Genomic DNA, 144,179 nt, shown 5'->3' with positions numbered 1-144,179 from the left:
CAAAACTCTCTGAATTGTTTTTTTCTTTTCTTGCAAGACTGCAAGCATTTTAAGTTACTATGTCTGTTCAGGAGCCATATGGAAAAATCGGTTCTATCCTGTTAAACTGGTTGCAGAGTTTTGGTTTTCATCTGTCTACAGAGATCTGAAAAGTCTGTGTTGTTTTATTTTATGCTTTTTCGGCAAAGGAAGCAAGTGGTGTGGGGATCATCTGGCCAGGAACACAATAGGTAAGCACAGTATTTTTTGTGTAACGTATTTCCAAGACTCTGGGAGTATACTGCTTGTGTAATGGAGCGAAATCAGCCTTCAGAATGATGTTCTTTTTGGGATAAGCTGATTATAGGCTGTTTGGTCGCTTGGTTTGTTTGTTTTCCTGGACAAGAGAAGCTGAGCTGCCATGGTATCAATGCGGTTTGCAAGATCCTCTCATTTAAGCGGCAGAAATACTTTTTTGTTTGTTTGTTTATAATCCTCTACGAAGCACAGAGCAACACAGATCCCACTGTCAGAGGTAAAACAAAACATTTAGGTTATATTTTGAATCTGTAAGCTATAATTAGACTATAAGAATAACAAAGTGGCAAAGAAGTGACTCAGTCATAAGGACAGCTCTGTTATAAGAACATTAAAAACGGAATTGATATAGTAATCTTAACTATTCTTTCAACTTTTCAGATGGTTGTTTAATCTTGCATTCAGCCAGGTGCTAGAAACATTACAAAGAGAAAGAGAATATCCTAACTTTATTAGGATGTTAAGTAGGACATTCAGATGACCCAGTAGTGACAATTTCAATAATCATCTCACTGATACTGAAGATGGGTTTTACTTTGGGAATCACAGATTAAAGCAAATTTTGAACACAAAAATCTACAGATGTATTCAATACTATGTTTAAATATGCACGTTTGAAGTGAATTTATACAGAAACTGGTCTTTTTATAAAGTCATTTCAGTTGTAGTGGAGAGCAGGTCCACTGAAATGTAGATATTTTGACTGCCTGAGATCTTCCGCACAGTTGCAGCCACCATGAGAGAAGGGCTGATCTCAGAAATGGGTGAAAATTACAAAGGATTGAACCTTTGTCTTTTGTGTTCTCTTTTATCATCAGCCAATAATCAGATTTAACTGGGATCTTTACTCCTTGCTGCTTTTAAGATGCAATAAGCTACTTTTGCCTCAAAAAAGGGATCTTGCTCACAGAGCTCCCTCTGCTTTCCAAATCCCTGAGCTACAGCTGGCACCTGTATTAAAGATCTATGCCTTTCCTTCTCCCTTTTATGCCCTTTCTACCTTTGTACTTTCCTCTCTTTCTGAAACTGGATGTGGCAGACACAAAAGAAGTTATAAGGATAAACAATAACCTCACATAGTAGTGTACTGTCAAAATTTCTTGTCCTAACTGGAGTCTCCTATCCGTGTAGCTCTATGCTCAAGTACACAGCACGATTTAAATAATGTCAGCATTTGCAGAGATGATTTTTGGGACTGTGTGTGTACATGTCTTTTATAGACTCAAAGCTGATAATAAAGTGTCCTGACAAAAGGAAGAGGCATACGTGATATTTAACAAATCTCTTTTCAGAGTCAGTACAATAGAGATGTTACGGTTCCAATGAACAGCAAATGCTGAGATGGGCTGGAAGTAATGCAGGTGTGAAAGGGATGGGCAATAAAAAATATCAGAATTATTTATTTAATATTTAAATAATTTAAAATATTTAATATTTATTTATTTAATATTTAAATAATAAAAATAAAAATGAATAATGAAAATATTTAATATTTAAATAATAAAAATATTTAATTATTATCCAGCTGCCCTGGAGAAAGTAACAAAGCCTTTCTCCAAATGAGATACACAAAGAGCTTAATATCTCTTAGGTATCAGTTTAGGGGTTCTTATCCAGGATCCTCCATTTTTCATCAAACAGCATCCTACTGCTCTAAGTTACTCTGCCCCTCTTCTCTACACATACCTACAGTCACAACGGGTGACGTAAAAATGAAGTGATCTCTGACAGAACAGCAGAAGCAGTGTGGGATATAGGGACCTCCTGTGAGTTTGAAAGTGACAGTTCCATTACAAATAACCCAGCCTTGAAATTTAGCAAATGAACCCTATAAACCAGGAAAATATTTAAATGTAACATTATTTAAAGTGTAATTCTGCACTCATTTTGTCAGCACCAAAAGGGTGTGGGGTTTTTATAACTGTCTTGTGATATTGCACTTGTGCTACATTTATATTTTTCTATAATAAAAGACTTCATAGCAGCCTGTGCCATTAAATCTTTTCAGATAGATCCTCTGAGAAATATTGTTTTCGTGGGCTTTAAGCAATTTAGCAAAATGGAGACTGGCACTGTTTGAATGCCTGGCTTGCTGTGATTATGATAAATATCAGGAAAGCCACAGAGAGGGTCACTGATTATTTTCTCCCCCAAGGCAGCAGCTTCCATTCACTTTTGTCATCTCACTTTGCAGTACTGAAGATGTCCTGGTTCTGGTTTTCTCTGCCTCTCCATCTTCTCACGGTGGCTTGCTTGTGTCATTCCATAAAAGCACCCACCACCAGTTCCCAGCAGAGCTTCAAGACCAATCTCTTCAATTTCTACCACTCCCTGATACTTGCTGATGGCAAGGAAACTACAGTTCACCTGCTGAAAGATATACCTAAAAGGTAAGAGCAAATCGGTCACTCCTCAGGTACTTCCCTATGACACTGGTAGCTACACGCTACAGGAATTGCCATGCACCTGCACAGCTTCATCAGTGTACACTGAATTTCCAGAAAAATGCCTCATTGCTGTCAAGCTCAAGCGTCATTACATTGCCCAGAACCTGGAATGAGCCTCTGAGATGAGGTGTAGGTGCACGTGTTTGTTTCAGGCAGCTTTCTGTGGTGTTTGTCAGAAAAGCAGCAGAGCTGGTACAGAACAGCCGGGCGCCAACAGCAAACAAGTTGTGTCACATAAATAGCCCAGCTTCAAAACTGCAGAGGCACATCGGCCACCCTACATTCTCTGTTAAATACAGGAAAAGTTACCTAACAAATGAACTAGCCCCAAAAGTCAATAGACTATCTGCACAGACTTCTTATCAGAAAAACTTCTGCCAGTGTCCTGCATGCTGGAAATGGTTTTGTCGAACGGCACTAAAGCTTGCTAAGATCAAAAGTGCTTTGCATGCAGAAATTCCACAGGTCCTTGTCTTCCCCCAAAAATCTGCAAAGTTTTCTACCATATCTAGATACGTAGGTGATCTAGATATTACAACTAGCACTGCATCTTGGGTAGCAAAGGCCAATCTGCTTGTTTGGGAAGAGATGCGCTTCAAGAGTTTAATCAGACTCCACTCTGGACAGTGACCAACACGTACAGATTTTGACATATACCCAAGCCGAGTGCTCATGGAGCAGAGGGTGAGCCAGATGGTTCAGTCTCAATATGCATTGCACAGAAAGAAGCTGGAACGTGGCACATGTTATATAATGTGACGATGTTCAAAAGAGCAAAACTAGGAGCTCTTCTTGCTAAAGGAAAACGGGTATGGAAATGTCAGAGAAAAGTCAGGTTTTGTATGCTCTAAGATTGCAATTAGGAAGCAAAACCCCCTCTAGTTTAGCATCAGGTAAGTACCTTATGAACCCTGGAGACATCCAAACAGAAAACCAAGAGGTGATGAGTTTTGGCTTAAAGTAAAAGACTCAAGAATGTGGAACCGTTTCCACTGAAGCTTGACTCTGGCCCAGGAGTTATATCCTGAAAGCAAGCCAGACCTCTAGGCTGATGTGGTCTATCCATAATGACTATGCTCGTCCCGCTAATTAAAAAAACCCTTGAACTGCCTCCATGTAACTGCAGAGTGAATGACCCAGGTGCAAACATTTCTGTGGCTGTATACAGTCTGCATACACCAAAACAACAGACAAACAGAAGACCAATGGAGTAAGAGAGCCCTGACGGAGCAGACTGATGTCACTTTGTACTGCTCATGCACAGGAGCCTCTGTCGCAAAGGCTTAGAACTGGCCTGGATGAAACTGCCATTGACACCTGGTAATGGTGAGGACTGGCTAAAGACATTCTGTTGCATCCACTTCATCTGACTCCCAGGAAGGCCTAGGTATGCAAGCACATCTGAGGGAGGATAGGCTCTAAGAGCTTTCACTGAACTCCAGTCAAGAAATCCTGGGGAAAAGCACACAAAATTCCCCAGAGTTAGCCAACGGATGGTTATCTAGAAGGCAGTCAGTTTAATCATATCCATCATCCAAAATAACCAGAGATATACATACTGAGATATGATAACTCACCTGAAGTGTGTTAAAAATCAGTGGGACAAATATTCTCTGTGGTAAGCAGATAAAACTTCCAGCAAATATTTGTGGATTAGAAAAGAAAAAAACACAGCAGGTATTCTTCCCACAGCTGAAGACTTCAGACATTCACCATCCCCTTGTGTTGATGCACCTCAACAGGGAACAGTTATTCCTACCCGCAGTGGCGTGGCCCCCATCGGAATGGCTGATTACAAGGAGTCTCAGGCAGACTTGACTTTCCTGACGCTTTTCTTCTGTTTTCCATCCACATCTACAGGTATTACTTTGTTTTGGAGGAAGGCAACGCCCTCGCACCTTTCACAATAACAGTGACCCCTTGTGATGTTCCCATTGAATGGAGCATACTTGTGCACAAGGCTTCAGCAAGTTTCCTTGGAAAAGCAGCACGAGGTAAGACCTTTAATCTCCCGAAGCAGAGACAAAGGACGCGTAAGTTACTCATAAGGAGCTGTGTTACAGGAAATTCCCCACAAGCTTAAACATCTCATGCTTCCCTCTCCTGTAAACTGCCATGGGCTGAAGAGGACATCCCTGTCACCATGGGCGAAACAAGGGAGCCCAGGCAATTTTGCCATCAACTCAAGTAAATTAAAGATTACATGCAAAAGTAGTCTAAACCTATGGTTAACGCTTGGGAACAATGCTGGGTCTTCAGGGCTCCACAAACGCAGATGAGCTTCATAAGCTGTTTGTACTGGCCCAGACCTCCCTCTGCTGCCTCAGCTCTTTTTCTGTGGCTTAGGCCACTTAAACTGGTCATTTTGCTCCCCACAGTGATGCGGAGAAGATTTAGCCATTTATTTTTCTAGGAATACCATCTACCATGGCAGTGGGCATTATGCTACCTTTAGCCTAAAAGGAAATTCCATTCTCTTTCATAGTTTTTTGAATTAATTCTTCAAATTAAAATATGAAAGCAGCCTTTAACAAGTCAGGCAGGTACACCTGACCGAGGAGTTCAAATGATGTTCCTTTCAAGTGATAAATTTTCCCTCTTCATAGCAGACAATGGCAGAAAACCAAGCCAAAGGAAAGTATGGCTTTCATAGAAAGTATGAGTCTCCTTGAAGTTAAAGCACCCAAAGAGACAGCCACAGGAAGAAGAACATTGCACAGACATTGAGCACGATACACTTCAAGCTTTTGCCAGTTGGGGTTTTATAATTATAGCCTTTCTGAAAACATAATTTTACAATTTCACTGCTAAAATAAAAGCTACTTAAAATTTATTTTAATAAATTGCCAGTAGTAAAAAGTATTTTTAGTTATAGTTACTGTTTTCTGGAAGAAAATAGGCAGTTCCCTGACATATGAACAACAAAACCAATGTGATGTGCTTTATTTCACATCTGTTAAAACTGAAGTTATAAGTCTGTTTTTTGCCTGCAGGTGATCATGCCACACAAGACATCTCAAAGTCTCAGAAGGCTCCAAGCATGGTGTCCACCATTTTTAACTATAAGGGAAATTCTGTAGAGACTTACATGGGTATGTCTTCTCATTCTGCCCTTTACATGCTAGAGTTCTTATCCACTGAGCGAGACACACACATTACCGTATACTTAACAACTGACACAACATCTGGGCACCTCTATCCAGAACTTCCAATGGATCCACGCATAGATGTCATTGGCATCGGGCATACAACAGTGACTCTGACCTGGAAACACAGCCCTTCTGTCTTGCAACATAGAGAAAACATCCAGTACTGTCTTCTAGTTAATGAAAAGCACAACTATAAGAGCTTATGTGCTGCTGAGACAGCAATCAGGTCCTCTGGAATGAAACTGCCATCTACGTTAGCTTTGTCTCTCTCTCCTTACCTTCTTGAACCGCAGCAGGTGATGATATTGTCCAACAGCGAGTTGAGCATCATCAACAAAGTGAGTAGTGGGGAAGTCAGGCAGATATGCATGGGTACCAAGAACACTTACACGGTGCCCAATCTCAGTCCCAGCACTCAGTATTACTTTGACGTTTTTGTTGTCAATCTCCTCACAAATGCCAGCGCTGCTTATACTGGGACATTTGCAAGGACCCTGGAAGAACCTGAACCTAAGGTGATGGAGATGAAAGATGGGAAAATTATTCAGGTTGTGCTGGATGGGAAAAACCAGAAATCCTACAGTCTGCAGTACCAGGCGAGGCACAAGAGAATACAATTCACATTTCAGTTGTGTCGTGGCCAAGTGCGGGTTCACATAACAAAGAACGGTAAAACAGTGGCATCAGAAAACATCTCAGGGCTGAGGTATTTCTCACTGAAGGGGAAGCTGCTGGACACATATTTGGTGCAGCTGAGGTCCACAGAGGAATCTAACTCTTCTGTGAAAGTACAGGTGTCCCCTCATTTCCAAAAGCCCTTATTCCCACTTCTACCAGAGAGCTTAAAAATCAAGTCCTTCAGTAAACTGAGGACCTGCAACTCTGTCACCATTGCCTGGCTAGGAACACAAGAGGAGAGCAAGTACTGTGTGTACAAGAAAAGGATTGAAGAAGATCAGGTCTGGATGGAACTGCAGAGTGTGGACAGGTGCTCTGGACCTGAATCTCGGCACAAGTCGGAGAAAGTGCTGTGCAAGTATTTCTATGATGTCAATCTCCAGCGAGCTGTCACCTCAGAGACCATCAAAGGGCTGGATGCAGGGACACTTTACTTGTTTGATGTTTATCTCTTTGGGCCATCTGGCATCCCCATCAGATATCACAGCAAAGTTGTGAAGACCCGAAAAAAATGCTGAAGGCTTTTAAAGAAGTGTTTTGAAGTCAGTGAATGAAGAATATTATTCAAAATCTATGCCAATCCATGCAGTTTAAAGGATGCTGACACGAAAAAAATTAAAGCTGTGAGATTCTATGGAGGAAGCATCTTAGTTGTCTACATCATTACTCTTACTTTTGCATTTTCTTTCCTATATAACGTTTCCCCCCAGCCCCCTCAGCTGTCTCATTCAGACATCAAAACCAGACCTGTGAAAGAAATCCACGCACATGGAAATAAAGTACCCACAAGAGCACCCATGAGAAATAGATCGGTTACCTAAAATGCTTCTGAAATCCAATACAGAAGTGATGGAAAATGCCTCTCAAGAAGCACACACCATTATTTTAAAGTCCCAGAGAGTTTTCCACTTTGTGTAACTCCATCAGCTAACAAGGAACTGAGAGACCCCACAAGTCAAGCTGCTTTTGAGAAAATAAACTTCCCCACTGCCTGAACAGGGATGGAGACAAAAAAAAATAAATTAAGAAAGCAGTGAAATTGGTGTAAAGCTCCACACCCTGAGTAAAGCAGGCTGAAATACAGCTTTCCCTATTACCTGCATGTTTGCTTGGCTTTCATGTCTATAGATGAACTGTGCTTGGTTAGAAATGGACAGAATTCAGGCCAGGAACTGGCTCTGGATCCAGCCCTTCTGGGGATTATACAAATACACTGCTGCGCTGCCTCCCACTGAGGGAAGCAGCAGGTAAGAAATCTTGCCATGGAAAGGAGGGGTTTACCTACAGTCTCCGGTATCAAGCCCATGACTATCATCATGTGACTCCTGAGGGTAACATACTCACTCTTTACATCCTTAATCCAGCCCATATTAATGAATGCATTGCTTTAGGAAAAATTAAATGTGGTTTTCCTATTAAATATCATGGAGGGAAAATATTTGTAGTAAAAATTCTGACAAACACTTTTTTGTTGTCTTATTTCTTTGATAACTTTCCTTAGATGAGAAGAGATATAGAAAAAAAAAAGCAAAGAAAGTCTTCATAAAAAAAAACCCCTTTATGCTCAATTCCAATTATCAGCAGAAAATATTTTGCACATAGCCTCTTAACAGGTCTGGAATTTACATATAAAGAGATAGATAGATTAACTGACACAAGAGATTACCAGAGACATCTTACCTGCTGTAATACTTTTTCCCCTACAAATACACTAAGATATAAATGATTCATTCCATTGTTGTGTATTTCAGAAATTCACTTGCACTTCAGGATCATCAGGGTTCTAGTTTACTCTGAGTAATTATTACCTCCAAGCGTGCTTGGAGGCATTTGCTAAGGACTGAACCAGTCCTCTGTGCAGACGCAGAGGATTACGCGTTTCCAGCTCCAAAGACTTTACAGCGTTGTGCGCCCTGCACGGTACACGCTATATATTAGCAGGCTCATTAGCCCCAGAAGGGTTCTGGCCTTCGTGAGGGATCAGCTGCAACAGCTAAGCTTTGGCTAGGCTTCACATTCCCGCAGGCACTGTTCTAGGCTGAGCAGTGCCACGGCTGCGCGCTGTGACCTCCTCCCCACGTTCTGCAGCCCTCTCGGCTAACCACAGGGGCTGGCTGCTGCACTGCCTTCCTCCCGATGCCCGCTTCTCTTCATCCTGCTGCTGCCAAAAGCGGTCTGAGCTTAAAGAGCAACAGAGGTCATCTCCACTCTGAAATCTTCATGTTTTCTTCTGCCTTCCTCTTCAATTTCAGGCATTGATATTCTGAATGAACTTCAGTTGGATACCCTACAGATGACTATAGTAACAACCATAATAATAAAAAGGAGGAAGATCTGTTTACCTGCAGATACAACACACTCTTAATCCACTGCCCTCAGCCTGTCAGAGCATTAACCCTTGCTTTTGCCTTCTGCACACAAATCCCACAAAAACATCACTTGGAAGAGGAGGATACATCAGAACCTTGCCTGATACCGGTGCCTCTACTGAAGACTATCTTTCACAACAGAACTGGCTTTAGACTTCTCAGCAAAACCTTGGTTTAGGGCCAAGAGGTCTGAGGAAGGGACAGAAGGAAAGGCTGGGAGGGAGCAGAAGGAGACCTAAGCAGTTAGAGGTGATACATAAGCAAAGGCTTGGTGTAGCACCGAGTTGACTGACAGCTGATCACATTCTGGAGGGAAGGAAGTGCAGGTCTGAAGGCCAGCAGATACTTTCGGGGACTTTGAGAAGAGCCAGGAGCTTCTCCTCCTCCCAGCTTCACCAGCTCCTCTTCACCTTTCCCTGGCCATTGCCACATGCAGCGGACTAGCTGAGGCAGAGACCAGTGGGGAGCTCTGAAGACCACAACTTACTGCTCCTGCAGCCCAGGCTGCGACACAAGCAGAGCAGTGACTACAGCTGCTGCTGGGAGGGCTGATGCTAGCCCCTCACTCACAGGAGGAGCTGCCAGCCACACGTCCCAGCCCCTCCATCAGCAAAGGTCCTTACACACAGCAGGGAGATCTTGGCTATAGAGAGCAACACGCTGTTCTGCCAAAACCCATTGCCTCTAACATAAGCAGGGCAGGCAACCTGCCCTCCAGGCAGCAGGTCCGCTTTGCTTATGTGTGCAGCCAGCCACGGTCTGTAATACAGACCCCAGGAGAATCAGGGAGTCTTCCTGTATTCTGCCTGTGTGCGCAAACCTGTTTTCAATTCACTGTGTCCGTACCCTGCTTACGAGGTAGCCTTGGGGCACGCTGTCTAACCCGAGTAGCACTCTGCTGACTGCTGTCCTGGGAGTGATGTTTCAGAGGTTTATTCTCAAAAACACCAAAAGGTGCTGCATTACACCATCAGTGCTCCTCCTACCCCCTACCAAGCGCTCATGTGCGCAGCTCCCCGTCTTCAGCACTCAGAAGCCCTTCTCTTACAAAGCTGTTTGACATCTTTCCATCTTTTCTCTCTCCCATTTGACTGGTGCTTGCCTGTTGCAGCCTGACCATAAACATTTCCAGAGCAACATTTACCTCCTTTCTTTATTCTTTCTTGCTGAATTTCTAGGGAAGCTCAGTTCCTTCAGTCCAGCCTGTCCTAAGCTGTCATCAGCTCTTCCCATCTGCTCCCCATCCCTGTGGAATCTGAGTCACATCGGAAGTGCAGACAGATATCTGCATGGAGAACATTTCAAGAACAGTGTTTTGCTTTTGTGGATCATTTAAAGTTAAGTCTTCAACATAATTTTCAGACCAAAGAATTTTTTCCTGGTGCTCGGTGGTGGGTCCCAGGTTTTGTGTGCTTCCAGCTATGGTATCTCAAGTCCTGTCACAGCTGAGATCAAAGCCTGGGGCCATGCATCTCTTCCCAGCATTTTTACAGAATTGCTCCCATTGCTAAGCCACATTTTCACACGGGAAGTGGGGGTCAGGGGTACCAAAACCAGAGAGGGCAAGTAATAAGAGAAAACAGGTTTCATACCCACATCTCCCTCCCCTGTGGGCTCAGCCTCACAAACTACCACTTGCATTCTGGAAATGAGGTGCAGGTATCTGCAACAGTGAAATAATTAAGCACAGGCTCCTAAGTTTGCCATTGTGTATGCCCATAAGCTGCAAACCAGTACAGCAAGGGGCTCTGCAGCATCATTTCCCAGTATTTCATACAACTGCTATTGCTGGAAACTTTGAAACTTAAGACAGTAATAATTGCTTTTTTAAGTCATACACTTTGAAAGATATTGCTATCTAAAACCAGTGTAGAAATTTTTGACACTGGGTTCAGGGACTGATGACATATATGAGTTAAATATTAACTGACATTGAAAATCATCTATTTTGCTATTCCTTTTTCCTCCTGTATTTAAGAGCCCATTTATTCATTCACTGTTAGTTTGAATTTCCTACCAAATGTAAATACCCTTCCAAGTGGATCCCGTGGACTTTTAGAAATGTTCACTATCTGCCCACAAATACATTCAGGGATGCATTCACAGCTTTGAGCAATTTTTTTTAATTTATTTCATCTTTCTGTCTTGGCATGGTTTTCTGCCTAATGCCTTCCCCCTCAGAAGACTTGCTTCTAGTTTATTTGACCCCAGGTGCCAGACCAAAATCCCGCTCACTAATTGCTTTCCAAGACACAGAGCTGATGTGTTTGTTTACACGTAGACACATCACCCCCATTTTGGGCTTCATTACTATTAGCTGTTGCTTTTTGGTAGGTGGAGTTTATGAACTGTGGACACTGCAGTTAAACATCCTGGCCACATGCAGCTTTGCACAAGGCTTGAAATCTAATTTTGAAAGTAAAATAATATTAGCATTGACAGCAAGTCCAAACCAGTGACCCCAAAATGCCAAAGGCTTTCAGGTGCTGTTAAAGCAACTGAAGCTCTCTAGCATTTAGAGAAAAATGGATGATTTGGCAGCTGAACACTCATTCAGCAAAACAAACCTAGGCATAACGGAGTAGATTATTGTATCTTTAGGGATGAAGGTGAACAAAAGATGCATGGCTGCTCATCAGTCTTACCAATCCTGCACGTGCTGGATTGAGAGCGCCACAGTGTAACAAAGCAGGCAGGTGAACGTGCTTCTCTTGCAACACAACAGGTATTTGCTTGGCAGGTCTGTCAAAAATTAATAGCATTGTAAAAACCCACTAAATTTACTAGAAGAGGCAAACAGTAAGTGTGTCACAGTCCTGCATTGCATCCTTCTACAAAGAAACACGCTAACTCAAGGATGAGCCCAGAGGACACTGGGCTAACAACTGCTGCCAGCATGAGCTGCTGTCACTCCAGCAGCCAATGCTGCCAAGAGATGGTTGAGCATCCCAGGCAGCACACAAAATGCTGCACTGCCACCAGGTCTGTGAGCACGAGATGGCAGTGTCAGGCTGTACGAGAAGCAGAAAGTGTTTACTTGATAAGCCTTATCAGAGGCAAATATTTCAGCAAATTTAACAATCCAAGCATTTTGCTGATAAGATTAAGGCAGAATAGATAGATGAAAAATCTGAAGAGCTTACTTTTTTTTTTTCATTTAGTCTTTCAAGTGTTCCAAGTTTGGGTTGTTTGTTGGTTGGGGCTTTTTTGTTGTTGTTGTTTAACATTAAATTGAGTAAGAAGTGACAGCCAAGGAACAAAAAAAGATACGCACTTGCCAAAAGGACTGTCATACCAGTGTTCCCACTGCCTCTGAGATGTTCAAATCTGCCATCACTGATGGGGCAAAGCTCCTATAAACCAGATAAATACAGTGATGCTGAGAACAGGCACAGATTTCATGAGGTTGAAGTAGGGAGCGTTGGTTCACACATGGTCTGCCCAGCAAGTCGTGATCCCATGCACTCCCTTGACAAGTCTATCTTTTCCTGTAGCACCCGTGCCCTGAGGGAGGTTCTCCTGGAACATTACTTCTCCATCTCACCAATGACACTTAGCAACGACTTCACCTCCCAGAGCTGGATGGTGCACCGATACTCTGGGACATGGGGAACAGACCCCAGTTTATCAAGGGTTTGTTCTTTGGGGAATGCGCTCACTGATCTTGTGGCCTCCACAAGAGACTGAGGATTTGCCTACAGGACTGAAAGCCACCCCTAGAAAACCGTATACCCTGTCCCATATTGCTTTTGCTCTGAGGAAGGTTCTCCACAGTGCTGCTCCTCTACCTCAGACGTGAAGTATCTGAACAAGGACAGCGTTCCCCTGGCTGACAGCGGAGTAGACTGAGGAGGTGAGCACCAGAGTGTTGTTTCTTTTTGTAAGAGTTTGTATCAGTGACACTGGAGGGGCTCCGAGAGGGTGACCTGGGAACTCAGTTTGAGAAGGGCTGTTTCAGAGTCCTACGATAATTTGCTCTGAAAGCAGAACTCGGTAGGAAAGGAGACCTGCAGAGGCCAGGATAGGAGCAGAAGAAAAGGGCAAAGAATCTGAAGGTAATGAGGTAAAATTTGAGTTTGTTAGAAGCTTTTAAGGAAAGGATGAGCCCAGCCTGGATTCACATTTTGGATTCAGCTCCTATTTTTGTAAGTTGCCTACTACTCAGGAAGCCTGTTTGCCTAGACAGAGATTTCTCCAGAACGACATTCATTTTAGCAGGGCTCTGCAGGAGCCCTGATAAAGGCCGCCTGCCACTGGGATACATCAGTCCTGGCCCTTCCTCCAGCATTTTCCAGGCACCAGCGCTACAGTGGTAACAGTGGTCCCAATCACTTTTTCATTGTCTTTCCAGCAGAAGGAAGATTGGGCTTGATTGAGCTTCACGGCTGATCCATTTCTGCCTCCAAAATTCAGTGCCAGCGTATAAACCCACTAAGACCCTGGTATTCCTGTAGCTTGTGACTCACACAAACAGGAGAACTCAGCATGCAGCGTGATGTCTGTACCAAGACCACAGCTCTAAGCAAATACTCAACCTCCGAGCCTCCTTCAGAGGCTTCTGAAAATAGCCATGCACAATGCTTAAGGTAATGTGCTCCAAGACCCAGATTTCACTTCTAACATCACCTATATAAGAAAAACCCCACAAAATCAAAGTCTAGGTCTTCTGCTTTTCACTTTCTTCTAGAAGGCCTAGGTCAAAACCAGCCCCGCAATACTCAGAGTGCAGCTGAGTCGGTACCACTGCTGAGGAAAAATACCCAATTTAAAGACAGAAAGCATGAGTGCAGACTCCCATACTTTCTGTGGAGGCATAAGAAGCCTGGCAACAGCTTTAAACAGGTTAAATGCATCTCCACTATGAGCTTACGGCATGATCTGTCTCTCCTAGAGCCACAGACGTAATAACTAGAAAGTTTAAGGTCAGCTATTTGAGTGGATCTCTCAGTTACAGGAGTGCGGAACAGCAACTTTCCTGCCGTGTCACAGTGGAGCTTCACAGGTAAACCTCTGAGAAATGGTCAAGAAGCATAGCTAGCAACTTGACTGGTTTCCTAAGCCTCACTAATGAGGTAAGGAGGATTCAAGGCTGTTGCGAATGAGTGCCATCTGGTTAGAAAATTATTTGAAGTCAACACTTCTGCATGCAAATAACTGGCAACATCGTGATATACTAAGTACATTTCTAAGATATATAGGTGGGGATCTGTAAGGCCTCCTGAACCTATCTTCATAAAACCTATGCTCCAGACAACTTCACATGAAGATGCACAGTGGTATCTACAGATATCAAATCATCCCTGAACAACATGTGCTCTAGGCACTGCCAAGGGAGGGAGCCAGCCTCCTGTATGTCCAGGTGAGTCTGTAGAGAGAGCTCCTTAAGAAATCCATGCTTTCAAGTCCCACTGAGCTTGTCTCGTAATAAGTTAACCATGAGCAGGGACTGGAAAAACTTGTCCCAATACAACTCAAAAGATGTTTCAGAAATGAAAATAAATACAAAGGAGACTGAAAAGAGTGGATGGGTCAGAGCTGAGTTTCCCACAACTTCAGTAACTAACAAAGCCACAAACATGCACAGCACATCTCACTGCATCTCCCAGGATGCTTGTAATATTGTGATATGATTAGTGGTGTAGGACAAGCAGAACTCTTGCTATTCACTACATGGGTGCCAACAGTTCATCTAATGCTTCACCCACCGAACACCTATAATTAGGGAGTTAGCTCCTTCACCTTTTCCCATTCTCGATACATAAAAAGCAGTTGTACACACGAGCTGCTTGGCTTAACAGAACCTCAATGCCATGACTTGGGGCCACTTTCATGATTTTTAAGCATTTAGAGTTGACAGTACCCATGGCTATTGATGGTCAGCTGCAGATTCATGAAGGACCATGAAAGCAAGTACAATTTGCTTAAGAGAACAATCAGGAGGCCTGGGGATGCTTACAGTATATGGTGGAAAGTTAACTTTGAGGATTCTTTGGCCTTTTTTTTTTTTTTTATGTGGAAGAATCCCAACCAAAGAGAAAACCAACCACTGCCAGTGACCAGTGCCTTTGAGAACAGCCATCTACCCACAGGGAAGGATTCCTTTATCTACAACTCAAGGAAATACAATTTTATTATTGGGTTGACCTAAAAAAAAAATCAAATATTTTTATTCAGACAGTTAGTTTCACAAGTGGGCCAAAACCTCTGCGTTTTTAATGTGGCACAGTCCCCAAAGCCAGATTTCCAAAAGCATATAGTGCCAGTTTCTCAGCTCAGACTGAGAACCCACAAGCTGGCTAGACCATCAGAAGTACTTTGCACATGTTATCTCCTATTGGGACAAAATCTTTTAAAATCTGCCCGTAACTCAATGAAACCAGAACAGTTATATCTGCAAACAATTTGGCCCCACAATATTTTCCTCCCTAGTCATGCTTATGCAAAGCAAAAAAAATGCTACTTTTACAGAAATAATTTTATCCATGTTATTCACATGTACTGATGCTACATTTTCTAGAATACCTGGCAGAAAGAACCAAGATGGGGGGTGGGAGGGTGGTTTGTCCCAGAATAGAATTTAATTAGCCACAAAAAAAATCTCTTCTAACCTAAAAATAGGACTATTCCGTAACTAAAAAGAAGACAGTTTCACTTTGAAATGAAACATCTCTAAAAGTGATATCAGAACTCCTGTTCATGAAAATATTTTTTTTTTTGCAAAGGTAGCTTTTCTTGAAGAAAGGAGTCAAAGATGGAATTGCAAGGTGATTCAGAACACGCAAAAAAAAACCAAACCAACCTAGAAGTCTATAGCTCAAAACAGGACATTAGAGTGGAAAACTGCAGTTCACACTGTGTTGGGCACAGTCAGCTCTAACTACAGTAACTGACAATTACGTTATTTAATAGCCTTTTGAGTCTCAGAACTTGGCAGCAAACCTAGTATTTCAGCTATTTGGATAAAACTGTTCCTTGTCTCTAGGGTATTGTTGCTTATTTGCCTCAACTCTATTAATTCCATCTTAAACAGGTATTTAGAAAATGTGTGATAGCAGAATTGATCAGTCAAAACATACTGAACATTCTTTTCCAAAGGATTGAGAAATAATTAAGTCCTTCTTTTGCAACATCCTTTGGCTACACTGTCCTTCCCACTAGCTTCTTACAAGGATAAAGAATTACATCTAGTATTGTCTCACCAGTCTCTCTACAGACTTTAGCAAAATACTCACATAGTCATTTACTTCATTTAGAGCAGGAAGTTACTTTTTTCCCCCCATAACAGGGCAGTTCCCCACCCACTCCCCAAGAAAAGTATGTAAATTGTCACAGCAAGGCACAATGACATCCAATGGTAAAACTGTAAGCATGCTCACATCCCACTGCTGAAGTGTAAAGGTCAGCAAATGGAATAAAAAATCAGAAAGACCAAACCTTAAGTGTGTGAGAAGGAAATTAGAAAGGATTACCTACAGCCTTCACACAGGAAGGAACAGCTCTGGGTTTCTTAAGCAGGTTTTCCTTGGTAAAGAGACTGGCTTCCACACTGTCATTCATCTACAAGAACCTGAGCTCCTCTGTCTCAAACTACACAGAATTTCTGGATCGGTTTTGGCTTGCAGCCTCTTTCACCTTGTGACAACCCTCACCTGCTACAGGAGGCTCCCTTCACACACCCTCCAGCACACTGCGTGCCCTGTGGAGCATGCTCACTGTAGAGCTACCAGCTGAGCAGATGCACAATTTCTCTGAAACACCCAGAGGCCATTAAGATCGTGCAAAATGAGTGGCATCTTCACCATGCATCCGTACTGTACATCCCACACAGAGGCATCTGTCTTCCAGAAATCACGCAGGACCAAACTGCAACAAGAATACAGAAAAAAACATCTAGACACGAACCTAGGTTCCCCATCTGAATTTTCTGCTCCCAATAGAATCAGGGTGAACAACATACTGAGTTTTTCATTTGACCTTTTACAAAATTACAGGTTATTTTCAGAAAATGCATCTTTAAGTTCTAGTTGGTTTGGTTTGGGCTTGTATCCAAACCTTTTAAAAACCAGTGCAGTTAAAACAGTTAAAGGAAGTAGCACAGGGTTTACTGTAGTTTTTCCTTGAACAGTGAAATGTTTTGACTGGAAGCAATTTGGGTCAGGAGCCTTTTTTTTTTATCATGTGTCTATTCAAGCCACAGCAGTGATGCTGATGGACCTAAGCACAATAATAAACGCGGTGGGTACACGTTGTTTATTGTCACTTTAAAGGAACTGAACAATTTTACCATTAGGTGGCACCAGAGAACATTTTCACTTTAAGAGGAAGGACCCCTGGAACTGCAGCCTGCAATACTCCTAAAGCAGATGTAGCCCTAAATTAAAAGACATAGTCATCTTTGCTATGCATATGAGCACTTTAATTACTCGCCTATAAGTGATAGCTTTACACAGCTCATGAGAATGCAAGTTACAGCTAAACCCATGATGTCTTTATTAGCAAGGTTGTGGGTTTTTTCCAATTCTTAATCACACATGAAAAGTATTTAAAGTGAAATTGCCATACAGTTCGATTTAACTGAGATGAACAGCTTTGTAGTGTTTTATTTGTCTATATTTCCCTGAAAAGGGAAATATATCTCTGCCCAGACAATTCCAAATGCAAGCTATTCAAAAAAGACCCTTTCAAGAGTCCCTGTGCGTATCTGGTACAATTCCAGCTAGGTCTATGAATAATTTCCCGGCTAATGAGCTCTTTTCTGTTTATGAAATAATAGTCTTAAGAATAGTAAGGCAGGACATAAGCAGTAGCCATATGTTTCTTCTCGAATTCCAGCCAGACAAATGACCTGAAAATTGCTGTTGCAAGAACTTCTAAAACATATGGCTAAGTACAGGGAATTTGTTAACTTCTTGTGTCAGATCCAAGAGTTCCCAATTATCAACAAAAGATGGCATACCAACCCAATTACTCCTGATATATTCCAGTCAAGAGAGATTCCAAGTAACCATAGCTGTGTGGGTGTATGTGGTTTGAAATAACAGGAATCACTGAAAACTTAGTGTAAATAAAAAAAGAAGCAGACCTTCTACATATCACATCCAGACAAACGTGTCCCAGTGTGCTGACTGTGCTTTCAACAGGAAGCAGGAATTTTTAGGCATTCTACCAATGCTGATTTGAAGCCATCATAAACTATTAGAGGTACATTTACTTTCCAGAATTACAGAAAAATCCTGCAACAGCTTATTACATTTGTCAGAAAGGAAAAAAAATACACGTTTCTTACAGAAGAAAACAAAAATGTACTAAATAATTTTCATTTTTTTAAAAATTACTAATTGCAGATTGCTTTTAAAGCCAACATCCTTGTAGTGCTGGAAAAACATGAGGCTACAATTAACAGTCAGAAAACTGGTACATTATGCACATGACTGATACATCTGAGTAAGCAACTGAGTCTAGTCCCATGTTCTTACTCACAGGAATACTCAGACCCAAACTCTGCAGACATAATGTGTTTTCGTACCATAACCAAATAATCCCTAGGCATTTTACTTGACAGCAAGATGGAAAAATAATGCTATAGTCACAACAATAAACCAGAATTCAGGAAAACACAAAAACACATTTGTAAACCGAACAATATTCCCTATTCATACTCTAAAATGTTTACAGCATCTTAAGAGCTATATAAACTGTCTAAGATTATTCCCACTATACCATGTCAGTGTGTCAATCCAGGTCAATGACAGTATATTCTTCACTAAGTATTTCTCTGGCTTAATTTTTGTTTTAATCACACGTTCATTTTGCAAGGAAGATAAAAGTCCACAGGTCACTTCATGCTGCGTTTATATTTGCATTCAGCATGTCGAAAGCCATTGCTTACATCCTTTATATTTAGCTTGCATCTACTGTAACAGTTTTAAGCCATGGGTGGTAGCAAAACATACTAAATGACAATTATCCACAGGTAAGCCAATTACCAAAATGCTTTCCTTCTGATCAGTCCCAGCCCAGCAGTCACTTCTCAGATGTAGGCCCCTTGGGTAAAGCTGTGCAATCCCTACCAGAGCAGAATTCACTTACTACACTACAGACCCCTAGCTTTGCTCTAGTGGGAGCACAGCCTGACTAAATGCTGTGGGAACATCCCTAATGGGCCACTTGCTGAGGAGGAAAAAGCCTGAAAGAAATCATGCCACTGGTGAAGCAAGAGGAAAAAGCCCCGCAAAGTCCAAGAACCCCATCATCTTCCTCAAGGTTTCCAGCCAGACAAGTTGATCATTAGGGGAATAGGTCCATTCCAAACAAAGTAAACAAGATTAATGGAAAATAATCCCCAAATATTTAGAACAGATTAAACATTAGAATACTGCATGTAAAAAAGATGCTTTTAAGAATCTAGAAATGTAATTTTTCCTGATGGCTCAGTTTTCACTTTTATGAAACTGAAAAACACTAATTTAACTAATCCCTCATTAATTGTATTGACTTTAAGAGTAATACCCAAGTTATTAGTGTTTAAAAAAATAAAAGGCGTATTTTTAATACACAACACTGGTCCAATTAATGTGTCACATGGAAGGAAAAAAATAGAGGTGAAAAATCACATTTTGTACTTGCCTAAAGTTATCTTTAACTATAGTAGGAAGATTAAAAAAACCTAAAGATTACTCTGAAATTTGCTGCCTCTGTGCTATCTGAGTGTAGATGACTGATGTATTTCTCCCAAACACAAGATAAAAACTAAACAGTTGTTCCTTATCAGAGCAAATAATATCTGGCACTGTTCATAGGAATTTCCAATATTAACCCACCTGTAAACCAAAGAAAACATTTTCTCATAGTTCAGGAATCACAGTGCCGTGGCAGCTCATTTGTAAGACACAGGAATGTTGCTTGTGAAACTTAATCTGGTATGAACACATGGAGGTTTTTCAATGATTAGCTACTGTCTTATCAGTTCCATGATGCAAAAAGATGAGGTTTCACCAGAATATTAATGGTATCTAACTGGCAATGCTTCCTCACCACCAGAATAAATATTAGAAGTCAACAGGTTTTCTTAAGTGCCCTTCTGCACCTTTTCTCCTACCAAAATGCAGAAGAAGTATTGAGAAGACCGTGCCATGAATCAAAATACCTCCTTCTAAGTCAGCAATAATCCACCTGCCAAAACACTAGTCCCCACTGCACAATATGCTCCATTTGCCAAACTTGGGCTCTCTCAGGCTCACGTATAGCAACAGCCAGATACATATTTTTATCTCCTCCTTTTCTCGCTATTAATTTTGCTGGGGATTGTACTTTCTCCCTGAAGCACATTGTTTCACATGCCGTAGCTTAAAGTATGTGACTCCATTCCAGCAATGCACTTAAGGAGACATATGAATTTAATCACATAACCCCATTGATTTTGGTGAACCTATTTGTACACATGAAGCCATGCTTAAGCACCACAGTGAATGAAGGCCTTTCTTTATAATCTTATATATTGTGTAGAATCATCTAGCTATCTCAGCATCGAGAAAGATATGTGCAATCAATCAGCTTGAGCTATTTCAGAATAGTTGTGTCCATGGGGTTTTTACGGTATTAGCTAAACATTGATATTGTGGTACCACAGAGTGCCTACCCCAGGGATCTGAATCTTGCTCACCCTCCCGCCTGAGGGACAGACTGTTACAGGTAAGTCTCTTGAGTGCTATACTCTAAAGAAGTCTGTTCCTCTACATCAATGTTCAGAGTCACTGCAGTAACTGTACACCCACCAGTGGATGATTTGTTGCTGTATGGTATTTCTGGACTGTTTCTCTATATGTGATTATGCATCTGTCATCTGCTCTTGCCTCAAGACCTACATGCCCTTTGCCACTCCAGAACTATTCAGTTTGTTACACAAAATGAGTTCAGGAAGGATACAGATTAATTTAGTGAGCTTCATTTAGCACGCAGCATCTGTGCAGAAGCCCATGTATTGCAATATTACATGTCATAAATGAGAGCCCCCCCCTCCCTGCTTTCTTACATCAAACTCTGAAATTGTACTGCTCTACACTAACTCCATGAGCTCTTTCTTGAATGTGGTGGCTGTAGGGAATGGCACTGCTCTTATTGGAACTATTCCTGCACCTCTTGAGACTTGCTTCAATGGTCTCAGCCAGTGGTTTTGTACTGGATATTAAAAGATTTGATTATTTTAAATATCTCAACAAAGTCAGACAAGACACACTCAGCTCATTTTAGTATAAAATGCAACACATTCTTAGAGCAAAATGTGCAAAACTCCCACAACTATTTAAGTTAATAATTAAAAGGCCTTCCCCTAGGGTTAACGAAGTCAAGTTAGTGATTCATCTTATTTAAAAGGGCACATACTAGGACAAAAAAGGAATGGAAGACTGTTTAATTATTTCACATTTCACCCGTGCATAGCTCTGTATTATAACTGCATACAGAACTCCAACATGCATACAGAGAAGTAAAATATTGCTACATACTTTGGTAGTTGTGACAGAGTGCAGCAAGCCACATACCTTGAAGCCATCCAAGCCTCAGATTGCTATAGAAGACACATACCTGCATATCTGAAATTACTCTGGAGACTGCACCCGTTCAAACACAACGGCATTCACTCAGGACGCAGGCAGACTTGTACACAGAAAAATGCATTTGCAAAGTTACTTGTACTTTATACCTCCTGTATGGTCCATGATGATTTGTGACTAGTAGTCCTAGACAGTCACCACTCCAAACAACACCTGAAAAGCAAATTTGCTTTAATCCCAATATTGTTCACAGCTTTGCAGAAACACTGAACCATAGGATAAAGCAAGTAGAAAAAACTTTTCTGGGGCACAAAAATAAATTAGGTGCTTGATTCCTACTGTAAATGTATGTAAATTGATTGCCTAATTCCACCGGTTTTCTGAGAAACCTTTTTTTAAATTATGTTCTCACCTACACCAACTAAATCCAGAAAGACAATAATCCCAGCAGCCTCCATTTCAGCATTTTGGAAAGTAGATCTGTCTTCTGCTGCCAGAAAATTGCTCAGCAGAAAAACAATGTTAGTGTGGTCAACCTTACAAAAGATGACTATTTACTTGATATCAGCTGATTATAACATGTAGCTCCAGGGGAGAGTCTAGTCACTGTCTCCATTAGACAATAAACAGTGCTTTCATGCCAACCCGAACTCTGTCCCCGTGCCCCTCATCTATAGGTATCAAAACATTACGCAGAACAAGACAAAAGCAGAAGCTCCAGTCATCACAGCAGAGGTGCTGTATTTCCCAGAGCCCACTATCACTCCATGCAGGTGATATATCAGGGACCATCTTTTGGGAAAAAAAAGAGAAAATCCATGCACACCAGCCGTCAGGAGAAAAAAAAAAAAAAAACCACATACAAAAGAAATACTGGAGTGCAGCACCAAATCCAAAACCAGAAAAAGTGGGAGACTGGAAAGATAATCAAGGACTATACTAGAACAAATTACTAGTAGGTGATTTTTGAACAATTGGGACAAAGAACGGCCAGATTTGCCAAGAATGTGTCATGGCTTCAACCGGTAGATGTAGTGTATAACAGTAAGATAAGCCTTTAACATTCCACATAACATCTTTATAAACAGATATATAAACTAGAAAATTGTGGTCTGGACTAAGTTTCTGGAATAAGAACATACAATGCCTTGAAATGTAAATTAAAAAAAAACCAAACACATCAGTATATTTCACATACTAAAACAGAATCATAGACTGAATTAAGGTGGAAAGTTGTCAAACACTGTCCATGGTCAAAGCAGGGCCAATTAGATCAGGTTGCTTACAGCCTTGCCCAGTCAAGTTCTGGCATCAGCAATGCAAATCCCACACCCCCTATGCTACCTGTTCCAGTATCTGACCACCATTAGGGTGATCATCTTGTAAATAAAATCTGTTCAGGATTATGTGCTAACCTGTTTCCGCGACCTCCATCCTGTCATCAGGTGACTGCTCTTTGGAAAAAATATGAAGAACAACTGTCAATCAGACAACCCTGCTATCCACAGCCACAGGAACACTGGAGGTGATGCTGAAGGCAACACCAATTGTTTCCAAGAAATACTATCAAATTAATTGTTTAAGTTTAGAAAGAAATACTAAGTTAAGGCTTAAAACTATTTTTCAGATTAATTCTATGTCAACATACAATCTTTGTAAATACAGCAGAAGCCCAGGTTTGGCTTTACTATTTGTAGCCCATTCATGCAGTAAGATAGCAAGCATTCCTACACAATTAGTCTTGCTAATAATTGTGTTTAGAGGTATCTTTTTTTTTTTTTTTAAAGAGCAATATAAAAATTTGCCCAGAAATCATAAAACACGGGGTTGGGGTTTTGGTTGTTTTTTTAAAGCAACATTTTAAAAATTAGCATATTAGCAAAGTGAGAGTCAGATATTTATTAGGCAAACGAAAGAACATGCTTCATGGTATTGCAAAAGAGTATCTGTTACGCCAAGATCTCTGGAGAAAATCTTTATCTGTTACATGTGCAAATTCATTTACTCTAACATGTCTGTGTAAAAATGTCCAAGAGCAAAATGTATTCCTTCATGTCCACTGAAGTTCTTGGCCATTTACAGTCACTAACCTGATAAAACACTATTACAGACTTGTTTTAGGAATGTAATTCAGTCATTTCACTGCTTCCTGTCTCTGCCTCTGTGGGCTAGTAAACTTGACTTCAACAGTTTGGTTACATTAACCTAGCTTTTCTTGCCATTACTATGATGTTTTTCTTTCTTCTGAGTACTATGAGTCATTTCCTTAAATCTTTGCTGGTTTGGCTGCAGCCTTTAGGATAGTAGGAACTGCCAATGCTCTTCTTCTACTTCTGGTTTTAATTCCACTGTGTGCTAGAACCATTTCTCTATTACGTTTGTTTTATCCAAGGTATTTTTGTTGAAATAATTAGATTTTCATCTGATGTAAATCATCCAAGCTCAGCTGTCCGCATAGTTTCTTTGAAGCCATGCAAGTTACAGTTGTTGAGGGTCCAAGCCCTACGTTCTATTACCGTTGTGATAAAGCCCTTGCAGATGAATACTTCTTTCCCATGTGTTTAGAAACATGGCTGTACCACTCTATTCTTTCATTGCTTAGTTTAGACTGAAGGAATAACTTGAAAGAAGTCTTTACACAAAGTCTTCTGCTGCATTTTGATGGGTCAGGTAGTCCTCTATGTATTTCTAAGTCTTGGGCAGAGGAAAACAAACAAACAAAAAAAGGAACAAGAATAGCAATACATGAAATCTTTGATCTCCTGAATGTAAGCCGTTTTTTAATTCATCTATTTCCCTACTGGATCACACACAGATCTCAAGCCAGTTCTTAATAAGTACATCTAGATAGACAATACAAGTTTCCTGGAAGTTATAGCTCAAGATGATGGGTCCAGAAGAGACAAGGTAAAGGTAGTTTGCATCATCTCTGAAGCACTTGGGCTCAAGACTGCTATCACTACTGAAATGGCTCTTCTAGACAGCAGACTTTAAAAGACTCCATAAAAGTTACATACCAAATGGCATTCCACAGTTCGTGTCTACTTCACCAAAGTGTTACACAGACAAGGAAGAGAAAAAAGAATGACTGCTGAACGTACCTCTGTATAAGGCCAATATACTGACAAATAAGGTACTCCAGCCTCTAGTAACCTTACTGCTAGCAGCAACGGGAACGGTGCACATTTCCAGTATCACAGGAGCCAGCTGTAGTTGCAAAGCCAGGCTGCTGCTGCTACTTCTCCTCTCCTTCCCTCCTCATGTAGATCATGGCTGCATTTGCCTCAGACAGAAACATACTGGAAAAAACAAGGCTAGTCTTTTCCCAGTCACGGTCCAGGTTTAATATGTGCATTAAAATAAACCATTTTAGCAAAAAAATTAATCTTGAAGTAGCTCCTTACCCTTGCCCCAACACCCCAAAAGGGAAGAGATCTTCCCCCCTCCTAAATTAGATATTACAATGCAAATTACACAGCATATAATAAAGTGTGAGATCTGAATGATCACAAACCAGGACTGTTCTCACACATCCTTACAATGCAATTTGTACAGCTTGACTACTGCTTTACACATAAATATAGTTAACATTGAGAAGTGCTGTGCTGAATTTAAGGTAATAGCTATACAAATTGGAAATAGAAAGTAGAGGAACATCGCCTCTTAAATATTCTGCCTGTTCTAAACCACTAAAGCAAAACTAAGTTTCTTTTACCCAGTACAGAAAAAAAATCATGCAAAAGAAAGATTATTTTAACTATCATCTTCCTTGTGCTTATGAGGCAGTCTCTGCCTCTTATTGACTACTTGCATGTCTTCTCATAAGAAGTTTTTTACTCTCACAGTCAGTTCTGTGTTAAAGTTCATAGACCTTTTTGTCTCACTTCCTTTACCAGAGGTCATATGTTTATTTTGTCTTTGAAAGCAGAACAAGAAGTTCTTCAGGAATCATGCAAAACCAAAGACATCAAAGCTATTAAGGGTATTAGGAGGGAAAGAGAATTCATTAAAAACTGAAAGAAGATCTTTTCAAGAGTAGGGATCCCCCACTATGGTTCTATGATCCAATGAAATAGCAGGTCTACCTAAGTCCGCAAATTATTTTAGGTAAAACAAATTCTTCAATTTTCAAAAGGAAACTAAAGGAAAAAAAATTTTTTTTTTATATATAACTTTTTGCTCCCTCTATTTTGTTCAGCTACTTATGCTGCATAAAGTAGATATAAGTGTTACTTTGACAATAAGTCATAAGAATTTCTGAAATAGTAGCATTTGACACTGGAGGAATAAGTGACTACAGAGAGCAAAGGGTACTGGAAAAACAGTTGCCTGATGTTCAGGTTGCAACACACGAGTATCTTTCTTTTTCCTGATATCACATCCATAGAAATTTGTGTTACTTAAAAGCCTGACCTAACACTCAGTATAATTCTACTGGCATCACATCTAACATTTCAGTCACACTTTGACAATGTAAGCTTGCAGTACTGATACTTACACGCTCAGGGGTTGGGCTCCTTTTCAGAAATCAAGGACAGCCAGTTGATAAGGGGCATTCTGATAATAAGAACGGACTTCCCTACCAGGAACTACAAGGCAGGACAAGCCAGAAGCATAGGACAACAATACCTTACTGATCCCCGTGTAAGGATGCTGATAAGTTCTATTAAGAGTCTCAAATGCGGTCAGTGATAAAATTACCGAGACCTGTCCAGGAAGTCAGTACAAGAAGAGACAAGACAGGGAACCACGGGCCTACAATACATGCCCAACATCCAGCCAAGGCAAGAGACTGAACGCCAGAAGAGCTCAAACCAAGAATGAATGCTCGGGGCCAGGCTTAAATGGAGCTTCTGGGCCCATGGGTGGAGAGTGTATGTGGGGCCCCAGGTGAGGCTGGTCAGAGAAATTAAAGCCTATTAGTGCATTTAGAGTCCTGATAGCACAAAAGTGTGGTTACTGAGGACTGGCAGGTTAGTAGCTGTATGGAATAAAAGCAAGCATGTTTTAATCACTAAATTTATCTGGGTGCTTTTTTACAGAATAGTGACTCATAAAGTGCAAGCAATTTTATAGTAATGAAATCAAGTTTTAGGCATGTATAAGAAAACAAAAAAAAAATTCTCAAATCCCATTTTTCTGTTTGATTTCAGGTAGATAACCAAAGACTGATCTCAGCAGCTATTAACCTTTTACTATCGAGATGAAAACGCATAAATTTCACCAGCTATTTTACTCAATATGAAAGCCTTGAGTGACCAAGGGTATTCATGCAGCATAAAGGAGAATCTTTCTTAGTTGAGGGTCTATTATAATAATTCAGTAAATCCTATCTGTTGATAGAAATGGAAGAATAGAGTTTAAATTGCATCATTCTTAAATGCATAATAGCAAAGCAGGATGTTAAGAATGTACATTACATGTACAAATATTAGCAAAACAAAAATGACCAAAATATTATTAATAAAAAAGGGCAATCCTTTTGAAACCTGACTTCAGAAAACAATTTATCTGTAATTTTGTTTTTATTAGTTTAGGAATTTAGAGGGAAAATGCTTAATGTATTTGACTTAAGTGAAGAATTAACTCCTCTCAATGCTAAAGTGATATCATAAATTATTTTAGTAGCCTTTCCCTCTTCAATAAAGCCACTTTTTCCTGCCTGCCACTTTAAACTTGAGTGAAACAGAAAGAATGTGAAATGCCTAACAATCACCTGGGAAGATTACAGTGGCGCAAGGGGAGTTTCAGAACAGGAATAATTTTTCTTAAGCCAGGAGGACTTTTTTCCATTGACTTCTGAAGGAGAGAGAGTCTCTCCTGCTCTTAAATAAGGAAACAATACGGTTATCAAATTCAGAATTTAGTATTTAGATTCTAATTTACTGAAAACATTATAAAACAATTTTTCCTAATTTAAAAATACATAATGCAGTTCTTTTGGCAGCAATGAAGGATGTTACCTGACATGACAAGGAGATTGCCAGTGCAGTATTTGTGTCCTCAGTCTTTTTGGTCTTTATAGTGCCATCTCCAACTTTGATTCATGCTATATTTACTCTCCTTGCAAATTAGCCAATATCAGTATCTTTTTTTGACTGATAATATTTAAATCTCTCTTTATAATTGTTTTCTAATTAGATTTAGAATGTGAATTTATTACTGTGCTTCTGAGAGCCAAAAGAGACAGGCTGCACTGTTGCCAGAAATTCCCAATGAAATTTCCAAGAGTGAAAATTCCTGGATTTCTGAGTCTCATACATTTGTTTCTAATTCTCCTAACATTTCAGCAAAGACAAGGTTCACAAAGTCCATCTGTTTAAAAGTCTTCAAAGATTAAGATGTTTAAAACTGCATGGCTATAATAAGTGTCTACAGAAGGTTATACAGTACATTGAATGTTACCAAATGTTAACACCTTCTGTGTGATGTCAGGACTTCTAAGTCTAGGTCCTACAGTTTTCTGTCAGATTCACCAAGGCTGTATTTATTTCCCTGTTCATTCTCACAATTATTAATGTTTTTTTAAAAAAATCATTTGGTGATGGGTGACGTACCAGAAAACTGGAAAAGGTCAAATAATAGTGAATGTCTTCAAAAACTGCAGGAAAGGAACGGAGAAATTTTAGCCTGCTCAGTCTAAATTCAGCTCTCAGAAATATTCTGGGGAAAAAAAGGATCACACAAATTGGAACAAGTAACTGGCACAAGTAACTTAATAACGAGATCCAACAAGAATAAATCCTATCAGACTAATGCGCTACTATAATAGACCAGGAATGTCTGCAGGTAGGGGAGTAGCAGTACAGGCCATATGGAAGGACTTGAGCAGAGTTTAAACTTTATTTCCTGTAACATTCCCATAAAGTATAGCAAAAATTGTCAGTTGCTGACATAAAAATGGGTGAATAACCATCTCCACACAGGATTGTTATGGTTGTTTCACTGTCAAAATGGAAGGATGTATCAAATAGGACTGTGATATTCTGTTCTGGGCCCATATCTGTTCCGTGTTTCATTGATGATCCGGATGAGGAAACTGAAAGTATGCTTGTTAGAGGCATACTAAATAAACCTGCAGAAGTACAACATTACTGCAAAGAAACGTTAAAAAGAACCAGGAACACAGTCTTTAAGAGAAATGGGATGAAATTCAACAGGGACAAGACCAGGAGATCATGCTGAGCAAGAGTAATGAGCGCCAAAAATATACAACAAACAACAATTAGTTAGATGACAGGGTCTGCTGTGTGGATTTGTTTGTTTGTTTCCAGAAAAGGGCCTCGGGATTATAGTACATCGATATAAGCCAGTAACGGCATGCCATGGAGACAGAATAAGCATGACAGAGAAATGAATAAGCAGGAGTACAGATTGTGAGACAGCTGATAAGATCATGCTGTGGTTCAGCACTGGTAAGGCCTCAGCTGTGGTACTCTCCCCAGTTTGGTGCTCTGTATTTCGAGAAGGATGTGGATTATTGTGGAAAGAGTTTGTGGGACAACAAGCAGAAACATGACCTCTGAGAATGAGCTGAAAGACTCAGAAGTGGCTAGCTTAATGAAGAACACTTAAGGATTAATCAATGCTTGATAAAAGTATTCACAAGCATCAAAGTTTGATACAAAGAAGAAATAATCCATTCACTGTGTCCATGGTGGACAGGACAAGAACTAATGGCTGAAGTTGCAGCAAGAATAATTCAAGTTATTTATTAAGGGGAAAAAGTGTTTCCTGATGGCAAGTGAAGCACAGAAATTTACTGGAGAGGTCATGGAGACCTCTTCGTTAGAAACTGTAGAGGAGTGGAATAACAAATATCTGTCAGGAATGAACTCAGCAGAGTTAGGAGATGAACTAGATGACCTGTTTGAGATCTCTTCCAATCTTTTTTTATGGAGCCATGACTCAGTATAGCTAAGAAGATGTTTCAGGATCTCTCTGCTTTTATGGTTAGAAAAAGAATTTATCTTGGAAATGTCTAGGGGTGGAAAAGTTTTCATAACAGATGGAGGACCTTTTATGTACTTGCTGGTGGGCATTGAGTGCACAGTACTTTAGTACACAGTAGGCCACGTTATGTTATTCTGAGAAATCGGAGTTAATGGGGCCTACTTGGGGATTATGGCACAACAACATGAAAGACAAAATATCACGGGCTCGTACTTCTGCAAAGGAGATGAATGCAATAAAGCCTTTCAAAATACCACCAGCATTAATTTTCACTGGTAATAAACCTCTCCCAAACAACTAAACCCAAATTTAGCACTCTCCTAGAAAAGCATTTCTAGATACCACAGATATTAAAGATTTTTCTAGGCCTCCTTCATTTCCCCCACCCTCACATTGCAGCTTTCTGAGCTAGTGCTTTTGCAAGTGTCTCCAACCTCAGAAAAATACAGGTAACACCATGTTGCTTCATAATGTTGTGAAGTAGATGAATTTGAGGTCAAGAATAATAAATAAATGCAAGCTCTGGAATACAGACCGTGCTGTGTTAATGACAAGTTACATTGTGTCACTCTTCCATTTATAAGTAGCTTCCACATCTTGCCCTTGTGGAGTGCAGAGACAGCTAGCCATCAGGTTCACGCTTTGGCAATGGCCCTAAGGCAGACCCAAAGCCATCTAATGGTGCTCACTATGTGGTGGCTGTCATTTCTTGTCCACAGGCCAGAGGGCAGAACCACATTCTTCACCGGAGAGATCCTATACCCCTCTCGATATGGGGCATTTATACAGTCCCAAAGAAATGTGACTTATTACAGTAGATCAACCAATTAGTGATTCTCCTTTAAACTCATAGGATCTGTTTCAGCCCAATGAATATTATACAATAGACTTTCCATATACGCTGAGTGTGAGAATAAACCACTTTTCTACTCAGTTACGCTTTTTCTGAGATTTGCAGATATTACGTGTGTGTGAGGTGAGGAAAAGAGACCAGGATGAAAAAAGAGGGAGAGAATGTAACAAAATAGACACGGTATACCAAAATAAGAAAGATCCTGTTATTCTTTTCTTTGATCAAGCTACTGACCACATAAAAATGGCCAACATAAATTACATATGCCAAAGTCAACTTCAGCTGATGTTCTTTCTAGCCATTTGATCTTTTATCTGCCAACTTCCATCCATTTTCCCCAATTCTATCCACACTTAATATTATTTTAGCCATTAAAAATGTGGTTTTCAGCTTAGTTCAAGTTTTCTGTGCAACAGACATTTTATTCTTCCACTGCAATATACTGGAGAAAAAAAATGCCATTTATGCAACAGAAGTGATACTCTACTGAATATATACTATGAATAATAACTCTTAATCACTAAATCTGTTTCTTTTTCCAACAATTTTATATGGATTTAAATAGGAAATCAAAGAGTTTACTTCTTATTTTTGGTCCAAAACCACGCCATAAAAGGGTTATTTTCAATGAATAAAACCTAAACTGTGTACATCATTATTTTTTAAAGAGATCTTTGATTTATTACACTGTTTACAATGGCTGCTGGGGAAAAAAAAAACAAAAAAACACTGCCGAGTTCAACCATAGCTAATTGATGAGAAAGAAGGTTTCTGTGGCTATATTGCAGGAACTGATAAAACAGAAGGAAAGGGACATTGAGAATCCCTGGCTGTAAATCTCATTAGTTTATGAGTGGAAAATACGCAAATATTTTTTTTTTGCTCAGAGGTGCTAAGCACCTGTAGCTGCTGTGGACTGTAATTGGCACGGTCAACACTCATAACATCTGAACATTTGGGTTGCATATCTTACTGGTCCCGGCATCTAGAAGACAGACAATTCCAGCTGGTGCTGATCTCGGTCAGGCTTCAGACTTTGCTGAATTTCAGGTTGCTTTGGCGTGGACAAGATTCAATTTTTCATCTGTAAAAAAAGAAACAAACACGAACCCAAACAAATGGTTGGTAACTGTAAACTTCTGAACTGGGAAGAAAAAGACTTGAGTGTTTCCTCAGACTGCCCTGCACACCTAAAGTGTTATCATGCTACAAGCAAACCATGAGAGAAAAGGAGATTGTGCTGTTTTCATGACCTATATTCATGTTTTGTACTATTGTTTTTGACTTTAGCCATTTTATTTCCCATGGTCATGAGAAGTATCAGAGGGTCTTTTGAGCGGTATGTTGTCTGCAAGCCACTGGCTAGCATCCACAGAGGCTGCGAGACCACCGAGAGAATTAAATACTGCAACTGAATACTAGATGTTTCCACTAAGAATACCTTCCTCTGTGCACATAATGTTCAGTAGAAACGAAACCATGGGTGTTGTAGAATTCACACTGTCATGACGCCAAGTGGGAAACATGTAAAGACTCAGTAAGCCAAAATGTGAACCTCTGTAAGAATGACTGCATATTGCACCTGGACACTGCGCAGTTCCCATCTACCTGGAGTATTGGTGCAGTTCCTGACAAATTTTAACACGGTTCTTCAAACTGATGTTAACTATGAGGCGAATTCACCATCGCCTAAGTCAGCTGTATTTTTGTATCGCTTTCCAGTGTGCGTACAGCAACCTGGTTTGGCCACCGTAACCATGCGGATGCTCCAGTACTGAAGAAGACAGATGACAGGTGTCTGCGGCACTGCGGGCGAGGTGTGGTGCTCTCAGGGCAGGGTACCACTGGGGATTCCAGGCACAGCGCTGCCAAAGCATCTTATCGCTGCCTGCTTTTTCAGCAGAAAGCAGCGATTAATCAAAACAGAAAGCTTTTGTTTGATTGTGTGATGTGCAGCACTGTTTTTTTTTTGTCGGAGAGGATTTCCAAAGAAGAAACAAGCTGGCAGACCCAGAAAGGGGCGTGCACCCCTCGCCTACCTGGCCTGGGCAGCCACGCATGGGGCAGTGGGTCCGACTGCAGAAGCAGCGCAACGGCATCGCTGTGAGCGTGGCTGCTCCTGCCGATGCTTCTCCTGCACGGGCGGGTGCTTTTGGTCTTAGATCTGTTTGTGAAGCGACAGGAATTGCGCCGTCGTGAAACTCCCGCGCTGGGATGCCGCATGCGGGTTGAGGGATGCCGGGTGCGGGTTGCGGGATGCCGGGTGTGGGTTGCGGGTTGCCGGGTGCGGGTTGCGGGATGCCGGGTGCGGGTTGCGGGATGCCGGGTGCGGGTTGGGGCCGTTACGCCGGGAGCCGAGGGACGCGTATCCCGCTTTCCCGCGGCGGTGCCAGCGGAGCGCGTGGCCTGGCGGAGGCTTCGTACCGAACAGCAGGGCCCCGTGGCCACGAGGCGGTCTGTCCCCACACCGAGCCAACGGCGCCTCCAGCACACGGGCAAAACTTTGCCTTGCCTGTCCCTGCCGCGCACGCAGGCGGGTTCCGCGGGGTCTGTGTGTGTGGGGGGCGCTTTTTAGGCGGGAACGATTTTTAGGGCCCGTTCTCCAGAGCCGCCACCCCGCACGTCGCGTGTTCCCCGGAACCCCACGATCGCTACCGACCCTCCCTCAGGCAGCGGAGGCGGGAAGCCGAGGGGGCCGCGGGCAGCCCGGCGCCCCCCGCCCCGCCGCGGGCACCGCTCACCTCACAGCGGGGCCTGCCCCGAGCGGGGAGCGCCCGCCGGGCCGGGCTGGGCGGCGGCGGCTGCCCCTGAGCCCCGCTGACAGGGACCCGGCCGGGGCCGGCCCTGAGGCGGAGGCGGTGCGTTTGTGGGCGGCATCTCCCCTCCCCCTCCCCGTCCCCCTCCCCTCTCTCCTCCCGCCGCGCCGCGCCGTGCCCCCTCCTCCCGGGCCGCGGCCGGGGATATCCCCGGCCCCTCCCCGGCGGGCCGGCGGCGGCCCAATGGAGGCGGAGATGCTGTGCGGGCTGCGGGCGGGCTGGGGGCGCCGCCGAGCCGTGGACGCCGCCGCCGGCCCGGGGACGCGCACACTCGGCGGGGAGCCGGAGGCAGAGGCGGGCGCAGGCGGCGGCGCCGGGGCCGGGACTCTGGCAGGCGGCGGCTGGGATGAGCCGGGGGGGCGGCTGTGGGGGCAGATAGCGTCCCGCGGGGAGGCGGCCGAGTGGGGCTCGGAGCGGCGGCGGGGGCCGCCCGGCAGCGGCATGGCGGCTCAGTGCGACCCGCTGAGCGGGTACCTGCAGCAGCCGCTCTCCGACCCGGGCTCCAACAGCGAGCGCAGCACCGACTCCCCCGTGCCCGGCTCCGAGGAGGACTCGGCCGGTCCGCCGCGGCCCCTGCACAGCCCCGAGTGGGGTGAAGAGCGATTCCGGGTGGACAGGAAGAAACTGGAGGCCATGCTCCAAGGTGAGGGCGGGGAGCGGCGGCGGCGGTCCCCGGGGGGCGCGGGGCGGTGGCGGCCCGGGAGGGGAAGGGGCCGGGTCCCCGGCCCGCCGTGCCTTGCCTCTCCCCTTCCCCGGCGGGCCGGGGAGCCGCCTGTCAGCCCCTCCGGCGCCGCAGAGGGGTGGCCGCTGGCCGGCCGGGCGCTGGCCGCGGCCCTGGGTGGGTGGGAGCCCCGCGGGCCGGTCCCGGGCTGCCGGGCGCTGCCGTGGCCTCCCGGGCCGGCGCTGCTCGGGGCGGGGTAGGGGGGGAGGCTGCGTGTTTCCCTCTCCCCGCAGCGGGTAGGGGGGGAGGCTGCGTGTTTCCCTCTCCCCGCAGCGGCGCCGCGCGTGGCGGCCGGGGGCGTGTGACAGGGCACCCCCGAGGCGTCAGACGTCGCTTGGAGCCGGTCCGGCCCCGGCGTGGCGGGTGGTGCCGGTGCCCAGCCCCGCCAGGGCTCGTCTCGCAGCGGCAGCCAGCGCGCAGCCAGGCTGCGGCTTTGAAGGTCAAGGTGCCTCAGAAATCCCTCTTTAAAAGCATAATATCCGCGCTCTGGCAGGGCGGCTGAGGCTCTCGGCTTTCGAGGAACAGCCGGGGCCGCGGCGTACCGGGCAGGGAGCCTCTGGAGCTGGGCGTCCCGGCCGGAGGAGCGGGGCTGGCTGCGGGAGAGCTGACACCGGCAGCCGCTGCCCTGAGACTTGCTCAGCCTTTGGCTCTGTTTTCTTCTTCTCCCCCCCCCCCCCCCCCCCCCCCTTTCCTTGAGACTACATATTTTGTCCCAATATGTTTTGAATTATCTGACTCTCCGTGGAAGTTACGTAGGCAGCTTCTGACAAAATATATAGGAGTAGCAGTTGCTGTTGTTGCTGAAGAGCAGATAAATAGACGGGAGCCGGCTGGGGCTGTTGCTGAGTGGGGTGCTGCCCCTGGGGTGTTTTGTGCTGCTGAAGAGCCCATGAGAACGGAGGTCAGTTTCAGGACTTGTGTTGTCAAATCTCAGGCTGTGTTTGGATCAACAAGGAAAGATAAAGTTAGTTTCAGGAAGGTCCTCCTTCCTCGGGGACTACTGTTTTGTAAACACTTCATGTTACACTTAACACGGTGTATTTCATGTACGTTTTCAAAACAAACCCCTGATAAATATTTCACTGTTGTTGGTGTGGCGTGTCACCTGGAAGGCATTTCATTGACTTGCTGGGAGCCGGGGGTGCTGGTTGCCTGACCCTGCCCTGCAGGGCACCTGCCTCTGCCAGCCATGGCAGGCTGCGGGAGCGAGCAGGGGAACGGGAGCCGGTGAGTGGGGTTGGTCCCCGAAGAGCTGCGGTTTGACTTGGTGACTACAATGATTGGAATTTTTTTAATTGAGATTCTCTCTCCTGGGGGTGAGTTAATCTTTAATCAGTTAATACTTTAGCACTAGTAGAAAAATCTCATTATGTAATGCAGTAAAGAGAAAGGAATTCTGAGATACAGAAGTCTCATAAGCGGCAACAACTATTAATAAAGATTTGCTCATCGAAGGTGTCTTAAAACCAAAAAACCCCCATGGATATTGAAAAGAAAAAAGTGTTCTTGCGTATGAAGTTACAGGAAGAAGGGTCAAAAGTTAAAGTACTGAGAAGATTGAAGATTGCCTTAACATTTTCCTCTAGTAGCAAAATAAATTTCCATTATCTCATCCCACACACAGTCCTTCCTTCTACTGCCTGAGGTAGTAAGCATGTGAAGGTAAAAGACGCTCCTAAGCAGAATCCATATACTGTATAGGTTGTGTCATCCAGTAGTAGCCAGTGTCAAAATGTGAGAGGTTTTTTGTTTGTTCCATTTATTTTTTTTTCTTACTATCATAAGAGTGTAGTAAAAAGTTGTGGTTGATAGAGTACAGTGAGTAAATGCAAACAGAGTGCTGCCGCCTTTTTGATGAGAAGTTGTTGTATGTCTGGTCTAGAATACACATGGTTTAGGTGATGGTTTGAAGAGTTTTTGCATCAGATGTACTTTTCTTCACAAAAAGGGTGTGTTGGACTTGTCAATAATCGATTTTGCGTGAAAACATAATTTTTTTGGATTATTGGTAATGAAAAACTGCTTATTAGGAAGTGTGAGGCACACATAATAGCTCTTTCTGTCAGAAAACTGTGAACTTTTTGTTAAACATTGTCACTTTCATTCAGTTTCTTTTACGTACTTTACAAGTTTTTATCTTGCCTCTTGAATTCCTACAAGATAGGCTTTACTTGTTCTTTCCTTGTAGAATACCTCAGGCACCAAATAGCTCTGTCAGGGTGTCACAAAGAGCATCGTGAAGCCAGATCTGTAACTGGCACCCAGAAATTCAGTGTCAATCATACTGCTAATTACAAGCCAAAGTTGAATTTGTTTTAACAACTTCCCCATCTCCCCCCCCCCCCCCCCCCTTTTTTTTTTTTTTGTGGCCATCTGTTGGGAGTGGAAACTTTTACTCCCCCTAGAAGGAAAGGAACAATGGAAAGGAAGCAGTGTGCCATCTCCAGAAACTAACTTTTTTTAGGCAGTTCATAGGGTCATGATTCATACAGTTTCTAATACCAGATCCTTCACTGGAAGATCTTAAAATATGCAGAAATTGCATCGTGGAGGGGAAACACCTCTGTAGTCTTAAGTGGTGATGACCAGATTTCTGATTTCCAAAAGTTAGCTGGATTTTTGCTTTTTTTTGCTTTTTTTTTTTTTAACTCGGGCTGGTGTAAGTACAGCTTTTTGTTCGTATTAAATGCTTAAAAGCTCTTTTGCTTTTACCAGCAGCTAGACAGCATGTTTATGCTTGTGAAAGGTCTTAAAATGACTTTAAAAACTTGTGATTTCTTCCACTGTTCACGATAGCTTTCTTATTTTATGGGAAAGTGGGAATATGTCATCTTTAGTTCAGTCATCTTTAAAGCCAAGCTTGAAACCGCATCTGTTGAAGAAACCTGTCAGGAAATGTTCTCATTTTTGCTTGTGGAATCCCTTATTTTTTTGCTAGTTAACATCTGTTGTTTACTGTATTAATGATGAAATGTAAAAAACAATCAGGGCTAGAAAGAGTATGAAGAAGCTCAGTGTTTTTCTTGGTCCTTCTGTCACATTTGGTGATTGCGTTGCTGAATTTTCTGTTTCTGCCATGGCTGTTTTCATCTTTCCCGCACTTAATATTGCGTGGATAGTTTCTTGAGGGGCAACGCAGGCTTCGGTGAGACTCACCTGGGCATAGCAGACTGTATAGCTCCTGGGCACAACTGGGATACAGTTGTCAGATAGAAAATCCACAACTGGAGTAAGTGCCGTAGTGAGATACCGGGTAGCTCTTTCAGAAATGTTCAGGTGGCTAATTTGCTACCAGTTGTATTTGAAGCAGAAACCAAATGTTAACTGAGGTATCAGAAAATCTTGATAGATTTGAGGGTGCTTCTGGTACATCCCCCCCCACCCCCCCACCCCCCAACTTTGAAATAATTGGTTTAATATTTTTGGTGTTTCGGAGTGTGGTTCTGAATAGCCTTAAGATAAGTATGTGAAATGAAAGGTAGAGGGAGCTTCTCTAAGAGCTCTTATGTTTGGAATATCAGAAAATGCAAAATGCTGTGGTAAAAATCCTAAACATAAGAATAGTTTTTTCTTGTTATGTCCAACTCCTTTGTATGACTCCTTTATTACTTGCTCATAGATGAATGGAATAATGTTCCAGAAACAAAGCTTACATTCCACCATAAAGCCTGAGATATCTTATGGTGCATGTCTTCATCAGAGTTTATTGGTAAACAAATATCTTGAGAATAAGCTTTTTCCCCCCCCCCAGGAAGCAAGTTTGATTAGAATGGATGAGCTGTTCTTTTCAGCAGCAACAGAAGATGATCTTTCATAGTAGCCCTATTAATTATAGCTACTCTGCACAAAATTCTGGTGTATGCTCAGGTGACTTAATACTGTGGAATGAATGACTTAGTGCATGTTTGACTGCCTGTTACCATAGCAGCTGAATATTATTTAAAAATGCAAACCACTAAACTTAGAAAAGCTGTCAAAAAAGTATAATTAACAGATAATGTCACAGCAATCAATCGAATTAGACAAATAGCCCATGAACTTAAAAGAAGAAAACAAACCAACCAAAGAAACAAAAAAGGCAACTTTTTCTCTTGCATGTATGTCTTATTCTTGGCTACAAAGCGTTATACCAGGCTTGCATTTCAAATAAGCTTTTTTCTATGTCATGCTTTTAAACGTACATTGGGGGTTTTGATGGGATATATGTACAACACGTTTAAACACTTCATAACTTTATAATAACTTTATAATGTCACACAACAGTATTTTGGTAAAAAAGCAAATTCATGCTGTTTTTTAGTAAGAATCTAACGGCAGCAGTGGTGTGTGCACCATATTCTATATGGCTCTTCCCTGTCCTGGTCCCTCTGCTTTGGTGCTCTTTGCATGTCATGGGGAGTTAGGAAAATGCTCAACTAGTAGTCTTTCACCAGAAGAAGCCATGCTTTTCTTAGAGCGAAGTGACCTAAGTAGTTAGAGACAATTTTTTCCACAATCTAATCTAGGTCAAAGTTTAGTGTAAATCTACTGAAATTTGTTAATTCCTTTGCGTGGAGGTCACCTTTTGAAGCCATTGCCTGATCCTAGGACTGTACTTGTGCAGTGCCTAGTTCTGATGCTTGGATGATAACCAATTTATTTTGTTTGCTGATCCATCAGGTGAAACTCACTGTATTTAAACATGTATATTTTCCCTACTTAATGCATAACTATGTGGGAAAGTACTTTTAATACTTTTCTACTTCTCTTAGACTTCTAGTAGTTTTAACTACAGAGAATAAATTGGTAAGTGTGACAAGCAGAGTTTGAGGGGAAGAAAAATGCTTGTATTTGAATATATTAAAGAAGATGGAGATGTTCAGATGTTCTAGGGAACCTGGGCCTCTGCTGCGACATTGCTATGAAGCATAGTTTTGTTAAAGACTAGCCCCTGAAAACATGAATTGAAAGATTTTCAGTGAGTTAGCTGCTTAATAGGCAATCATAATTTAAATGGAATGGTCCTGACTGATGGTTTCTGTGTGGTGATAGCAAACTCCATGTTAAATTTATGTTGGGGTTTTTTATGTTTAAATGGCTAAGCAGGAATTACTAATTCTCTTCTGGAATTTTACTTTTTTTTTTGAGAGTGTGATGGTGGCAGGAATCTGTATAATTAAACTAAATGTTGTGTGATCCTTTGAATAATTTACCTTTCTTGCAACTGAAGTTAAGAATACTTAGTGCTCTTGATTTATACTGCTGTTTAAAGTTCCCTGTGTCCCTGTTGGAACTTTAAGAGATGTGAAGTATGTCTTTTTCTTTGACCAGATTCTTACTGAAGTATCTTCTCAATTCTTTATTTTAGTAGGTCCTAAACAGCTTCCTAGAGGAAGAAAGTGTGGTGGTTTTTTTTTCTGAATTGAGATTTCTGTTGGTGGTTTTTTATTTTGGTTTTTTTGTTGTTGTTGTTCCTTGCAATGTATCAGCATAACCTGGGCAAGGACATAGTTGTGGAAACTGGAGCCTTTCTAATAGCATATACATTTGGTATTTAACTTGCAAATAGTAGAAAAAAAAAAAAAGAAAAAAAAAGTTCTTTTTCAGGTTTTCAATTCCCTAAAGTGCTGAATAGTCTATTTCTACAAAAATAAATATATTAAATGAATTTGTGTGACTTTTAGTTTAAAAATGGTCTTGCATTCCACTGTTAACAATTGTAATAATACCACTTTCTCAAGTTTCAGTGTTTTTTAAGTAGTACAACGGACTATCATGGTTTGGCATGAACTGCTAAGTTAAGTATTGCTGGCTTGCACATTCCTCTTGGTTATATTGTAATCTTTACCTCCATTGGAAAATACGTCCTATTTTGAGTACTTATTTCAGGCTCTTGGCTTTATGCCTGTCAAACAATGAAACATGCTAGTTTTTTTTTAATTTCAGCCCTCTGTGTTGAAGAATGAATAGCTTTTTAATTTTTTTTTACAGTGATATCCCTTACTGTGAAGACTCAGTGGCTTTAAGCGTAAAAACTAATATGACTACATGTGAATTGGAGTTCAGATAACTCATTTTGTGTGTACTTTTTGTAGCTGAAGGAATGAGTATACTTGATTTAAGGATTTATTCTTTAAGTTGCTACCTGTTAATTGGTGGTAATTTAAAAAAAAAAAAAAGACTTAAGCAACTAAAAGCCTTCCTTGAAACATATCTGCAGCTTTTGTTCAGTATCTATTTTTGTTTAGGCCTAGGCTTTCTTGTCTCTGGTTCAGATCAGTATGACTGTATTGCATGGGCAATGTAACTCTTCATGTTTCGATGACTTTTATAGCTGATTTATGTGAAGATGTCTACAGTGATATCCTCTTTACTGGAATAGGAGTACATAACTTTCAAAAAAAATTATTTCCTGTTAAAGGTTCATTGATGTGAAGGAACGCTCATGAGTGATAGCAAGCCTCTGCCAGGTCACTGTATGTGTGGAGCTATTGGAGTCGCTGTGATCCTCACGGAAAACACAAGGCTGTATCTCTGCTGCTGCTCTCCAGCTAATGGAGTCTAAGGAATCTGGGTATTCAACAGGTTCTCTCATTTAATGTAAAAGTGTAGGTTTTGGATACTGGGGGGAAAAACTCTTGATGTCTATGCAAAAAAAGGTGGGTGTGATAGATTGGGGGTTGAAAACAAATACAGAACAGAGATTATGCTAGGTGTCTGAATGGGTAAGTCATTTGCCTAGTAGCATAACTGTGTTTAACTTTTCTGCTGCAAAACAGATTTCCTGAAAAGAGGTTGATGGGTATGTAGCAACACTGGTTTGTCCTAGTCATTATCCTGGCTCTGTAGCTCTAGTGCAGTAGAGACCAAGGCACAGAAATCAGAAAGGCATGCAACAGGCACGTGCCTGCAGGACACTTAGAGAAGTCATCATGCTTTCTCTGGGAAATCCACATGAAGCACATATCTCACTGAAATGCCTGATGCTAATGCAGGCAGCACGGATGTTGAACAAATGGGACTGGAGGTCTGCATGCAGTTGCAGAGCTATGGTCTCATTGAGGTTGGAGAGGTGTGGTGGGAATAGCTCTTGGGACTGGAGTCTTTCAATGACTGGATACAGGGTCTTTAGGATGGACAGGCTTGGATGCCGAGGAGAAGGTGTTGCCCTTTTATGTGAGAGAGTGGTGGGCTTGCATGGAGCTCTGCCTTGGAGCAGGTGATGAGCCAGTTGAGAGTGGGTCATGATTACTGGATAGACCGAACCTGGGGGGTGATAAGCATGTCTGCTCAGTCCATCATCTGAGGCCTTGAGATGACTTGCAGAAGCCTCATGTTTGCAAGCCTCCATCCCCATGGAGGACTTTAACCATGCTATTCTCTGCTGGAGGAGCTGCACAGCAGGGCACAAGCAACGTGGCAGGCTTCTGGAGTGCATTCATGACAAGTTCCAAATGTAGGTGGTCAGGGAGGTGACAACAGGAAGTTCTCTGCTGGACCTTGTACTTGCAAGCAAGGAAAAACTGGTCAGGGATGTGAAGATGGAGGGCAGCTATTTAGAGGGACCTCGACAGACTGGAAAAATGGGCTGGCCAGAATGTCATGAAAGTCAACAAAAGTAAATGTGAGTTTCTGCACCAGGGGAGGAATTACCCCATATACTATCACAGGTTTGGGCGTGACAGGCTGGAGGGCAGTGTCCCAGAAAAGGACCTGGAGGTCTCGATGGGCAAGCTGATCATAAGCAAGCCTGCAGTGTAGTGTTGTGACAAAAAAGCCCAACAGCATTCTGGGCTGCATCGGAAAGAATGTTACCAGTGGGTTGAGGGTGGCATCCTTCCTTCTTTGCTACTCAGCCCTGGGGAGACACATCAGGAGTCCTGTGTCCAGACCTGTGTTTGCCAGTACAAGGAAGACATGGGTGTGCTGGAACAAGCCTGGCAAAGGGTCACAAAGCTGTTGGGGGACTGGAGTATCTGACATAGGAGGAGGGACTGAGACATCTGGGACTGTTTATCTTTGATCTTGATAAGTCACAGGGAAGACCTTACTAATTTTGTGTAATTGTGTTGGGGTATAAGCAGATGGAGCCAGACTCTTCTCAGTGGTGCCTAATGACAGAACAAGAGGCAAAATTTCATTTTATGACTTTTCTCCTTTATCTGAAAAGGAATCAAACCGTAAAATCTGGGGATTTTGGTTAGTGTTTCAGTGTTCAGTGCTGAAGTGAGATAGTGAATTTCGGAAAGCAAAGGAATCAAAAGATTCTTAACTACAAAGCTGAACATTGATTTCACATTTTCAATTGTTGAGCTACAATACTAAATCTAATATTTGACAGTCATGTTAGAGGTTAATATTTATTAGTGTTATGTATTGAATAAGACTATAAATACATGTTTTTAAATAAATGCTTTATCAAATAACAGTATTAAAAATGGTACTTTGCAGCCTTTACTTCAGAGCTGATAAAATTGTGACTGAGTATAGGGGTCAATTTGCCTTCCCCAGGACAGTGAGAAACATCTGCTGTGGAAAAAATGGTCTGTACATCCCACCTTTAAAAATCCTAGTAGGACTTCTTTTTTTAAAATTTTGTGTTTCTTATGCTTGGGTATTGGTGCTTTTTAGTGTCATGTCAGTGAAACTTACAATACTGATGGAGCAGTCAAAAGTTACTTAGGTTGGTGTTGGCGTTTTGAAGCTGTGGTTCTCTTGAACAGGTAGAAAATCACTAATACTTCTTAAATTCTTAATCTTATTCTATTTGTTTGTTGTGGTTACTGCTGTTTGTTAGACACCGCTTTAATTCATGGTGTCTCCTAAATACAAGGTAATTATGTTGCAAGTCAGCGTTTACCATTTGAGAGTGTTTCCCCAAAAAATCCATGTATATGATGCTGTTTCACAGGCCAGTTGTTGACCACTGGCCTCTGCCTGTGAACTGTTGTTTCACAATGAACAGTGAAGATCAGAATGTTGGGGCATCTTACCTCTTCCTCCTTATGCACACTTCTTATTTTTATTCTGATCCTTCTTTATTTTGATCTTCTTTTGTGCCAATACTGTATCCTCCTGTCTTATTTCCTTAGATTTTTATTTATTGACAAAAAAATGATAGTTTTTTGGGTGGTCTGTGGTAGGTGTTGGTGTAGCCAGGCTTTAAGTAAGCAGAACTGAGAACAAGTAGCGGTGCCCAGTGTGTTTGATTTGCACCAACCTGAATGATGCAGTCACAGGTTCAGTATGTGAGATGAGGTGTGGTGACCCCGCTGTGTGGCTGGCAGCAGTGTGCGTGCGCACGGTAGTTAAGTACATACCCTAGGTCTGTTGTATGCAAGGGCTGGGTATGGCTAATACAGGCTCAGCTGCAACCTGTGCCTGGGGAGGGTGCTGGTACCTAAGCCCCCGCAGCCTCCGGGAGGATGGCAGCTGGGACAGGGGGTGGCTGCCAGGGCAGGTCTACGTAGACACCTTCCTGTAGCCTGATCCTGCCCACATGGGGGGTGTATGGGCGCTGAGTTTGGCTGCAGATCAGTCTTGCCAGGGATGCTCTGGCCTGTGGCAGCATGACTGGAGGGTCCCTGGCTGGAAGGGGACCTGCAGCCTGGCTGGGTGAATTGGGACGCAGGTCTCTTGTAGCAATGCACTGAGCGCTGCTGCTTTGCTGCCTTCCAACAGCTTTTAAAATTATTTTCAGACAAAGATTAAGTTAGCTTGTGTGTGCTTCTTAACTGCTTGAGCTTAAGCTGAGGCAACAGGATTCACTTACAGGAACTGGATAAACCAACTGGAGGTTCGGTGGCCAAGCAGTGGGAGCTGGCTGTGGTTTGGAGTCGCCTCACTGGTTCAAGTGGTGTAGTTCATGGACTACATGCAATGGCTTACATTATGTCCTGCTGAGCTTTATGTTCTTACTGGTGGCATGCTAGCAAGTTGTGAAAACAGAACTTCCTAATGCAGCTTAGATTGGAGCACAGTTGTGTTATCTCTATCACTTGGATTCTGCTGTGTAAGCTACAGAAAAACTTGTTGCTCAACATAGCCTTCCTGGAAGTCTCTTTTTTGTACATAGGAGAGAACAAATAGGAGATAATTTGTTCTTTAGTTTCTTTTTTTTCAAGGGTGAAGGGTTTTTTTTTAAATGTTTAGAAATGTATCACTGGTGAAGAGAAAGACAGACAACAATAGATATTGCGTTTAAAAGGCACGAGATTTCCAGTTATTCTGACTACCTCCCAAATGGCCAGCTGCCAGCAGCTGTGGCTTTTGAATTTGGAATCTTGAGATCAAAAGTTTTATAAATGCTGTGGAATAAAGCTATATTTTTTTATGCTTGGGTTTTTTTTTAAATCTGCCCAGGTGGATATTCTCTAAAACTTTAAAGGTCAGATTTTGACCCATTTTATTAGAGGCTAAGGACTATTACTGTGGTCACTTGCCAGGACACACACAATCTGCGATTAGCTGAAGATTTTTTGATAGGTATCACTTACCAGTTGTGAACTATATGTGTATATGTAGTTAAATGTTTTAGCTGTTACACCATCTCTAGAGAGGTACAAATGCAGCCTGATAGAAATGTTACTGGACTAGGAGCAGTATCCTCCACTGATCTGCCCTAAGAGCTTGATTAAATTGCTTTTCTTTGCCCAGTCTGACTGACTGTTGAGTCTTTTCCCAGTGGTAGGAAGCTGGTCAGTGTGGTACCAGCTGCAATGCAGCCTCAAATCCTCTGTTCCCTTGCAGTTCCAGTACTTGCCTGGTGTGTAAGGATTGCAGTAAACCTTGTGGAAAATACTCCTTGTGTAGGGGGAAAAAAACCTTGATGAAGTTGTGTGGTGAATCTTTTTCTAAAATACAAATTTAAAAAAATAGTGATGCCCCATTCCTTTTTCAGCTTTTTGCCCATTGGGAATGTGTAGATGCAAGTGAACTATGAGCTGTCCATTTTCCACTTGCTCAACTTCTGTGCAGGCCGGGCCTTGGGAGGCTTTGCGGAATCTTGGTTCCAATTTCTGCTAAAACTATGTGATATAAATTAGGTCTGTAAGAATTTTTTTCGAGGAAACAAATAAGCAGCAATCTTTGTGCTCATATGGTTATTGAGCCTTGCAGCATGTAGATGCTGAAGAAAATTTCTTTGTCATACAGTGGCTTTTATAGGTACTTTTTCCCCCTATGTCCCAGGGAAAGGTTTTTCTGATTTTTTTTTTTTTTTTTGTGTGTGTATGTGTGTGTCTGCCCAATGTTTTATTTGAGAAGCTATGGGAAGGCAAATTTTTTTTAGGTCTTTCAGTCCTTCTCTAAAGCTTTTTAACTTGCAAAGATAACTCCTATTTGTCAGTTACCACACAACAGGTTGTTTTTGCTCTAGTTGCTAAAATATTATAGAGCTTTTGAAATCCAAAATTATAAATAGGAATTACTGCCAAAGAAAAAATGAAACTTCATTCTAGATCATTCAAGTAAAATATATAATTTGAGTGTGGATATTAAAAAAAGGTTGGACTGGGATATTTTTCTACTTACTTGGTATGACGTATCTGTAAAAACTAGATTCATTGCTCAAACTAGCAATGAGATGACTAGCAGAACAAAACCAAAATGCCATTTTGCTGCTTATGGAACAGGCCAGATCAGGGGCATTCTTGGAAAGGAATTATGTTATATTTCCTCATGAAGAAAACTTGCAGTATTTTTTTAATGAAGTTCAGCTAAGCAGTTTATAGTATAAACACATCTGAAAACTGGCATTAAGCCAAGTACGTCTGTCCTGAAAGAAACAATGTTATTAAGATACTTGGAGGTATAAATTGGTAATACTAATGATTTATCCTGTTTTTAAAAAGTGTCATTTCAGTCCTTTTGAGAATGTATGACTTCCTCTTAAATCCAGTATATGCATAACACAATCAGTCTCTTTGATCTGCTGGTGCTATTAGTAACTTTATATAGCAAGTTTTAAAATTTGTAATTGTATTGAATATTCTGAAGTTTCATAGTGAGGTTACCAGATATTCTGGAGTTTAAAATATTTTCACCACTTCCTTTTTTGTTTAGAAAAATATTTTAAAATTCGACTTACAGGTGGGTGATACTCTTCAATTTTAAGTAAAGTCTAGCTTTAGGAATTTGTATTGCCACTGTGAATTAGTGGTTTAACTAACCTTTAAATTTGCCTTTTTCCCTATTGCCAATAACTTTATGTGAATGGAAGGCTTAGATTATATCTATTTTTATTGGCTCTGTTCTGTTCAGACTGTGCCTGCAATAAATTTATGGCAGTTGAATATACGAGATCAGTAACTTAAGACCAAGCATCTTGAGAAATGTAAAAAATGAAATACATAATTCCAAAATAAATATTAGGTCAATTAAGTGATGCCATGAAGCATGTTTATGTTCAAAAAAGCTTTAGCAGATTGATGTCTTCTGAATATATTCCCCATGACCTTTATAGTAAGATGATTGAATTGCTTGAGGGAATATAAACAGGGATTCAGTGAACTGTTTGCAGAATAATTAAACCAGAAGCTCTGTTGTAAAGTAGCTCCTATGCAGAACATTTCACTCATCGTGGCTTTTGTAGCACAGTGTAAAGTTAATTGCTTGATGGAGGGGGAAAAAAAAAATCTGTGTTTAAAATGGTATCTCTGTGTGATACATATATTAAAGTAACAAATGTGTATATGAATTTTGTGTAATTCAAATGAAGGCTAGATATGCATGTTGTTCTTCCTGTAATATTGAAATACTTAATTTCACTGTGATCTACTTCAAAGAATATAAGGCTTGGTCTTACTTTTTGTGAATGTGCAGCCATGGGTGAGAAGTTCTATGGAATGGTGAAATATTAAATGTCCTTTGTTTATATGCACTTAGAGCAGTTAAAATAGCATTGATTTAAGGAGTCTGGATATGGAATACATTATTTTAAAATACTATTTTATATAGTGAAAAGGAATCTTGGTGCACTTTTTTGTTTTTAGTAAAAAAACCATAAGTGCTGGTTTTCCTTAGTAAATTTACTTCTGGAGTGTGTGTAAAATAGCGGATAAGGGAGAATCTGTTTCTAATCTATTCCATGTGCAGAAACAGCGAATAAATTTGATCAATTCTTTCGTCCTTTATAAGCAATTTCTTCTTGAAATACGAACATATCCTGCAGAATTTTCTTTTCTTCCTCTGTGTGGAAGACATTACTGTCATTAGAGTCCAGAGTACATGGATTCTCAATATGTGTGAAATTTTTTAATGCACTAAACAATTGAACATGTAAGAGTGTTTTCTGGGTTGCTTAGCAGCAGTCAGGTTTTTTACTCTAAGTGGTCTTCAGTGACATCTTTAGATTGTTCAGAGATTTGGCAGAAATAAAAAAGTCATTCCAGTGTTTGAAACACAAGGAATCGTTTATGCCATGAAAAAAGTAGGATCAGCTTATTTTAAAGTTTTGTTTATATTTAATCGTTTACAAAACTTCATATTCTGTGTTCCTGTAAATGTTTGGGAGAAGTGAGTGCTGGAAGATTGTATTCTGTTGGATGTTAAGTATAATTTTAGGTGATTTACCACCTGAAAGATGCAAACTTTGATTACAGATCAATTGTATCTAAGTTATTTTTAAATTGTTAGTGTTTTGAATTAAGAATATAATTCATAGCAAATAGAATATAAAATATTAAATGTAGTACTTTTTTCCCCTTAAGGATATCAAATGCATATTTGTAAGAATCTTTTAATTGGGTGGGTCTCCTGTATCACTACAGATTTTGTGTTGGCACTGCTTTCTACTCCAGCTTAAATAGCCAGCAGAGAGTTTGAGACTGGTTTTAAATTAATATGTGTTAAAGGGTTACGTGCTGTCAGCTTCATGCTGCAGCTCCCCACTGACTTAGGTTGCTTTTGGTGTCTCTCTTTCCTGCTACCTTCTTTCTACATTGCACAAGTTAAAGGAGTATTCATTCTCCAAGCAGAGCACTGGCTTGAGTCTAGTGGGAGCATGCCGCTTGACAGAGTAAAGCGTGGGAGAAGCGAGTGGCAGAGTTAAAGGAAAGATTTACATAGCTGCCCATGCAGGTTAGCCAGACCGGAGTTTCAGTAGAAGAGTGTAAATGCCAAGTTTTTCAGACACATAGGAAATATTTTTGTAGTGGGAAGTCTTGGGACCCGAGAGGCAAATAGAGACGTGACTAAGAGGATTATAAAAGTCCAGTAGCTTTGGATGCGCACAGGAGAGAGCTCCCTGTACGTCGTGCGGCAGCCAGACATGCTGTTCCGAGAGGATCTGCTCTTGGCGCTTCTGTTCAGCTTCTCTTCCTCTCTCTCTGTTTGTATTGTTTTATGAGAGGAGAGGAGGAGAAACCACTCACCGGCTTTGTTCTGCCTTCTTCCAGTAGTGTGATGAATTGAGATCAATCGGAGCACATTCGGCATTTTCGCAGCTGGCGCACAGACGCGGGGCTGTTGCTACTTCATGCTAGTGAAGTGCAGGCTGAGGGCAGGCACGGGGAGCTGGGAGCTCACCGGGCTGCCAAATGAACGTTCAGCGTTCAGCTTTCTTCCCCTGCTCCAGCCTGCCCTTTCAGAGGGAGTGCAGCTTTGGTGAACACCTATATTTCAGTGTAGGCTTTGGTGTAAATACTTTCCTACTTACCCACCCAGGCTTGTCTTCTTTCCATGGGATGCGTTGAGTTAGGGTGGTCTAGTGCATATGTCGGAAGAGAGCTGCTCCAGCTGATCAGATCTGCTTTTACTGGAATGGAGGCAGTGGTAAGACAGTTGGGACTAGTGCATTTTCTGCTCGCAGCAGTAAAGCAAATTCAGATGCCTCAGTGCACATGGACTTCCATATTGAAAGATTTAAACAGGAGAACCATGATGTAGAACTGCTGGTTATGCATCAGTCATCATTGGTTTGCATCATTCTACTCTAAAGAGAAAGGCAACAACCATAAAATAAATTTTGTAATCATCTAGATAGTGCTAGAGATTTAAAGATCATAGCTTTGTCTACAGGTGAGTATTCACTTTGTAAGGTGGTGCTGTTTTACTGATCATCTTAATATTTTTAAATAATTTGCAAGGTAATTTAGGGAATACACGTATTTAAGGTAGGTCAATTTTAGCTGATAGTGTGATGGTAATGGTAAACTTAGAGGTTCTTATTCTGAAACACTTTAGAGTCCTTAGTACTTAACATCTTATAATTTATACTTTCTTACATTATTTTAATAATCAAAGGAATAAGAGTGCATTCTGAACAATGTCTAAGTAATTTTATATCCTGCAAAGGAGTTTAGCAACAGCAAATGTTACAATGTTATACTCCCTTCTAATTACAGAATAAAAAAAAAAATATCTTTCATTGTGGTCTCTTGTAATTCCCAAGCAATATAGTCTTCTCAAACATTGTGGTCTTGGGCTGTATCTCTTTAGTTCAGGTTCAGAAATGCAGAGGCATTTTTTTTTTAAGTAGTTCATTATTTAAACTTTATTGAATTTAAAGGGATAGTACTTAGGCTTTTTTTGAGGACAGAAGAAGAGATGAAGAGGCTTGTTAGGAGGAAGACACTTTTCTAGGGGTTTTGCAACTTTTAATTCAGATTCTTTCAATGTGCTCTAATGACTGGTATCTTCTTCTGTAAACGGCAGTTACTGCCCCAGATGGACCACAGGTCCAAACTAGTATGTCGCCAGTTGCTTTTGCTCAAATACAGACCATTACCTGACTTTCTGGCAGGATCTGGTTAATTACTGCGACGTGCAGGTTGGCAGCTAACTGAGCATCCACACTGAACACATTAGGGATTTGTACTAGCTCCCTGATGCTACTTCTCTAGCAATGTAAGAAGAGTTTTCTCTTCTGGAGGAACCTCTCTAATCTGTGACCAATTGGGCTCATGCAGACACAGAGCTGGTAAGCATTTCACTGTGACAGTTTAGGCAACAGAAGCCCATGCGGGTTTTTTTCTAAAACAAAATATTTGTTCGACACCTTAAATTTGGTGATTATTTTTCAGCAAGTTACAGAAAAAATCATGTCTGTTTCTGCAAACTGGTTTTGCTAAGGTTGTGGGTTTATAGTAGCCAAGCTGTCTCATGATTTCAGGGTAGCAACTTACAGAGCTGAAAAGTATTTTATGGTTAAAGACAGTTGAGCTATAACAGGAAACCTGAATTCAACCAAAATCAAAATAAAAGAAAAAAATGCAAACAGGAAGTGTTACTTTTTTTTGGCAGCCTTAATAATAATGGTTTATGAACTCTAGAAATGGAGTAGACCATCCAAAGTTTCACCTCTGTTAATTCTAGAGATCTTTTTTATTATTATTATTATATTTTTTTTCAAAATGGAAGATTGAGATGTGCAGAGACAGAGAACCTTGTGAACTTTTTTGACTTTCATTCTGGTCATTGCAATGTTATTCCCTCTATGTCAAGACAGTTTTGCTGTGTCTATGTGAATTCATAAATTGTTCTTTTACATGCTCGTCCTTGCAGAACAATCTACTAGTCTCAATACAACTTAAAACAATGAGGCCATGCATAGAATTAGAATTCAGCAGTGTGCCAAAAAAACAACCAACCACCACCAAATAGCCAAATTCTGGTTTAAAGGGACAACTGAAATAGTTGAAGTAGCACTGGTAAAAACATCATTAAGGAAGATGTTTAAAAACAGGCAGTAGAAGAAATTATTTTTCTGATATAGTGGAACTGTATGAAGCACAAAGATTGGAGCCACATCTGATGTGCCGTACTTGTGCTATTGCATGGAGTTGATGGTTATACTTTTGTAGTACCTTGAGCTGAAAAATCAGTAGTACTGATGGTGTTATCTTTAGAATGTGGCCAAATAAGTGTGTGTATTTCATATTTTTTATAAGGTTTGGTTTTTTTTCTTAGAATACCTGGATTTCAGTATTAGGAATGCTATTCTGAATCTTGGGTTTGCATTTCTGTGAGTATGCGGACTTAATTTGGGTTTTTTAACTGTAAAAATAGACTTGATACAAAATCACCCAGTCTTTGCTGAGAAACTGGGAAAATTCCTACAGATTAATTGCAAGTCTAGGAAGATCCAGTTAATAAAGTCGATAGTAGGAGGCTTTGTTTGATACTTATCATGTGTGAGTAGAGCTGTGTTTGCCGTTTTTCTGGAGTAGGCATACTGTAGTTGTACACTTCTTACTCTTAGTGGACATTTTCAGTTGAGGGAGGATTTTTCTGAACTTAAAATGCTCGTTTTCTCTGGTGTCCGTTGCATCTGCTGTGTGACAGCAGAGCTGAGCATCTGCTCTGCTGCTAGAGTTCTCCCTGGTGACTCGTCCTTACCCTTTCTCAATGCCTTAGTGTTACAAAATTACTGAATGAGGGCTCCTTTAAGATTTCAAGAGCTAGTTCTTATGCAAATACCTTTTGTCTGGAAGTGGAAGTTTCCAGTATGATACATTTACAAGAAAACTCCAGTATTACTAACTTTCTTCAGGTACAGTCTTCTGCAAGCCTTGAGATACTGTTTACCTCTGCTTAAAGGCTCATGAAACATGAACTTTCCAAACATTCAACAGAGGAGCTAGGCCAGCAAGTCCTCAATTTTTCTCTTTCTGCTTAGTTTTAAAGCTAATTCACTTTAACTGCACGAAGAAAGTACTTTTTCTGTTAGCTGGTTTGCACTGCACGAAGCTATAGTTCATGTTGTGGAACATCTTGAAGTCTGTATTATTGTAATGGAAGAGGAATGTTAGGAATCTTTTGTGGACAACTTATTTTTTTGCCGCAGAGCTTTGTGTCCTTGCTTTGGGTGGTGAAGAGTAATGACTGTGATTTCTTGTTTAATTTTTCTGTTCCTTAGTAGTAAGCGTTTTCTGATGCAAGGGATCCATGTTCTATCCTCTCCTTCCTGTCTTAAGAAGAAAAAAAAATTGTAGAGTTAGTAATTTTAGGCGAGATATGTATCCTTGAATTTCACATTTTCAGCTGGTGGCACACCCCTGGTTTTTGTTTGGTTTTGGTTTCGGGGTTTTTTTTCTCCTGGATGACTTAGTGGCATTCTTCAGTGTTACTTCAGTCTTTGTGTAGTTTATGCAAACCTGTGAGAATACTGACCTGTGTGTTTTGTTGTTTTTTTTTTTTTCTTCTGTCCTGAGTCACTGTGTGTGAATAAGTGGGCTGAAATAGAGGTGAAGGGCTCAATATATTGAGAATGCATAATTTAAGAGGGTAGCCAGTGGAGGGTTGGTTTTTTTCTTATAATATAAAGCAGCAGCATTTGAAGGTGAAGTTGACTTGCAGAACTTCCCAGCAGTGTAAAGCTCACCCAACATCATGTGAAAGACTACCTCTATCAAGAGGGCTTGATAAAGCCTAAGGGAAGTAATGGAGGACTTAAATTTCAGATTTTTTTTTTGTGATTGTGATACTTGCCTGAATGCATTGCAATTTAGTGTTGAAAAATCATGTGGCTTGAAATAGTCATTAGAAAGAGAGACTGTTGCAGTGTGTCTACCTTTTAAGTAAACTTTATACTTTTTAATGGGGTTTTTATGTTCCTGCTATTCATTGATTGTAACTTTCTTTTAATACTCTCTTAATACAGGCTTTGGTCAAGAATGAAAACCTAAAGCAAATTTTCTCAGTATTTATTAATTGGATCTGATTAGGAACTAGAGCAAGGCATTGTTGCTTTTTTTTAAATTTTTTTTGTAAAATCAGGTAGCTAGTGTTTAGAGGAGACAGTAAGCCAAATATGAGCACATAAGGAGTATTGACCAATCTGTACTCTGGGTGGTGGTGGTGGTAGTCATCATTGTTCACCAAAATAACAAAACTGAGAACCCCTGGTTGTCAAAGAGCAAAGATGCCATTGTATTTTTACTTCCCAGCAAAACTGAGTACTCTGTTCAACAGAATTAAAGATAAACCAAACCTCAAGTGCTACTATCATTCCTTTTTTGGCTGAAGATACTACTGATGGCTATTGCAAACAAGCGTATAGACTTTTGGGTTTTTATCGATGCGTAACTTGTCTCCTTCACAGAAACGTGACCCCAGTACACGTTTATGTCAGGGAATGTGGACTTTGAGCTACTTTACTTTGCTGTCAAGTGGACTGCATTTCTTCAGGAAGGTTTGCAGTTCAAAGACCCTAGCTGTTTAGAACAAAACTGTTGTTGAATTGGAAACTATGCATTCACACAGTGTTCCTGTTTTCCCACATATCAAATACAGATACGATTGAGAATTCAAAATTTATTTGATTAATTGAAAATAATTCATATGTTATGCTCACTTGTGTTTTACACTGTATAAATCAAACACAGGTACTTCTCAGGAGGGAACATGGCTCTATGAATAAAGGAGTCCTTTTTCTCATGTTACGTATCTCTGTCATTCCTGGCTAAAATTACTCTCAAAACCAGTCCCTTTTAGTGTTCCCTGATGATGGCTGTTTGTTTGAAAGACATTTGGCTAATGTGTTTCCTTTTGCCAGGCTTATTTGATATTTAAGTTGATGTTTTAGGCTAGTTGTGTTTTGGCCTGTTAATGCTTATCTACCTGTAAAATAAAGGCATATTTTTCTGTATTTAAGTCTACTGTTGTCTGCTGCCATAGCAATCTAATCTTTACATATTATTGGATAATACTTTGCTAGGATTTTTTGTCCAACAACTGGCCTTGGTTTTGGTTTTATTCACTGTCAAGTCCTCAGAGTGACATTATGCTCCTTGGTTATAAAACATATCTTCAGAAAGTAAGGCTTTTGTACTTTGTCAGCTGAGCTTCCACAGTTAGATCTGGATATGTGTGTTAATATATTTCAGTTAATTATGGCTACTCCAACAAACGCACGTTGGTAGGTAACAGGACAAATAACAAGGTTTCAAATTAGACTTTATTTTTCTCATTGGTTAGCTGGCATTCCTTCCAAATGAGTGAGACTTTCACTTCACTTACAAAGTGAGTGTTTTGGCAAAAGCATTATGCAGGCATGAAACACATGATCAGTATTTATAAAAACAGGGATGTTTTGCAAGTACATGTTGAGAGAGATGTTACACAATGTTTACATTGCTTTATACTGACAGGTGATAATGTCATTCTGCATTTAGTGATAAAGAATTATGATTCTTGTATTTGTCACCCCAATACTTAAAATCTCTGATTTGAAAGAGCTATAAGGTTTATCAGTTATTATGCACTGTATTGCAGGATGTCATTGCATATTTTTTTTGAGGAGTAGGGTGGTATGCTGCCTGAGGCACTTACCATGGTACTTGAGACTCTAAGCTTTTTGCTTTAGTAGTTAATATGAATACAAAAGCAAATGTAAATGGAGACATTAAGGGCATTGTTTATGCTGGTAAATGTCATGTGTGGATATGCTAAATGCTTGCTACCATGTTTACCATCATTTCATCGTTCATTGTGAGATGTGCCTTGCACTGATCAGCAGACACTTAAAAATGGTAATTTGAAACACTAAGTCATGTTCAAGGTCAGTTACGAATGTTCATTATGATGTATTAAAATTTTCTGCTACAGAATAGGTTTTGATTAACTTATTTTTCCTGTGTACAAGTTACTTTACTGTGTAAACACTGGAAAAGGAGTTACTAGTTAATGTAACACAGAAGAAAAAAAAGTATTCACATAAACTTTCAGTGAAAGGTTCCGAGTTGAATAATACTTACAGAAATGGTAAAGAAAATATTTCTGAAACAGCATTACATTAAATCAGCTGCACTAACATCTTGCTACTTAATACTGTTTTTGTTTGCAGAAATATAGTATTTCTTGAGCTAAAGCTCCCACACAGGAACTGGAGGCAGAAGTAGGCCAAATATTAGTTCCTTATTTGTTATCATTTGTTTTTCTAGATTTTGGCAGAAATCGCACATTCTTTGTTTTAATTTTTCACTTCCCCACACTTGACACTTTGTATCCTTTAAGTTTACAAGTTTCCTTCCAGTTTGTTTTGCATGAACTTAAAGGGATTTGGTATTGTATCAGCTCTTTTAAGCAGGACTTTTTGAGTCTTAACAGTGGAAAAGAGGAACTTTCAGAAATACTCAAGGTTACTAGATAAATGAGTTGTGTAACTTAGAATTACAGTCGTCTAACCACAAAACAATGCTTTCTTGTTTACTTGCGGTCATTAATTTAGCTTAAGTATTTCCTGTGCTGTATCACAAGGTTGTGTAAATCGAGTTTTGTAGAATTTCTCTGGCTTACATATTTCTTGTAAACAACAGTTTTAGAAATAGCTTTGTGTCCATAAAAATACAAATTAGCTAGCAGCGAGCTAGATACTAGTCTTTGAGATCATACACTGTAGGCAATAATTTGCTTGCCTGTAAAAAGACAGGAATCTTAGGATTCGAGTAATGTATTTTGGGCCTGTTTGTGTAGGCAATGTAAATTCAAAACAACTCTCTACTTCCTGACTGTTTCTTAAATTCCTCAGTTTAATATAGTTTGAGTAAAAGGTTCACCAATCCACAAAGGCTGGCTTTCACATCTTGTTATGCATACATTTAAGAGATGTTTATTTAGAATTAGTCTGATAGCCATAGCAGTTACGCAATTTTGCTTTTGACTGCTCAAACCTATTAGAGGTTTCATTCCTCAGCAGGATTACTTCCTGAATATTGTAAAGTGCAAATGAAGCTTTTTCACATCTTGCAAGTGTAGCAGTTCAAAGGTGTTGCCGGACTTTGCAGTCTCTCTGGAGCATTTCAGCTACCCTATGGCAGGACCTTGCCTCTAGGAGGTGGAAATCACAACGAATCTTACAGTTAATAGATCTGGCTTTCTAAAGACCCATCTGTTAAGAGGGAGGTGGGGGAAGCTTTGTATTTCCATACATCTCCTATATAGCCAGAATAAATGAAAGCGTAGCCCAAATATACATATAGGGTTTGATGTTTGAGTGATAAAGTCGGTGATAAATCTTTGTTCCCGTAGCCTGTTCATATATTCCTGTGTGTTCAGGTACTCTAAAATCTGCATCCGTGAATAATTTTTTGTCATCTTGAGATCAGCCTAAATCTGGGAGGAGTCCCCATGTGAAGATGGCTTACAGCCTAGATCAGTGCTTTAAGGTGAATGGGGGAGTTAAAACTTCTCATCAGTTTTCCACCATCCACATGTAGTCTTGGTGTGATGCACTTCCAGCATGACTGTACTTAATTTAAAAAGAGCTTTGGGGTTTTTGACAGGCAAGACTCCATAACAAGCATTGAGCTATTTGAATATATATCATTGTATTTTCTACCAAGTAAGATTTTGATTTTGGGTTGGTGGGTTGTTTTTTTTTTTAAACCATCTGGGTAACTAACTTATGGTCTCTTTCCTTTTGACTATGTAATACGCACTGTGAGCTCAGCTTCCTCATACTTGAACTATCATGCTTTCTTGGGAGGTACTTGGTTCAAGGCAGTTTGGAGAAGCTTGTGGAATTGTAGCATCTAGGACTGTAAAGCATTAAACTGAGCAGTTCTCAAGGAAATGGTAATGAATATGTTACCTTGCTGCTTGCTTGTGTAACTTGAAATTCTGCTTTTATATGCTTTCCTTAGAGCTAGTTTGGCAAGTTTTCTGAAATAGCATTTAATAAACCCAACGCAGTATGCAACTGGTTAGTTTTTTCCCCAATTAGAAAGACTTCTTATCCCTCTGTCCTTTAGCTCTTCATTCACTGCAGAGAAAATATGTTGTAGTTTTTTCCGTAGTTATTAATGAAAAATTACCTAGAAAGTTGGTGAGAGAATGTAATTATTATTTACCTTAAGTTCGCAAGGATTTGATACCACTCTGCAAACATTTTACAGATTTACTTTGAAAATCGTGTTGGTAAATAAAAAGATACTCTACCAGTGTGAGTGCAGAATTTCCTGCGGAGCTCCGTCTTTTTGTCCAGAAGAAGGCTTTCTCCTGGCGCCAATCTAGAGCAATTTTTTTTTCTGGATATATATGTATTTGCTATGTCTGAGTCCAGTACTGTTTGTATTTGTAGCATTGCCACAGTGAAGAAGCAGGTGGGCTTTCCCAAATCAAGGAACTTAACGTAGGAGATAAAACTAATGTAATTGTTTTAATTATTTTTATCTGACTCTCTAAAACTGGAATGCTTTTGCTTGTCCTAAGCTAGCTAAACACTCCACAACATTAAAGTAAAAGCTAATCAGTTATGCTTAACAGCTAATGCAGTCCACATAGAAAATAACATGATTTGAGCTGGTATGGATGCTAGGCTCCCAGCTAAATTTTACCACTGAAATGTAAACCAGTGCAGGTTTTTGTCTTGCTGTAAACTGTATCTAGAAATATTAACTATACAACATGCCATTTTTTATTAACTCTGTATGTTTGAATCTTTTTATTTATATGTATATGCATAAACAGAGTCATTTAATGCTTTGGCAGCTGTATATAGCAGTTGTGTGAGTTAATATGGGAACTGTTCATAAGATGAAAAAAATATGTTGAAAATGTGGACATAAAAACAGCTGTGAAAATACAACTTTTTCACCTTTACCAGAAGGGTCTAGACTTCTGTTGTGCTTTGATCTTCATACCTAAACAATTACTTCATTTCCTTTGTTTCATGAAAGCAGAAAGATCTTGGTGTTGTGAGTAAACTTGAGTTTGGCAAAGTAACTTATATTGCTGGTTTTTTGTGCTGATACATAATTGGGATTCTTTGTCTAGCTAATGTATGGGAAAATACATGTCAAATAAGCGCACATTTTGTGGTGATAGATAGCCCTAAACTTGGTATATGATGGGTAATTTTCTTTTATTCAACCCACTGTCTTTACTACTTTTTAATTAACTAAATACTTCAATGTATTGCCCCAGTGCTTATGCATGTACTTATTTAAATCTCATATCTTACGCTTTTCTTGGCTTTTTAAACTTCTTGTCCTTTGCTACTTCATGCTAGTTTATAGCCCAGTTATGCTTATGAAGTATCTAAGTGGGTTTGCATTTTTTTGCATGTAAACTTAAGACTCTTGGGTTTTGATTCAGGAGGAGTGTAAGATTAAAAAAAGGATATGATTTACTAAATACTCAAAGCAACAGCTGGTATCAAGTGGTCACTGCTTCGCTAGCAGTGTTGGTAGTGTAACGCATTATAAATTGAATCTAGAAGAGTCACTCACAATCTTACCCTGAACTGGAAATCAGCTGTTCTAAATTTAACAGCCCTCTTCTGGAATTCCTCTATAGTCACATGCCTTAGAATGTGTATATTAGAATATACTAAAAATAAGGCTGAAAAGGATTTGATTAATACTTGAAATATCGATGAAGGCATTTTATGCTTTTGCATAAAATGGAATTTGGTAGGCTTGTGGTATGTATATATATTTGATAATTAATAGAACTTATTTTCATGATACCAATTACATGTTATACAATAGGTACTGAGTGCTTGACCTGACTACTAAGTACTTTGTATGGAGACCAGAGATGTGGAGTAAAAAGAATGAAAGCATCTGTGAATGGTATCTGGGAAAGAACTTACCTCTGAGGTGATCCATCTGTTTTCAGACTGATTAATACAAAATAGGAAAAGGCAGATACGCAGATTAAGGGGGAAAAACTATGCCAACCAGATGAGATGTGTGGATTTGTGAGTGTGGTCTTTTTCCTGTGAGGTGTTACCAGCTGTGTAGATGTGCAGAATCAGGGGCTCAGATGCCTAGAAAAGAATTCATAATATGTGTCCTTTAAAAACTGTGAGGCTGTTGGTGTTTGGTTTTTTTATTTTTTTTTTATTCAGTTAGTCAGAAATTAAAGTGTTTTTTTGACAGAAAAAGGGGAACCTTGTGTGTGTGGTGTTCTCCAAATATACCTATTGCATTTGGGAAGCTGGAGAGTGTGAGTTGGTTAGTTTTTGGAAAAGGAAGAAACCCCCTTAATTCCAAATAATGGGTTTTGTCCCAGTCCATACATATTTGCAGAATCTCATACAACATGATGGTTCCAGATACACGCAGTGTCTTGTTGCTGTTTGAAAAGGCGTTTTTTTCCCCTTGTAGCTCAGTATGTAACCTACATTGCAACAGACTTAAACTGGTTTCCTGTATAAAGCTTTGTCTTTGACTTAATCTTGGCTTCTCTCCTGTAACTCCACATCTGTGAATGACTCATAACAAGCAGGGCCATCAGAAAAATTTTGTGTATGTTTTTATCCAAATCTGTAGGGGTTTTGTTTCTAATTTTTTTACAGGCTTGCTACATTCTTCCCTCCCATGTAATGAATCATACTGTATCTGTACATGTACCTGACAAGAAAAGTGCTTGTGGATTGAGAGAAAGTTGAACGCTAAACAAATAGAAAGAATATCCCCAGCCATCAATCTGCTGAGAGCAGAGCTTTCGTATTTGGCAGTTGTCCTCTGTCAGCCCCTGAGGCACTTCTGATATTATCCTTTCCTTTCCTCCTGTAAACAGCAAGTTCTGTTAAATGGATACTCTGGCTTGAGGGCAGAGGTGGATGTGTTGGGCACTGGCAGCAACAGAGGTTCTGCCTCCTGAGGCATTCAAGGGCTTTTTTTGAGCCTTCACGGCATCCAGTGACTCAAGAAGGCAGCCCTGTTGCCAAGCTTTTCAGAAAAATGTCAAGCTTTACATCTCTTCTCTTACTGTTACATGAATGTTTTGACTCATTTCCAGATGTGTGACAGCATGGAGGTAGCTCAGTCAGCTGTCCTGTCCCTTCTGGAGTGTTTATGGTGGCTCGGCTGCGTGGAAGAGGAAAACTGCTAGAGACTAAAAGATGGGTCCTTGTCTTCCATCTTTTCTTCTAGGTGAACAACAGTCCCAAAGTTCAGTGTGAGTTCAGTACATGTCAGCTTATGTGCTAATAACAAAAAGGGATTCAGCTGAGGTGGGCAAGATGAAAGCAGGGCTGGAATGGCTTAACCCTACCGTATTGGTTTGATCTCCTCCCTTGTGTCGGGGAGTAAGCGTACAGTAATGGAAAAGTCAGGTGCTGGCATAAGAAGCTTTTCAGTGCTGTGATGAGAAGTATTTTATAACAGCAGCGGGTCATATGGGATATTGGTGAGATTTTCCTACAGCTACCAGAACAGCCCTTCTCCAGCTGTCTGCTCCAAAACTACTGCCTCTCTTTGGATCATGGGCCAAGGGAATTGATACTATCTAGGCTGTTTAACGTGGGGGAGTTTTTTTGCTGACTTCATGGCTGGCCCCTGACTGTTTCTGTCAGTTCTGTTGCTACAAAGGATTTGGAACAAATTAATACAATGTGACAATTGTTCCTGGCCAGCCTGTCATTCTGATCACAGGTTCCCAAATTTTCTGAAAAACTGAAATGCAGAAAGGCCTGTCTGAAGGCAGGGACACAATTAAAGAACTCGTTGAATAAAATAAGAAAAGCTAAACCACCTCATTTTTCCTCTCCACCTCTCAGCAGAGGTGACACTTCTTGGATGTGACTCCACTTTGCATCTTGGAGGGCTGCTTGGCCAAGGAGTGTAGGAAGACTGAGGTAACAGAATATTTACTTTTATAGATTTAGGTAGCAAAAAGATTTTATGAGCATTAGAATGATTAATTCTATTCCCTTTTTAGTACAGTATCCAAAATATTCTCAACAAATGCTTTTCTCAAAACTGGGGAGAAATACTGGCGCGGGGCACAGTGCATGAATCCACTAACTATAATATTTTAATCAGGCTTCACTCATGATAGTAGTTGTGCATCTTAATAAAGCTGTCTCACGCTAATTGACAGTGTTTCATAGTTTTGCTTTTTAAAAACTGATTATCAGTAGCACAGGTACAAATTCTTTGTGTCCTTAAGAGAAAGTAGAAGTAGGTTCAGCATATCAATAAACTTCAGCTACTACAATATTTAGATGCTGGAAAGCTGTCTTCATCCATTGATCAAAATGGAAGAAAAATGATGCTTATTAAAAATTCAGATTATAGTAATACGGGAATCTCTTGGTGAAAAATTATCAAAAATTAAGCCTCTGTTCTTGAAAAGAAACGTTTTCACAAAGCAAAGGAAACCTCATTTTGCTCATAATAAGTATATTCTCTGATTTTGTATACTATATCTGAAACTTTAATGGTGGTGTTTAACTCCTAGTGATAAGAAATAATTAAAATTATAAGTTGAAATTTAACTTGCCAAAGCTTACAGTAATGTAGCAACTGTTCTTGTTTCAGAAGAATATCCAGTATTTTCTATGACCAGCAGCCCTCTGTTTGGGATGCCCCGTCTTGATTTCTTTCTTCCTTTGAATTGAATTCTCATCTCTTCATTACAGCCTGGCAGCTAGCTGCATCTTCTGCATGGATATTCTCCTATAATTTTAACCTTTTACAATACAATTAAAGTGCTTACAAACTTTTAATTGAATCTTTGCATTTCCTTGAGGCTTCTTATGCTTTAAGGAAAAGTCTAAGTGAAGTTTTGGGTTTGGTGTGGTTCTGTGTTTTTTTTTTTTTACTTCAGTTGAATTTTTACTAGCTAGGGAATTTCCAACAAGCCCTCTGCTGCTCCCAGAAGCAGGGGAATTGATTTTAATCTGTCAGTCATTGAAATCAAGAATTCAGAAGGGTTTTTTGAAGAAAAATGCAGGAAATATAGTGACTTCCAAAGACACGCTTTGTTCTTTGGTTTATCCAGTTATGGTTGGGCAGCTGGGTATTCTAAGGAAGAAGAGGCTTTGGTTTCAGCCTAGATTGTGGCAGTAAGAAACAGAAATGTCTGAACAGGCTCTAGAAATGCTAGCGTGAAACTCAAGTTGGTAAAAGTTTGGATGAAGCAAGAGGAAGTTGATAACTTCAGCTAGAAACATCAGCTGGTCTATCGACTGTATGCAATAGCAGAAGTCCTTGAATGGATCAGAAGGGATGACATACGAGACTTCCAGGAATGTTTTACCCAGTATACTAAAATAGAGTGGAAGAATCAACTTTTGCAGGGTTGGGAGAGACTGCCAGTAATCGTTTTTGCTTTTTGACCTCTTCTTGACTTATGACTGCAGTTCTACCATAGCACTCCTAATCAAGCTGGAAAGGGGAAATTTTTGTTACTGGGGTTTCCTGAAGCAAGGAAAGAGAGGGAAAGTAACAGAGATCACAAGATGTTTGGGGCTTTAATATTGAACAAGTGTCAATCAGAGGCAGCTAATAGAGTTGTTTTAATCAGGTAATACAGTGCTGACAGCTAGTCAGTTTTCCTGGCTTTGTTTTTGAGAGTAGCTGGCTGGAAGCAAAGCATTCACTTTATTGTCTTCATTAAAATCCTGTATCTTGTGCCATGCACTCGACTGTGCTCCACGTTACATAAGGAAGTATTCTGTGGTGGTGTGGATGAGCTAGACCCATGTGTGCCTTTCAAAGGAGAGATTTCTAACAAGGAAAACGGGGCTCCCAAAGCAACCCCAGCTTCACAGCCTGCCTTCAAGCTGTGACTTGGCTATAAAAATAAATAAATAAACAGGCTTCTCTATACAGGGACTTGGCAGACAGCATTTTCCCTAGAGATAAATTTGTTTCGTAAAATTGGAAAAATCTGTTGTTATATATCTAAAATTTACAGTTGTTATATATTAAATTATTGGTTCTAGATAGACTTTTAAAAATATTGGGGGGGAGGGAACTGAAAAAGCAAGTAGCTTTCAGTGTTACTCGGTTCTTTTTACTTCTTTTTTTTCTTCCTTTTTTCCCGATGCTCTTAGTTACCAAATCCATGGAGTACTTACAGAAACTAGAAGCAAATCTGTAGGAATATTTGTTCAAAAATAAATGTTTTCTTGGTCTTTAAGGCATAATGGATTTTAATTCTTGCATTCTTTCTTAGCGATGTATGCAGAGATAGTGGAAGTAAGCATAGTTTATTTTAAACTTTCCTTTTTTCTCTGTTGTCCTCTTTATCCATCCATCATTTGAAATGAATAAAACTTTATGAATTTGGTTTGTAGGATGGTTTTAGTTATTTCCCAACAATACTAATTTTAATACAGTATGCCAGGGGAAAAAAGGGTTATTGAAAGCAAATATTCTAATACGTGAATATGGCTATATAACCTTTATGATTCTGTGTCTTGAGAGTAAATGTGGGCTTAGGGGGAGAATGAAGAATACAGTCTTACCCATCTGTGTTTACACATGCATTCAGATGACATGGGCCTTGATCCAAGACATCTCATCTAGCTAGCAAGTAGTCTGAAAAGAAGCCATAGACAGTGAGCTTCTGGGGGGCTTATAGACACGGTATTTTAACAGCAGGGTAAAAGTATTCTATACTCAGTCGGCTTTTTTTCCCAGAATTAGTTATGTCTGTCAGAAGTTATAGCACATCTGGCCTCTTTATGGATAGCGTAGTTATTGCATATCAGGTTCCTTCTAACAGAAGGAGATACAGTGGAACCCACCCAAAAATGTCCAGATATTTAACAGTGTATTTATCGTCATTTACCGAGCGTGCTGAAATTCTTCTGATTCTTCTTTGGCTGTTCTACCAGAGGAAGAATGCTCCCATAGAATTTCAAGTTTGCATCATGGATATCTTTTTGTCTGCATTGTTTCTAATTTTTCCTCCAACCTTTTAATAAAAGGTAACACTTATTTTCAACTTCAGTCCAAGTATCCTTTTGTCACAGAGTATGTAGACACTGGGTAATTTCTGTAGTATTCCAGATCTGACAAATTTGTCAGCATGGTATACGGACAGGTATGTTTTTGCTAGCTTTCTTAGCTGTTGAGTGTGCCAGTAACTTCTCAAGTAATTTGGGTCTCCCTTCGCACACCTCCTCCTACTGATACCTCCAGCTGACTTTGTGGATTTACTCTGACCTGTCCATGGTAAGCATCCTCAAAACCTAAAGGTCACTTTATATATGAATTTAACAAAATGTAAATGCCTGACTGTATTTCACTGACTTTGGAAAACTTGGTTGTATTTATGAAGCTACTTAAGATTCTAAAATACCGAGATTGATATGTGTTACAGGTTACTTCATTACAACAAATTGCATTAAGTGAGCTGAATATGTAATCTTTTTGAAAAGCCAACTGAAAAATAGTAGTCAAGACTGTTATGCAGATTTCTTGTGTGTTTAGACCTCGTTACTTTCCTTGTCAGACCCTTTCATTTTAGCTGAGTTATATCTCTATCTCGTTTCTTGGTTTCTAAGCTGAAAACTGGAAGTGAGACTAGCTTTGTAGTTACAAGAAAAATGGAAAATTGTTTTGTTTGGATTTCAACAAATTCAATTTAAGGTCCGTGTTTTTTTTCTTTAACAATGTGTGCTCTATCTTTTAGTTCCTAAAGGCATATTTTCAGCAATTTGGCTTAACTCTGTGGCCATTGGGGTGGAATTCTTTCTCTTGGCTTGATATAAGCAAGCTTTCAGAGTATGCATGGTTTAGTGTCTGACTTTGTGCACAGGAAAACAATCGTTTTGTCAGGTGGTTTCTGGTTCAATGAAACAAGCTCTTAGTTGGATTTTTTTGCTTGTATGATAACCAGCTTGGTAACCTCTGAGAAAGAGCTCAGACTTTCAATGCGAGTAACTGTCCATTTCATTTACAAAATAACAGTAAATAAAACCCAAACTTGGCTACGTAGCTAGCATGCTTCTAAGGCAGTTTCAGGAAAAAATCAAATCTAGTTAACATGAGGACAATCTGAACTGAAGTGTTATGAATTTCCTCATTCAGTGGATAGGAAAGGTAAAGGATTATTGATTACTTACCTTCAGGTATATTATTCTATAGTTTCCTAAAATCATAGAATAGTTTGGGTTGGAAGGAACCTGAAAGATCATCTCATTCTAAGCCCCCTGCCATGGGCCGGGACACCTTCCACATGACCAGGTTGCTCAAAGCCCCATCCAGCCTGGCCTTGAGCACTGCCAGGGATGGGGCACCCCCAGCTTCTTTGGGCACTTCTAGTGCCTCACCACCCTCAGGGAATGATTTTTTCCTGTTAAGTTGTTCTGTCTGACTGAAATTAAAGTATATATAGTTATCTCTCCTGTTAGTGTGTTGATGCAAGGCATGATTTTGTTTCACCATAGCTGAAACCTGAGGAGCAGAACATGGTTTTAAGTTTTCTTATAAATGTAGTCTTTCAATGCGGATGGAGGAAGAAGTTTTGATACCGATCAGCATAAAGGCAAATTCACAAACAGATATTACATTGTATTTTCGATAACAATTTCAAGAGTTTAGAAAATGAGATATGAAGCTGATGTGAGATCAACACATGCTTAGAATAATTAATTTTTAACAAAACTTGGCATAATCAGTGTATCTCGGGTTCAGTTCCTGTAAAATACGGCCTGTATTGTAACTATTTTTTTCCATAATTAAAATAACATTTGAAGTAAAAGTTCAAATTGATTTTTCCATGTGAACTTAGGAGAAATTACAATTGGGCTTTTTTATGATTTGCTGATTAAGTAGACAAGTAGTGTACTTCATGGGTACCATAATAGTTAACACCTGTTTCAACTGTTTAATATTTGTATTGGATGGAACCTTGGCAATCCAATATATCTTGAAAAGCAAAAACCTAATATAAAATATTTCACAGTATGGAAGAAATTATAATAAACAGAATAGAGCTTAAAATATAAAATGCTTATTACACACATTTACGTAGCCTTTCATCTGTATTTTTGAAACCAATGTTACCATTCTGTGTAAAAATAATCCTAGTTTTTATGAAGGTCAGTTAAGTGATTATTCAATACCATAAAATAAATTCTCTTTCTAAGAAAAAAACAGCATTTCCCGAGTAGCAGAGGTTGGCAGAAACTAATCAATTTGTCAGTCAGAAGTTGGTACACTGTATTAATTACAATTTGGTTTGTGGTTTCTCCCAAATTTGCTTCGGGGACAGAGACCATTGGCAGGAGGGTGGAACGGTCACCTAATACAAGTAACCAGGCATGGCTTTCTAGAGCTGATCTGGAGATCTTGTCAGAGCACTGATGCCTTTTAAAAAAAAGCAACTTAAGCAGTTGTTATTGGCGCACATGTAGTTTAATTCAAGGAGTGCTTTCATTGTCTTGGTAGCACTTTTGCTGTAAAATGCTGCTAGAAAGTTAACTACTCTTCTACTCCTATTTGTAGTGCCTACTTCTGCTGGTGGGAGCCAGTAGTTCTGGAGAAGACTTACAAAAAGATAATTTTGGCTGCCACTGCTTCCTGAAGCTGTACTTGCCTAAACGCCTTTAGCTGGTGTATGTCAGAGCTACCAGCTAAGTAAGCCCCGAAAATCTCCTTCCCTCTGCCCTTGCCAGCTAAGCAAGTCCGGGGGGCTATTCCAGTAAATACTACTTTGTCTATTAAGTCTAAAGCTAGGGCTGGTCTCTGCCACAGATGCACAGAAAGCTGTGCTGTCAAACAAAGGAGAGCAGCACAAGATGGAAGTGAGCAGCAAAGGCTTTTTCTGTTTGTGGCCAAAAGTGTTCTTGTAAAACACAAGTCTGTCTTGTCTTCCACAACTTGGACTTGTTTTTTCAAAACATTCTCACAGCAGCTGAAGATATTGGGGCTCTAGTGACCTGTATCTGTAGGAAGAAAGCTCTCTAAAAGTGTTTTTTAATCATTGTTTGAAGTGGAATTTAGCAAGCCATTAAATAACTGAAGTGCACTTGTCGACATATTTCCTAGACCAGGACTGTGATGGTATCTGAAGTGTTAAGTGTTAGCGTCACTTCTTAATGTTGTTTGTTAATGGTATGTTATTTTAAAATCATTCATTTCATTTAAGAAGTCAGAAAATTCAAAACTGTCTATTAAAATCTGAAAGCTTATTTCAAATGTAATGATGAGATGGACTAGATTGTGCCCTCCATGCAGCACAAGTATGGCACTGCTGGCCCCCTCAGCCTCCCACAAAAGACTTGTTCTCTTGAGTGTTTGAGAACTTGAAAACTTACTGCTTTTTGAAGAAAGCTTTGGTTCATATTAAAACGTTAATTAATATTAGTTAATTTACTGAAATAATATGCCAGGGTACGTCAGTCAGATGTAAATTTGGGGAGCTTATCAATGTATTTCAAAGATGAGTGTTATTTTGGGAGTTGGGGTTAATACTCTCAAGATTTGTTTAAAAAGAAGTTGAGCTTAGGATTCAATGACCTATCAGACTTTTTCCTCAACACAGATTAACTCTTGCTCTTACCTCTGTTTATCTGATTTGAGGTAAACCTCAATGACTTAACTAAATTGCAGCTCATTGTAGTGAACACTGTAGATGGCTTCCACTTCTAGTGACTTATGCATAAATTTCATAACTCTGGAATGGTTCTTTTGCTCATTTCCCTGCAAAAGATGCTGGTTTTGTCTTGTTTGAACAAAATCTGTTTAGCTGTTAAATTATGAAAGAAATGGATAAATTTTGCCTTGTATGTGGCTGCTGTTACTGTTTTCAGAAGTGCTAGAATGCCTTTGCCTGCTTTGGTGATTAAGTAGTAAATGTTTCGCATGCATGTTGGAAACTTCCTTAAATATAGGTACTTAGAGGTAAACATAGATTAAAATGTGTGTAATTGTGGGTAGCATTCCAAAATTCATAAACTACTGGTAAGATTTAATTTTTCCTAACTGTAATTTCTCCTTAAAAAAGAAATCAAATTTTAAGAAGCAAGTAAAATAAGAGTAAACCAATAGAATTGGTACAAATGGTTATATCAAGAGGAGGGAGGGCAAAAGAAGGAAATAGCTGGAGAAGAGCAAACTTAAAAGGAAACATAATATACTGCTTCACATAGTTCATCTTCAGATTGCTAGGCATTTTTTTCCTTTCTGGTGAAAGATATATCCTAAGTGTAACTCAGTAGATCAACTGCAGTTCTGAGGATTTTTTTTTTTTTATTATTCAGCGCATAATTGAGATGGTAATGACTAGATCCCCTTAATATACAAAAACTATTTTATATGAAAATAATCGGGCATACCTCTTAATGGATTAAATAGTGCTGCATCATGGACATGAAGTGACAAATTACTAATACATTGCAATGTTTTTAATGACATGAAGAACTGCTTTAGGTACAGAGACCTTAAATGTCAGTGTCTTAAAAAACACCACACAGTCGTCTTGCTTTTTATAGGTATCATGAGAGCTTACAAATAAGTTATCACAAAACATATTTTATGTGCTAAAAATCTATAATTAAAGACTATATCTTAATAGTATGGTTTTAGCAACTAAAACCACTGATTATTAACAAAAGATGTTTCTAAAGTGCCATTTGCTCCAACTTCACTATTTTCTATACTGTTTTGTATGGGTTTGTTTTTTCTGTGAACCTGGTTTAGGATGCTCTTGTTCCTTACTTAGTCTGTGCTTGTTGGAGTCCATCTGTTGTGCCGTACAGTTGTTGGTGGGGCCAAGCTGTAAATCAGGTCACCAGAATGATTCAGATTAAAAATAAACCTACAATAAAAAGCATAGAATTTGCTTTGTCAGCATTGTGTTTAAATGTCTTGCAGAGCATCGCTGCTATTATGTAAGTCGTCTCTTGTTTTTATTCAGTTCAGAAATCGTGTATTTGCAGCTGGAACAAGATCTGCCTATTCTCAAAACTGCAACTTCAGCCTCACGTCAGTCATGTTCTCATTTCCAATTATCTCCTGTAGAAATAGTGTGGTGGGACTCCTCATTTCCCAAAAGTTTCACAGCTATTCCTGAGTTAATGGAAAACTTGTCAAACAACATGCACGTATCGAGTGTCCACTGTCAAAAGAGTTGTGTTTTTCTGCTAGTATCTGTAGCTTGTAAATCTGAAAAACTGAAACCCTCCCTAATTGTTTTCTCTGCTTCCAGAAGACCTTGTTCTGGTGAAACATGCAGAAGTTTTCTCTTACAGGTGCTTGCGGCTTTGGAGGGCAAGGAGGGCTTTTGTTTTCTTCCCAGACTTGTGGAACTGTGGAGTCTGTAATTGCTCTGCAGCAAGATGACTGCTTGACAGGCCTCTTTCGCTGTCTCTGCTCTGACTATACTTGAGTTAAATAACACGAAGTTGTGAAGTGTATTAGATGAAACTTCCTACTGTACACTTTCTCCATGGTATTTAAGTGTTGCTATTGATATATTGAGCAGCTTATTTCAAATGTAGTGGCATTGCATCCTCTCGGGTAGAAAAAGTAATGTTATGCTTCTAGCCCGTATCTGGTCAGTTGCATTTGTTCCTAGGCTGCGCTAGACGAGTTTAATGTTAACTGAAGGGTTTGGAATTGCTTGTGCAATTAGAAGAGTGGGAAGAACTAAGTACCTGAAACAGTTTTGAAGCCAAGGTGATGGCATGAGCTGGAGGTTTGTTTTGTATGTGAGAAATAAAGAAAAAACTTGATGACAATGAGTTTCTTCAGTAATCCAGTACCGTTCAGGGAACTTTTCTGCACTTGGAGTTCTATTTGGAGGCATCCCATTCTCCAGGCAAAAAGAAACTGTCTGCATAATGATCTTGAGCTATTGTGTGTTGAATAGGTTGCTAGGTCTCGGGTTGCGACCCAGCTAAGCGGCAACGTAAGCTATATGCAAACAGTTCTATCCCTTTAAATGCAATAATTTACATAAACTAAATTTACAGTTAAGGTTTTAAATGCATGTGGGAGATAATCCAGGCCCTGATCCAGGTCTTGCTCTTGACATCACTGAATTACATTATTGCTTCTCGTAGGTTTCCAGGCTGTCTTCTACAAAGATGTTTTGTTCTGCCACTGTGATGTTGTTGGCACTGTTTTGGAAAAGTGTTGTGAAGGCTCTATAGTCTGTTTACAGCCTGCATGTATTTGGTTATTATTCACTCTTCCTTTTGTTAGGGTTTCCTTTTTATGTAAATAGAAATGTCCCAGTTTGACCAGTACAGCCCTAGAGTACAAGGAGCATTTTGGTGTGCTGGCACATGTACTTCAGGTGATACCGGTTTTCCCTGCCTATGCTCCCTGAAGCTGAGTCCTGGGACCCCCGCCGTGCTCAGCCCTGTGCGCTGGGTCGGTTGACTCTGCAAGAGGTGTGTGATGGCGGTGAGGAAGAGGGTGGTGTTCTCCGCTGCCTTTTCTTCACCGAAGAGGATTGGTGTGAAGAATGCTCTCTGATAGCATTTCTCCTCACCAAGTCAAGATGTTCACCTTTCAGCCTGTGATTTCCTAGGCTCAGGGGGTGAAGTACTCTTAGTTTTTCCCTGCTTGACAAGTGCTTCTTTGCCCACAGTTGCCAAGCCCTACTAGTAGCCATGATCAGTGCCACAATTAAGCTTCAAGTCATCTTTCTTGAATGTCGTTGTGAAGTGTTGAAATGTGCTCGTGCCTCTCGTTTGTACAATGGCCTCATTTCTGGTGGGACTATCTAGGGGTGCCCTTTGTTTTTCAGCTGCTCTGAACGTAGTAGCTCATGAACATCGGCTGGTGGAAAGTACATGTTGCAAAATTTCATGGGGTAACAAGCAATTGAGAAAGGAATACTTAACAGCACTAGGAAGTATTTAGATTTTTGTTGTAGTTACTCAGTCTTAGTAAACCGAATAGTGGTAGCTCTGTATTTCACTTCAATAGAAAAAATTGCAGGATAGAGGAAAACATATTCTTAATCTGATTCTGGCTTACTATAATGCTTATTCTTGTTTTGGTTCTAATTTTTATTGTTGATACATTAAATCTTGTGCCCTCCTAGCTTTCTTTTGATCCTCTTATGGGTAGAATTACACAGCAAAGTATGCAGTATGAATAAATCATTAGACTTACACGACCATATTTACTTTGTAACTAAAATATGCATCAGTATATTATAGCTCTGGTATGCAAATACAAACATCTGCTTGGTCTCCATCCTTCACAAATGACTTGTAAAAGGCAGTTTCGGATATTACTCAGTTGTTGACAAATGTTTATTGCATGAGAAAAGATTGCCTGGAATTTTGGTTTCACAGTAGTATGTACTCACTAATAATTTCTGTATGTAAACCTGTACTATGTACATAGTAACCATATCCCACCTTTCTTTTACAGCTGCTGCAGAAGGCAAAGGGAAAAGTGGGGAAGACTTTTTTCAGAAGGTAAGAAAGATATTTTAATTGTGTAATATCAGTTGACTAGAGGAAAAATTATGCCCACTGCTCATGAGATCAATTTGATCCACTGTATTGATCAAAGTTTTGGAAGTGTTTGTCATTAGTGTGTCTGCTAACCCATCAGCTGCGCATGGAATGCAATGAGAAGTATGTTCTTTGGTGTATGCTACTGTCATTCATGCACAACAACTTAATTATCCTTTAACTGTAAATGTCAAAGTATACATTATGAAAGTTTATTTTGCTTAATGGCAGGGGCTTCCCCCAAAAGATCACGTGAGGTGGTCTTAAGATTTTTAGGTCTACAGAAAAATGCTACATTCTGTTACTGAAAAACTTACACCAAACTTTTTGTGCTATCATTGCAAGCATAACTATTTGGTTGAGAAATGCAAAGGCCTTTTAAGAAGTAAATACATCATCCACAGAGTGATTCAATAAAGTTTGTGGTTAGACAGAAGCACGGAAGGACTGGAAAATAGTCCTGCAGCAACTAAACTACAAAGAGAAACATGGTCAACAGTAATGGCTTTGAAATTACTTTTGCAAAGGAACATGGTTTTGGGGTTTGGTTTTTTGTTTTTGGTGTTCTGGTTTTTCTCAATAGTAGTGCATAAAATATTATTTATGACTTATGTTAATGAAGCTCTGGATACAAATAAAAATGACAAGCTGTGTTGTCTGTTGTGCTGTTGAGAAGATAGTGTAAATTTTCATGCTGTATACTGTAATACCTTGAAACTCCTTTTTGACTGGTTGTCCAATAAAAAAGTAGTTTGCTGGATTTTCCATGTTTTCTACATATTTATAAGTGGTACTTCAAAAAAGGTCTCTTTTTTTAGATGTGAAAGAATACTTTATCCTGCATGTAGTTGTCCAATGCTTCGATGAAGGCTGGTGGGGAGGAGTATGTATACCATCAAAATTTACATTTTGGGAAGTATTTATAGGAGTCTTCAGATTGTTGCTCTTGACTGTCAATTGAGTTACTTTTTGAATGTGGTGTTTGTGCTTAACTGTCTAATACTAGTGTGCATAGAGGAGAGTGTGCCAATAATTCTTCCTTAGGCTTTTATCAAAATGCATAGGGGTTTTCTACTTAGTGAAACAAGGCTAAGCCATAGTACTGTATACTTTATTCTACACATCGTTCGTTTTATGACAGTGTTTTCTCACATTTGTTTAAATATGCTCATAATTCTAGAAGGTGTGGACAAAATATTTCCCTATGGCATTGAGCAGTTTATATATTTGACATGTGTATTTGGATACTTGACTGTTTACTGTAGATATTATGTACCTTACAATTATGTAGTTGTTACTGTAATAACAAAAAATAGTGTTTTAGATTGAATAGGAAAGCAAAATGTACTAAACTTCAAGTATGTGAATGAGGGTACGCTACTTACCCATATTAATAATAGATGTAGTGGCTATTTTGACATTAATATATTGTCATATACCTGCCTAATTATATTATATAGACACAGTGTGGATGTTGTCATAGGTTAAAGCTGCTTCATTCTGACTGGCATTCTTCTTTGTCTCATCAACTCTATAGTTCAGGTTACTAAGTTTCTAAGTACATACACACAATACTACAGCTAATAAAAACAGATGGAAACTATCTTCTTCGTGAGTTTTCTTTTGTTCAAAAAAAATCTTTGGCTAGTTGCTCACAGCTTACTCACCGTCTCTGTCTGTGCAATTTCCTTTAATCAGAGTTAAGCTTTTTCCTTTCCCATGTGAAATGAATAAGGCACAGTTTCTGGAGGTAAAGTGAAGACTCTTTTCATGTGTTTCAGGTTGTGTAGCAAGGAAGAAAGTGATTTGTAGCATTAGAAACACATTGCAAACTAAAGGGGCAAGATACTATGAGAAATTTAATATGAATTCGAAGCTATAGTAAATGTGTGGGAGTTTTTAAGTAGTTTTGAAAATGAGATTTTCTTTAGGGCGTTATTGGCAGGCAACTGGAATGGGGAGGGGAAAAGCGTCATTTAAGAGGTACATCAAGAACGGGTGTAACTTGTGTAAATAATGCCACGTACAGCATTTTTTGACAAGCTCTACCCTCCGTGTACTGAAGTTACTGTTTGGTGTGGCGGGGGTGAGGTGGAAGCAGTTTCCATATGAGCGCTGAAGTGATGGCAGCAACAAGGCAAAAGTTCAAGAAGGTGATTCCATGTGTTGAGACATGCAGACCGAGAGGGAGGGGAGAGGAGGCTGGTACTGGACAGAGTGAGACAATGCTGCCAACTTGCAGGCGACTCTTAAGTGGCTGCTGGATCTTGCTTGGTGGCTGGGCAAAGGGAGACAGCATTTGGGTTTTTTTATTAGTTTGCCCTCATACACTCGCAGAGCTGGGCTAAAAGTCAGGGACGCGGCCTGGATTGTTGTTATATATAGTATGCCCTAATGAATCTGTCATGTTTTCAAAGAAAATTAAGTTAATGCAAGGTTTTGGTCTTAAGTAGTCTTTTACTGGTCTTGAAATGTGTGAGCAAGTAGTATTACTTTCTTGGATTTTCAAAATCAAGCAGACTCTTAGTGGATGTGAACTGCTTATATAAGCTTTTAAATTTTGAAGTTTAATAATAACAATTTAAATGTCAAAATGCGTTATTTCACTGACCATTTTAGCAGGACTAAGTGCATGTGCTGCAATTGCCAGTAAGTTACAGAATAAGCCCCAGTTTTTGCCTGCAAGGGACAAATTAAGCTAATATTTCTGCCCTGTCACAGTGGGGAAGCCCCTTCCTCTCCTGAAATAAAATGAAAAGTGGATAAAAGTTTTTTGGTAGCATCACTTCAAAAAATCTGAAGACTATAGCATACTTTCTTCTAGTATTTCTAAGTTTAAATACTGCTTCAAAGGAGGGGGGGGACCTAACACGGTCTAATGTGGATTTTTCAAAACCACTGGGAGCTGCTAATGACTTAGCAAGGAGTAAGTAAATAAGGTGATAGTTTTCTCTCTAGAGCTCTCTAATGTCCAGTTCAGTGACAGATAATCTTAAATACACATGGATAGGTTTGCTGTTGTGTGATGCTACTTCTGTGAAAGATCCTTGTGGGCCTTGCTCTATATATTATTGACCTAATTTATTCTGTGAATAATACATAATATTAAATGATTACTTGTTCTTTACCGAAAGCCCTTTGTCGGTTGATGGTGGAATTTTTCCATTGAGTTCCATAACATCTGGTTCATGCCTCATAGGCAAGCAAGGCCCTTCCCAGGGAAAGCCAGGACATTGTTCCAAGGACCATGTAATTGATGTAGCACTATAGATCTGCATGGTACTGTTAAATCAAATGTAAGAAGTTGACGGGTCTCTTCGCTGAAGAGTTCATAATACAAAACAGATCAGGGTCAGCTGTGTGGACAGAGGGGAATTTAATGCATTGTTTCTGGTTGCTTTTAGTTCTTGCATCATCAAGTGGGTTTTTTGGGGTTTTTTGTCGTTAGGTTTTGGTTTTGTTTTGTTGTTTTTTTTTTCTTGAGCACTTGGAAATCTTAGTGCTGATAAACTTTCATTCTGAAACTTCTCAGGGCAAGAGTGTACATCTGGCCTTATCATGGCACTGTCAGCAGTATGGTGGGTGGTAGGTGAAGGTTGTGATTTTAGTAGAAGTTGGGTGGAGCTTTTGGGCTAACATGGGGACTGTATGTGCAGAAGGTAGTGTCTAGAAATGATGCACATGTGGTGCTCTGCCCAGATGCTTGACTCTAGGTCAGATGGAAGCTGCTCATTTCAGCGTAATTCAGTGCATATATGTGTTAGGCATGGGCTTCTGGAGTATTTCTGAAGGGGCTCCTCAGATCTTCTTTTCCTGGCTTTCAAGAGTTTGTTTGTAGAACTTGGTTTTGTGGAAAGCACAGTATACTACCAGCCAGCAGTAACTTGGTTTTATTGCTGCTGAATGTCTGAGATTATTTAGGTTTTGTGGGGTGTTTGGTTTTGTTTGATGTGTTTGGTGTGGGGTTTTTTTGTGTTGTTTGTTTTTTGTTTTTTTTTAATCAAAGAGAAATGGTGTTAAGAATATACTCCTTTGCACAGCTGCAGACACTTAAGGGTTTTTCAGATATCACTGGATTTAGGCAAAATGTGTGTTTAAATGCTCGTGCTTCTATTGACTGTAGACTCGCTTATTCCCTGAAGGGGACGTAATCATGCTTGGAGGTATGAAGATGCAAATGCACTGATGTTGCATGTGTGTACCAGAATGTACATTACCTATTTGTTTAGGAGGCTCTGGCAGTAAGAAAGCTGCTTCAAGCTCTGTTTTTCTAAGATAGTAAAAGAGTTTGTTTTGCAGCATCCTGTGTTTTCACTTGTACCTTCGAAAAACGTTTGTTAGGTTGATCTGGCACAAACCTTCTAACTTTGGCAAAATTCTTGAGTGTGAATATATTGATACAGTGTTTACTTAAACGTGAATGCTTTTCTAAGAATACATAATATATACTGATGCACATAAATGTAACTGAAATTGTTATTTTTCTCCCTGCGGTAGGTCAGGCTGCAAGTTGGTCTGTCTTCCTTTTTAATCTCTGAACGTGGAACATGTCGGTAGAGCTTCAAATGTGAATTGCTTAGGGCGTTTTCAGGCATTAAAATATTAATCATTGACCTGAGACTAAGATGTCTCAGGCTGATTATTATCAGTGTTCAGCAGTAACTTCTGAAGGGCTTTCCATGTGTCCTCATCCATGACTTCTCTTGAACTGCCTATTTGTAATTATAGTCTCCCTAAGGCTATATTCCCATTTCTGATGGCAACCGCTCAGCTATTGGTTTCTTTCAGTGCTGTTTATCTTGCTGGTGAGACATAGTGAGTTCATGGCTATTATACAATATCATGGGTTTTGTCTCTGTTTCAACCACAGGAGCAGTTTTGAACTGCAGAAACTGGTTCCACAATGTCCACTTTCTCTGGCTAGAAATCCGTATCTGCGTTAGCGTTAAAATAACCTCTTCATGTAGAGTTTGGCTCTTAGCATGTGACAAGGATATATTAAGGCCACACATTTCCAGAGCTTGCTTAAAGCACCCGGCTGTGCTAGGCTGTGATGGGAATGCTGGCATGCGCTTCTAATTTACATTGAGCTTCCTCTCATGTAGCTTCCTGGGAAGAGGAAGTGACTGCTCAGAGAGAATGGTATGGATTAGAAAGTTGAAAGAATGTCAGTGGCAGTCAACATTTGCAAGAAATCTTGAGAGAGGTTTGTCTCCCGTTTGGCAAAACCACACCTAGTGGAAAGAAGGAGACTGTTTAGGTTGGATCGTTTTCTCTAAAAAGGTAAATTGAGAATGCTTACTTAACTTCTTGCTTAGTTCAGACAGAGCTAAGTGGTGGGAAGGCTTCATTCTTGTGGAAAACTGCATTAGTCACGTCTCTAGTATAGCAATCATGCTTGGGGGTTTTATTGTTTATTTCATCTTTAGTTTCTTCTATGTTGCTTCTGATATAATAGGGACAACCTTGAGGGTTTACCTGTACTATGAAAATGCTCTCTGATGGGCCTGATCCTTGAAGTGCCCACTGCAGTTGGAAGCCTTAAAACAGCACTGTCCTTGTTGAGTTCCTTGTGAATAATTCCCTTGGTCAGGAACAGTGGCAATTTTGATCATTTAGTATTATACATAGTGACTGTCTATATCACTGCTTGGAGCTTGTTCTGACTTCTAAGTGAATCGGAGTTTTAGTTGACGATGATGTTCCATTTTATTTTACCTTATTGCTATACTTAATGTTTTGTGCAATATCTCTTGTATTGTAAAGCAAAGGAGAAGGAGCAATTTTGTCACCACAGTCTTGATTGAGATGCCTAATCCTTTTCACTCTGAAAACTAAATGCTCTCTTAAAATAGGGGAGAGATTCTGGTCCTCAGAAATACTTGGTCTCTGTCCTTCCCCTCTAAAAACAAAAAATGAAGAGCTGAGTATGAGAATGATACAAATCAATAATATGCACTGGGTTCCTGATTTGTAGGGAAGAGACTTGCTGCTTCTGCTTGGAGAGAAGAGCTGCCTGCATATTGGTGTTTCTCACAATGTGCTGTGGGGGCTTCATTGTTAAGTAATAGGGTTTTTTAATTGGATAAATTTCCCCTTATTTATATTATTTGTGTAGAACTCCTTAATGCTGTACACACGGATGCATTTATAGCTTATATTTCGCATGCTTAGATAATCCCTTTACATTATTGACTATACTTTTAGTAATTTATTTTAAATAAAAATACTACAGGTGACTTCTGATTAACATTTCCATTGAGGTTGAACAAAATGTTCAAGTCAAGTAAAGCGGGGACTTTAATGTTTCTCTATAGGTAAGGGCATTTGATCCATAGTTTTCTTCTCACTTTACTTGCTGTACTTGTAAAGTAAAGAGTTCTGTAAACTCTGTAAAAAAGAAAAAAAAAACCCAAAAAACAAAAAAAACCCCACCGTTGCAGAAGGTTCACTTGGTGCCGTTTTTGGATGCAGGAACAATGCTGCAATACTTGCTTGCTTAACAAGACCCTTTTTTAAAGAATGATCTTTGCCAGTTCATTTCAGGTAAAGTGAAGGTTAAAAAAAAAGTCATGTGTGTGCATGCATGTGTTCTTTTCCCTTCTAAGCTAAAAATGCCTTATTTATATTGTTTCCATTTCCAAAGCCATATCCACATAGATGGCTTTTCCCAACTCTCTTTACCGATTCAGAGCTTTTATTTATAGCTTGACAGTTTGAGTTGTAAAGCTGGTATTGTTTACACTGCTGCCTTTATTGCCTTTACATATAATCTGTTAATTAGTTTTTGAAGTATTATCAGATGATACTCATTGATCAAAAGTACAAATAAATGAATACATTGCCTATAATGTTAATTTTGTCCTCTAATTTTAGCTTCAATACCACTTCATCCTGCACATGCTTACCTTATTTCTTGATAAAGTCAGTAGGAATAGCTGTGACTACCTAGTGATTATGGTAAATTTGTTTAGAGTTAATCTGGGCTAGGATATAGCCCTTGACAACAAACAGCCTACTTGCTGCTTTGCAGAAGTCTCTAAGCCTGTACATGCAGACCACAAAATTACTGGTCATGAGAAGCTGGAGGAAAGCATGTTAGTATTTTGCTTAGCCTAACGTGAAGCTGTGTAGAAGTATGTGAATGGGAAACAGGCATGTTTTTCTTCTGTTGCCTCCTTGTACCTGAATCTAGATTAGTTGGAAAATTCAAACACTTTAATTTTGTCATTTAACAGTTAAAATAAAAATCAGTTTAACAAAGATGGACAAATTAGTATGCAAGGATCAAATTCCCACAATATTGAAACAAATTACTTGCAGCAGAAGAATGAAAAAACTATGTATGGCAGTACTGAACCTTATCCATACTGGGTATCCCATATGGTAGTCTCTAAAATAATGTGAATGTTATCCTTTTCAAAGACAAAGTTAGGGGAGAAGGGCTAGCCAAGTCACATAGAGATACTCTTTTTTTTTTTTTTTTTTTTTTTTTTTTTTCCAAAATGTGTTTGGGGGTTCTGACAGTTGGAATATAAAATAGGAAAGTCAGGTACCCCTACCGTCCAAGACACATGCACTGGTGCCCTTGCACTTGGGAAGGCACTTGTTTCATAATGCTCCTTCTTGTGCACAAACTTGCACATCTGGAGCGCAATCCTTGTCGTCCCTGTGCATTGTTTTGTTGTGTATTTTTAAGTAGTTTACACTTAATGTACACTATTGGTATCGGCACTCTTAAGAAAAAAAAATAAAGGTTTTTCTGCGTTGTCTCACTGTGCTGCCACTCTGCATGGGAGATAGCTTTTTCTGCCACACAGAAGCACAAACTGTGAACTCGAAATGGTGTGTTGGTCTGGAACGTGTGGGTGCCTCGTGGCTATCTGCTGCTGCTTGTGCTCAGAAACAGGACCAGGTTTTGTCATCTCCTCTTTTTTAACTTCTTACATGCTTTATATTTTCTCACCAGCAGTGAAACTGTGCCATTGTCATGTTCTGGGTCCAGCATCTCAAGTGCTTACTCCAGCCTCACCAGTTTCAGAGGATGAATTCACGCTGTCAGTTCCTGAGTAACTTTACACAATTCATTTCTGTGTCTTGTTCTTCCTTCCCATCCTTATTCTTCCCCTGCTTTCCCCTCCCCCAACCCCCAGAAAACAACAAACCATTAAATATAATACTCCTGGTTCCAGCTACACCCATAGCACTGTTCTTGCTGCCAAAACTCATGTTCAGGGATCAGTCATGAGCTCAGATACTGCTGCTTCACTGCTGCTGCATTGGAAGCAGAAGAAATAAGTATCAGCCCATATAGAATGTTTGGCTATTCCAACTCTTCAGTCTTCCCTGCTTTATATAGATTTTTTTTTTATTTTTGTGCAAATGATATTCCATGTTTCAAATAAAATTATAAGAGCAAACTTGTTTATTTTGCTCTAAATGCGTAGATACTGTTCTAATACTACTTCTCTGAAAGCAGAAGATGCAAGATAACATCTTGCGTCTGTGAAACAACATTCAGAGATGGGCAAAAATTTTGTATATTTGTTTTTACTGGGCATCGTGAGGTCTGATTTTTAAATTATCACATCACCATTTGGTTAATACTGAATTAGACTGTACATGTAATGGTTTTGTTTTCTAAAATAATATGCTTATTTGGGTGTTAAAATTTTTTAACAAGTAAAATCTGCAATGCTCAATTTTTGGCACTTTTTTGTGAGTTAATGAATTGGATAACTAGTCCGTTTGCCCTAGTACTCTTGCCTTGTTAACTACATGCAGATTTTGCATCAAAACTGCAACTGTGTTCATGCTGAACTTAATTTGTGTGTCTGTCTTCTTAAAAAGAAATTATTTCTTTTTGTCAATTAAAATAAAATTGATGATCATCTGGAACTCCAGACTTCTAAATGTTCTGTGCATAACCCCAGCTCTCATTATGGTTCTTAAAGCTCCGTTCTTCAATGCAAGCTTATACTTTTTCTTATTCAGTTCGCTTTAGAAATACTTGAGTTGCCTGTTTACTTTTTGTGGCTACTTTGAGCTAAAGCAGTTGGAGCCCTTGGTGTATGAAAACTGGATACTTAAGCAGAAACTTTTGGTATCAAACGCAGCTTCTGTGCGTTTGTAAATGATGGTGGGTAAGGACATGTATCTGTCTTAAAATGAGTGTTTGTGTCTACTAACAAGACATTTCACATGTAGCTGAGATTAAGACAGTGCTTCATGTCAGTTTTCCCCTCTTTCCCCATTTGCTTTTTCCTCTGACTTGTTATGTTAGCATTGCTTCAAACTACTTTCAATTTTAAACTTCATATTGCTTGGGAAATCACATCTTATTTGGTCATACCTTTTTGTCTTGCTGGAAAACTACTTCATACAAAGAAATGGTCTCTGAGATCTGTAAGTGTGGGGTTGAGAATGCCATGAAGAGTGAATCTAAAGGTAATTCAGAATATAGTTTGGGCCCCATCTTGATTGTATGGTTTGTGGTATCTTTTTTTTTTTGTCTGTACACAGAGGCAGTTTCTGAGGGAAAACCAAGATTCGACAGGTATAACTATATTTGCCTATAGCGTTGTCTTTTGCTCTGTCACTTAACCCGCTGAAGAAAGAACCTTCCCCCAGTGCACCAGAGGGAACTGGTTCACTTTTAGAAGTGCTGATTAATTTAGAAGAATCACTGCTGTGTTCTCTTTGCTGCTTCTCATCCACCTCTGTGTTCTATGCTGCCTCAGAGAGAATAGTTCTTATTTTCGTGGATATGATCACCTGTAGCTATTAAGTTTAATTTCCTTTCGTATAATTTACCCAACCAGTCTGCTAAAATACCACATGCAGCATGTCCTGCTTTCAGCATTTGTCACCCGGCTCATGAACAGGATTTGCAGTCTGCTTACAAGAAGTGGAGCATTGTCCCTGAAATATTCCAAGTAGCAAAGGAGTTAGTGCTCTCTGAGGATTTGTGTTCTTTGATAGTTGAAAATAAGGTACTCTTGCAGTACTCAAAGGTTTAGATGTGTGTAGTGCCATTGATGATGTTGATTTAAACCTAAATGTTGCTGTTTGTTTTTAACCTGCACAGAGGAAAACCTAGGAAAAAATCTTTGAAGATAAACTCAGCTGTTCAAAACATGACACAGACAGATAAATAAAAACCACCGGTGGGCATACAGTTTCATTTCTTTCTAGGATTTTTACTAGTGTGAAAAAATCTGTGTATCTACCAAATATGTTGTTGTGTATTTAAAAAAAAAAAAGTTCTTGAATATAGATTAAGATAAACATGTACCTGTTCTATAAATAGAATTTAAATGTGTTTACAAGATTTTTAACATCTATGCTTATTCATTATTTAAGTACTCTACAAGTTAAAATACTGTGTATATCTTCTGTTGTATTAAGGAAGGTTAAACTGAGGATGCTAATTCCTTGCATAAAGCCTCGCATAACAAACTGGCTTTTTTTAACAGTTATGCTTGCAGCTTTGAGAGTGACTTTTGCCACTTCTGTTGGAATGAGCTCATTGCTGAGCTAAAGCTGAGAAAACCAATTGCAGAAACTTACTGGCATATGCAGGTTCCCCTCTTAGCTTTTATTTTTCCTTTCACTGTGAATAAGGACTGAAGCAGAAATGGCCAAGATGTGTGAATCCCCAAGGTGGGAAGATCAGAAATAGACACCTTATCGCTGCCTATAAAGAATACTACTGTCATTTAATGTGCTTGTTTGAAATGAAGAAAGGTCTGTTTGATATGTTGTTCTTTTTCATCTACTCTGTGTAAAAATACTTCCTTTGACTTCTGAAATGCTTGTGGGCTTCTGGGGAGTTTGGGTTGGTTGGTTTTTTGCATTCAGGGCATTCCAGTTTCCATCCAAAATCAGCTAAACAAAAATTACAACGTAAGGAAAAAATAATTTCTTACTGTCTTAATGTAAAAACTCCCCAAAGTGCTTAAACTATAAATTTTTCAAGCTGGAATACAAGGAAGCCAAAAGCTTTTCTTCCAGCTGCCTTAGAGCTAGATGTTTTTCTTCTGAAGGCCCAGTGATTTGTAACTAGAGCCAATTCTTTCAGGGTCACGGCACAGTCTTATTTGTGTTGTTGGTATCTTCCACTATCTTGTGTCATCTTCTGTATGTTCTCCGCTGAGAATAGCTTACATATTTTTGGCTGTGTAAACACTACTGTTTCTCGTGGGGAAAGGGCAAGGAGGGGAGATGTAGGTAGATGATTTCTTAGGGTTTTCCGCATTTTGAGAAGAAGCAAGAGATCATTGACTACAGGATTAAATCTTGCTGCCAAATATGCTTGCTCTCTTTGGTCAGTTGAACCCTCAAGGCGAGGAGAGTTACGGATTAGTATAAACCCTATTTCTTTATATGAATAGGGAAGCCGAAGCAGAGGTGCTATTCCGCAAAGATCTCAGTGGAAATGCAGCCTAGGGATGATTGAATCTAAGTGTTATGTAACTGAAGTATTTACACAATTAAAATACATGTATTATACGTCTATTACTTGTAAATTGAGTTCTGTTTTGCTCTTTTGAGAGCGGTACTGCTGTTTTCAGGGTATGTGGCACGACACTGAGTATTCACTAAGAAAACTATTCCACTACAACATGCAGTTGAGGTTTTTATGGAATGATTCCAAATTTGTTTCAGGAAGAAAAATAAAATCCTGGCACTGAAAACTGCCTGGCTTAGAATGGTAAAACAGAACTAAAAGTTGATGCAGCAGTCATCTACGCTCTGCAGAGTTTTACTGTCACAGTTTTCGACATCTTTACCTTCAAGTTCAAAAGCTGTAGTAAAAACTCAGTTTCTTGTTTTCTAGAGCTTTGTAACACTCCTGCTACTACAATACATAAATAATAAAATAAATACAATAAATAGTTTTAAAAGTAGGCAATATAGTTCAAACTTTTCTTAAGGGTTCCTATGAAAGCCCCAATTTCTCAAATAAAACCAGAAGTTACTTTTCATTACAAACCTTTTTAGGCAGTTAAAATTCTCAAATTGTTTTACAGGCAAGATAAATTATTTTCACTGGTTAAAAAAAAAAGTGCTACAGCAAAAACTGTTTTCCTTTTTTTTCCTACATAATATGTGGTTTTCAAAATTCTGGAAAAGATGATTATTGCAATCAGCTTGGAATTCATCATAAATTTTACTGCTTGGAGTTGAAAGCCAGCACATACTCTTAAGCATTTTTATACTTCAATAAATGCATTTCATTTAAATGCATCCAGACTTCTTTTTTTTTTTTTTTTTTTTTTTCTTTCCAAACTGCCTGAGACAGCAGATAAACTTTTCTTTGTAGTGACCAAACTGAGTTGTCTTTTTGGTCTAATGTGGTAATTTCTAGCATTGCATTCTCCAAAGAGCTTAAGGTTATTAGGTGGCCAAATCTCAGTGGCTGACAGTCAGACTACTTTCCCTTTGAAGATCTCATATGCATCTTTCTCTTAAGTCCCCAGTATGTGTGCATCTCTGAAGTTGTGGGCTTTCATTTTGTTTTGGTTTAGTATGAGAAATGGGGAGGATTTAATTTCTTTAAAGCAGAAGTCTTCAAATTTTATTCAGAGGGTAAAGGACTGATGGGATGCAATACTTGTCTTCAATGACACTCATTCACTCCTCCTGTCTCCCCTCTTGTGGTTCCTTTTAGGTCTTTAACTCAGTCCTGCTCCATTCTTTGTTTTAGCATCTCCCTTCCTCTTTTAGATAATGCCTTCCTGTTTTCTGTGTATTTCATCGCCTGTTGCAAAATTAAAAATAATCCTGGCCCAAATCCTTCTATCTCACAGAAGTGAATTCTTTGATAGAGCTTTTTTGACATCTTGGTTGGAAAATTGTGGAAAGTATGTGTATGTTGCCGATAGAATTTCACCCTCCTGGAAATGTCTTATTTCAGCTGTAACTTATTATCCAATAGTTGCTGAAACCAAAAATATAGTATAATGAAGTCTGGCTGACACTTTCAGTTCTTCCATGTGGTATACTAATCTGGAAGTTGTTGTGATGCCCTAGGGATTTGGATGTAGAAGATAAGAATTCAGAAGTGTTAGAGAAGTCTGCCTTAGTTCTGAATTATACTATCATGGAAAACTTACTGGTATCGTAGCTGTTTTCTCAATCCATTCATTTTCTTTTTGGAAGTGGCTTTGCTAATTATTTTGGGATTTTATATTTTTGATATTGCTTACGCTTGTTGCGGATGACTAGAAGGACTAAAACGTACTGCTTTGCTTAATACCCCCCTGACCCCCTTAGGGGAGTTAAGTTTTTTGGGTAGCGTCTGCTTTTTGTGTACTGCAATTATTTGTTTCAGCAATCAAAAGAGCACAATTATTTTTTTAGTCCTCCTGAGGAAATTGAACAAATACTCTAATATATACAGGAGGAACCAGACTTTGAGAGTTGCCATCTGAAGTACACCTCTCCTTATGCTTTCCTACCTCTCTCCTATTTACAGCGAACAAATTATTTTAGTTCTTCTGACTTACGGCTTCTTCTAGCTTACAGCCCAAGTTTAGAGTGAGCACTTGTTTACTTGTTACCATTACATGCATTAAATAATCTCCTCAATACTTACTACCCTCTGTATCTTTACAAAGACTCAATGTCTAAAATAGTTTGACCCAGCAGACAGAGGGTAGTGGTTACTCCTGCCGGCTCGGTTACTGCAAGGCTGCGTACGGAGTACTTGGTCCAGTTAAGTCTCCCTCAGCCTAAGAAAGATCCTGACAAGCAGGAGTGACTCCAGTGGATGATCACCAGTTTGATCAAGGGCCTGGAGCAGTTGATCTACAAACACAAGCTGAGAGCAGGGTTTGTTCAGCACGGAGGAGGTGAGGTCAAAGAGGAGTCTAGTAGTAGGCTTCAGCTACCCTATGGGTGATTAGAAAGTGGACTGAGTCAAGCTCCTCCTAAAAGTGCGTGGGTAATGATGACCAAAGGGTAAGCCAAGGATAACTCGACCAGATAAGAGAAAATAATTTCTCAGTAAAAGTGGCCACAAGAGGCTGTGGCATTGCCTTCCTTTGAGGTAATGAGAGCGTGAAGGGCAAGGGTCTGAGCAACCTGACCTAACTTTGCACTTGGCCTTGTTGTGAGCATGAGTTTGGACTTAAATGACTTCATTTCTTTCTTCCCTTTCTTCCCAATGTCTGTGATTGTAGGACCCCTTCTAATTGACGTTAGTCAAGCTGAGCAAACTGATTGCTATTAATCTCTTTCATAATAAGCTACTGAAATTCTCAAAGGAGTGAGGACCCTTTTGCTTGCCGCTGTACAAAATGTTGGCCATGTGTGAACAGAACTGGACAGTTCCAGGTGAAAATTCGTCAGGGCCTTCCATAATTAACATGTATTAAAAACTGCCTTGTCTGATGCAGCCTACCATGATATTTAATAGATGCATTTTCTTGGCATCCTACAACCATCTTGTCATGCACTAACGTGAGCATATCTTTCTCATCTCTTCAGGTCCTCATAATGATGAGATACTCTCTTCTTACTTATAATAATCAGATACTCTCATAGCTCAAATTTGAGAGGTATGATCTCGTCATACTTATTGATGAGATCTCAATGTAAGAGAAGATCTTTGTCTCGGTAGACGTGCCCACCATTTTTTAGAACTGAATTTCAATTCATATATAAGTATTTGATGTCATTCAGTTCTTTCTGTATTACTACTAAATGTCTTAGTGATGCACTATAACTCTGTGCCAGTATTAAATTTCAGTGTAATATGCCTATGGGTAGTGGATTTTTTTCACTAAAGCAAAAGGTGGCAACAGAATGAGAGTCTATTTGAGCCAAATGACTAGATGGATTTCAAAGTGTAAGTGTGTGTGTAGGGTTTTTCCCTGTTGGCTGGCTGGAGATTTACACATAGGTTGCACACTGTGTTGTAACAAATGCTGTCAAATCTCTACTCTGAACTGCTAAACCAGGAAGTAAAATTTTTAGTCTGGATAGGTTTACAATGAAAGATTCCTTTCAGGTAAAGGTGAGGGGGGAAAAAAACCAAAACCAAACAAAAACCAACAACCTGTGAAGGCAAAGCAATGTATCTTGACTTATGGAGACTCAAAAGGACTTGATTTCAATTTGACTGGCTTTACTTAGAAGCCATTTTAAGATAACTACAATAGAATAAAAATATTTCTTTAAAGCTTTGAAATTCCATCTGAGATGGACACAGAGCATGCCGTAGCTAGTCGTGGTCATTAGAACTTAGTAGAAACTGCTGAGCATCTTGGTTTGCTCTTTGGATTTCTCTTGAGTGATCAGAACTCAGCTCTACCTATCGTCAGACAAAAATTCTTCTCAAGAAAGCAAGAGAAGTAGTTAATGACTTGAGCTATTTATAAGTAATGGTAGTCAACAGAATTAAAAATGGTAAACGTCATCTCTTCCAAAAACGAACTTTTGACTTTGTAGGAGAAAAATAAAAGCTTAATTTTTCATAAATGCTTTTTTTTTTTTACAGATTATGGAAGAAACAAATACACAGATTGCTTGGCCATCAAAGTTGAAGATTGGAGCAAAATCGAAAAAAGGTATTTTGTTTTGTTACTTTTATGGGGTGGGATTGGAGTAGTAAAACCACAGAATAAGCAATCCTGTGTTTAGAGTCACTATACCAATATTGGACACACCTGAAATATTTTCACTTCAGTCTGCTGTTTTTATAAGAATTTCTTGTTGATGTTCTCTCAGCGATATATAGATACCAGACAGAGAAACCCATTTTAAGTAGCTTGCACTTCTAGAAGTACTGTATCATCAATACGATTGTGTTTCCTGTCTTAACCGTGTGTGCTTTCTTCTGTATGATTCTGCATCTAATCTGAACAGTTTCTTTCCTTTACAGCAGCCAAAGTCAGTTAGCCTTTCTGGTAACAGTGTGGATTAGTGGGTGTTCTCTGGGGTTTTTTGTTCCTTTGTAGAGCACAAAGATGTGTGTTGGTCAAACCGGGTTAGAAGAATATACTCGTTGTGTCTGTGACGGAGGCGGTCTGAGTGCTTTTTTAGTTTCTTTAAGAAACTTAAGTAGAGCTGTTACTTTGGAATGGCCAATATTATATGTGTTCTAAATGATGCTTCTTTTGGAAGTACAGCCTATTAATGTGAACCAAGTATACAATGTGAAACATCTCTTGTTGAAGTAAGCCTCCTAGTTCTGTTATGAAAGAATCACAGCTGTGACTGAATCAAAGTAATACTTAAATCCCCTTCTGCAGGAAAAATGAAATTGGGAACGATGATTTCACACCGCATGTATTTCTGTTCAGGCTGATACATACTAAGACCCAAGAAAGTAGAGTTCAAATGATTTACCTGGAAGTTATGTTTAGAATGTATAGGTAGAGATGTGGGCTAGCAACCTTTGTAAATGAAGAAGGTCACATGAGAAGAAAAATAATCTCTTCAGAAGGGTGCAGGTTTAATGATATTTCTATGGTATAAAGTAAGATTCATTCTCTGAGGTACTTTCCCACATGGCATTGAAACACAAATTGATTGTCCTTCCCCCATGGAAAAAGAAAAAAAATCACACTTGAGCGGGGAAAAGTGGAGAAGGAATCCAGACTTTAAAAAATGCAGGTGTCGTATGTATGTATATATTCCTATGTGAGAGTGATAAGGTCTCTGTGCAAACCTGTGCTCTGCCTGTGGCGTTCTACACGCTTTCTGCCTGAGGTGCTATGAAGTGGTACACAGGTACAGCTCCTCAGGAAACTGAGGCAGGTTAGTTTTTGTTTATGTTTTTGTTTTTTTTTCTTTTGAGGGGACAAAAGAATAAAGCAGTACCTGCATTTGTTTTCTTTCAAATTCAAATGACCCTGGTCCTGAAGATTAAAAGCATGGATGAAAGGCTATGAAAAGAAGGGTCAGAGAGGTGCCTGGTTGGGCTTCTGGACTGGTACACAGGTGCAGCTTTATATGTAGATTAATTTAACCTCTTTATTGTGATCTCAAAGAGAAGATAATATTAGATTGGTGGTGAAGCTCTATCAATATATGGGATTAATTTTAATACCAGGGGAAATACAATGGCTTAAAGTTATGAGCTGACAGTAGAACTAAAAATTGAAGAGAGGGAACACACAATAAGCTGGGCATACTGTGTGCATTTGTAGTGGAAATTATTATCCTGGAAAGTCTTTCTGCCAAAAGAAACTTTAGATAGTGATAGGCTGCAAACTAGGTATTTTAGTGCAGCATATTGCTATTTAAAATGATGTTTCACGTGCCTGTGAACTGCAGGGTGGCTCTAGAGTGAAGACTTTTGCTTTCTGGCTAGCTTTGCTCTAGGAGGTTGTATGTATATACACCTAAAAGAGTAAAGTACAATATGTACACAAAGAACCCCTTAACCTGGAGGTTCCTATTTCTTGTGAAACAAAGTGTAGTTTAAATGTTCTTTTTTCACTGGATATCAATTGTTTGCAGTTTTGTAACTTGCCATTTGCAGCTACAACAGCTGTTTATATAGGGAAAATATTCTGAGTGTTTAACATACTCTAGCTTCATTTAATGACATTTTGTGATTGAGAAGAGAGTCTGCAACAAATAGCTGTCTGCCTCTCTGGGGACTTGAACTTCATAACGTGCTCTTTCCCTGTCCACTTGGCTGGGAAATGAATGCTTGATAAGCAGGCACTGAGTGAGGGAGAAGCAGTTATGGATGCACAGTCTTGTACCCCAGCCATACACTGTACCCTATCATAATCAAGTGATACCAGATTTTTCATATAATGTTCCAAGATAATCTGCTTGCAGATTCAGTAGCTTCACATTCTGTGGATATATGTTGTGGCCTTTGGTCATTCACAGCTCTCCTCCCAAAATATGAGGAAACACAATCATTAGGAAGACATTTCTAGCTGTGCTGTTATTTCTGTCATGTTGTTCAGTCCATTATGAAACACTAAAGGAGGCTTAATGTAGTGTTCTTCTCGGTGCTGTTGCCATTTTTAATTTGAGGTCGTCGATACTAAATCATTAAGGACAGAGTACATGTTATCTTTCTAATTACAACACAGGTACTGAAATTTGCAGACGAGGTGTGCGTAATAAGGTTCAGCAAGGATCTGAAGGTTTAAGTTCTGTACGAGACCCAGAATGTTTTTATGATCTTGTGGAAAAAAAATTACTGTCATGAAGCTGAAGCACTAACAGTAGATGGCCTGCAAGTTGCTAAATTGTTTCTGTTCTGTGTTATACAGATTACAACTTTTAAATTGATTGTGAAATACTATATATTGAGTATTGTAGTGGTAATTCAGTAACTCAAACTTGATAAATATTTTCTGAGATTTTTTTTTAATTTGAAAAGACTAATGTCTGGATTTAGCATATGCAGAATTTTAAAAAGTTGCTAATTAAAATTTATTGTTTAATTAGAATTAAATAATAAGTTATCAACTCTAACAGATTTATAAAGACGAAAACAGGAATTTCCTGGCTTTAATGAACACCAGCTGCTGCAGTCTTGCTCTAGTAATGAGGGTTGATGAGGGTTAAAGTATTTTGAAATCCATGTTTAGAAAACACGCAAGCAGATATAAATCTTCCAGTAGTATCTTTAAGCAAGCCATTTGTTCAGGTTGACAGGGAGATCCCATAACATTAAGGCTTCAGAGAAGGAAGTGAAACAATTTAAAACGGTTCTGTAATGACAGATTCCTGTCTAGCAGTAATGAAACAATTGGCATTGGCACAGCCTGCCCCGCTTTGCATGCGTGCTGTAGAGTTCAGGGCATATCAAAATCTCATGTCTGGAGGTTTCAGATCATCTGTAGTCCAACAAATTATAATTTCTCTATCCATTCCTCTCTTGCTCTCAACATACTTTTCTACTCTGTTATGGTTACTGCTCCTTAGGAATGCTATTAATTAACTTCTAAAGATTTATTCAGTGGTATAAAAGTTTACAGTAGATTGCCAAATCCTAAATGGTCAGATGCTATAGTTACACAAACATTTTCAAAGCAGACATAAGCTAACATTATTTCCCTTTCCTTTCCCAAAATACTGACCTGTCCTGCTCTCCTGTTCTTGTTGTCCAGCCCTTTCTGCTGTGCTGTCGATGGCGCTTATAATGTCACATAGCTGACCAGGCTGGCTTAGAACAAACCATGGATAATTTCTACCACTGGAGGGCTGGTGGGGTGTTGTGCATTTGCTAGCTGTTTGAACCCTAGCTGCTTTAACCCAAACTGTGTCCTCAGTCTTCTACATCGTATGGCTGTGTGAGTCTGTAATGCTTAATGCACTGGGAGCAGATGAAAATTGTGTTGTTCAGCATGGTGTTTGTTGATGGCAATTTAAGGTCCTCTTTAGGAACTTTAAAAAATGAGTATATGTGAGTTTAGGTTTCATCCGTATTACTTATTTTTTATTTTCTCCTTTTAGAGTTCCCACCCCCCTCTATACAGGTGCGTGCTGTTCTATTTCAATAGCTGTGAAGAAGTTATGGGGATGTGAATGTGCTCAGAATGCAGACAGCCTTGAAATAGCATTTGGATAACAACCAATATAAGAATCGTTTCAGCTCCTGGAAACTTGGTGGCTCTAGGCAGGAATTTGTTCATCGAGTTGGAGCAGGGGAAATTTTGGGAAATTAAAAAAGGTGGTAAGGAGAAATGCAAAGTAAATGGAGCTTACAGAGCATGGGTAGCTCCGATGTCTCTTTCACCATTCACTTCTAAAAAGGGCAGCTTTTACTGAACTTCTGTCACTCTTTTTTTTTCTTCCTGTTCTTCCCATAATTTTATTCCTCTTCTGCTTTCTCCAGATTAGTCTCCAGCTCTTTATCTGCATCATCTGTTGAAGTTACCCACTCCTTTCTTTCTTTCTTCCTTTCTTTCTTTTGCTGCTCTTATTTTATGTCACCTGTTCTTTCATTTGTTGTTTCTGTTTTTACGGTTTGTTTGTTTGCTTTTTGTTTGTTTTTTCTAGGTTTTCCCTTCCTCATGTTACTGATGCATTTTAAATGGGTTTAAGAAAAAGACAATCCAGTCCATGTTCTGTTGGTGCATTTTTTCCTCACCTTGTTTTACTTAGTCTTTCATCTACTCTCTTCAGAAGTAAAGCTTAATTAACTTTTGTTATCAAAACGGTTACTACATGCTACTTCTCATTAGCATATCTCAAAGGCACTTACATGGTGCATCAAATTCATATCTAAGGAGAATGGCAGGAGGGGAGGAAACACAGCGGCACTGAAGACTTTAGAAGGAAGGCAGCAATAACTAGTTGTGGGCACTGCTAGAATCCATTGCGTGGCAGTTGGGTTTCATACTTTTCTGTAAACTTTGCCTTTTGCAAGCAGAGTCCAGTACTTCCTTCTTTGCATCTTAAACTGCTGAGACAATACACAAAATAAAGTTATCAACTGTAATACTGTATTTGAGGCAAATAACTACTGAGAGACTAAAACCAAACCAGGAAAATAGTGCTCCCATTTATTTGAATGTTGTGTAGCCACAAGGGAAAAGCTTTGCACATTCCAGGAGGCATTATGATAAAAGCTAGAGGCTTACTACTTCTGTTAAAGCAGAAATGTCACTACATGGTGAACTTAAGGCCAAACTTGCATGCAAGTTACTGCCTTAGATATCAAGAGTAAGCTAAAATGTAATCTCTGTTTGTTGCTTCAGACCTTTAAGCCAACTTTCAACTGTTTCCCAATATTGTAATAAAAGCTGAAGTTTACATTAAGAGAGGAAGAAGGGAGGGAGAGAAGAGAGAGAAGATGTGGTGTCAGACTGCAGCCTTACGAATGTGTGCAAATACAGTGCTGGGTTATTTAGACTTCTGGCACAGGTTTTCTGATAAATCTCAAATCTGTTTTTATGATTTTCAGATATTTTTTTCTCTTTACAAATACTGAATTTTCTAAATGTAGTTTGTCAGCACAAATCTTTAAAAAGTGGAAACTGCTTTGGATGCTAAATCTCTTATAGTAAAATATCATACATGGAGAAGTGGTTAACAAAGAGCAGTTCAGCATTGTACTTGCCAGTTTTTAGTGTCCCATGTGCAGACACTTCATAATTTACACACGTGTTCCATGGAGAGATTACATCATTTCTTAAAATATAAATGCTTTCCTGACTGTTATGCAATATTGATTTCAATATTGGAACGGAGCTGAATCCCACATTTGTACAAAGCAGAGACTGCCTTTCTCAAGTAGAAACTTCAGCGAAACACATGGCAAAGAAAACCTCTGTGGCTTACACCTCAAATTGTTTGTTCCAATGTACTAATGGATGCAAGTAAGGCATTGTCAGTGGTTGTGTTCAAACCCAACATTTAATGATGAAATGTCAGTGAAAATGTAAGAGTTAATAATCCCATGTAGCATTATTCTGTAGGAGTTATGTGAGCTTTAAACAGCAACATAACCTTTTCTAGTTTTTCTGGAGGTTACTGGATTCTCTCTTCCCTGTCAAAATACAAACAAATAAAATCCCCAACAATCACCCAAAAAAACCCCCCAACAACAAGGAAACCTACCCAAAAAAACAAACCTAAAACCACAACCCCAAAAACCAAAATACCCCTAGGCAAAGCAATGAACCTAATGAGGCTGCAGTTGAGAAACTTTGAGTGCAGTGCTGTCTGTCTGAATCACTTCAGGCAACTGTCTCATTGCATTGATAATATTTTGTAATACATGCAAAGTTTAGAGAAATGAGTAGATTTCTCTGCTTTCAGTTATCATTGGAATGCTAAAAAGATTTCAGTATATGCTACTAAACTTTGTTTTACTTATTTTTTTTCTAAATACCAGGTGGCTTGGTGTACTTCAGAGGCTGGCATGTTTGCAAAGCTTAGTTATACAATCTGAAATTTTCCCCGAGAAACAGGCCAAGTCTGAGTTTAGTTAAACAAGCATAAAAGTAACTAAAAATTACCTAATAGTTTAGGCTGTTTTCTACTTTGTCTTTTAACTTCGGAAGTTGAAAACCATAGGTGGCAGTTTGGCATCTACAAGACTGAAGGCATCTATGAGATTGAAAACTTAAACTTAAGTACATAATGTTACGCTGTATACGTGTGTGTGTGTATGTACATAGAACAGTGACTGTTAGAACTGCTTTGTTTTTTAAGTCTTCCGTGTTTTCCTTTTCTCAGGCTTTACACGTACATGCTATCCCCACTTATTATAGTTGCAGCCATGACACATCTTTTAATTCTGTGTCTTCCTTCAATGATTTAATTATTCTGGGCTGGAGAGAGATTAGTTCCTTTTTTTTTTTTTTTCCATTGTCACAATGTATATATATTATGCCTGCTTTAAATTTTGTTAAAAAGTAGTTTGGAACTAGCTGTATTGTGGAAAAACTGCAGTTATCAACACAGTGTCTACTAATTACCCCTGTTGTGCTTGGAGCTTTAACTTCTCATTTTGATTGTGGGCGAGGAGGTAGTGTTTCTTGTTTGTTTAGCTTCTTTGGCTTAAAACAAAAAAAAGTGCCCCAATAGATCAAAAACCAACTGTTAAGAAAGCAACCAAACCTTCACAACCTCCCCAAAACCCAATAAGAGGCTGTAAAACCTCGGTGATTTGAAAAAGCGAGAGCTCTTTTGTAATAAAATCTGTCCCGGTGTATTGCTTACAATAATGGTTACGCTCTGTACGGTATCAGAAGACCATTTCTAAAGGTGTTCCTGTAAGTAAATTGTTGAAGAGGAATTGCTCTGTTTTTTTTTAAGATTTGTCTACATACATAAAACTTTCAAAAAATGATAGATAAAAATATCTAACCTATTTAGGGACGCTGATAAAAGTTGAGTCAATTGTGTCAGGCTAGCCTGGTTGTGGATGAACCTCTTTGCTGCTTGTACTATGTAGTAAGGGAGGATGATATCAGCTTTTTTATATTTGAATTACTAATTTCTTCATGGAGACAGTCAGTATAGTCTGGAAAGTTAAGATAAAGGTATATGTGAAGGTGTTTATATGTTTATGTATATAATGGAGAAAATTAACAAGACTTTTCTGTGAACATGGACACTAAAGTTAAGAATATTCTCAGACTTCTTTATATAGATTTAAACAGTTTATGGCTGCAACCTGAACATAAAAAAGTTTCAAATCAATTGGCATTTATTATTTGTGGCCTGCTTGGCAAATTGAGATTTAAATCTTAGGGCAGGAGGAAGGGGAATTGATATCTGCATACAAGCTTGAGCTACTGCATCAGCACATAGCTTTTTGGGGGTGGTTTGTTGTTTGTTTGGTTTTTTTTTTTAAAAGGTTGTACATTTCAGAGATGGTTTCAATTATATGAAAACACTTTCTTGCAACAGCTAGATTTCTTAATTACACCTTATTTGATCTTAATTCTTTGAATATAAAAGTGAACCTTGCTACTTTTTTTAAAGAATACGCCCATGTAAATTGTGTTAAAAGTCTTTGTTTGCTAAGTTCTAAAAGTCATCCTATAATTTCTTTCACTTCTAAAATGACAATCTCTTCATTTGTAGCCACGTATAATCTCCAAAACTGCTTAAAAATGGTGAGGGGAATAATAGTGAACAGAGCTTAATGTGCCAGACTTGCTTGTATGCTTGCCAGTACATAGCTGTGTAGCTAATTTATCAGTCTTTAAGCCTAAGAAAAATACTCTTTACTGTAAATTGCTGTAAAAGGGATTCATAGTTTGTTTCTGTAAATGCAGTGATGTATTGAGTCTTATTTTGCATGTCAGTCTTAAATGCTAAGCCAGCCCCACCTGAGAAGGTCACATAGCATCACAGGAGTACCAAATGCTTCAGACTTCTAAATGGAACGAGTACTGTAACAGTAACTTTTTGTAGTTTGGGTCAACTTTTGTTTTTGTCCTTCTTTCATCTCTGTGGTCTGTTCCTAGTTACAGTAATTTTAGCTTCTGCTGTTTTCATGAAAAAAAAACAACCAACAACCCAAACCCAAAGCAAATAGCGTGGAAGAGAGTGAACATGGGATATAGTCAACTTATTTTTCTACCTTAAGTTCCATGCTATGAGTAGCCACTTAATTGGCTTAGAGCCTTAAGCCTCAATTAAAAAAAAAACACACAACAACAACAAACCCCACCAAAAAAAACCCCAACAACAACAAAACAAATATACAAAACAACAACAAACAGGCAGGGGGCGGAATTAATCAGGCCCTTGAAGACCTGCAGTGGTATATGAAGCTTTTTGACAAACTTTAGCTTCTAATCCACTAAAATGCTCTTGGAAATTGTGCTAACTGTCCTGCAAGACTGTGCCCTGACTCTTGCTAGGAGGCAAAAATGTATGGAGTGATGTCCAGTTCTGAGCAACCACAGCCCGTTCTATCATCTTTAACTAGGGATGTAGTGACACAGAAAAGAGAGCACGTATGTTTAAGTGCTTAGATGCTGAAGTAAAAAAAACTTTTGTACTGGTTCATGATCAAGTTTTAATCTTGATTGTGTCTGCATTCTTTCTGTGCAGATGAATGGAAATACAGGTTCAGATTGCCTGATGTTATTCTGTTTCTTATAAAGCAAATAACATACTGTGTAATAGCAGGAACTCTGCCAGCAGCTCTGTCACTGCTGCCGATCTGAGGATTGGTTTAGGCATTTGCATTGCTGTTGGATGCCTTCCTTTGTGTGAATTGCCACCTTTACAGGGCAAAGGAAATTGTCCCCTGTCAATAACAGATCCAGTCAGGTGAGTGGAGGTGACAAATTGATGACTGTGCTGTAGGCACCTGTTCCCTCAGGAGAGGAGCTCTCCAGCTGGTTATATGTAGGTTAACAAAAAGGGGCTATAAGATGAGCTGTTGAAGTTACTCCACATGTCTCCCATCCATAAATGGAAACGGGATCCCAGTGCATCCGTTTGAGACAATTTCATATAATAGCACGGCACAGTAGTGTTTGATCACCATACCCCGAGGACAGCCTTGTTCTGCATGTTGCAAATAACGATAAAGGTGCACTCGCTTCTGCTCTTTCCAAGTACTTCTAACAGGAAGACTAGTAACTGCTTTTGCCAGCAATGAAATCAGGGGAGACAGAATGGTTTTCACAACTACCAAAAGTGCAGTTGTAGTCTTATCTTTATTGCCTCATTGCATGCTTAAGGTCTGTCCCGCTGCATCCATAGCTACCTGCTAGGTAGCTCAGCCCTCCAGCCTGGCATGCCCTGGTGTCAAACCCACTGATGGAGAGGGCATTCAGGGATGCTGGTTTATTGAGGCCTGTGTTCTTTTGTCAGCAGGATTTTTCTTAAAGCTATTTAGTTTTGGTTCCCAAAGTACAAAGTTGTAGGTTTGACTTTACCAGTTCAGTAAAGGTCATCTTAAAAGCCATGGCATTTCAATACCTTTTCCTTGTTGGTGCCCGTGACAACAGAGCCACTGGTTTGGGTGTTCTGTGTCAGCTTTCTACGCTTGGAGCGAAATTGCTTTGCAGCTTTTATTTGACCTCACTGAAAACAAGAAAAAAAGATTCATCCTGTTATGCAATTGTCCAGCTGATATCTGTGTATATAAGTTGAGGGTTTTTCAGTTATGTTATGTCTTAAAAGCAAATGACTACCTTCAATATGAAGAAACATACTGTTGTGAAATTCATCTCAGGAGATAAAGGATGCTCTGTAATGTTTCTTGAAAATGCTAACAAGATTTGGGGGGGGGGGGAGGGAAGATAATTTCTTAGATCTGCAGTTGCTTCATAAAAAAAAGAAAAATCAGTCAGATATGGTATGTGATCTGCAAAATGGCACGTGTTTTATGTTCCTTCAAATGGCATTGCACTTACTTTTGTGCTTGACCTTTCTACAGCAAAACTAATGCTATTTTGCATTTCCCTGTAGGTAAAAATTAATTCACTTGATTGATGGGGCACCTTAGGTAGCTTGTTGTTTTGGGGGTTTTTAAGTCGTGCATCTTAGGTGGAAAAACAGAGTAGTTTTATAATCTGAAATGCAGAATACCTTCATTTGGGAAGTTCTTTATAAGGTGGGGAAGTATTTGCTTGATTAGTTTGTCTTTAGTTACACTGGATTTCAATTTGTGGCCTCTAAATTGCTTAAATGGGTTTATCTGACTTAACTTGCTCTGATGTAGATCAAATAGGCATTTTCAAAAGAAATAAGATTACAAAAGTGCATTAATAGCCTGCATTGGTCATCAGAATGCATAAAATGCTGGTCAGATAATTCCTAGCTATCGGTGATGTTGTCTGTCAGGCTTTAGAATGCAGCTTCTGGGGAGGCTGCAGTCATTTTCTTGTAATTCTGTATGTTATCCCTGTTAACTGTTACTACTCGTAATACTTTTTTCCCTTTTGCAGAGGGATTATTCATACTCTAGTATTTTTCATAAGAGAAAGATAAACTGATGTCAAATGTCAGTTGAAGCCCATAGAATGTTTTTGTTGTTTTATTTTCCAGTATGTACTTTGTCCTCTGTGTAGTTGGAGAAGTGTTGAGAAAGGGGAAGTGTCATGTCTCATCTTTTTTTAAGTGTAACTCACTGCTGCTTCCATGTGTTTAACTCGTAATGGTTCAGAAGTTTTCAAGAGATGTTGAAGTTCTTGATGCTGGTCTGATGCGTTATTGTATGCAAATGTTTGACACTAGTATGAAAAACTTATTGCAAGCCTAGTTGAGGATGCTAATTTAAACACATCAGTTACGCATTCAGCATTTGTCAGTGAATGGCAATGATGTCTCAGTAGTAAAGATGATTCAAAGTTTTGTTTTGTTTTGGAATAAAACCAGCTTGAGTGGAGGAGGCTGGAATCCCCAAACAGCTTTCAGAAACATGGAGAAACCAGCATGCGTAGCGGAACTCCACCTATGGATCTTGTCATATGCCCACCAGTATTACTGCAGAGAACACTGCTTTTTTCATACTCTGAAGGGATAATGTCTCATATGTGATAGTCTGTAGCTGATAAAATGTTGGCCTTTCCAGTTTAATTCTGTGCTTCTGTAACTGCCATCCAAAGACCAATTTTCCCCAAAGCCAGTGCCTCACCCAATGCTCCAGGCTTTCCTGCGGACAGTAGCACTTGCAGGTAGGGCTGTCTGCTGCGTTCCCCTCTTCAAACCTGTGCAACTCCTATAAACTGTCCAGTATTACAATGTAACTGAGTATCATCCTGTCTCTGCAAATCTCTTTGTATTTTAAATGAAAATCGGATTATTATTTTTAGACTGCTCTGGTTTCAAATATTCTTTACGCTGTGCATTCTGAATATAGACTTGAGTCTGTGTCAAAGACCGAGTGCAAACATACAAAATCATCACTGATAGAAAATCTCTCTAATTACTTCCTCTGGAAACTGTAATTTGAATCATATGATTTTTTTAGAGTAGCAGGAGGAGGGACTATCTGAAAAATAACTATAATATGATTTTCAGAATTTTAAGGTTTTCATCAGTCCAAACTTAACTTTGTATAAACTGTGCTAGTCATTTTGTTCCTTGATTATTTGGCAAGACTTCACATTTCCTGTAAAGCAAGTCTGATCTGCAGACAACAAAATGCAGGGTATAAATAATGTTCTTGTGATATTTTTTTATATATATTGTTCTACCCGGATTTTTAGCAATTACAAAATATTTGTTGTTTTATGGTAAATGGTTCTCAAATTCTGGTAGCCTGTAGTTTTGGCTGGGTGGCAGTAATTGAAGCTGCTGAACTGGTATACTTTAACCAGTGAGACTGATACCGTCTGGCAATGTTTACCAACCAAGGCTGCTCACTGAGGACTGCTGGCAACGTACACTCCCTGTATTAACCCCTGTGAAAGGGAAAGGCAAGTGATCTCTTCTTGATGGGAGGAAAGCTGTGGGAAAGGAAAAGGTTGGGAATGAAGTGGAATGGAGTAAGTGAGAGACTGCTGAAGAGACTGAAGGCAGTTGGAAAGAGTAGATGTGATTCAGCGAACGAATGGCAGGAAACGTAAGGTTAGAGTGGGAGTCTTAGAAATGAGTTTTTTGAAAGAGTAGGATAATAAAGATAATAGGAAGACAGATGGGAGGTGGAAAGAGGAAGATGTGGGGGAAGGACTGGGTGAAAACATACATACCAAGAAGTGGAGAGGAGAATTACAGCATGATGTTCATAGGTGTCTGGGATGGACTTCCGATACATATCCTAATCTTGGAAATGAGGTCGGACACAGTTCTGAGGTTCCTACTTGATTCGTATCCTGGGGAAAAGCTGGACTGATGCAGACTTTCATTACTGTCTTAGACCAGCGATTAAGTATCTAACATGTCATTATTCTCATCTCCAATACCTTTGTGCTACCTCCATAAAGATGCAATTTAGATGACTGCAATTTCAATTTGTTAAACATTTAACAGATGTCTCATCTTGCATCAAAACATATGTATGATTTAAAATACTAGGAATGCAAAGCATTAATTTCTAGTCCCTGGGAGTTGAGGATGTTGGCACTTTCTACTAAAAATCACAAAACAGAATTAGAATGTGTGCAAGTAAAACAAGACGGCAATAAAAAGGATTAAATTTTGAGTGCAACTGTCATCCAGCTTATTAGATCTGTGTCCAGTGCAATGTCAAATACTGTAAACTGCTTGGGTTTGTGACACTGAAGGACAATAATAGCCAAGAAAGCAAGCTGAGAAAATCTTGGGCTTCAAGAGAATGCAAGATGTTCTGTGGAACTTGCTTAAAATATTGCAATGCCAAACAGTTCCCACCAAGGTTTGTGGCAATAAATTTATAGAGTTATATGAAGTTATACATCTGCAAAATACATTCCTGTGTATATTTCTCATCTTCCGTTTCTCTTGTAATGTAGTGCAGTGAGAAGTTAAGCTAGTGTTAGCTTTTCTGCGTGAATATACTGTCATGTGTAGAACTACAGATGTGAATTGACTTGTTTGTAGATATACATTTGGTCACTTCAAAGAAATCTAAACTTTCAGAATGAGCGTGCTTTCAGGGGGCAGGGCAGTGAACCACTGAACGTGACTATTGGGGTGCAATATATGTTTCCTTTACTGCTTGCAGGAAACTTGCCTGAAACTGAAGTGGTCCAGCCACTTCCCATCCTTACAATGATTGAAATGTAACATCTGTCTTTCCGTTAGGTATCCTAATGTTCTGTCCCATACTGGGCAGTGCTTTCATTGATCATTTATTGATGGGATAGTATGTATTTATAAAATTTGCAACCATCATAAAGTTGACAGAATACAATTTACATTCAAAACAAACTGGAGAAACTATGCAAAATTAGTAACAATTCAGTAATGGTGACTCAACACAGGCTACTTGGCGAAGAAAGCTCAGGTGTGCAGTCCTGAAGAAAGGGGTCTAAATGTCAGTGTGTGTGTCAGATTAAACAGGCACTGGAGTTTAATTCTGTGTCCTAGAATAAAGCAAACTGGGACATATATTCAGGCTCATGGTTTGTAAATAAAAGAAATATTTATGTTGTGCAACTTAATACTGGTGAGGTTTCACCTGTGAAATCGTACTACTTATCGGTGCTAGTCCTCAGAGTTTGGACAACTTGGAGAAAATCCACAGGAAAGCAAAGAAGATGTTTGAAAACAAAAATTGGGAAAAGGTTAAAAAAAATAATGTTATATATAATCTAAAAAATTGAGGGCTATGTGGGAATAAGAAAAAGGTGATTGTTATCCATGTCTACTTAAGACAGAATTAAAAACAAACATTTCTGTCACAGATTTCTCTTGGATTTTAGGTGGGACAGGAATAGGTAATTATTGTAATAAGTTTATAGGCTTTGGGGTCCCCTACTAGTAGAGCTTTTTCAGGACAGATTAAGTAACTTATCAACAGTGCTCTAGTATACTAGCTCCTGCCATGAAGATGGCTTAAATGACCACCTGTAATAGTTCAGCCCTTCACTTCTGAAACTTTCAAAAAAAAGTTAAATGCATTTTAGTTGCTTACTGAAGGATGCTGCAAGAAGGAATCCATGTAGAAGAGCCACGGCAGTGCACTAGGGAGGGGAACAGACTTTTGGATTCCGTAAGTGGAGATGGGATTTGTTCCAGAGTGAGGGGTTACAAGAAAAATAAACCAAGAAAAAAAATTACTGTAGAGAAGGCCATTTGTAGTGTGAATAATTAGTGAAATGCAGGACAAAGAGATAATAAAGTGTATAAGCTTATGACAAAATGGATTATCATTTTAATCAGCTGACTCATTATATTAAAAAAACACTGCTTAGCAGTGTAAGCAACATATCAGCCCAAAGGAAGAAATTGTCAAGAAGTAAGAGGCCCTTGACAATTAACTAGCTTTATGCGTACACACACACGCGCACACACACCAATATACAGTAACAAACAGGGATTACTATTTCTTTTGCATATTTTTTGCTTCTTCCTCTTCTGTAATTTTTTTGATTAGAACTTGAACCGCAGTAATTTCTGACTTTAGCAGCAGCTGAAAATGAACATCTGGTAAGTTGTATTTGAGTGCATAAATTTGGGTTGCTAAATCTGTATCTGCAAGCAGTTGCTTCTGGCTTAATCACCCTAACAATACAACTTCCTGTTTTATTTTTTTTTATTATTTCTATGGGCAGGCTAAATTTTATCTAGACAGTGAGATTTGTAAGGCCATAGCTGCTAATTAAAATATCAACATAATACTATACTCAGCATTGACATTCAGGAGGTAAATTGGCACGGTAGTGTATGGCAAGTGCTAGGTCATGTTTTCCAGCTTGTCTCCAGTATTGTCTTTATTTTGTAAGTCTTCTGTTTGAAGGTAATTTCTGGAGTGACTTATGCATGGTGGTAGCAGTAAACAAAAATAAGTCTTTGCAAAAATTCTTTAGTTCTGGTTTAAATTTGTCAGAGTAAAATCAGTTGAAGGCAACTTTGTGAATGTGGCGTAAATTTGTTGAATTGATATTGATTGAAATATCTATTTTTATTTTTTTACTATACTTGTGAGCTGGAATTTGGCTTTTCTATGCATAATGGAAAACTTGTCTCCCACAAATATTTAGATAGCTAAACCGCAGGGATGATTTTCAGCTGTCTTATGTTGTTTGTCCACAGCTGTTGCTCTGTGTTTTCTTGGTTTAAATTGATAGGACATGATGGATTTGTAGGAGATATGCTGGAAAGGGGCTGTAATTTTTTTATTATTTTTTTTTTTATTGTCTTGTCATAGAGAAACAGTTAGTGGCAGACTAGCATGGGGAATTTTTTTACTTCAAACTGTGAATATAGAACCTGAAACAAAAATGACTGAGTTTCTTGGTAACTCAAATAAAACACCACTGCCACCATTTTTCTAAGTGGATGTATTTTGCACCTGAAGACCCAGCTTCCTATACCTCACTATCTTCTAGTCTAGTTTTTCTGTGATTTGCCAAGATTGACAATATTTGCATATTTTGCAGTCTGAAATGCATGCACACACCACAGAATATCCAGTCTCTTGAGAGTGGCTGCTCTCCCTAGGCTGAGATACAAAGCTGGAAAAATTGTTTTCTGTGTTTATGATGTTTGGCTTGTGAATATATCAAGGAAAAGAATCTTTGTAGCTTTAATAGTTCTCCGAGTATTCATTTTGGGTACTTGCTCACTGCTAAGCTTCTTAATTAATCTGCAGGCTACCTGTTGCAGTTAAGACAAGCAATACTTGAAAAACACAACTTTGAAAATGGTAAATATTTTCTGTAATGTGTTGCTAAGGCAATCAATACATAATTGACTTAAAGATTTAAAGCAAGTCTCTTGCTGACATAGCGTTTATTGTTTGGAATGCCAGATTAATTACAGCATGTATTGCAGTCACTGTATTATGAGCTACATCTGCTTTTTGTTAACTTTCTCTGTAAATGAGAAACTGTCAGTGCATACTGTTTCTCATATTCTGCAGAAACATTCCCCAAACTCTCTTAACTGTGTACTTTAAAAATTAAAGAACCGTTGTGTTTAGATCACAAGTTCATTTATTTATTTTGTTTCTGGAGGAGCTGATCCAAGCATAGATGACTCCTCCCTGTTTTGCAATAAATAAATGAAGAGAAAGAGACTGTCCCAGGCCATTTGAAATTTGGCCACAGGAGTTCATGTTGATTCACTCCTATCGGAGCAGTTAGATATGCACACAGCTACAGCATCCCTTGTGCTAGCCACTGGCAGCAAATACTTCGGTTACTGGAGGTATTTGTGCCAGCCTCCAGTTTGCTACAATTTCAGATATCAGCCGGATCAATTATTTCTCCTTCGTTTGCATGCAGCGTAGGTGACAACTGAGAGAGCTTGTAAAGTCAGTCACATTTGCCTGAGCCTTTTATCTTGTTTGTAATTAGCTTGTTGATACTTCTGTGCTCGATGTGTGTGTGCCTACAGCAACAAATGCTGGTTCTATGCAAAAATGTAAAATCATTAATATGTAGTGGCTCAGGGAAAGGCACTATACACTTGCAGCCACATTTTTGAATGATTTAAGGAAACATTCGAGGTAGCAAAGGAGCGAGCGCATGGGCATGGTTCTTCAAGTAAATTTACACAAGTGTCATTTAAACTCTGCAAGACTAGGAACAAAGTTTTCAGTTTCTCTGTTATTGATCGGGGCTTGCTGTAAGGAACAGCAGTTTGCTTGTACTCGGACATAGAAGGGAGAGCCAAAATACAAACAGATGTAATATGAAGGGAATTACTAAGGGGCTTAACGTTCACTGAGAGTACTTGGCAGTAACTGTAGTACAAACTCAAATTTTGGGCCCTAGAATGTAGCAACATAAACTCTTAACATTTTAATTAAATTACTTGGGAGTACAAATTTTTCACAATATTTCAGAAAAAAACTGTAATTAGTTGATGTATTGTTTTGGGATTTTTAGTAGCTTCTAGCTGTTAGCAGAATCCTTGCAGTGTGCTCCATGCTATGTTTACACATAAACTGGAGAATGACATAGTGTTGCACTCCACAATTCCCATCCTTCTATTGAAACTCAATTTTGGGGCACCAAAAACCAGAATGACTGCTGAAATTAACATCACACAGATGCCAAACAGGCAACTAATTTTCCAGAGGTGAGTTTTGTTCTTTGTCTAATACTGGAGAGAGGCAGATGGACAGAAGACATGCAAAAAATTTTATCTGAGAACCGCTCAGGGATGATTTCCTGATTTAAAAGGCAACACTTGACATCTTTCGGGCATTTATTTTTTTTAAGCGTATCACAAAGTAATTACCCTTCCAGAAGAACAGTGTGGGAAGCGTGGTGTTTATTTGCTAAGAATCCCTCCTTAAAAGCTTCTGCTTTTCTTTTTATGTCATTGGTCTTCAGGAGAGGAAGGTTTGCTTCCTGCATCAGCTGCAAACTGCCAGTCATTCTGGAGAAAATAATTTAATATCTGTGGCTAAGAATAACCTTTTAACGTAAGATCTACTACTGTTAGTGCCATATGATATTACCATGTTAAAAGCCAAGAAATGGTAGATTACTATATGATTAAAACATGTAATTCGGTATTCGCATCAAAAATTGCTTGTATAAACCATCTGGAAGTTTTTAAGGCATAAGCTTCCACTAGATGACTAATTTTTTCTTGATTGGATGCCTCACAAATGGATTTAGAAGGAAGAAGGAAACTCTACTTCCCCAGACTGCCCATTTGCTTTTTTTCTTCCTGGAGACTACAGCCTGAATAGCAGTGATGCATGGAAAAAGCTATTACATTGCCATGCTGGCTGTAAAAGAAAAAAAGGCACCTTAGGCTTTTTTTAAAAAATAAGAGAAAAAATAATCTTGTTCAATGAATGGCAGAAATTAGTTGGTAACAATCATAGCAATTTTTGACTCAAATTTCATACATTTAACAATATCATAGCATTAAAATATGTATTGATATTTCAAACAATGATGTAGAAATGCAATGTATGTGATCGTGATCTAAATTTCTGTATCAAACCCAAAATGACTGCTGCGTTATAGCTTCAAAGAAAGCATTAAGGAGGCTTTTCTTGCATAGGATCTATCTCTTGTAAGCAACGTTATTTGTATCCGGTACATGAAAAGACAGGATAGGCAGTGAATATGATCTGCTTGCACTTGAGTTCTCTTTCAAAAGAGACTGCAAAGCCATTAAATCTGTATTAGACCATGGACTGTTAGACTACAGTTTTACTGGATTGTCGGTGCTGTAAGAAAATGCCTGTCTTCTGCTGCTGCAAGTCCTTGTTATTATGCCTGTCACTGCATGATCTGTGTACCACCAACACAGGTAGCTGATGGAAATACCTCATGTCCTAGGGTTTATCAGCAGTAAGTCAATGACTTTACTAAATACGCAGGTCTTATTTTTATCGTAAGTAAGATAAAGTAAGTACTATCAATAATGTGTGTTCAAGATGAGTAACAAAAGATCTGCTAGAGCTCTAAACTCAGTCTTTAACAATAGTTCACTATAATGCAAATAGTAAAAACATCTAATGAGGCTTTTAATGCTTGGTGTTTGCAATATTTGCTCAAATCTTACTGTTGACAATGCAGTGACCAGAAGCATCTCTCTATGATCTGCCAGTTGGTCATAGATTCATATTCTTTGATTGCAACTGTTTCTGCTGTTGGGCTTCTGGCCTCAGCAGGCACCAGTTTGTGTTTTGCTTTGGCTCACGGACCTCCTGTTCCTGCTTCTGAGCTACTTGTTACGCTGCCTCTAGCATTTGCGCATTTGGACTTGCCTATAATGTCTTGCAGAGGCTGTTTGCTGCCAGAGATCTCCTTGCTGAGGTGCTCTGCTCCTCTGTGTGGTGTTGCATGTTTTCACTACGTTCATTGCACTTCAGATCTATACTTGGTAGCTGATGAAGTGCTTGATGTTGTGCATTTATACTCCCTGTATTTTGGTTGGGGGGGGAAGCTTAGAGGTACTCTGTGAAAGGCAGATACACTTACAATCCATGATCTGACTATGCTTCTCATGTTTCAAAGTACCATTTTCATGTTTTCATTAAGCTGTTGCTATTTGGTTACCTGTCAGGAAGACTGTATAAATGTTTCTTTATCAGACTTTTAATTTTTCTCTATTAAAAACAAACAAACAAAAAAAAAACCCAAACACAAACCGAACAAAAATAAACCATTTACCATGTTAATCAGGAATACAGTTGAAATAAAGATGTCTAAAAATATAATAGTCCAGGAAAGGCAAACTTTTCTGGGGAGAATCCATTTCACTCTGTAGAAGTGTAATACTAAAGCAGAGAAAGTAATAGAGTGTTTGTAATCGTATCCAGAAATACTGTGTATAGTTGTCTTTGGCTTTAGTCACCGGGTGCCTGACGTCCTATAAAGAACCTACTGTTTCCATTTTTCTGATAATAGTTCATTTTGTTCTGATTCTCAAGAGGACAGTTATGTCCTGTTCGCTCAGGTGAATCTCATGCAGTAGTCTTTGCTGGAGACAAGCTGCATCCTCCTGTTCCAACCAGAGAATACTTTCCAATGGCCATATAAAAATCTGCTCACACAGCGAATGCAGTCAGTCAGAGCAATAAGACATTAAAAGACATGGCAATAATCAGGGAGCATGAAGATGCAAAGTAAGCATAGTCAGATTTGGATGTGGGAGAATTTGCAAAGAAGGTTGAGCCTGAGGCGTGCGTTTAGGGTCATGAGTCAGATGTTATGATGCTTTTTATTTAGCAAAACACAGCCGCAATGACTTCTTTGCAAATGTGTGTGTGAGAAACTAAAATTATCTCAAGGGTTATGCATCGAAATTGTAACCTCAAATATAAAGTCTATGTGCAATGAAGGTATAATTCTGGGTTTTGATAGTAATGTTGTGGGCTATTTTTTAAGTCCTCTATTAAGTTGATCATCTATAGCTTTTTTTATTCCCTACTTCTTATTTTCTTTCCCAGGCATTGTGGTTCTGTGTTTGTGCTTTGAGATGCAATGGCAACAGCCGTTTAAGTAATGAAATCTGAATTTGTTGGTTCCATGTTGAAAAAATAAGACGTAACAGACTTTGTGTCCTGCTGAGAGATTGCCTTGCTTTGGGTGACCTGAAGAACAACTGCCCAAGAAGTAGCAGAACTGCAGCATGGCGTGTGCCTTGTAGTGTCAGAATGCATTTATAAAATGTCCCTAATGACCTTTTTTGGAAAAGTAAAATAAGGAATTTAAGCTAATTATGGTGGTAAGAAACTGAAATTGTTTAACTGAAATGGAGTCTCTGGGTGATTACAATTAATTCATTTTCATTTCTTCTTTTCAGGTTTTCTTCTTCTCCACCTTGGCCTTCCCCTTCTCCCTTCAAATCCGTTTAAATTCTGTTTAAATTGCCATACATTCTGTTACCTCTTCCTTGTCTTACCTCTTTGCTTAATGCTTTAAGAGAAGTCCTTTCAGCTTCATTTCCTCTGTCACTGGGTCCGAAATCCAGTCATCAATAGTTTATTTCTCCAAAAATAATAAGTTGTACAGGTAATCTATTTTTTAAAGCTTATCTGATGTTTCTGGCTAATTTTAAGTAACCTGTTACAGGTGTTAGTTTCCTTTTGAATTGCACTATGAAATGTTTGAGAAACAAGGTTCTTTTCTCTGTTCTACCAGATGTTGCACATCATTTCTATGGTTTTGTGTGTGTCTAAGGTCAGTGTTTTACCCAGTCTCAGCATCACGAGTAACTGCGTGTCCATGTATGTATATGTGTATATACATGTATTTTTATAAATGTTGGAGAGAAGTAAGGAGAGGATAGTAGGCTTCACCATCATGTAGTTGTTACAGTGCAGGATTGAAAAGCAATGCTCGGATACTTAACGCTCCTCAGGTGACTACATGACAGCAACCAAAAAGTAAGAAGAGTGAAGGGTTGTATGTAAACCGCTTTCCCTGGAGCTATGGCAGAAGCAGTGCAAACAGTATTTACTTTTTTCTTAGCTTCATTCTCATACGCTCTGTAGAGCAGAAATTCTTCTAAAGATGGTTTGGAGTTAGATGCCAGTAAGGGGGAAAGTTAAGAGTCAAAATCTTCTAAGATAGTCTTCCAATTCAAATGTGCATGCATGTGTAGGCAGTGGCTCTAGCTTTTCCCAAAGAAGGTTTCATAATCAGCTGTTTGTCCGCAGCAGTCAGATCCCCTAGAATGGCCAGAGCCTTAGGGTATGTCGGCTCTGAAGACACCATTAATTGCTTGCAGCCGGTGATGCTTTTTTGTTTGGTTGTTGGGGTTTTTTTTTGATGTTCTGTGATGCTTTGGTGAGCTTTTGATCATGCCCAAGTTAGCTAGTTGAAGTCTCCTTCAGAGGTGATGGTGCTGCGGTGTAATTTAAACTAAAAAACAAACAAACAAACAAACCACCCCTGTTGTTGAGTGATATGTCTTGAAGGGTACACAGGGCGTGTGCAGTAGGAAATGACCCATTGCATTCTGCCTTACTATATGAGTAGATTCGGGGGGTGGGGGGTGGGGGGGGTGGTTCTTCAATGGTTTAGGTAGCGGGAGGTGAATAAGGGTGCCAAGCTGCTTTGGAGAGAGGGTTAGAATTCTTTTAAACTGGTAAGCAAACAGTGAGAAGTGCCCAAGTGACAAATTTCTTTTCATATACAATTGCATTACTTTGCATATGCTCTTAATCGTGAGCATTTGCTGCATGCTTTTAGCCTTAATGTTTCTTTTCCATGGGAACAGACTGAGCCTGTTCCAGGTCTGTCTTGGCTGTCATCAGTCCACCTAGTTTGGTCGGTGAATATCCACTTGACAACTGTACACACAGTATTTCCTGATTTAATTAAAAGAAATAGTTTTAATTAAACTATCCCTTTTTCCATGCTAATAGGAAGTCCTATTTGACCTTTTTGATTGATTCACTTCTTTTATAGACCTATGTTTCATTTTGTTTTAGGGTTAATAATGTACTCGCTCTTTTGGTTGACAAGTTAGCAACTTACCGGTCAGGTATTCATTTGGCTTTCTCTTTTCATACTGACTTCTCGTATTAATTAGTGTGTTTTGTGCTAGTAATTTTGGGGCAGATATTTCCATAAATTGTTCTTAAAAATGCTAGGTCTCTGTTTTCTTTGAATGGCTCAAGTTCAGTAATACTCATGGGCTATTCAGATCCTAATCGGTTATTTATTAAGAATGACTGTCATCTGCCCTGGTATTGCCCATTTGTCTAGCTATTTTTAGAACAGTGGTATTTTTGTAGCTGAAGTGATGTCTGTTCATCCTGTAAACAAGCTACTTGCATTGCTGTGGTCTGAAGAGCTTGCCCAGACATTAAATGTAATGTCTTGAGTTGCAGGAGAGGTCTACACAGTTAAGTGTTATAATTATTAGAAATACTTTTTGCCTGACAAACGTTAAGTGTTGGATGCGTTTGCCCTGGCACAAATGTATTTGCTTGGAGGAATTTTATTTTGCTTACTGAAATCTCGCACACAATAGTAGCAAAAAAGCTGGAGGCTTGCTGGTATAGCTGTGGACAAAGACTGAGGAGGTGGAAACTGCCCAAGTATGGAGTGAAGAATTTGAGGACAGCAGCAATAAAAGACCACTTGAAGGCAGAAGTCTGGCAAAATGAGGACTGAGAAAAATTTCCAGCATATTTTGTGGTGTAACTTTAGCTTTCTATTTTATGTAAATATTCTTCCATTCTTGAGAAGAGGTGGGGGGGATATCTGTTAAATTTATTTTCCAGTCTTAGGGAAAAAGATGCTGCCCATCAAAACTGATTAAAAGATAATTACAGTTATTTGTTTTGTATTTTGCAAGACACTAATCGTATTGTTTCTTATGAGTCAAAAATCTTTTCCAATTTCTGACACTGCGCTTGTGTTTAAAGCATTAAAGCCTTACATGCTTTTAGCACAGACTTCTTGTGAAGCCTTTGTTCTGTGTTTACAAATAGTTTGTAAAGCTTTGGCGTATTGTTTCTTCATTCATGGTAGTCATCTTTCATTGCTGTAGGATTTAAATAGTTTTATTTAAAGTATATTTCCAGTTGTATTCAAAAGCTTTTTTTTTAAAAAAAAAAGTGCGTGGGTGCGGAAATTGCTTTTTTCCCCTGCCCACCCACCCCACCCCAGTAAAAACAGGTACCAAACCCAGTGTTCCTCAGGGTTGACGTATGGCATAACAACTTGGTGATCTGATACAGTTGTCACCTGGACCAAAATAGCATCATTTTGCCCCAGTCCCAGCAGGATCTGTCTGTGGCAGTGCGTTAGTCTTGTTCCATGGGTGGCCTTGTCCCAGCCAAGGCTGTGTGCAGGTGCTGTGGTCACCTGGGTAAGCCCACGGACTGGGCAGTGATTCTGTGCTTGTCTGTATGGACCGTGCTGTATGTACACTACACCTGCTATACCTTTATGCCTGACAATTTTCTTCACACTTTTAAGAGTGCAATTTATCTTGTTTTGGGCTCTGTTGAGAATACATTGCTACAGTCACACCCTGCAGGTATTTCAAATATTAATGTAGAGCTTTATCCAACAAATATTTTTGTCTTAGTACTAAGAAAATATAGTATTTTTTTCTAAATTAAGAGTAACCGTTAATCCATGGAATAAATAGTTGCACCTGGAAAATAGGGTAAAAGTTTTATGTTCAACCTTGTTTAATGTAAATACAACAGCAAACTGACATCGCTTGTCATATGCAGGTACTGAACACCCTACGTTTGTGGTGCCAAGACGTAATAAATCGTCTGGAACCATTTTTATTGTCATTGGCTCCTTGTTTTCTGAAGCTGTTGCTACCAATATCTAGAAATCTTAAGTCAACTGTTTTAATTACTCCCTTGTATCAATGCACAAAGACCTTACCTGGTCACTTCATTCCCACTCAGATAGAAATCCTGAAAACACTTTTCAGATGCTATACAGCTTTGGACTTTTCCACAAAATAGTTCAGATTAACCAGAAAGCTGGAAACTGAAGGTAAATTAGTGACAGGTTTTCTCTGTTGAGCAGACAGTCGTTTGAGGTCAAATGTGGCCTGATCTGCACTGGGCTTCCAAGAAGTTTGGGACTAACTTGCCTTCGACTATCTCCTCATAAACCTGCCTGGAATACAGTGTTTTAAAACAGAAACGGAAGGTCCTTAACTTTGAAAATAAATAATTCAGCCAGAAGAAAGAAGACAGATTCTCAACCTCATTTTTCTTAATAATCGGTCAAATGAGAGTATTCAGGGTTGGTCTCAGAAAAAGAGCTCGTATAGTGATAGGTGATTTGATTAGCATATATGGACCTTGACTGGAAGATGCTATTGAACACTAAAGGTTCTTTAATCTTGGGGGGACAAAAAAAAAAAAAAAAAAGTAGAACAAGAACCAGTGAACCTAAGTGTCCAAAATCAGGCGCAAGTCTGGGAGGCTGAAAGGGGTAAACTATTAGAGCAGACAATTTTCTACTTTTCCATATTTTCCAGAGGAACTGCAATGCAAACAAGCTAATTGGCTCAATAGAGAGGTGTATTTAAAAAATTTAAGGGTCTGAAATATAAAAAAGACTATATGATCCAATTGCCTCTCTGAATTTTTAGTCAATTCCTGAACTGATATCTTTGTTCATTGATTCAGTATTATTTGGATACCTGTTGGCTTTCCTGCAGATCGTACATAATTTCAATGTACTTTCAACTCCTGCAAAGCCAGTTCAAAGAATTAAAAATCTGTTAGTTGCAAGTAACTCTTCTCATGCAAAATTTTCATGTGGGTGTCATATCTGAACGGTGTTTCCTTGAAGAAAAGAGTAAGCAAGTCTCAGAGGAAGAATTCCATTAACTTAAATTAGTTGCTTAATTAAGACTACTGTGTTATTGAGAAGAAGTCAAGTAAGGAGAGGGTATTTAAGAGCAATTCTAAAAGATTTTTGTAGCATGTTTTAGAATTGTCATTGGTATCAGTGGATTCTTTTTTTGCTTTGTGAATTCTTCTTTTATTTTTGAAGTGAGTAATTGGGCTTTTTTTCCTGTAATGTAGATATATGGGGTTCTTTGCTGAAGCTGTTGGTATATAGAGTCCAACTAAGATGAGAAATAGAAAATATAGGTATTCTAAACTGCACTTTCACCCACAGCTAAATAAATAGTATTATGGAATGGTAGTAATCTTCTTTGGTACTAATAGGATGCCATGCTTGTCTTCAGATATTTTTCACACTTGTAACCAAATGTGTATTAAAATGTAATGTTTACAAATGTGTGGAAGTCAACCCCAAAATGGTGGTCGTCTGGTTTTGTGTTTTTCCTGGTTGTCTCTGCGGAGAGTGCTTGGAGCTTACACATAGTGTGCTAGAATCTGCTTCTGGGAGTTTCTGCCTGTGACACCCACTTCAAATAACGTTCACAGCTTAAACACATTAGAACCACATAGCTTACTGTCAACTTTAAAAAAGAAAAGAAAAATTGGCCTTAAGACTATTTTGTTGGTTTTTTACTTTGCTCCATTGTGAAAAGGCTGAAGCAGCAGATTTGTGGAGCTTCTTTAGATTCTATGCACATACTGTGTTTTTGTTACTACACAGTTTTTCCATTTTTAAAAATGAAATATATCTGTTTCTCAGAACTCAAAATGCTGCATTTTTCTTGACTTTCATGAAACTTGGCAGTGAATCCTGTGTTCCTTCAGTGTTTCTGTATCCCCAGCTGAATGTGCTCAGAACTTCCCAGTAGTAAAGACTAGAGATTATTTTTTTTTTTATTGTTGGAACAAAAGAAGTATCCAGGCATGGCTTAAAGAGTTGCAGTTTTCAACTGAATACAACAGGTTTGGAATCTACAATTGTATTATTTGGCATTTCCTTAGTAGTGAAGTGCTTTCAATTACTGAGATGATGGGAAAGGCAGGTATGTTTTCTGCTGCTACTGAGAATATATTTACTTTTATATAGCCCAAAATGTATGTATCTGTCTAGCATAATGAATTAGATTAAATCATCAGCTAGAAGAGGGTTTCAAATTCTTCTTTTTTTGAATAACAGTTCATCCCATTCCAAGAGAAAAAACACTGCTTTACTGCAAAAGGGCAGAGCACTCAAGAACTGGGGAAAGAGAAATCGACACCCCTGCAAAATCATGTTGTTTCTTATACTTAGAAATTTGAATGCTAGTTTGGGAAATCTTTCTTTGGTTTAATTGAACCTGTATTTAATGCTTTGACAGTAATTTTTAATTGTAGCACTTCAGGCCTCTGGACACCAGATGGTGCTGCTAAACTATCTAATGTGTAATTTTTACCCTTTTTTGAGTAGTTGATACTTGATGTGGCTCCGAAGTCAGTTCTGTACTTCCCGATGAGGTGTATATTCCAGGATGCAGAACTGTACTTGATAGCTCAGCAAAACATCTGCTGGTTTAAGGACAATGGTCTGCAAATTGTAAACTGAAGCGTGTTGTGGAATCAATATTTTGGATCTCACTGGGCAAAAATTGCTATCAGCTGATGTTCCTCCTGGGTATATAGCTTCGTAGCAAATTTTGATTTATATGCTTGACACTTCTGAGAATTGATTTATTGAAGTGTCATTTAAATTTGATGTGATAACTTCAAACAGAAAACTTCTGGTGGAGGCATCTTTATTGCTAGGTTAAAACTGCAAAGGAATTTCTAGAGGCTACTTAAATACAGTGAAATGGTGAGGGTTTTTTTCCTAGACGTTTTGTTAAGCTTCAGTAAGGCTGTCAAAAAGCTTTTAGCAGCCCTCTATTAATAATTGTTTGAGAAACCACGGTAGTTTAGTTATGTAATTGCATTGCAGGTGTTTATAGTAGTGTGATGTACGTTTGGTATTTGATTCCCATTTATTTTTAGTTGATTATGTTGGTTATCATAAAGTCATCTGGTAATCCTAACTGTGGGGCTGAAGGAACGGAACAATACATTTGCTTTGTAGGTGAATCCCAATGGTTGGTTGGATAGTTTATTGCTGAACTATAAATAGTAAATTATTGAAGTTATTTAAGCAGTGAGGAAAATTTAGATAGTTATTTTACTGTATTTTTTAACAACTTTTTTTTTTTTTTAATAGATCCCCATATTAAAGTCTCTGGAAAAAAGGAAAACGTTAAAGAAGCAAAAGAGAAAATAATGTCTGTCTTGGACACAAAAGTAAGAAAATATATATTTACAAAAAAACTTACTTAGAATATTACCTTAGCCCCTATTTTTGTGGTGGCATTGATCTCTTTAATGGGCTCATTTAAACAGAAGGTATTTATGGATGCTCTGAAGCAAAGTTACCAATAAATTCCTTCTGGATATTAATATTTGGTGTATACAAACGTATTTAATCATGCTACAAGAAAATACTTGCTTAAAGCACTCTTTCCAGATCTGAACTACATAGAAATAATATTCTTAACCATATGGCTAAAAGCATGCATGATTTGCTCATTGGATTGAGGTTTTTACTTCTGAAATACAGCTTCACTGCAAACAGTACATTATGCAGCCACTTCAGTGAACCTAAAATTTTATTTCTGTTTGAAATTCAAGTTTAGGAGCATGTATGCAGTTCTATTTGTAACTGTTACTGAATTCCTATACTCTGAATTGTTAGGACTGCAATTTCTAAAACATCTGGATTTTGGCCGGTGTCTCATGTTCATCAGATTTTCTTTTCATCCAGTAGCAAGTCTTTTGGGGCAGTGTGTATGGCTTCTGCGTAGCTGTACACCAGCTTTTTGATTCTCTTAATAGATTGCCAAAAGGAACACTGCAGTGATAAGCACCGTTTTTTGAACAACTATTAACAACAGTATTATAGACCGTTAATGAAATAGTTTTGAAGAACCGCTGTAGGCAGTGTTTGTGCATCTTAAAAATTGATGTACTAAAAAAAAAAATTAGTATTTTTTATTAAAGTAGGAATAAACCCTGCTATTTTAGTCCCATGGCTTTGATTTGCCAGTCGTCTTCATATGATCCTTTCAGATCAGGCAGGTGTATGACTGCAAGTGAAAGAACACAGAACTAAAACTAGAATGGATAGCAAAAGGATATTTTTAAGTCACAGTTGATAAAAGCTATGGCATGTTTTAAAAGCCTTAGACATTTTTGTGAAGGTATATGTTCAGGGTATTTATTTCCATGTTATTTCCTCATTGGGAAGAAAATGTGAATGGTTTAGTATCTGACTATGATCAGTTTTGAAAACGTCTTACTTCTGTAGAAGGTAAGCCATGGCAAAAATACTTTGGAAATAGAATGTTGAATGTCATTCTTGAAGTTACATTAATATACTCGGGTTCTGCTGTGTACAAACGTAATCACGGGTGCTTGATTTCCAGAGCAATCGGGTAACCTTGAAGATGGATGTTTCACATACAGAACATTCTCATGTGATAGGTAAGGGTGGCAATAACATTAAAAAGGTGATGGAGGAAACAGGATGCCACATCCATTTTCCAGACTCAAATAGGAATAATCAAGCAGAGAAAAGCAACCAAGTAAGTATGGTTTAATATTTAACACATTTATCCTGTAATTCCTGAGGGTATAAAACTTCTCTAAACTTCTTTTGTCTCTCTGGGTGTTTTGGTAACAGTGAGTTCATGTTCAGGGAAATAGTTTTTTGGTATTTACACTCAAAAAACACAGGTTTTTCTAAGTAAATAAATGTTATAGAACAGATGGAAACAATTTGTGATGGCTCATGAATAATTCTAATTTTTTTAAGTAAAATTGTTTTGAGCTTACGGAAGTCAGCAAATTGGTATGAATAGTAGAGAAACAGTATGAAAACCACTGCTTTTGTAAAGTTTTCTCCTCTTCAGCACCTGACTTGTTTAGCGTATCGATTGATTTCTTGGTGCTTTTGACTTAGGTGTAATTTAGTTGAAAACTAAACTTGGTGGATAGCTAGTGAAAATGAATGTCCTGTTGGAAGAGTTCAACTTTACTAGAATAAGTCATTGACCCTGAATTGTACATCTTCTGTAATGCTAATATTCCTGGAATGTTTACTTTAAGGTCTTTCATCACTGTATTTAGAACTCCCTCTTGTGCATCCTAGTGGCTGCTGAGCAAAATACAGTTATTTAAAAATGTTCAGGAAAACTTAATGTGTTGAATATTAGCATTGAGTAAATGTATGTAGTAGTTATTCCAATTTTTGATCCAAACTGTATTGTTCCATGTATTTTTTTCTAGTTGCTAATGCTATATAACCTTAGATGTTAGAATATTCATAGATTGGTTTTTTAAAACTGGTTTTAGTTTGCAGTTACTGCTTAGAGAACACATAGGATGTCACTAGGTGTGAAATAAACACTGATTTTAAAACAAAATAATTTAAACAGAGCGCAGTTATCGGAATAATTTTTCCAATGCCCCATTTCAAAATGTGATACTATGTTTTTAATGTTCCAGGTATCTATTGCAGGACAGCCAGCTGGAGTGGAGTCGGCAAGAGTTAGAATTCGGGTAATAGTCTATTTCAGTATAGTGTTTCCTTTAGAACACCTGAAAGGAAAACGAAAGAAAAAAAAAATATATATATATATATAGTTTTGAGAATCCTAGGGTTGTCTGGCTTTGTCTTATAACAGCAGAAATACAGGAACAAATGTGAGTATCCATATGAGTAAAACGCAAAGGGTATTATAAAAACAGTGATTCACGTTCAAGCCAGACTTTTTAACTAGCCCAAGGTGGACCTTGAACACACAGTCCACAGTGTAAGCAAGATGTAAAGTATGCCATACTGTGCTAAAATTTACATCTTAACTTACCCTCCACAGATGGCATGTAGAAGCTCAGGCATCCTGTGTGAATCTGAGATAGGAAAGGCAATTTCTGCCTTTTTAATTATAACCATTTTCATTTATAAATTGTGTGAGTAATTTGGTGGAATTCAGTTTGTTCTCCACTTGTAGCACTTCTCCGTCTTTACTATCTGGTTTTGACTTGTTTGTGTGTTCTGGCATGGATAATTATAAATCTAATCAATTATGAAAACTTTCTCACAATTTTTGTAGTCTGTTGTTGTCATTTACACAACCTTGGTCTTGACAGTCATGAAAAAGCTAATGTTTTTGTAGATTTGTAGTTGAACTTCAGAGCCCCAATTAATCCATGACAGAAAAGAGACTTCCCTAGGAAGTTTTACAAACTGTTTGTAGGTCTGCCCGGGTAAGTATGGGAAATGACTTGGCTTTATTGTTGCTACATAGTTGCGAAAGATCCTGCTGTTTTGGAAAACAAACAAAAAGAGCCTATGCAGAACAAAAACTCTTGTGTCAATGGAAAAATTGGTGCCTTTTTCCAGCTCATGATAGTACTTTTATCAATGAACCCTGGGCAGAGGATGTATTATGCCAGGCTAGTCGTCAATGACCAGTACGTGATGATTCAGTAATAAAATTGTTGTTCTAGTCAGTATGACTTCAGTTTTCAATATTTGCTCTTCAATGTTGTTGCAGGAGCTGCTTCCATTGGTACTCATGTTTGAATTGCCTATTGCTGGAATTCTTCAACCAATCCCAGATCCTAATTCTCCCACAATTCAGCATATATGTCAGACATATAATATTTCAGTTTCCTTTAAACAACGCTCTCGAATGTATGGTGCTACAGTCATTGTCAGAGGGTCACAAAATAACACTAGTGCTGTGAAGGTAATGAATCTTCTTAAGTAGGTTTCTGCATGTGATAAATATAATTTAGATACTTAAGAGCAATATTAATGTTATATCCTACCTTATCAGTACTTGTTATTACTGTATAATTACTTTTGAGGCCTGAGGGTTTGGGTTTTTTAAACTTCACTGGCGTAGGTGAGGTATAAAAATGCATAGAAAATATTTTAAGTTTAGGATTCAGCATTTTTTGTGCTAAGCTTTTAATCTGTTTTTCATTTTTTGCACACCTGTTTAGGTTTCCAGCACTTCTGGAATACATGCTAATCTTACCCATCTTCCAATTTAAAAACAAAACAAACAAACAAAAAAACCCCAAAAAACCCCGCAAAACCAAACAAAACACACACACCTTCCTATGAGTTCTTCATGCTTTAATCTTCTCAACATACACTCAAATATATAACCTTGAAAGTTGCCCTTTCAGTCGATAAAACTGGTCTTGCGAAACTGGCATTGGGAGATGTGAATTTGACAGTCAAGTAGAGGAACTGCCATGAGCTTATTTGTCTTAATAAAACAAAGAAGTTTCCTTGTTAACAAGTGGCAGTGTGACAGATTGATGTGGTCTTGGATGGGTGGATCTCAAGCCAGTAAGAACCTCTTAGGCCAAAATTGAAAGAGAATTTTAGCAAGTATACCTACCCAAATGAATCTCTATTGACATTTATTGCTGTATGTGGGCACAGAAGGTCTGTTGGGACCAAACCATTCGATCATCTTGCTGCCTTTTGCAGTGGCAATTAAATGCTGTATTTGGCCATAAAATGGAAATGGACTAAACTCTATCTGCTATCTGTTACCTTTAACGAATCAATTGGTGGTTTTAAGCAAAACAGAATTTTCTCTGTCTTGAATGTGGAATGTATGACAGCTAAGGGAACTGACTGAAAAATGCTGTATGCCTATGGGCGCTGTTACACCTGTTTCTTGCATTTCCCCCGCAGGAAGGAACAGCCATGCTTTTAGAACACCTAGCTGGGAGCCTGGCCTCTGCAATCCCTGTGAGCACACAGCTAGACATTGCAGCACAGCATCATCTCTTTATGATGGGTCGAAACGGCAGTAACATCAAACATATCATGCAGAGGACCGGTGCTCAGATCCACTTCCCTGACCCTAGTAACCCGCAGAAGAAATCCACTGTCTACCTCCAGGGCACGATTGAGTCTGTCTGTCTTGCCAGGCAATATCTCATGGTAAATAACTTTCAGTGAAACTTACTTGAAAAAAATGCCAGATTACAGAAAGTATGCTTATTCTGCATGTATTTATGGGTCAAATATAAGTTACCCTTAGAGAAGAAGGACTACTATACACGTTGCCAAAAGCTGATTCAGTTGAGTGCTCTGTTGTCAGTGTTTGTGAGTATTTGTAGTTATCCAAAATATTTGACATCTCTGGTATCATGATTTGAAAAATTATCTTGGTAATGCAACATAAGCAGTTTAAATTTATGGTAACACTATGCTTCTGAGTAGAAGGCAGATTTTTGGAGGGTTTTGCTGTTGTTGGGTTGTGGGTTGTTTTGTTTTCCCAACCTCACTTTTGGTAAGTAAGTTTCTTTTGGAACAAGTGGCAGGAATTTCTTAGTTCCTGTGTAGGTAAGTTTCCAAGGAAACTGGGGACCTGTAGGAAATAATTACTTACTCTGCAGTATTACCTTCTTTTTAGTACCATACCCTCACTACTCTAAGGCCTTTTATAAAAATAGCTTTGTTGATGAGTATTATCATCATTATTATTATTATTTGTACAGATATTTGTTATATTGGTCTCTAAGCTTCACGGGAGCCTTTAGGCATTGTTGTAGTACTAATGTATGTACATGGCTTTTTATATGTATGGAGATTTACAAAAAAACACAAGGGAGGATTGGGTTTGAATTGGGGTGAACCATGATACCATTAAATTCCAGAAGTCCACATCTCTCTTGCGTTGCAGTGTGCCTTCCTGTATAGTGGAAGACAAAAACATGGTGCCTTTCTGTTTATATAGTTATGGTCATGATTATTCTAGGGTATTTTTGTCTGTAAATACAAAGAGAGAGCCTTACTCTATGTGTTTCCTTGGTGAGGTCTCAGTAGTACTTTTCTGGAGGTTCATGAAATAGAAGAAAGTGCAAACAAGCTGCCATATAAACATCAAAATACACCTTTATTCTAGAAACTTAGAATTATGTGAGGGCCATCTTCTTAAAATATTGAAGCTCATTTTAATTCCGAACACATCAGTACAGCTTAGTATCCCACATCACATCCACTGTATCACCCTTCAAGAACTGTGGTGACCAGGAGACTTGGTCTGTTTCAGCTCATACACGTGACATGCCCTGAAACTGTTTTGTAGATAAAATGAGTATTAAAATCCAGTTTTGTAGATAAAATGAGTATTAAAATCCAGTTTTGCAGAGAAGGAATATACCTTTTTAAACAGCGAAAAATTGAAAGGTTGAGGGAAGACTAACAAGATAAAAACTTACTTCTGAGTCTTAACTTAGTGGAATGAGTATTTTTCTGCTTCAGATAAAACCACTTAAATATGCCAGTGATGCCAATACCTACATACAGATAGATAGCTGCAGTCATTCTCGGCTTCGTTTGAAGTGGATTTCACCTGATTTGTTTTCTTCTTGGGCATTGCTCAATGGAATAAGATTACTGTGTCTGATTTCCTGCGAGGTGCAAGTCCATGATGGCGTCTTTGCTGTGGTCACCATTGTTGTTGTCTCCTGCCAGCTCCTCTGGTTCAGGCAGAGTAATAGCTGATGCTGTTTCACAACTAGGCAGCACAAGTGTCCTGTGGAATGGGAGAGAGGATTTAAAAATAGCAGCTCTGCGGAGTTCCTAGAAATAACTGTCTAGAAGCATCTGAACATTAATACAGAGAAAAGGAATACCACAGTGTTTTTCTAAACTCTTGAATTGTTGTCATTCTGAATTTCTGTAATTCTTATAAAAGACTAAAAAGAGTTTTACAATGTTAACAGAAAATGCAATTGAGTGCATAGACACGTCACAGCAGGACACATGTAATGTCCTGGTGCCATCTTTAAATATCGCTTAGCAGTATGTCTAAATGAAAACTTTAATATCAGCTAGTAACTAATGTAATTGAGAAGGCTATGGATTCTAGTGTGTAAACTGCAAATATCCTTTATCTCTGACAGGTATTGCAAGTGTCAGCTTCTAATGATCATCGTATTGCTTGCAGGAATGTATTCAACATGGTGGTGAAGACGATACTCGTAGCGATGAGGGCAAATTGCATATAGTAATTGAAAAATAAAACTTATGTAAGCAAGAGGGGTTTGGACTCTTGTTCTGTATTTTTCCCTCAACCCAAACCTCTTGATTTCGGCTATATATTAATTGTCACTAATACTGAGACTTTTTGTTAGTTTTTCATATAATAACGAGCACTGTACTCTATTTAATTATGGAGGATGTTGACAACATAGTTTTGTTTGCTCACTTCCTGTCAAAGAACATTATTTGGTCCTGTTCCTCTCATCATTATCATGTAGGTGCTCTAAGGATGCAATAAAAAAAACCAGTGGTGTAAGAGAAGAGCCTTTTAACATCCTTTATAAACATAACCTGACACGTCAACTTTGAAGTTCCTATATTTCCTGTTTTCTCTTGTTAAACCCTAGCTGCATTTTCATTCAGCAGGCTTTTGGTGAGACCTTCTGATACTACTTTCTGTAACTTCTTTACAAAAATTTTTGGAAAAATCAGATACGAAATGCTCTGAGCAGTTCTGTTATCATAAAATCCTTGATTATTGATTTCAGTGTTTTTAAACAGACTTTATTCATAGTTGTTCTTTTCAGAGAAGTTCACTTTGTGGAGTTAAGCTGTGTTTGTCTGTCTTCCTGAAGTCAAAATATTTTAAGATGCCTTGCTTTATTTTTCCTAAAGTTAGAATAAATGTAATTTAGATGTGGGAAGTACTGTGTAGCTATAGGTGGTACTGTGGACAAGTGCTGTTTACTTATAAAATGATACTGAATTAGTGATCTGAAGAATACACACACTAATTTGCCATTTTTCTTTCTGAAGTGAATGCAGGAAATTGATTACTTTACACCACTTTCTTGAATGTATTTTACTGTGGCCTTTTTCCTGACACATTTGAGACTGCTTACTTTATTATGAATCTAAATTATTAAGAAGTAGGATTTTCCAATGACTTTGTACCCTGTATTCATGTTATTTTATAAGAAGTAGTAATCTAATAATTTCTAGATACCATGTAACCATCGAGATATTTGTTGTTTCTTGGGTTTGGGCTTTTTTTTTCTAAGGGCATTTTTTTTTACTTAGATTTAATATTTCAAATGTTTCAGAAATGTCATTAGTGTCACTTAAAATGCCTATCTAGCTGATCCAGGACAGGGGAAGAGAAAGGTAAAAGTTAGGAATTAGGCAATCGTGATTTAGAGAATTTTTGTCAGAATTGTTTTCTTATCTCAAACATCGTTTAACTTGAGCTATTTGAGTGTGTGAGTCCTGCTATCAATTCCTGACAATATTTTATTCTGATTTGGTAGATAATAGTGGTTTCTTAATTTGAATCCTCTGGACATCTCTAAGTCTATATAAATAGCTAATGCTGGTTGTGTATGTGCTGATTGGGATTTCAAACATTCGACAGATCATTTCACCCTTATACCACCAAACTGTTTGTTCAGAATCCCAGAATAGAAAGATACACCTGTATTCTCGCATACAAGGAAATTACTTGACTTAAAATTTCATCCTTGCTGCTTTTTCTGTACATGTATCATGATGTACATGTGTTACAATCTCTGTTTCAGTTTATTGCTAACCTTTTCATGGGAAAATGTTGTATGACTTATGAATATTTGTCTTGTGTTTTCAGGGTTGCCTTCCCCTTGTGCTGATGTTTGATATGAAGGAAGAAATTGAAGTAGAACCACAGTTTATAACACAGTTAATGGAGCAGTTAGATGTCTTCATAAGCATTAAACCAAAGCCAAAGCAACCAAGCAAGGTTGGTGAAAAGCTAATGTATTCTTTTTAGGCTTTCATGACAATTTGTCAGAGTTGATGAGTTGACATAACTGCTGCTCATCCCTAAATTAATGGATCATAAAATGGTAAAAGGCATATATATATGTTCTGCTTGAAATACCAGTTTAAATATTACAACAGCTCTTCTTTGGTAATTTGGCTTTAATTAAATATTTGACAATACAGAGATTAACTTTTGTATGGAATATGCTAATATAATTTGTCTCATATTTTATTTATTTTATCTAACTAGAACTACTCTTGATTTGTTTTTAAAGAAATTCCTCTTAAATTGCAGCTCATCCATGTAACTGCAGTGTTCTTTAGCAATCAGGATTAAACAAACAAAAAAACCCAAGTCAAAAAAAACCAAATAATTTGACTATGAGAAGTCTGACTGTGTTTTACACAAGATGTTGAAAAGAACCACAAGAAACAGAATAACAAAATACTTTGAATGGGTGGTGTTCATTGTAAAATATTCAGGCGAGTGTGGGTAGGCAACTCTGTTATCTGTGTTGTTGTATGTAATGCCATAACAGACAAAAATTTCAAAATATTAAATGAGCATTCCATTCTGTCAGTAATTAAGGTTCACTGTGTAGGGATATATAAAATAATACAGTAACAGTGTAGAGAATGTATGAGAAATAATGTTTTTGCAATTTTCCAGGCATTTGTTACTTGAAATGAATTTAACAGATTCATTTAATATGAACAACTCTTTTGTCCACTTTAAGGTATAGACCTGAGATAAAAGAGAAGATAAGATTTTAATTAGTGATTCATTTCTCTAGATCCTGGGGCACTTAAGATTGAATATATCAAGTAGTGCCAAGGTACAGTAATTGTTTTTCTTAGATGGAAAGTTCTTTAATCATTCTTGTCGTCAAGTGCTGACAGAATCCCTAAACTTACCATCAAGGCTACTGAATTTGAATAGTTGCTAATGGACATTATCTCATACTGTCTCACACTGCTATGTTACTGATAGCAGTGAAGGAGTATTAAGAAGTTGCGTATTGCAGATCCATGTTAGATGGTTGTTACTCACTGTTTTTGTGGTTTTGTTGTTTTTCTTTCCCTACAGTCTGTGATTGTAAAAAGTGTTGAACGAAATGCCTTAAATATGTACGAGGCACGGAAATGTCTCTTGGGACTTGAAAGTAGCGGAGTCACTATAGCGTCAAACCCCTCTACTGTCTCGTGCCCTGTTGGTCTGTCTTGTCCTGGTTTGGATATCTTGTCCTCAGCGGGGCTAGGACTCACTGGACTTGGTATGCATTATATTCTATATGCATCTTTTTTTTTTTTTTTTTATAGGTAGGTATTTGTTTGAAACTTAATTCACTTGTACTAGAAAGGAAGGACTAGATGTGTGTTTTGCATAAGGAATTGTGTTAAAGCGTTAGAGAATTCCAAAAGCTTCTAGCCTTCAAGGCCCAGTGCGGTTGCTTTCTTGTCTCTTAAGTGATGCTTCTTCGAAACACGCTGACAGAAGCAATAGAGGGGATACACAGGGATGGTGGGGCTGAGAAGCAGTTGGTGCAGACTCTTGTTGTGACAATATTTAGTCCGTTAGAAGGACATAAAGGATGCTCCAGTTCTTAGATACGATTCTCAGTTGAAGAACAAGCATTCTTATTGTAGTCTGTGCACCAAATCAACAGCAGGTTTAATGTTAAAATTTGTAAAATACATGTTGGTGCCATTTAGTGGGGTTTTGTTGTTTTAGTTTTAGTTGGTACTTTTGTGAAAAATGCTTTTCTGTAAGTCTTCGCTAAATACTCCATTGCTTAATTTTTTTCAGGCCTTTTAGGTCCAACAGCCCTGTCAGTCAACACCTCAACTGCTCCAAACTCTCTGTTGAATGCCCTTAATAGCTCTGTGAGTCCCTTACAGAGTCCAAGTTCAGGCACACCTAGTCCCACATTATGGGCAACATCTCTTGCTAACACAAATACCACAGGTTGGTACAAGTTAAATGTGAATTAAATGAACTGTGCAACACTTGAGTATTAAAATGACAAAAGTCCAGAATCATTCATTGTTTAGAACCTTAACAATTCTTAAATTTCTCTTCACAGATGAATAAATATGCAAATTGAAAGTTGTAACTTAATACAAACTTATGACATGCTGCCACATGCAATGTTTTAATTCGTTTTATATAGAAAACTGTGTTAACCTACAAAGTAATAGTTAAACAAAGCATTATGTTGTTGACATGCAGTTCTAATGGAAACTTCCTTCATGCTACAACCAAAGCTGCATAGAGATTTATGTAAAGTGCTGTAATGCCTGAGAAACTTAATCGGAACATGACCAAATTTTATTACAGGTTTTTCTGCGATTCCACACCTAATGATACCATCTACTGCCCAAGCAACCTTAACTAGTATTCTGTTGTCTGGAGTACCTAATTATAGTCAAAACACTCCATCTCCACCACCAGGCTTGACTCCTGTTGAAGTCCATGTTAATGGCATGCAATCAGAGATGAAAAAAGGCTCGCCTTCTTTAAATGGTCATGTAAAGGTAAGTAATATTATCTCTGTAGAACCAGATCCGTTTGTGATACACCTTTGCTAAGAAAAGCTGAAGAGAAAACTATAGACACATTAGTAGAGCCTTAAAGCCTCCAAGTTTAGAAATAGAACAGTGGTGTTGTCAACCTATGACCTAAAGATTGAAAAAATTGAATGTTCAAGCATATTATTCTTCTGCAGAGGTAGAAAGGGGAAATTCTTTCAATATTTTCTTAAGCATAACCATCACTTTGATATTTGACAATCATTTCAGACCTCAAATATCAAGTATGCCGCACTGTCTGCCACATCACTAGGAGAAAATGTGTTGAGCACAAACCACAGTGATCCGGTAAGACAAGCAAGTACTCATGGTGCCTCAGAACAAGTAGCTGCCAAGTCAAATAGCGCAGAAGGTAAGATTTTGACATTCTGTTCTTTCATCTGGTAATGTTTGTGCAGTCAATGTACAGTTCATGAAACAAAAGTGTAGAGATATTGCCTGTGCATTGGTTTTGCAACCATGTTGAAGGAAAATACCACTGGATCTGCCAGATTCGTTGTCAGAGAAAGTAAACAGAAGTTGTAGTGTCTGAGCTGCACTGTTGATAGAAACACTTTAAGTCAACATAAATTCACTTGTAACATTTAATTTATTACCTAAGAGCAGAGGGAAGTAACCTATGAAAACTCTAATATGTTTTACAGCAGCATAACTTCATCACTTAAAACAATCTATGCTGGTTTAAACAATGTTGTATTTTTGCTTTTTAATGAAAGGAAAAAGTGAATGCCTTTGAGAAGGTTATTGCAGAAAATTGTGTAGATCAAACCTAGATGACACTAGCAAACAGACTTTATTTGCATGTTTCATAACAGTGTTTCGGTTATGCTGCCTTTTAAAGCTACAGGAACTAATGAACCGTTCCTGTCATTCTTGGAGGGAGGAAATGCCACTTCAAACTCCAGCAAACATGTGTAAAGGCCTTGTTTCCCTTGCAAATACTGATCAACAAGGAGATGCTGTTTTATTAAGGGTTGTGGTCATTTGAAATGCTGAATTGAATAAAAGGTACATTGCCCAATGAAGGTGGTGTTTGTAAGAACACGTTCTAAAGGTATTTGAACATCAAAAGAGGAGCTTTTACTCCAGCAAAAGTTATCTGAGCACCTGGCAAGTTTATTAAAACTGGATATAAAATCAAATTTGTTCAAAATACTTAGTCACTTCTGATTGTCAGTCTTCAGATTTAATGTTGACTAATATTACTTAAAATCTTTTGAAAAAGAAAGTACCTGGTGCATCTGCTATATGTGTGAATACTAACACCACCTTTGTGCATTCGAGCTTAGCTTTCTGACTTCTTAATCTTGGCCAAGTTGTTATCCTTGAAGACTACAATAATACTGTAAGGAAGAAGAGCAGATTTTGTTCTATAGTTGTCATTGCTTCAGTAAGTTCACTAGAACATAAGAGGGTTTCTGTTTAACTGTTCTCTTTATTGGTCTTGTAGGTTGCAATGATGCTTTTGTTGAAGTGGGCATGCCAAGAAGTCCGTCCCATTCAGCAAATGCCAGTGATCTGAAGCAGATGATGAGCTCTTCCAAACAGGCCTGTACTAAGAGACAAACGGTTGAGTTACTGCAAGGCACCAAAAACTCTCACTTACAGTAAGTTATATGTACAAATACAGATTAGTGGAACTTTTGCCGTGCAAAAATACGTAATGTGGTTTTGTACATAGAAGGGGTGGTTCAGTCCTAAGATACTCAGCTGGTATGAATTAGGCTTGATCTTTAGTCACATAGGTGATTTTTAGTCACATTAATATACCCCCCCAATTTGATAATTGCAAGCTTTGAATACTTTTTGTACATCCTAAGTATTTTTCTTTGGTTTGAAAAAAGTAAATGCATTTCCTCTCCCACAAAAATTGAGATTTTTCAAGAGGAACTTTTATTGCCTATTTCTAAAGGATAAATTTTTGCTCTTTCCTTTATTTATTGATTGCGTTAAGAAAATTCCTAACAGGCAGCCTTTTTCCTTTTGTGTGTACCTGAGGCTGTTTTCTTCTTAGAAAAATGATATTCAGGGCATAACAGCATGTTCTCAAACACTTGTCTCGATTATTTTTTTGTTTGGTTGTTTTTGTAATGAGCCAGCAGGGGGAAAGGCTCTTTTGAGTCACAGTATGTCTTGGCAACACAAGTTTTGTGCTTAACGCAATGTTTTGTCTGATCTACATAAAGTAGTGCTTTCACTATTCCTTTTGGGAACTGTTCATCCTCGCTCTTTTGAGATGCATATTTTCTCTTACGTTACTTACTGATGCTGTTAAAGCTATGTTATGTATTTCATTAATTCTATTCTCATTGTTTAGCAATCCAAGGATACCTGCTAACCGTGCTCGGTTGTTTGTATGTCTTGTTCTTGTTGTTGAGGATAATAATGCTCACAGTTTCTTCAAGGCATTTTTCTGGGATCGTCTACAGTATCTAAAACATGATCACTTTGCACTGAAATAAGAACTTACATTCTTCTAGAGTGGGCATAAAATGTGGCTGATTTTTAGAAAGAAAGGATTACTTTAAGAGGTGCTTTGGCTTGTAGGACTGCAATTACTGAAGCTTTAAAAGCAAGTAGACCCACGCTAACTTTCTTAGTCCCTATTATGCATCTCTCTTTATTCTATCTATTTATACTATCAATCTGTTGGAACTGATGAACTCCTGGCCTGAGCAAGGTTAAATGTCATGAAATCACTATGTAAGGATTGCATGTGATAATTCCAGGTACCAGACAGCTCAAATCTGAATGTGTAAACTATGCCTTGTGCATGATAATATAAGAAGCAGCAATAAATGCCTTGTTCCAGTGACAGAGAAACAAGTAAAGGGAAGCTGAGAAATTTGGAAATATTGCTAAAAAACACTGAGATGTTGTATACTGGCATTTCTTCGATTTTGCTGCCAAACCTCTCAAGAAAAGCTCGATTATCGAAATTGCATTGATGTTCACTGCTTGTGAAAAACACGACTGGAGTTAATAATGACTTTGCACCTGCAGTACTACAGAGAGGCTGCTCTCAGATGCAGAGTTAAGTGCTTCTGAAAGTCCCATGGCTGATAAAAAGGCTCCTGGAAGTGAACGGGCAGCAGAGCGAGCAGCAGCTGCCCAGCAGAACTCTGAAAGAGCACGTCTAGCTCCGCAGCCGTCATATGTAAATATGCAGGTACGTTTTCCTGAGTAAACCCAAATCTAGCGCAAAACTGGATAACTGCAAACTGAAATTGCCACGGAATGCAAAGGTGACTGACTAATATATGTACTTGTCATAACTGTTTCAGTAAAAGCATTTCCCAGCAAAGTCATTAACTCTTTCAGCTGAGAAGTGGGCTAACTAAAAGTTTTGAAGACAAAGAAGTCCTTATGCTTCAGCTGAATAAGAAAAAATTAAGTACAGAACATATTGGATAGCTATATTAGTCTATACAAGCATCATTGTATGTAAAAAATCTTACATTGTCATTCGTTGCTTTGAGAAGAGAGAATTATATCTTCAAAAGACACTTTACAACTCTTCATAAGCAGTGTCAATGGTTTCTTTTTTTTCTATAGCTACGGGTTCATATACAGGGGGATCATACTGCAGTAACTACACTGGTTTTGCTTTACAAATATGGATATCTTGTTTTTCTTTTTCTTGTACTATTCCTACTTGGTTAATTTGAGCCTACTACTATACTAATATATGTTATGGCAGCTCTTAGAGAGAGAGACCCTTTTGTCAAGCCATAGTAACAGAGTAGTTTTCAGTATAGATCTACCAGTGTGTGGGCATAATTGGACTGCATGGAGCAGTGGGACAAGATTAAAGTTAGTGTTTTACAACCCTTCTCCTTAATTATTTCTCTAGTGATTTCAAGTAGTGAATTCAACACTTTGGGCTAAATACTGATTTCTTTTGTAGTTTTGTGTGTGTTTAGACTCGCTAATCCGGAATTCAAAGTGTAACTTATTTAACCAGGAGTATTTAAACTTCAAATCTTCCACCGTCATAGGTTGTGCAAACACAAATATTTTTTTTTGCACTCTCAAAACATATGTTCTTTTCCTTTCAGAAGATGAGTGCGTGGGGAAGAACTAAACTTGAAAAATTATTAAAAGTAACTGTGGTGCCTAGATTTACTGTCTAAGATAAATATATTTATCTTTTTTGTACTGTTGAAAAATGCTTTAAATGCTAAGAACAGATGATTAAGGAAGAGAAACTATGCTTGAAAAATTTCTTTTTTAAAAAAAAAAATTAAATAGAATTTATACCTAAACATTCTGTAAATACTGCTGCAGCCTCACTGAAATGGATACCGGGTAGTTACTTAAAGTCTTTGTTACCTGTGTTTGAGTGAACATTTCAAGTAACTAAGGCTCTAACTGGACTACTATCAAATAACTGTGTTCAGGTTTCTTCTAGATGTATTCACTGGCTGCTCCAAAATCCTTGTTTTTTACAAAGAGCTGAGTACTGGGATGGCATTCAGTTAGAATGTCAATTAAGCAGTCTTCTGCATGTTTCATTTTTAGGCATTTGACTACGAACAGAAGAAGCTATTAGCAACCAAAGGTATGTGGATAAACAGTGGCTTTTGAGAAATGTGTTAGTACATGGCTGCAAGTTTTCTGAAGTTTCTATTTTGTAATTTGATTTTTAATCAAACCTAAAGCTGATAGTGAAACATTTGTATATTAGTTTTCATGTTGCAAAAACTTCTTAACACAAACATTGTATAAAATACAGTATAAACAGCTTGCAGATGGGATGCTGTCTGTGTGAGTATATTCATACGCAAATGATCCATGTTGTTTTCAGAGACCTCATAGCTGTAATACTTGATTTTATTTGGATGCAAATTAAACTTTAAGGTGTTTGTCACTAGCAAAGTTTCTCCGTATTTCAGGGATAAATTAAGTTACAAAATTGGTAAGGAGCTTAAGCATATATTTGACCCCGTTTAAAAATAAACCAAATACACCCACACCAAAAGAAAACCAGAAACCCCTCTTTTTGAAACAGATATAATTCTTCTGGCTTCCTTGCAGACCTATGGGGTTTAACTGTCTTTTGACAGAATAAATTGCCTTAAGGAAGGGTAGGATTCAAGCTGGGTAGCAAGTGGAGATGTTTAGTGTTTATGGTTAGGTGGGTTGAGGTCTGCTAGCATACATAACTTCAGGACTATCATCTCAATACCTTTACTAAGGCTGAGATTTACTAATCTGTGTCTGTTTCTTCCAGCTATGTTAAAGAAGCCAGTTGTAACAGAAGTGAGAACTCCAACAAATACGTGGAGTGGTTTGGGGTTCTCTAAGTCTATGCCTGCAGAAACTATCAAGGAACTAAGAAGAGCGAATCATGTATCGTACAAGCCATCTATGACAACTACGTACGAGGTATGAAAAACTGCTGTAGTGGAAGTTTATTTCTATTGAATGATACAGTTGTTTCTCTTGAGAAATAATTGTAACTTTTGTAAAAAGAAGTCTTGTAGCTTTCTTCTTCTGGTTCTAAATATTTAATTTTTTTTATGGTGGGAAGTGTTTCTTATGTAAATATTAAGGCATATGGAATACATGCAGCTCAGCACACAAAATTTTATCCACTTTCTAAATCTTATTCTAGCTTTATAGGAGTCTATTTCTGAAAATATATTTGTGTAAAGAAACTAAGCAACTTATGGGACCAAATGTCTCTATAGTTATAGACAAGTGGTAGAAATTTTGTGATGTAATTAAAACAGTGTGTATATAACAAACTATATAACACAAGTCACTGCATGGTGGAGCAGAATGTTAGAACAAGGAATAGCTGCAGCTCATCTTCTGTTGACAAGAGCTGTAGAACTGGAGGAGCTTTCTCTGTGTACTGTTCACTGGACCCAGAAATTCCCAGGGAGAAGCCAGCTTACAGCATCCAGCAAGTCTCTTCAGAGTCCTACCATGGGAACCTTCAGGGAACTTCTCTTCCTTTCATTTCAAAGCAGTTCTGAAGGTTTTTTAGTGCATTTCCTTGCTGTAATCTTTCCCAAATTCCATAAAGACACATCTTTATTTCTGGCCTACTTAACATAAAATGTACGTTTCTTCAGGACTTCATAAAGCATTTTCTCCAGATTATACCTATCTTTTAATGGAAAAGAAATACTCAGCCGTGGTAAAAATGTGCCTTGGTGTTCCCCATTTGACACGTGAACTTCGTGTCATTCAACTCCACGTAATAGGCTTGGATACATGTAATGAGCTGCAGTAGTAACTAGGGGGAGAAAAAAAAGCTACAACCAGCATCTGCGAATGGCGGGGGTTTTTTACATACTTTCTATAGTGTTAGAGCTGGGGTGGGGGGTTTCTCCCAGACCATGACGCACTGCTAACAGTTACTAAGCAGGCATGTCACTGTAACAATGAACACTTAGGCACTTGAATTCTGCCTACTTGCAAACCACAGGCTTCAATCTCTCCAGTGAAATGATAGCATGTTCCAGCTCTGGTTTCCATTTTTTGGTATAAGCTATTGTGGAAACATCTGGGGAAGCTAAAAATCTTGGTTTCCTTGTATCCCCCTTCTGTTTAGCAGTCTTCAACATAACTTGTATTAGAGGCAGTACTGCCATGCTTATTCCGTACACATGCATGTTTGAGTCGTGCGCTGAAGTCTTTGAACAGACGTAGTATTGGTATTCAAGTCTAATGTCTGGGAAGTTAATTTGTAAAATAAGCTCACCAAACATCTTCACAATGGTATTTTACTGTGCGGCCAGTTTTCTAGAAACGTTGGATGACATTTGTTTTACTTCACAACTCGTAGCCATCACTACAATGTAATGTAATGTGGAGGTCGTGCTTTTTCTTACTCTTCTGTAAGGCTCTCTGTAAGCCTTTCTTCATTTGTTAATTCTTACTAACCATAGCTCACACCTTTGCAATTTTGCCAATAACAAGGAGATTTTGCCCTTTTTTTTTTTTTCCCCCCCCAGTGATGTCAATTTTCCTGAATAGTAGAAATGATTGCTGCCTCCTAAGTCATGTTTTTCAATTGGAATTTGTTGCAAGTGTATAGAATTAAATTATTCATTTGTCTCCACAGATTTTAGTTCATGTAAATGTGTGGTATTAATAATGTCCATCTTTTTTTTTTTGGTACATCCCCACCCAATTCCGTAGTTAACTGCTACTTTCAGGGGATACTATTCCTTATTTTGGAACATTCTGACCCACAGTGATGAGAGTTGATAATTCATATTTTACAGGAATATGGAAATCTATTTTTAAAAAAATCTGCAAATTCACAAACCTTTGCAGAACTGTTGTTCTATTGTATACAATACTGTTAGCGAGTTTTGTGTACTTGATGCCCTTTTCTCCAGATATAATGTGCCTTTATGTTCTCTTCCCCATGAAGGGTTTTAGTCAATAGACTTTGTCTAGAATTTGCGTGGGAATTTGATATCCTGGGATATTTTGGAAACAAACATGGAAATACTGAGCAATTTATTTTGAAGCATGGTCTTTAAATAACTTTGGCAAACTGCATATGTTCTGAGCACACCTGCTGATTTTGTGTCCATTTGCAATTATTTGGCTATTGATCAACTGCCAAAAGAATGTTTGCAAGCATTAAAAGCTGTTTTGTTTTGTTGTCTTTTTAATTGAGCTGCTTCAAAGAGAACATCTGAGTCACAATGGAATTTCTCAGCAAAACCAGCCCAGATTTTCTTTTTGTGATTTGCAGGGCTCATCGATGTCTCTGTCACGGTCCAACAGCCGGGAGCACCTGGGAAGTGGCAGTGAATCTGATAACTGGAGAGACCGTAATGGGCTTGGACCCACAGCCCACAATGAATTTGTGTCCTCAATTGGCAGCCCCAAACGGAAACAAAATAAATCAGGTTAATAATTTCTTATGATCTGACTAAAAAAAAGATAAAATATTGATATCGGTGAATATTTATTTTAATATAAATGTGTCCTGAAATCACTAGGGGTTTAAATTACTGGCAATTACCTGTAAAGTAAACTTCTTTACAAATTGAAAAGTGAAAATGTATGCAAGGTTGTATAATATGATACATAAATGATGGTCCAAAAGGAAAACTTTTAAGGAAATTTTTAAAATGCAAGACACTCTTGCTTGAAAGCTCTTGTCTTGGAAGGGGTTTTCCAAGGTGTACTGAAAACAGACCTATAGATTTTTAGATCAAGGTAGACTATCTCTGTTATCGATGCAACAGGTCTTTATTGGGCTATGTACTCAGTTGTAGATAAGTCTCAAATCTGTGGTGATACTGAATTTTAAGGCATAGTTCTCTTTATGGTGATAAAAAAGCCTGTCCGTATGTCTGGCATGGCCTAGCACATGATTTCTAACTCTGGTTTCTGTGGATACAGGCTGTATAATGTTTGATATTTACAGATTAAAATTTTACTTTGGTTGAACTCCTTGAAACTTAGTTTCATTTTTAAATAACTTAATATATGCCTTTGTGTAAGAGTGAAAAATGAAGGTAGAGAATACTGGTCCATGCTAACTGCATTATGGGGAAATTACTGTGGCTGTTTTGACTTTTTTGTGCATTTTTCTTATAAGGCTGAATAAAACCTAAATCGAGATTAACTACTAAGTACACATTAAAAGTTGGACATTGAAAGAAAGGATAGCTTCAGTTAGAGAAAATATTCATGGCTGGTACACTCGTGATTAGTAATGATTTTAAAAAGCACATTAGCTCATCTGAATGGCTGCATACCATATTCTAAGTACTCACAGATCAGAAACAATTAAAAGTTTCTTTGAAATCCAGCTGTTGATGTTTCCAAGGTAATTGGACAAAAATGGAAGCTCTAGGTTAATCAAAACACATAAGGATTAAATTGTATTTATATATACATTAGAAGAAAATTAGAAACGTGAATACATTGACAGCGGGGAAAGCTGTTCTATAGCTGCTGTAGCTTTCCCACAGAATGAAATATGCAGAGGAAGAACAAAAGAAATACATTTGTTCAGCCAACTCATAGCTATTTACCTTAATGCATAATAATAATAATGTGCCAGAGTACTAAAATGAAGTCTTTATGGACACAGTTGTATAGTAGTGTTGAATTTCTTCTTTGTTTTTAAGATAATGCTTCCTGACTGCACCAGTATTTCTTAATACTGAGTTTTCAATACATGACCTTGCATCATTTGCTCCGAGTACAGGATCGTGAACTTCTGTTTGGGTATTTTTAGCGTGATCTTACTCGGATAGTGAGGAAATTAAGGCACCACCTTTTTAAGTCTAAAAAAATCAGCTGAGTTATTGCTTCATTTGTCAAAATGGACGTTCCCATTTTCAACATTGAGCAGTTTGCTGTATTTTAAAACTCTTTTCCAAAATGGAGCTGAGGTTTGTAGAAATTCTCTGAATTGTAAATCAAATCTCAAATGCTTCTAGGTAGTTTGTGCCCAGAAAACGAGAAATGTAGCATAGCCAGTTGTGAAAAATGGTCGTTTTCACATCCTATTGGCGTTCTATAGTGAAGGCCATAGCAGAAGTCTCTGAGGCAATCTTAATTTACTCAGCTGGGAAAGTTTCCTTTACCTCCTGCAAGCCTCTTACACATTCACTGTTACTCTTTTCTGTGTCTGTAGCCCCCTTTACACAAAAGCCTGACGGACTCCCCGGGAGCTATCCTTTTCTTATGCAGCATGAGGAATAATATTTATGAACTATGTGATTACATCCTATCAGTATGCACCCACAGAGGAAGGGGATTGCGCTGCTAAACTGGTTTACTTGGGTATAATAACCTTACTCTGGAAACTTTTTTTTTTTAAAGATACACCTTTTAGGAATGTAATTTAAAATTGTGTAGGGAGCGTATTTCTTCTGGTTTTAATCTTTTATAAAACTATTGCATTTGGGTTTTGTCTGAATTATACTAAAATAATGGCCAAATCAAGTGGGTATTATGTAGTTCCTTTACTAGGAATTGCTCCAGCATGGTTTTCTCCCCATCCAGACCAAAGAGGGCTGGTTGCATTTGTGTACAATGGTGTTTTCTCCAGTTGAATATTTTCAAAAAGAGGAGAGGAGGCTGAAGAGGAGGAAAAGCAGCGAGGTCTTGCAGCTGTTCCTATAAGGAGTTCCTTACTTCTTATACTTACTTATACTTATGACAGTTCACATAATGTGATTTTATTGCTTAAAAGATTTACCCAAATATCTTTCCATAGAAAAAAACCCTAGAATTTAATTAACAAAAAATTTCCTCTAAGCTGTTCATTCTGTCAGAGCACTGAGAAGCTTTTTTTGCTGAATAATAAAATTTAAATGTTTTGTTAATTTAATGATCTAATTGAATACAGTGTTGATACGACAGAAAACTATGCTCTTCTGTGATGTGACTAAAAAGTGCACTTCTTCCCTTTCAGCTGAACACTATCTCAGTAGCAGCAATTACATGGACTGCATTTCCTCGCTGACAGGAAGCAATGGCTGCAACCTGAACACTTTGTTTAAGGGATCTGATCTGCCTGAGCTCTTCAGCAAACTTGGTTTGGGCAAATACACAGACGTATTCCAACAGCAAGAGGTTAGTGTTCCTGTGGAAGACACCTTTGTGTTTGTAGCATGATTTCCAGCAGTAGTTGTTCTGTGTTTTGACCAGAGCCACTAAGAAGTCTCACTTTGTGACAGGATTTTCTGTGAGCTGTTCTTTCAAAGCTGTACTATGTATCTAAGTTTCCAGATAGCCAGCCTGGACATGAGTACTGTTTTGTCCTGAACCTTTGATTTATACTTAAATAATTAAACTAGGGTTTCAGATGTTTTTCTTTCAAAGAAATTTAAACCTTGGCTCCTACTTGTAAACTAGGATGCTAACTAGAATATAATGGCTTTTGGTCAACTTAGTGTTTGGGTTATGGAACTCAAGTCTGCTTTCAGGAGTAGTGTATTTTTGCAGCTGATGTTGAGGTCACATATTCATCCCTTGCTTCTTCCTCTACATGCCAGTTGACTTTGATCCGCTCCCAGCAGAGGGATATATGGTCAGTCATCTGTGTGAGCTTTCCACATCTGTACCAGCTAATCACAGTTGGTAGTATTTCGTACCTGTAGAATACTGCGTAGGTAGAATCAACTTGGTTACCTGCAGGTGGCTTATTCTGGTGACAGATTTAACTGTGTCACAAAAGTACAGTGAGGCCAGCTGCAAGACTCTACAGGCTTAGACACAGAGCCGCTGAGCTTGTCCTGAAAGCACTGTAGTTGTATGTCGGAAGTTGTGTGTGTCACACCACTGGAACTGAGTGTACTAGGGAGCAAAACAGGTGTCTGTGTGGTTTGTGTCAGTATCTCATGCGGTACAGGAGAAGGACGACAGCTGGATTTGGCATCTTACTGTGTTCTGGACCCATGGTCTGCTTTGCATCTTTATGCACCAGTTGTTGGTCTTGGATTTGCACCTGCATGATTTCTCCTAATAGACCACACCAAGTGGATTCTTGCACAGATTGCCATGTCATTACGAGTACCTTGTCTGTGTTCACGAAGACCAAACTCCAAGAGAACCTTCCATTCATGTTGCGTGAGTTGCTGTGGTGTACCAATACTTAGCTTGAGATTTGCTTCCGTGAGAGGAAAACTGCACATAGCAAGGGAACATTCCAGTGTGTACTACATTATTCCAAGGGTAGACATGAGGCAAATTTCTACCTTCTCCTCTTCACTAAGTCACTCGTGTGTGTGCACTCACAGAATCATCCCGAGTCCACTGAAGCGTCTTGCTGCTGTCTCAGCCCACAAGCAGCTGGATCTGCTGCGTTGCCTGCCAGAATTTCTTGCCTCCCTCCAATCATGCAGTTTAAGTGCTGCAGGGGAATTTTATTCCTGTGCACAAAAGTGCGTAGGAATTGGCTGCACCTGAGCTAATGAACTCTTTTTGGATTGCAAAGCACTGGCAGGTGTAGGATAGACACTGGCATGGGTTTGCCTGTAAACCAGTTTGAAAGTGGCCAGGTCAGTCCTCAATCTGAACAAATAAATCCAGCTGTGCCTCAGTTCTGTGTACAGCTCCTCAGGTCCATCTTCCCTGTACTTCCATGCATGTTAATAATAGTCATATTATCCCATCATTAATCCTTTCTTTTTATCATAGCTACTCTCCTAAAAAGGAGAGATGGCTGTGTTGGTTTCTAACACTAAAGATGGCTTTTGTTTGATGGGTAGGTTTTTGTTTTGGCTTTTCTTACCTCAATTGCTGATGAGGTGTGAGATGGGCCAAGTAGTTTGGCCAGAGTGAAAACTAAACAATTTGCCACTATGTTTCTTTGAATTGTATTGGGAGCAAAAAAATCTATAAATATACATGGTTGCATCCACTTTGGAATGCTGGGATATACTCTCTGCTTTAATTCAAATGTGTTACCGGTAGTTGAGCAATCATCTTCTGCTAACCTCCTACAGTCTGAGGCACCTGCTATATCTACAAACACGTAATACCTGACTGTTCCCAAGTACATTGTAGCAATTGTGGTAAATAATCAAAATCCCAAGAGTCACAAATAAGATTATTTGATCTTTTGTGCTCTTCTGAAACTGCTCATTTTTTAGCTTATGTGTCAGAAATGCAGAGTAGCAAATTGAGCACCTGTGTGAAGAAGCCATTGGAAAGCAAAGATTACTGCATTTTACAGCTACTCTGCCAACCTATTTGCATGTAAACAGCAAGAAAAAAGTTGTGAAGCTATTCTGAACCACATTCATGGCTTAATACTTTGGGGGAGAGACTTGTTTTGCATAATTTTCCTGTTTCTTTTTACTAGATTGATCTGCAGACATTCCTTACTCTTACTGATCAAGATCTGAAAGAGTTAGGAATTACCACTTTTGGTGCCAGAAGAAAAATGCTGCTTGCAATCTCAGGTAAATAACACAGATTATCACTTGTTGATTTTAAGTATTGTTTGTATCCTTCTCCAGTTGTGTGTTTAGGGTTGACAAAGGATCTTGGAAAGACTGAAAAGGAAGAATCTAGTATCCATAGGTCATACTGGCCTGCCCCTCAGAAGGCAGTTAAAACCAGCCTTTATAGAGCTTGCACATTACCAAGTAAGATGTCAGTCGCGTAATGCTGTTGCCCCCCTGTAAAGCTGGAGCTTGGTAAAATGTTTGTTTCCTAGCAGACTGTGAACTTTCTTTTATGCCCAAAACTGTGGGTCCTAGAAGCTCTGGGATTACAGACTCTGCAGCAGAGTCTGAACCGGCACTACATACCAGTCAGAAATGGTACCAGACAGAAAATCGGTTCCCTGTCCTCTACTTTATTGCTTAGCAGAGCAGTCATCATACTGGGAAAAACTTTCTGGTTTTTGGAAGGACTTTGGTTTTGTTTGGGGTTTTTTTGTTTAAGATTTGTTGGGGATTTTCCCAAGGCCAATTGTTTCTGCAGAATGCATAGGTTTTAAAAGAAGCAGCAACTCTCATTTGGAATTTTTCCAACCCACTTTACTTAAAAGGTCGTCTTACAGCCTCCATGCAGAAAGATGAAGGCCAAATGTGATTTCTTACAATTTGTTGTAGTAGTAACTAGATTTTTTCCTAATTGTAATAAATAGCATGAGATTTCATATTATAGTAGTGCTCTGTCATCGTTGTCTAGGCAGTGAATCTGTATCAGAGGAAGTGTTTTCTTCAAATGTTTCATTGTAACACTAGATCATTTTTCTCCTGATTGCATCTCTTCTACTGATGCCATTAGTGAATGTTTTAATGCATTTAAAATGGTGGCATAAAGAGTGTAGAGATGCAGTGTACTTCGCTCAGTAGCAGTCACGAAAATTTATGTAAATCTTTCAGTGATTTGTATCTACCATGAAGTTTGTTTACAGGAATAGAAAAGTAGGGAAAGGAAAAACATTTTGGATGAGCAGTTGCTAATACAAGCTTAGAGTACATGTTTGAATGAGATGAGCATCTGTTTTTTCTAAAAGTCCTTGTTAAAATATTGCTTCAGTGTTGTGTTTAAAATAAAGAATTTGCAGTGAGAAATGATCAAGATGCTAACAAGCTTTTTGTCCTCTCAGTTTACGTTGCATGGTAGTGCTGCAGCCGTACATTCTGTTTGCATCTACCTTCAGGAAGACTGCAGCCTTTTGAGTATTGTAACATAACCTTTTAAAAGCATTTTAGCTATGTCAATTTGATCTAAATCAGTGTTGCAGAACATTATCTACTCCACACTGTATCAAAGCCGAATAAGAATTGCACCAAATAAATGCCTGCATCCCAAGCATCCCCTCTTAACCTGTTGCTCTTACTATCCTCCTGTTGAACTGTTAAATTGAATAACTACCTCAAAGACACTTTCCATTCATACTGTTCTGTCTAAAATATTTTGTTTAATTGAAGTTTTGCCTTCGGTTTAGATGAAAATATTGAAATTAATTTCTGATGAGAAATTTGGTTTTGTGTATGACCTTTATAGAACTGAATAAAAACCGAAGAAAGCTCTTTGACCCATCAAACATCCGTGCCTCCTTCCTGGAAGGTGGAGCTAGTGGAAGACTGCCGCGTCAGTATCATTCGGACATTGCTAGTGTCAGTGGTCGCTGGTAGCAGCAAGTTGTGGCTCAGTCAGCTGTAAAGATGGACATGGCAATCCTGTGGACAGCCTTCACTGCACACCACCCTCTGCACTTTGGGAGTTTGGGTGTCAAGGACCAAAGCGTTTTGTCTGCACAATACTGTGCCAAAAAACAGAGAAAACACTTTTTTTTTTTTCCTGTTGTCTTTCAAAACACCAAATGTGGGTTACGTTTTACTCATGTAGATTGGACAGAATTTGCAATAATAATAATAATGATAACATAGGATTCTTTGTTTAGTATTTTATTACCTATAACTATAATGTATGCACTGAATTTTTACTTTGTTGAATGAAGGAAGACTGAAGAGCTGGGATGCCAGAGAGCATAGATTTTGGTTTTATCAAGATGGATTTTTCTGGTACTGCTTAAAATAATTATTGAGGTCTTTCTGCACTTTACATGTTCTGATTTCTTGTCCTGTGGAAATTTATTTCTTTCATTTCCATATCAATTTTTATATTGGCACTAATCAAATTTTTTCAGGTGTTCCTGCATTAAGTCACATCTCACTATAATGGTACTAGAATCTGGTTCTTGAGCAGATTTTTCCTTCTCTCTCTGTCTCCCTGGTAGTTATCTGAACTGAGTTTTTTCAAAATCAAGCCACCTGGTAGTGGACCAGTCCTTTCACGCTCTTACGAAGCAGTCTAATGCTGCTTGCAATACTACTCGCTCACTGTAACAGACGCAATGAAAGACCAAAATGGACCTTGTGGTATTAACCCTTTGCAGTCATATTTAACTGCTGCCTGTTACGCTAAAACTGTTTTTAATGGTTGTCTCAAAGTAAAGGGCTACTTTTAGTACCCTGCCACTAAAGGACACTTATTTATATCAGACTTTTATTTTTAGATTCTGTACACCTACAATACCTAACAGATTAAACTGATCTACTGCAGATTTATGGTAGAGGATGAAAGGTATTCATCAAAGTCGAGCTCTGGGCTGTCAGTTTGATTAAACAGACAACTAATCTAACTTGACAAGACAGCACTGTTGCCATGTGATAAATGACGCATATTACTTACATGACTATGCATGCAGCAATTAAACGACCTACGTAAAATAGGTGTAATAGCATCTGTTTTGTTCAGTCTAGATTTGTAATTGTCAGCTGCAGAAGTGTTTAAAACTCTGGAGATGAACTATTTCTGAAACAAGTTATGTTCAACAGAAAGAGTCCGTGTTGTAAGTGGCTAGAGCTAACTATGGCGTTCTTATACTGTGAAAGTCCAAAAAATTTGGCAATATTACTCCTCTGTCCTTACAGATGTCTTGTTATGGGTTTATGAAGGGTTTTGATATAATGAAGGAATTCATAAAGTGCCTCTTTCTGCAATGCAATATGAAATTTCCAAGCGTTGATTTGTTGAAAAGCATTCCCATAAGAAAATGTTGTGAATTACCTCTACTGTAATATAATTATTTCTGTTAAATGTACAAGCCTTTTGAGATGGACATAAACCACTGTCAAGTGCTCTTAACAGGAGGCATTAGAATAACATTTACAGTAGTTGGTTTTTATGCAAAAATGGGTGAGAAATATTTTGACACTTTCCTTGGATAATTCTTTCTTTTACGGTGAGAATACAAAGTGATGTATAGAGAAATTTGCACACACAAAGGGAATTTAAAGAAACCGTTACTTGAGGGCATAGATGATTGAGCAATAATGTAGTTTTGTTGCGGTTAGCAAAAAATAACTGCTCAGTACTAATTTCAGCCATATCTGCTTAATGGTGTATAGCTGGGTGACTTCCCCTGTAGATTAAGTAGCAGTTACCTTCCTCTGGTTTTAAAATTGTATTACAGATCTGAGTGATGTAAAACTGCATCTTGTATGCACGCAGTTGTTCACTTCAAAGTTACTGTGCTCAAATGCCAGAAGTTGGTATCCACATATCTGAGATATTTGTGTGTATGTGTGTTACACGGGCAAGAGCAACGTCATGGAAACCCTTGTGGAAGCCACACCTTATAACTCTATAACTATTGACACTTGTGCTTATTTCTAAGCATGTAGATAGTTCCATTCACATGGACTATTTACGTGCTTACAGATAAGCTGCCATTTAAACGTTTGCAATTGCAAGACCAGTGTTTGAAAATCAAATTGTATTCAGTCATGTTAATTTTATAAAATATTTTTTATGAAATAAATATTCAGCAACACTTTGTACGGAATTTTCTGCAACCCTTTCTTGCTTATTTTGCCTAAACTTAAAGCATCAAAAAACCTTTACACTCTTAGATTATTTTATTTTTTTTTAGTCTTTCATAAGTACATACTATGTATCTAGACAGTACTATACTGGAAACTGATTTTATTACAGTATTAAGTTGATGTGGTCTTCTGCTGAGCAGTGCTTGTATCATCTACACCAAAGTGAAGAATTTCCCATTAACAATGTTGTCTTTCAATAGGGCTTCACACACACAAAAAAACAAAACACACTGGAAGAAAAAGATTTCTCACTTATTTGATTCCACAAAGGGAATATGACAGTACAGTGTACCATATTGTTAGTGTTATATTATGCACAAATATTTGACTTGCTACATAAAAATGTTAGTTTAAAATCTGTGCCTTAATAGTGACCAGTTATCTGTAAATATAGAGCAGATACAGATTGTATTTTTGTGGGTTGTGTCCTTTTAGTGATTTTTTAAAAAAAAAAAATAAAAGATGAAATTAAAACATTAAAAATGGGAATTTTCAAAACCAATCAGTGTTGCATAAAATAAATTTATATAACTCCCTTGTATTCTGATCGGTTAATGAAGTATTTTTTTTATATAGAACCAGTTCCAGGGATGCTTGCTTGTTAATAAAATATAAAAAGCAGTATATGACATAATTGCAACATGTTTCTTTCACATGCTAATGCTCCATGTGTTGTACTGTTCTTTTTATATCACATGCAGTGTGTTTGTCTGGCTTTTAAATGAGAACACTTCTTTGAGATACATCTCCTAAACTCCTTTCATATTAATTTTTGTCTCTGGTTCAATTCATAACAGGTATTAATGGTTTGGCTTACATGAGTTTTATTCTTTCTTTGGTCTTCCTGTTTTAATGGCTATATATGTTCTGGCCTGGTCAGCAGGGTATTGTATGTGCTCTTTCACGATGGTCATTATATTATCACTGCCAGTGTAGAAGTGGGGAAAACCGACAGGGATTCTTTATTTGGGATGCTGGCTGTGCAGCCAGTCAGAATCTAGCAAGAGGCATAGCTTTCACACTGAGGTAATATGTACATATCGTTACATCAGTCTTGTCTGTCTGCTTGACATGTAGTGATACAAGTTTCGTATTATTTATTCAGTGCATTCAGGCATTTAATTATTCCAGCCTGATGTGTTTTTCTGTGTTAACTATTTTATACGCATAGGTCTCCGCTTAAATTTCAGTATTCCTGGCTCACTGACCTTTTAAAAATAGGTGAGGGATTTTTCTGAATACCTACTGAGAATTGTAGATGTGGGAACAATTCTGGGAAGGAAACAGATCACCAGAATCTTCTGTTGAGGGCAACTGAGGGGTGTGGTGCTGAGTACCAACTCACAAGGCATTGGCGTGAACTGAGTGGAGATTACACAGACAGGTGGACTTGCAAATTGTGCAGCATTTCTGATGCCTGAGGAATAGTGAGCTCCAGGGCTCTGAACCAAGATAGTTTCCTTTGTGGACCATTTGTTTGGGAATATTGCTTCCAACAGACTATGATGTGGCTTCAGTCAGCAGAGTGGTAAAGATGGTGTGGGAAAGAGGAGGAACGGTGATGCAGCATCAGAGCTAGGTGGCCGCTCTCCTTGTGTGAGCAGTGTTCCCAGCAGCTGGCGTGGCACAGCGTGAACAGGGCTGCCCCTGAATAAAGAGGCCTCGCTGTCCAGGTGTTCATCACCTCTCTCTGCTACCAGGCGGAAGAGCAAAACATGATTTCCAGTCTGAAGAGGAAGATGTCCACTGAGAAATGTTGCCAGTACAGAAAACAGGTGGATTCTCCAAGCTGTGTAAAGGTTAAAAGTGGGACCTCTGTCCCCGCTCCAATCAAACACTTGGTGGAGGATACTTTTTTTCCAAAGCCCTGGGAAACATGGTTACAGAAGGTATACAAGTACTATTGCAGGCTAGTCAGGAAAGGTGTGGTAGGCAAGGATATTCAGAAACTTGTGCTTGTACTGTGAAGCTAAGAAGTATTTGATTCCAGACAAGTCTGGACACTGCTGGAGCGACCTTTTATCCTTCAAGAACTGGCTTGCTTTGTGTCCCAGACATCTGAGCAAAAGAAAAGCTTGGCTGTTATTTGGAGTTGCTGCAGAGTTCTTGAGGATTTGTGAAGGTGGAAAAACA

At 38.7% G+C, this 144,179-nt stretch overlaps 2 protein-coding genes across 2 annotated transcripts in view; both read left to right on the top strand.

Moving 5' to 3' along the window:
* The window catches only part of LOC102059781 (protein NDNF-like), an 8,261-nt gene extending 227 nt beyond the window's left edge, over positions 1-8,034 (top strand). The window contains exons 1-4 of the mRNA XM_005433468.3: positions 1-230; positions 2,492-2,687; positions 4,605-4,738; positions 5,738-8,034. The exon at positions 1-230 is cut by the window's left edge and continues 227 nt beyond it. Coding sequence (XP_005433525.1) covers positions 2,500-2,687; positions 4,605-4,738; positions 5,738-7,089 — 1,674 coding nt within the window. The 5' untranslated portion in view covers positions 1-230; positions 2,492-2,499 and the 3' untranslated portion in view covers positions 7,090-8,034. The remainder of the gene's footprint in view (positions 231-2,491; positions 2,688-4,604; positions 4,739-5,737) is intronic.
* A 25,314-nt stretch (positions 8,035-33,348) lies between these two features.
* On the top strand, positions 33,349-142,670 carry BICC1 (BicC family RNA binding protein 1). The gene is made up of 21 exons (XM_055720886.1): positions 33,349-33,756; positions 70,836-70,882; positions 86,427-86,496; positions 113,956-114,035; positions 115,217-115,375; positions 116,298-116,351; positions 117,350-117,544; positions 118,513-118,764; positions 122,453-122,584; positions 123,695-123,881; positions 124,415-124,573; positions 124,946-125,142; positions 125,407-125,548; positions 126,647-126,803; positions 128,200-128,365; positions 129,718-129,757; positions 130,430-130,584; positions 132,920-133,076; positions 135,605-135,765; positions 137,999-138,098; positions 139,660-142,670. Exons 1-21 carry the CDS (start codon positions 33,555-33,557, stop codon positions 139,788-139,790), a joined length of 2,943 nt encoding a protein of 980 aa, XP_055576861.1. The 5' UTR covers positions 33,349-33,554; the 3' UTR covers positions 139,791-142,670.
* Positions 142,671-144,179: the final 1,509 nt, after the last annotated feature.

This window comes from Falco cherrug, chromosome 9, assembly GCF_023634085.1.
Source record: "Falco cherrug isolate bFalChe1 chromosome 9, bFalChe1.pri, whole genome shotgun sequence".
Lineage (NCBI taxonomy): Eukaryota > Metazoa > Chordata > Aves > Falconiformes > Falconidae > Falco > Falco cherrug.
This window is presented reverse-complemented; position numbering and strand designations above follow the sequence as displayed.

Excerpts from the sequence above, each read along its gene's own strand:
- BICC1 (XM_055720886.1), top strand. The coding sequence starts at position 33,555 with ATGGCGGCTCAGTGCGACCCGCTGAGCGGGTACCTGCAGCAGCCGCTC. Across the intron at positions 129,758-130,429 it reads GAAGCTATTAGCAACCAAAG|CTATGTTAAAGAAGCCAGTT; the intron begins GTATGTGGATAA and ends TGTTTCTTCCAG. Across the intron at positions 133,077-135,604 it reads ACGGAAACAAAATAAATCAG|CTGAACACTATCTCAGTAGC; the intron begins GTTAATAATTTC and ends CTTCCCTTTCAG.